Genomic DNA, 144179 nt, shown 5'->3' on the forward strand with positions numbered 1-144179 from the left:
CAATGCAATGATATAGCTTTTCCCCTGTGTGTGTTCGCTGATGACTTTGAAGGCTTGATAAGTGACTAAAGCTCTTTACACATTCACTGCACTTGAATGGTTTTTCTCCTGTGTACATGTGCTGATGAAGCTTGAGTAGTGATGACAAACTAAAGCTCTTGCTGCATGTGTATGATTCTTCTTTCTTGGTTAGTGTCTGTGGGTCGGGTATATATTTGCCTACATCCCATGACTGCATTTCCTGATGGGCCAACATGGCTGATAAAGCGCTTGTGTTTTTTCTCACACACTTTATATGTGTGCAGTATTTTGCACGTTTGATTTCTGTTTTAACAACAAAATGCGATAGCCATCAAATATTTGCCACACTCCTAATATGTAGATGGTGTCTATGTAGGCGATTGTGCCTTTAGATTGGATTATGGCAATGCACACTTGTGGGTAAAGATGTATCTTCCTTCTGGCGGGTGCAAATAGGGACAGTCTGTTGTATTTTAGATAGAAGAACTCCTCTTTCATTTACCTGTCAATTGTCTGGCTCCGCTCTGTTGTGCTTTTCTCTGGTTGCTGTGGTTTGGCCAGAAAGAGTTTAAAATACACCTAGAGCACCTAATGATGGCTTGTCGTCATTTTAGAAAACAGAGCATTGCGGTAATCACACTATACCGATCCCGTGATCAAATCTGGTGTTGGACACTTGTTTATACAGGATGCGGTTTGTTATTGTTGTTGCCTTAATTTTCCGAAGGTCATTTCTTCATCTTGTGGCGTGGAGGTGCACAGCTCAGCCTCTTGCAATCACTGAACTGCCCTTGATGCTTCATCCGAGATCTGTCCCTTTGTGTGCAGGTTCCTCTGTCGCCCACTGCGCTGATGTTTTCCTTAATACTGTAGCTCAATATTTCTGCTATTATTGAAGATTTACAGCATTAGCTTTGTTATTGATGGTCATTTCATACATTCAAGGCTTGTTTTCTGTTGGATGTAAAGATATTGAAAATTACTAAATTGAAACATAATGGAACGAGAATTCACAATGTTTAACTGGGTAAAAAAAACATATCAGGGGAGATTTACCAAATCTTCACAGAATGGAGCGCAGCCCTCCCCCCGCGAGGCTGCACTGCGCAACAAAGAGGGAACAGGAGAGCACCATATTTTCAAAGATATGGCTTTCTCCTTTCCTTTCCCTTGAGCCGGCACTGATTACAGTGCGCCTGGGCCATGCACACACCTTAGCACCAGAGCGCTAGGGTGTGTGTGTGAGTCAAGCATAGGTTTTGTACAGGAAGGTCACCCTTCCTGTACAAATTACTATGCCTAGACACGAGGGAAAGCTTTTACCATATTGTATATGTGTTGCACAGTACAGCACGCATGCAAAGCCAGAAAGGGAAGGAGAAATTAAAGCATTTCTCCTTCCTTGCACCTTGTTTTGTGGTTGCACGGGAGCGCCCTTGCACCGCCCTTGGCAGGCACCCATGGCAGGCACCCATGGCACAAAGTAATGCGAAACAATGCTATGCGCAGTGTCACATTACTTTAACGTTATTTCCAGCACTGAACAAGTTTAGCGCTGGAAAGTAAATTAGGAAAAAAAGATTTTGCGCCATTTTGTGCCACTTTTGTGCCGCAAATACAGCGCAAATTCTTAGTAAATCTCCCCCTTCTTCTTTATCGCTTTCGAAACTTAGCAAGGAATATTTCATCATACAAAGATATTTAACTAAAAGTTCGGTTGATCAGGTGACATCTTATTACATTTACAGAGTAAGGGCGATCACAGAGCACCCAAGTGCTTGAGGTATAGAGGAATAGCTTAAGATAGAGGCATATGGTGAAGATTTCATTTAAACAACAATAAAGTTTAGAAAAAGAGATGGATCAGGCTGGGCTGCAAAATATTCTGTAACTCTTCACGAAGTATACAACAAAAGTAACTCCATTCACACACTTCTTCTTGTTCTTCCCTATTCACTTAAGATCATCTCAAATACCAACTCCTGTCTTTACCTCACTGTTCATAAGTCACCTTTGACACTTTCAACAGCTTCCTTAGTTCAAGCATTTCTGGTTTATTCTAGCCTGGAAGATTGGAACATTATTGTGGGTTGAGGGGGATTTCCTATCGCCATAACATCTGTCCATCGTCCTGAAACTAGTGCAGCTTACAGCACCCGGTTCTGGCCCTGAAAGATAACTCTAAAAAGCAAGTCTTTAGTTCTTCCTAAGGTGGATAAAGTTCTGTAAGATGCACCTCCTTCCAGAGCTTTTGTGTAAAACAAGAGCGAGGGGTTCACTGTAAGGCCCGTCCTTTACATTATAAGCACAGATAAGGTAAACAAATATTGATTCATATAATTTAATATTCAACGATAGCAGTCATTGAGTAATTATAGAGAATCCATCACAACCAATAATTTACCGAACATATCCCTGCAGCAGATGTGCGCCTATTACTCTTTTCCCCCTATTTCCAACATTACATGGCATCTGGCATGATGTTGTCCTTTTGGGGCCCAGGATGCCATTTGTGACCGGATGGGCATTTGGATAAGCGGGAGGAGGTGTCAGTTATCCAAAGGTGACGCGGCATTTCTACCTTTCCATATTTCTCATATTCAAGTTTACCTAATTTCATGGCCTTCAGCCCCCCTACTGCCCTCTGGTTGCACACTCTGTGGGGTTCATCAGAAGTCAGATAACTGCCTCAGGCTCACAAGGCCAAGGATCTCACTTCTTCTACAACACTTATTGCAGACAAAGGGCCTAGGTAGGAGTTTGTCCAACAGATTTTTGCCTCAAAACTAGGGGTGGGTGAAGAATTCCGCTCTGCCGGCGGAGTTTGTGAACTTTTGCCCACTCTGGTCCAAAAAACTTCTTGCAGAACAGAGTTTTTTTCTCCAGCGGTTCACCAACGGTAAAGTGGCGAGCACTTGTGAGAAAATATAACACGCTAGACCTCCTACTGGCGAGATTTCTCATTGCAGGAAGTCACAGCAAGTCGCGACCACTCGAGTGTTAAAATCTGCCATTCTCGTTGATGAAGCTACCATTCGATTAGAATATCAATTAGAGCGGCAGAAAGCAGCATCGCCCACTGACACAGCGTGTAGTGCTGTTCGTGCTGATTTTACAGTGGGGGTTAAACTCCTGGCACTAAAAATCAGTGAGTGCAGTGCAACTTAAACTTTGCCACTTGTGGAAGTCTGCAGAGTGCGGCGGAGTTTCCCTGGCGCTTTGTGGAGTTCAGCGGAGTAAAACTCTGCAAACAGCACCAAGGCATTATCAAAACGTGACAGATATCCTGTCTGCTTTATTATAATTGCAATAGGATGCAATGCATTTTTAATGGGGCGGGCAGGATACCTGTCACATTTGTGATGGAATAAACCATCTGCTGAAATCTAAATCAGAAGTTTGGTGTACATTGCGTCCAGTGTGGCTAGCTGGGCTTGACGGATGTTGTGGTTTGTGGGTCCCTCACTGCTTTGAGGTCACCGCCAGGCAGACCTTCTGTCAGCTGTGCCCTGTGCAGATCTTCCTTCCAGGCTGGACTTCTGTCAGCTGTGCCCTGTGCAGATCTTCCTTCCAGGCAGCGTGAACCCATTTAAGATGGCGGCTGTGTAACGTGAATCAACAAATATGTATCAATAAAGATCTAAAAAAGTGATGCAGAAAACAAAAAATTAAACTTGACAAAATGAACAAATCTGGATATAACAAAGTGTCAACAAAGTGAAACCTAGAACAGATGTTAATGTAGGTGACAGTACGGTATTGAAAAGACGAGGTCAATAAAGGCAAAATACAAAATATCAAGATACAAAATAACTTAACAATCAGTGTCAACAAACTTGTGCATATGCAAAAACATGAAAGTCAATAAATAAAATGTCTATTCAAAGTGTTATAGGTAACAAAGAAACTCCATGCGGTCATTGAGCCCATTAGGCTGCATCGTGTTTAGGTAACCAATCCAAAAGTTTTCTTTTCGCAGTAGGACATTGTTCAAATTCATTCCCTCAGAAATATCGACATTTTCAAGAATCAAATATTTCAGTTGCGAAACATTGTGTTTGAGGTTGGTGAAGTGAGAGGCTAATGCTGATTTGGTATTTTTTAATTGGATGTTGCTCTGGTGCTCTAGTATTCGGATGCGAATCTTGCGCGATGTCTTTCCCACGTAGCATAAGCCGCATGGGCATTTGATCAGATAAATCACTCTGGCAGAATTGCAGGTTGCATTGACTTGAAGATTGAATGGTTTCCCCTTCATGGGGTGGTTGATAATAGCACCACGTATCACATTGTTGCAATTGCTGCAGGTCAGACAAGGCTGTAGGCCTTTGAAGATCCCGATTGTAGAAAACCGGTTTGGTTTGGTGAGCATTTCTTTGAGGTTCGGTCCCCTGGTGTATGCAAACATGGGCCGCTCAAAATAAATATGTTTAAAGTCAGGCTCTGCTGTTAGGATAGGCCAGTTTCTGAGGAGTATCCTTTTGTATTGGTCGCTGAATATAGATTACCTAGACGTAATCACCATCCTGGTAATTTGTGTTTTGGGTGTAAGTAGCTCCATCCTTCCCTGAAGTTGGCATCTATCTTCAGCTTTTTTCAGTATTTGAATGGGGTAACCTCTTTTGACAAATCTATTTTCCATTTCCTTGATTTGAAAATTTGAGGGATCTGAAACAATTTTTTTGACTCTGAGAAACTGTGAATATGGTAAATTGCATTTTAAATCCGATCTGTGGAAGCTGTTAAAGTGTAAAATGCTGTTTCTGTACGTTGTTTTTCGGAAGATGTTGGTGGCTAGATGATTATCTTGCCGGGTGATCTGTACGTCCAGAAATTGAATACTTTGTTGGTTAATTTCATAAGTGAGTTGTATGCGATCATCATGACAGTTGAGTTGTGTCAAGGCGTTGAGTAAATCCCCTTCTTTGCCAGACAAGACAAAGAATAAATCATCAATGTATCGCAGAAAAATGTTGCAATGTGTGACCCAGGGCTGAGTGTGTAGAATATGATTTTCCTCAAAACACTGCATGAAAATGTTAGCATAGGTCAGTGCCGCACAATTTCCCATGGATGTTCCAGAGAGTTGTAGGAACCAGTCATTGTTCCAGGTGAAATAACTCTGATATAGAGTGAAGTGAAGTAATTCCATAAGTAGTACTTTCAAATCTGTTGAGATGGTGGATTTGAGTAGAACATGCTCGGGGTATTGATGTATATAATGATCTAACGTCTGCTGTGCATAACCAGATTTCTTCTTGTGGATGACATTTCATTTCGTTTTTCTACAATCGGGATCTTCAAAGGCCTACAGCCTTGTCTGAACTGCAGCAATTGCAACAATGTGATACGTGGTGCTATTATCAACCACCCCATGAAGGGGACACCAATCAAACTTAAAGTCAATGCAACCTGCAATTCTGCCAAAGTGATTTATCTGATCAAATGCCCATGCGGCTTATGCTACGTGGGAAAGACATTGCGCAAGATTTGCACCAGAATACTAGAGCACAAGAGCAAAATCCGATTAACAAATTAACAAATACCAAATCAGCATTAGCCTCTCACTTCACCAACACAATGTTTTGCAACTGAAATATTTGATTCTTGAAAATGTCGATATTTCTGAGGGAATGGATTTGAACAATGTCCTACTGCGAAGAGAAAACTTTTGGATTGGTTACCTAAACATGATGCAGCATAATGGGCACAATGACCACATGGAGTTTCTTTGTTACCTATAACACTTTGACTGGACATTTTAATTATTGACTTTCATGTTCTTGCATATGCACAAGTTTGTTGACACTGATTGTTAAGTTATTTTGTATCTTGATATTTTGTATTTTGCCTTTCTTGACCTAGTCTTTTCAATACCGTACTGTCACCTACATTAACATCTGTTCTAGGTTTCACTTCGTTGACACTTTGTTATATCCAGATTTGTTCATTTTCTCAAGTTTCATTTTTTATTTTCAATTTGTCCTCTTTTACGTTTTTTCTGCATCAAATTTTTAGATCATTATTGATACATATTTGTTGATTCACGTTACACAGCCGCCATATTAGATGGGTTCACGCTGGGCGAACAGTCCTTCATCTCTTTCTTTCACTTTCCTTCCACGTGATCAAACTTTCCCCGTATGTTTATATCTAGTAGCTTTCACCATTTTGACTCGCTTACTGCACTGGTTCGCTCACTTTTCGTACCGGTAGAGCTACACGCGCTGACACCGGAACCTACTGGTGACTCGACTTCTGCACTCTTGTAAGTTTTGCGCTTAGATTTTTTGACGCTACACAGCTTCATTATTTTTTAGCGTTCACATAAGTATTCATCGTGTCTATCTCTCCTCCAGCGTTGAGATAGCTAAACAGCCACCCCAGGTGGAAGTCCCACCAGCTCTTGAAGTTTGTTTGAATACGCTATGCAAGAGTTTTTTCGCATTTTTTTGCATGCATATTGGTCGCACCGGTAACTCTTACACCGTTTTTTTGCACTGATCACTCTTATTTTTGGATATCTTTATGCACATTTTTAAACACCAGCACCGTTTCGATGATCGGACTTATCCGTTTTCTATCTGCTCTCGTCTCACGCTGTTTTATTTTTCTGTCACACGAGGTCGGCATGACATTGATTGTGATTGTTCAATTTTCATACTTGGATACAGTGCATTTTCTTTTGTTTTTGGCTTACAGATGTTCCCCTGAAGAAGGGCATATCAAATGCATCGAGATTTTTTGGAGTCTCCCCCATCATGACTTATGATGAATGATTACATTAATTCACCAATGATTGGATGATTGATCATATTCAAACGCTTCTTTGAAAACTCTAATTTGAGAAAAATAAACAGGTTAGATAACCTTATTGATCACTTCGTTTATTTGGATTTAAAAGACTAAGCCACCTGTTGGCATTATTGCTGTGACCTAAGGGACAGGTTCTAAGCAGGGTCTGCTTCATACTTGACAAACTAGGTTTTGACATCACTGGTCCTATACATGCAGAGGGACCTCAGCATTGGTACCTATTAGTGCTCATTGATTAATTTTCAAACTGGATTACTTACAAATTTGTGAACAACATCAACACAAAGTCCCTTAAGGTTTTCTTGAGTGACGTATTCTCTAAGGAGGTGTTACATTCTATGTTTTCTCTATCAATTATTTATTTATTTCTGCTTGTATGACATCAGCTTGTTCTTCTGATTTCTGCTCTGCACATCATGTTATGATTCCAACAAGACCTGGAATTCTAGAAGGTGTAGAGATAGTCAGTCAGTTTTACCTTGGATCTGAGCTGTGTACCTGCTGATGCTGTGCTGGACATTAAATCTTCTTTACTTCAACAATTGATTCCTGTTTGATTTCAACCTAATTTTGGCGACGAGGGAAAGAACCACCTTACACTCCTGTCATCTTTCCAGCACAGGTACGGAGTGCCTAAAGATTTATTACAATTTTCTTAACTTTGTGCTCTGATTGCACCAGCGGCAGTTTGTTTCATAATTCTCATTTTATGTGCTTTGATAGCACCTGCGGCTGTACCTTTTCCTTTTGACCTTGGATTTACTTCCATTTATACTATTCTTGTGTTATACCCCTCCGTTTTTGACTTTGTGAAGAACATCAACTTTTTATTCTATTTCTTTACATGTCCTGAATGTTACCATTGGAACGTTTCAAATTACGCTCGTTTGTGACTTCTTTTCATCAAATGGTGGATTTTTGTACATTTTTGCCATTTCTAAAACAGTCATCGTAATCTGCACCTTTCAATTCACACACGAGCAGCCGCTGTCATTCCACGCGAGCAGATGGTATTCCGCCTTCGTGAACGTGAACTGTTGCTAAGGAAGCATCGTTTCTACAGCGCGAGCTGTTGCCAAGGGAGCGTCTCGCACTGCTGACAATGCGAGCTGTTGCCAAGGGAGCATCATAGCGTCTTTCAGTGTCTTTCTTGTGCACATCATCACACGGCGTCTTCACGCTACCTCTCACTTGGCTTCCTCTCTTCCCTTCAGGGAGAAAGATGTGTTATATCGTGTCCCCTTGGTACTTTCCCCCCACCCCTCCTCCCGCTCACCTTTGGTTCTTACGTAGAATGTTCCGATTGAAGGCAGCCTTAAAATTTTGATGAGGCTGCGCTTGACTAGGAGTGACAGGCACCAGCAAGCTGAGGGTGCAGGTTCTATTGATCTTAAATAAAGAAGTTCCATGTATCTTCTTCGTGGAGTTTTACTTCACAGGCCTCACCTCCTATGCACACCCCTGGACAGGACAGGTTTCATCTCCTTTGCGCCCATGCTGAACAGGCCTCACCTCCTCTGCATACTGAACAACTAGCCTCACCTCCTCTGCACCCCCAGAACAGGCGTCCCCTCCTCTGCACCCCCTGGACAGACCTCACCTACTCTATATCCCCCTGGATAGACTTTACCTCTTCTGCACCTCACAGACAGGCCTCACCTCTTTTACACCCCACTGGACAGGCATCAACTCCTCTGAAACCCCAGCAGGCCTCCCCTCCCCCGCACCCCCAGCCCAGGACAGGCCCAAACTCCTCTGCAATCTCCTGGACAGGCCTCACCTCCTCTGCAGCTCTCTAGACAGAACAGGCCTCACCTCCTCTGCACACCTCTGGACAGGCCTTATCTTCTCTGCATCCACCTTGACAGGCCTCACCTCCACTGCACCCCTGGACAGGCCTCTCCTCCTCTGCACCCCTGGGCAGGCCTCACCTCCTCTACACCCCTGGCCAGGCTTCACCTCTTCTACACATGCCTGGAACAGCCTCACCACCTCTACACCCCCTGGACAGGCCTTAAGTCCTCTGCACCCCCTGGACTGGCCTCCTCTGTAACTCACTGGACATGAGACGCCTCACCTCCTCTGCACCCCTCCCACCAGAAAAGCATCACCTCCTCGGTACAGGCACCCCCAGCAAAAGACAGGCCTCACCTCCTCTGCATCCCCGGGACAGGCCTCACCTCCTCTACACCCCCTCAGGACAGACCTCACCTTCTCTGCACCCCAACACCTGACAGGCCTCATCTCCTCTGCAATTTAAAGTTTAAGGACACTTAGAAGTTGACACGGAACAAACCCTTTTGGACTTAGATAGTTCTAGAGCCAACACCCACGGGAGCACTAAAGTACTCGTGTTACCTAACTCAGGAAAGCCGGGAGCATAGGTGCCAAATGATGTTGGGTCGTGTTGTCGTTTTCAATGGCGAGTTGCTGCAAAGTGCTGCTGCCGTGAAGACGAGAAGTGTCCGAAGAGATCCAATCCAGGCACCGACGCTGCAGCACTCGACATCCTTTGTGGGACAGCTCAAATCGAGCTCCTGTTTGTCGTCAACGCTTCCTGGTCCTCGTGACTTAAGAGTCAAGCTTCCCCTCATCTCACCTGAAGCACCCGACATCAGTGGGCATTCGACTATCGTGCCTCTGGTCACTGGCAAGTGACCCATACTCTGTCCCTTCTGCTTTCAGGTTCTTCTCATCTTCGATCCAGTTTTTGATCTCTTCAGACACTTCTACTCTTCCCGGCAGCAGCACTTTGCAGCAACTCGCCATTGAAAACAAGGACGCAACCCAACACCATTTGGCACCTGTGCTCCAGGCTTTCCTGGGTTAGGTAATTCGAGTACTCCAGTGCTCCCGTGGGTGTCAGCCCTAGAACCATCTAAGTCCAAAAGGGTTTGTTCCTAGTCAACTTCTAAGTGTCTTTAACCTTTAAATTTCCAACTGTGACTTTCCCCAAAGAAGCTAACAGCACTTGCGGCTGTGTTCCCACACTGCACGCGTTCCCCGTGGGTTCCCTGTGTCACTACCTTGGGTGGTTCCAAAGGGGTCCAGCGATTCTACAGGCTCTAGGCCTTGTGTCCAGTCAAGTCGTGGTTCTTATACCACTATTTTAGTATAAGGTTTGGTCCCCCCTGGGGCCTACCGTAAACTGTGCTATTTACTGTATTTGACTTGTATCTTGTGTACTTCGACTTCTAGCCTCATAAAGAGACTAAGGGGTGTGTTTTAGAATAACTATATATATTTTATATATATACCTGGTCAGGTTCTCATTTGGTCATTCAAGAGATTATAGACTGGTAAAACAAGCTGCTTCATATTCCTTCAATACTTCATCCATAGCTACCACTAGGACAGCTTTCAATAAAGGTTGTCTTTAATCTATCATCAATAAGGGTTGTATGGACTGGTGCAAGGTGCCCACTATAACTAGTGAACAGCATATGCCAGGCCAACTTCTCACACTCACCTCCTCTGCCCCCTGGACAACCACACACCAGACAGGGACAATAATAAACCAGACAGGGACAACCACAAATCAGACAGGGACAACAATACACCAGACAGGGACAACCACACACTAGACAGGGACAATAATACACCAGACAGGGACAACCACATATCAGGCAGGAACAACCAGACAGGGACTACCACACACCAGACAGGGATGATAATACACCAGACAGGGACAACCACATACCAGGAAGGAACAACTAGACATGGACAAGCACACACCAGACAGGGAGAACAACACTCCAGGCAGGGTCAACCCCAGGGTCTGTTCCCCAGAATAATCTTATTTATCATAAGTGGACATAGACACTTGTAACTGCGTTACGCACAGTAGTGTAGATAACCCTCATAAACGTTATGTATTAAGGTAATGCGGTTTATGTTGATTCTCCGCCCCACATAAACGTTATGGCATTTATCATTGGGTCATCGTTTGTGCTGTATGCCTACCTCAAGCCTGAGGTCAACTCTGGAGTAACGCAGCAGTGTCCAGAGAAGGGTGAAGCCACAATGGAGGGTTATTATAGTAAGAAACACACCTACGCCGAAAGAGTCAATTTATTATAAAGCTGACGTGGTGTGGTATTAAAATTCATATGGGTATACTCTTGGACCTAGTTACTGGGTCCTAGTATATCACTTCAAAAACAAAAATAAACTGCCAACATGTTTCTGCTCCTTTTGGCCCAGCCCGGTCTATGGAGCATTCGTCAGGACAAACATAAAAGTTAAAATAGTACTCACACCCTTTTTGTGTGGTATTTAAGTGGATCAATTATTCTCACTGTGGTCTAGAAGGTTCAATTAAACCTAGAAGGAAAACACAAATAAATTCTATTTGTATAATTCTGTGGCTCCTATTTGTGTCAATTAATCACACTATATGTAAAACAAACAATTGAATGCACTGATGCTTACATATACAATTCACTGAAATTTAGCGACAAAAATAGGGAGACTGGTTGGCGAATTACTATGGAGAAATCCAAGTGAAACAATTACTGTTATGCATGTAGACTTGTGCATATATACAAAGAGTTAGCGTATTGTAGGTCAGATCTCAGATTCTAATAGACCACCGCACGTAGGACACATTGAAGTTCTTTAGTTTAATATGTGGTAGCATATAGTATGTTTTTGTTAATGCTAGGATGGATGTTCGTTATGTATACAAAATTAATACAAAGCATTCTCTGTTGTATTGAGTTGGCGCTCACACATTACCTCACTGAATGTCAAGTCGCGCTTCCTCGGGGAAAAGGACATCTGTGTCCCAGGCTGTACAAAAAAGGAGGAAGAAAGAGTTTGGCCATTTTGATACATTACCCTCCGCGTGCTCTGACCCTCTCAGTTAGTAAACCGAAGAGTTTCAAACGTTACGGGCATTCTCTCCGTCTTACCCGCTTGCAATGGCGAATTCCGTATCTGGTGCTGGCGCTGCCCCCGGATGCGGAAACTCGTCAGAATCGGGTTTTTGTGCTTTGCCGGTCATGGACATAGTTAACAGACACAGTGATGGGTCCGATACTGCGGGTAACATGGAAAAGGGACTTTAGTGGCATTCCTCTTCGCATTGGTTATCTGGGATCTAAAATACGAAATTATGTATTTAGGGTAACGCGAGCGTGATATATAACAGCTAATGTTTAAACTGTTAAATCCTAGGTGTTGAGTTAATGGATTATAGGTTTTCACTATTTAATCGGTTTTCTTAATAAAACTGATGACTGTGCAGATGTTAGAATTGTGTGGCAATATTTTAATATGTTGAGACAACATACCACCTGCAATTCGACACATGTGATCTACATGATCACATGCCCATGTGGTAAACAATATATTGGAATGACCTGGGCACATACAGACACTCATGGGCACATACAGACACTCATAGGCACAAACATGCACAAACAAACACTCATAGGGACAAACAAGCACTCATAGGCTTAAATAAACACTCATAGGCACAAACAAGCACTCATACGCACAAACAGACACTCATAGGCACAAACAAGCACTCATAGGCACAAACAAGCACTCATAGGCACAAACAAGCACTCATAGGCACAAACAAGCACTCATAGGCACAAACAAGCACTCATAGGCACAAACAAGCACTCATAGGCACAAACAAGTACTCATAGGCACAAACAAGCACTCATGGGCACATAAAGACACTCATAGGCACAAACATGCACTCACATGCACAAACAAGCACTCATAGGTTCAAACAAGCACTCATGGGCACATACAGACACTCACAGGCACAAACATGCACTCACATGCACAAACAAGCACTCACATGCACAAACAAGCACTCATACGCACAAACAAGCACTCATAGGCACAAACAAGCACTCATAGGCACAAACAAGCACTCATAGGCACAAACAAGCACTCATATGCACAAACAAGCACTCATAGGCACAAACATGCACTCACATGCACAAACATGCACTCACATGCACAAACAAACACTCACAGGGACAAACAAGCACTCATATGCACAAACAAGCACTCATAGGCACAAACAAGCACTCGTAGGCACAAACAAGCACTCATAGGCACAAACAAGCACTCATAGGCACAAACAAGCACTCATAGGTTCAAACAAGCACTCATGGGCACAAACAGGCACTCATAGGCACAAACACTCATAGGGACAAAGAAACACTCATAGGCACAAACAAGCACTCATAGGCACAAACAAGCACTCATAGGCTCAAACAAGCACTCATAGGTTCAAACAAGCACTCATAGGCACAAACAAGCACTCATAGGCACAAACAAGCACTCATAGGCACAAACAAGCACTCATGGGCACAAACAGGCACTCATGTCAAGTCAAGTCAAGTCATAAAATTTGTATAGCGCACTACATACCCAGAGGGTTTCAAGGCGCTTAGGAAGGGGAGGAGGATTACTTGTCAAATATCCACGTTTTAAGTTGTTTTCTGAACGCTAGGTGGTTCTGGGTGAGGCGAAGGTAAGCGGGGAGTGAGTTCCATGTTTTAGCAGCCAGGTATGAAAAGGATCTGCCTCCCATGGTGGTCTTGTTGATGCGAGGTACAGTGGCGAGGGCTTGGCTGGAAGAACGTAGTTGGTGGGGGGGGGTGTAGAAGGACAGTCGTGAGTTGAGGCAATCTGGTCCGATGTCGTAGAGTGATTTGTGTGCGTGGGTAAGCAGTCGGAAAGTGATCCTCTTATTGACGGGTAGCCAGTGGAGGTCTTTAAGGTGACCAGAGATGTGTTTGTTGCGTGGGATGTCTAATATGAGCCTGGCTGAGGCGTTTTGGATTCGTTGGAGTTTCTTCTGGAGTTTTGCGGTAGTCCCCGCGTAGAGGGTGTTTCCGTAGTCCAGTCGGCTCGTGACCAGAGCGTGGGTGACTGTTTTCCTTGTTTCGGAGGGGATCCAGCGAAATGTTTTTCTGAGCATGCGAAGAATGTTGAAGCAGGAAGAGGATACGGCGCTGACTTGTCTGTTCATTGAGAGTGAAGAATCCAGGATGACGCCAAGGTTCCGTGCGTGGTCTGTCGGGATGGGTGCTTTTCCGAGGGCTTCCGGCCACCAGGAGTCGTCCCATGCAGAGGGGGATGTACCCAAGATGAGGACTTCTGTTTTGTCTGAGTTCAGTTTCAGACGGCTTTGTTTCATCCATTCGGCAACTTCTTTCATTCCTTCGTGTAGGTTAGTTTTGGCGGTGCTGGGGTCATTGGTGAGAGAAAGGATCAGTTGAGTGTCGTCCGCGTAAGAGATGATGTTGAGGTTGTGTTGGCGTGCGATGGCCGCGAGGGGGCTCATGTATACGTTGAAGAGAGTGGGACTGAGTGAGGATCCTTGTGGTACGCCGCAGATGACTTCAGAGGCCTCGGACTTGAATGGAGGAAGGCGGACTCTCTGCGTTCTTCCAGTGAGGAACGAGGTGATCCATTCAAGTGCTTTTCCTTGGATTCCGATGTTATTGAGGCGTTGTAGAAGGGTGCTGTGGCAGACTGTATCGAATGCTGCAGAGAGGTCGAGGAGGATGAGGGCGACTGTGTCTCCATTGTCCAGTAGAGTTCGAATGTCGTCTGTTGCTGCGATGAGGGCGGTCTCAGTGCTGTGTTTTGCTCGGAAGCCAGATTGTGAGGGGTCGAGGGATTTGTTGGCTTCGAGGAAGGCGGCGAGCTGGTTGTTGACGGCTTTCTCGATGACTTTGGCCGGGAATGGAAGAAGCGAGATGGGGCGGTAATTTTTGAGTTCGGTGGGGTCCGCTGTTGGTTTTTTCAGAAGGGCGGTGAGTTCAGCGTGTTTCCAGTCTTCCGGGAAGGTGGCGGAGTTGAAGGAGCAGTTGATGACGTCTCGGAGGTGTGGTGCTATGACAGAGTCTGCTTTGTTGAAGATGTGGTGAGGGCATGGGTCTGTGGGGGATCCTGAGTGGATGGAATTCATCAGGCGGATGGTGTCCTCAGTGGAGATTGGGTTCCAGGCGTTAAGGGTGTTCACGGGGGGAGGATGGTCAGCAGATGGTAGGGTGGGTTGGTTTCCGGGTTGGTTGTCAAAGCTGTTGTGGATGTCTGCAATCTTGTTGTGGAAAAAAGAGGCTAGGGAGTCGCAGAGGGTTTGAGAGGGGGTGATGTCGTTGGAGTTGGCTGAGGGATTGGAAAATTCCTTGACGATGTTGAAAAGTTCCTTGCTGTTGTGGGCGTTGTTGTCAAGTCGATCCTTGAATGCTGTTTTCTTGGCTTTTCGGATCAGTTGGTGGTGAGTGCGGGTGGCGCTTTTGAAGGCTTCCTTGGTGCTGGTGGTTGGGTCTTTTTTCCAGGCCTTTTCAAGGGAGCGGCAGAGTTTCTTGGACTTCTTGAGATCATCGTTGAACCATGAGGCTTTCTTGCTGCCAGGTTTGCTTTGACGTTTTTTCAGTGGAGCTAAGGTGTCGGCGGTGTTGGATAACCATAGGGTGAGGTTGGCGGCGGCTTCGTTAGCGTTAGAAGAGAGGGCTGGGGAATTTCGAAGGAGCAATGCGGAGATTTGGTCCGTGGTGATTTTGTTCCAGTTTCTTTGCAGGGTAGGTTGGGGGTGGTTGATGGGTTTCGGTTTGTTGTAGGTGAAGTGAACGCAGCTGTGGTCAGTCCAGAGGAGATCCGTAGTGTGGCTGAAGGAGACATGATTGCTGGATGTGAAGATGGGGTCGAGTGTGTGACCTGCGATGTGGGTGGGGGAAGTGACTAGTTGTTTAAGTCCGAGGTTGGCGAGGTTGTCCACGAGGGTGGCGGTGTTGTGGTCGTTGATCTTTTCAAGGTGAAAGTTGAGGTCTCCCAGAAGAATATAGTCTTTGGAGGGGAGCGCGTGTGGAGAGATGAAGTCCGTGATGTCTTCACTGAATTTTGCGCGGGGTCCTGATGGTCTGTAGAGGAGAGTGCCTCTGAGTGTGGTTTTGGTGTCGATGTGGATCTGGAAGTGAAGGTGTTCGGAGTTGGCGAGGTTGGCGTCAGAGCTGGTTGAGATGCGGATAGATTTCTTATGGACGATAGCGATTCCTCCTCCTGTGTGGCTGGTACGGTCTTTGCGAGTGATCTTATAGTCTTCAGGGATGGCAATGGTGATGTCTGGTGCGGAGGAAGCATTCATCCATGTTTCAGTTAGGAAGGCGACGTCAGGAGAGATGGTGTCTAGTAGATTCCATAGGTCAATGGCGTGTCTGTGGACTGATCGGGTGTTGAGAAGGATGCATTGTAGGTGATTGGGGTCGGGAAACTGAGGTGTGTTCGTAGCGGAGATGTGGACGGTGCCGATGAATTTGCAGGAGTAGCAAGAGAAAGGTCCATGGGTTTGTCCAGGGGCGGCTTGGACGCAGTTGGGTGCGCGACCGGGGTCAAGGGCTAGGAGGGTGGCGGCATCGTAGGTAATGCGGGAGGGCTGGGCAGCGCAGGGGGTCTGGCGCTGGGCGCGGTCCAGGCACGGACGGGCGTAGACGGGCTTACCTTTGGCGCACCTTCGGCGCGGCCGTAGCGCGTGGACGCTGCGCGTGGGGGCATTGGCCATAAATGGATGGTGGGGGGAGGGGCGAGGGCGTCTCAGCTGGGAGGCGGGGCGGGCACACGAGGACAACAACAACAATCAAGATGGAGGCGGAGGGGGGAGCACAGCGGAGCGCTACAGTAAAACGCGCTAAACAAACAGCAAACAGTGTAAAACAAATTTAGCAAGCAAAGAGGCAGCCAGCAGGCAAATGTTGCCGGTAAAGTCACAGTTAAAGCAGCGCTACGATGCGCTACAGTAAAAACGCGCTAAACACACAGCAAACAGTGTAAAACAAATTTAGCAAGCAAAGAGGCAGCCAGCAGGCAAATGTTGCCGGTAAAGTCACAGTTAAAGCAGCGCTACGATACCGGGAACCAGCAGGGGACGCTGGGAGCGACCACTCGGCTCGAGGAGAGGAGTGAGTCACAGCGCGCTGAGGAGGAGAAGCGCTCTATAAGGCTCGTGGGAGGGCGTCTCAGCTGGGAGGCGGGGCGGGCACACGAGGACAACAACAACAATCAAGATGGAGGCGGAGGGGGGAGCACAGCGGAGCGCTACAGTAAAACGCGCTAAACAAACAGCAAACAGTGTAAAACAAATTTAGCAAGCAAAGAGGCAGCCAGCAGGCAAATGTTGCCGGTAAAGTCACAGTTAAAGCAGCGCTACGATGCGCTACAATAAAAACGCGCTAAACACACAGCAAACAGTGTAAAACAAATTTAGCAAGCAAAGAGGCAGCCAGCAGGCAAATGTTGCCGGTAAAGTCACAGTTAAAGCAGCGCTACGATACCGGGAACCAGCAGGGGACGCTGGGAGCGACCACTCGGCTCGAGGAGAGGAGTGAGTCACAGCGCGCTGAGGAGGAGAAGCGCTCTATAAGGCTCGTGGGAGGGCGTCTCAGCTGGGAGGCGGGGCGGGCACACGAGGACAACAACAACAATCAAGATGGAGGCGGAGGGGGGAGCACAGCGGAGCGCTACAGTAAAACGCGCTAAACAAACAGCAAACAGTGTAAAACAAATTTAGCAAGCAAAGAGGCAGCCAGCAGGCAAATGTTGCCGGTAAAGTCACAGTTAAAGCAGCGCTACGATGCGCTACAGTAAAAACGCGCTACACACACAGCAAACAGTGTAAAACAAATTTAGCAAGCAAAGAGGCAGCCAGCAGGCAAATGTTGCCGGTAAAGTCACAGTTAAAGCAGCGCTACGATACCGGGAACCAGCAGGGGACGCTGGGAGCGACCACTCGGCCCGAGGAGAGGAGTGAGTCACAGCGCGCTGAGGAGGAGAAGCACTCTATAAGGCTCGTGGGAGGGCGTCTCAGCTGGGAGGCGGGGCGGGCACACGAGGACAACAACAACAATCAAGATGGAGGCGGAGGGGGGAGCACAGCGGAGCGCTACAGTAAAACGCGCTAAACAAACAGCAAACAGTGTAAAACAAATTTAGCAAGCAAAGAGGCAGCCAGCAGGCACTCATAGGCACATACAGACACTCATAGGCACAAACATGCACTCACATGCACAAACAAACACTCATAGGGACAAACAAGCACTCATACGCACAAACAGACACTCATAGGCACTGCTGTTTAACAACACAAGGATAGAACGGACACGTCAATAAAAAGCCGGGAAACACATTCTTTGTAAAAGGAAATATGAAGTGAAACCAGAACAGTGTTGTATAAAAGAATATAACGAGCAGAAGATTAACGGCTTCCACATTGCACCATTCCTGAGTTACCTATAGTTATGCGGTGAAAGTGTATTATGTGGATAAATAAACTGAAATGTTAGAGAGTGCCTTTGGGAGTCAGTGGGGGGGGGGGCAGAGTGAGGGAGAGTCGAGAAGAGGTGAGGGGGCCACAAAAGCAGATGTTTCCATCATGACGCACACACTGCAGCAAGAGGAAGATGAGCGAAGATGAAGAACCGTAACCGCCCAACAACGGAGCCAGATAATGAAATAAATATCACAGAAAACATTTCAGAAGTGAGATGTCACTCAGGCTCTCGGTGCACACGTCAGATGCAATGACAAGGGTATGAGATGCACACTTTACGATTGTAATAAAGGAAGGATGCAGAGAACCTGCTGTGACTGCCATGAACCAAGGAGGAGGAGAGGCAGAGGACAAGGGAACGAAGCGCCTGGATACCCTCACAGGTGACAGGAAGCGCCTGGATACCCTCACAGGTGACAAGAAGCGCCTGGATACCCTCACAGGGGACAAGAAGCGCTCTATAAATCTACAAAACTAACGATTGATTGAAAGAAGCTGCCAGGACCAGCATCAGCCACCAGAGGACAAGGGAACATGCAAACTCCAACCGACTCAGAGCAGCTTTCACCAGCCGAATGAAGGCCTGGCCCCTGTCTGGACAGTCCTGTACCATAGCGCTGCGGTGCCGCCCTCGAGGCACATATGTGCTTTACACACAACCAGAACAAGAGATGGAGCCGGCTGCAACAAGAGAATAATTCAGTGAGCAAGGAGAAAGAAAGGGCCCTGAGAGATAAAGAGAGAAGTGAGAGACAGGGCAGGATGCAGATAGAGAACCTGAGAGAGAGAGGGAGAGAGAGAGAGAGAAGTGGGAGAGGGATAGATAGTGGGGGCGAGAGAGGGAGAGAGATGGGAGAGAAAGATAGAGAGAGAGAGATAGAAGGGGGAGAGGGAGGGTGAGAGAGAGAGAGAGAAGGAGAGAGAGAGGGGGCAGGAGGGAGACAGAAACCCAGAGAGATAGAGAGAAGAAAGAGAGAGGGAGAGACAGAGAGAGAGGTGAGAAAGAGGGAGGGAGGGAGAGAGATGGGGAGAGAAAGAGACCCTGACCAGGACAAGCACTGTGCTCTATCAAATACCACAACCATACTTCAATCCTCCTCTACCTCTCACTTTCTTTTTCCTTTCCCGCCGCCGGGGGGACAGACAATCAGGGGCCGCATGAAAGACTAACCATCGGCCACACGATCTAATACGCAGCCCAACCGAACCAACAGGGTGGGACAGGGTGTGGGGAATGAGCGGGAAGCTGAGACATGAACAATCGAGAACAATCGAGATCATGCGATCTTTATATAACTTTGTAACCGGCCCGGAATGCCAGTACTACACTTGCTATGTCTCCCCCCCCCCTTGGGCGTTTCTTCTTGTATATCCCTTTGTACCCCTGTATACATACTGTACCTTGTATATATATATATATATATACACTCTTCTTTCAATAAAAAATTACAGAAATAAAAAAAAAAAAAAAAGTCACCCCTTTGTTAGACCTCAGTGGCCACGATCCTGCCCCTATGAATAGCTCCCTTCAAGAACCACAGCGGGGTCTCCGTCCCACTGAAGCTGCCCCCACCTGAGCAGGTGCACTTACCACTCACAATCACGGAAGGGGCGAGAGTTGTGAACTCATGAAGGTGGGGTCAGACTGCGCCCCCGAAGAGAACAGAAGCGCACAGAAGGTCCGGCAGCAGCGTCTGATGTCAGGTGGTCCCACAGTGGTGCATCCTCCGCTCGAAGACCCTCATCATATTAGGCCCAGGACGGCAAGCAGCCATTACCTACTCTGCTTGGACGAAGGACGCTGGTGGATTCGGAACCCCAGACCCCTGTTTACTGAAAGAAATATTGCCCCTTCGTACACTGCTGCCATTAAAAGACATCCCTCTTAATTGAAAAAACCCTCGGTTATTGAAGGAGCAGGGGCGTAGCTAGAGCTTGTGGCGCCCGGGGCTATCCTTCAGATTGCCGCCCCCCTGGGAGGGTGCTCGGGAAAAAGGACGGCGAGCACCTGAAAGAGGTCCGAGAGACACGTAGTATCGCTGCTAATAGTTACCTCGATCATGCAGGTTACATGCACATACATGACACGGTTCAGGTCTAGACAGACCCGTCCCCAAAATAGTACCGCCTGGGGCGGACCAACCCCACCTAGCTACGCTCACACTCACTCTTCTCTCCATCCATCCTTATCTCCATCCAGCTATTCATCTCACACGTTAACACGTCAAAACAATATGGAAAGAATCCTTTTTCTTCCTCAAGACCCTACTGAATAAAAACCTTACATAAATTTCCAGGATTAAGATCTCCACATATTACCCAGCATAGTGACAGAAATAGAAGAATCCAGTGGACTGTATGTAGGCCTTGCTCTGTTACTCAAGTGCAAAACCCAGCGTGTACAAAAGGCAGCAGTAAGGCTTCTTCTACATCTTGCAGCCACAGAGCTTAGTAACGTTGTATGTCACACCTCCAATAACCCCCAGTTTCTCAGAGGATTTTCTTAGAAGGGCTTGGCATAGTCCACAAAATCACCTACTGAGCTTACATGAGACATGAATGTCCCTGACCAAAACCTAGAGTCAGTATCTAGACACCTCCCCTTTCCACAAGAGGGGAAATGACACCCTTCTCACTCCAAGCAGCTAATATACCATGAGACATGTTTCCTAGATTAATTTACAACTTTTTAGGATACCTAAGATTTAGGAACGATCTAAAATAAGGCACTTTCCCACATCTGCTAAACAATACGCAAATACTAGTGAAATGCCATCTCACCCTTTATGGCTGCTTACTAAGTTCCCACTCCTGCCCACCTAGGGCCTTTAGATTCCATCAACGAGCCTACAATCACCTACTACCCCTATGCATCATATATCAAAGTCCAACAACAAATCATGATTGAATCACCATATCCATCTATCTTCTTCTACTTATTTTGCTATCTTTAATTTCTTTCCTATATTGTCTTATGAGGCTGAGCTCGTGCTTCTCCTTATATTATGCTCCTGTAGAACCCATATATCATTACCGGTTGCAAAGTATGCTGCTTACTTACTTATTTCCAAAATTCATTTTAATTTAGCTGCTTGTGTATACTTTTGTAATAAAATGTTCCAAAAACCACAGAAAAAATAATTACGCAAGAGGGCAATGTGCAGATATAAATACAAATATACACATGAGCAGCCGTGCAGCAATGTGGGGGCTCTACCCACCTCACAAAGGGAAACAATAGTAAAAGGAAAAAAAACATTAAACTAGAAGGACGCATTGGCTGTTGGCAGAAGCAAAATTTGAATGACACTACAGCAGACCAAAGGATGAAGAGAGCCAACTGAAAGCCTCTGGCTCAAAAGTATTATATATGAGGTCAATGAACTTCAGGGGAGCATGCAGCAGGCTGCACTGATGTATGCTTCCCTCAATGCCCTCAGGCCACTTTCCCAAAGTGGAAACTGTCTCTCAAGGACAGCTTCCACTTTGCAAATGTATACCACCAATTTTGCGGGTGGTATCCTTTCAATGCTTTGTGACTGCAAATGGGGGCAGCAACCATTGCTATATAACCTTCTGAGTCACAAGGAAAACGGGCATTGCGAAGTGCAAATCCATTTGTGACTCCTGTTTTCACTACATAATGACACTGGGTGGGTTATGCACTTGGATTGGCTCCAGTTTTGTACACCAAAGCCCTGTGAGTGCAAAACGCGTTAGTACATCGAGACCTAGGTCATGTTTCTTTAAAACCTTTGCAATAAAGGAGTAGGGGGTGTGAGTTAGTGATGGCGCATGCATGAAAGATTCAGTTTCTGATGACAAAATATCAGTCACAGGGGACTATTTTTACTCCTCGCCATTCAGTCACAAGAAAGACAAATAAAGATTTACTTTCTGTGTCTTCAGCTTGTGGCGGCATGGTTATAAACAGCCCTGTGACTGATGGATTGTCAGGGACAATTCCATACATTAGCTACCAAAATATATCGCTATAAGCGGAGGCCACAAGCCTAGTTTCCTGTCAGCCTGCAGCGTGTCATTTCAAGCCGCATATGCATCCGTAGCCCCTCCAGCAACATCCCGCCCGCGCGCAGCCCTCTCCAGCTCCTCGCTACCCTTTGCTTCATTCGCGCCTTATTTCGGCGCTCTTTTAAGTAACGCACTGACTTCCTGCTCGGCCTTCTAAGTTATTTTAACGTTTCCATACTAGTTGCTTGTGGCGTGGCCTCCTGCACATTTAGCGCCTACATATGTAATTGCATTCCAGTGGTATGCCAAGCACTTTACATCAGCTAGATGAGATTTAGTTCAGACAAGGTGAATATAATGCATTTAGAAAGTGCCAATATCACAACCTTCAGCCCTAATGCGCCGGTTACAAGATAAGCCTCGGCAATTACCGTTTTACAACATTGCAGTGGTTTTCATTGCACTACTAGGTGCATCGACTGTACAGTAAGTGTATAATTTGCTGCCTAACTCAATAAGGCTCCAGTTGAGTGCAAATGGTACCTCTTAACCACCCAGCAGGAGCCTATGTGGACCACAGAGCTGTGCGTGAGCTAACAAAATAAATGAGGTAGCAAACAGTGCATTACAGAGGGAAAAAGTGACAAGTGTGCAGGTTACAAGAGAAAACAAAGTACAATTTGAGGTATAATACTGCAATATATGCTACAGTGGCGTAACGAAACTTGAGGGGGCCCCCCTGCAACGCACATGGAGGGCCCCAACAGGATATGCATATGCGAGGCCCCAACTGCAACTACAAACAAATGGCTGACCGAAAAACAAAACACATATTGCCAGGCAAAGTGTGGCCTGCCTGACGGCAAAATCAATCTGGATAATAACCTCAGGACGACTCGGGCCTCTCTCCCTCTGTTACGTGAGGAAATGCCAGTCCCTGAATTTGAGTCTAAATGCCCACCAACTGCAGCTGCAACCACCAACATTAATAAAGCAACAAACCTTGCCTCAATTACTTCAAAAGTGAGCGTCCGTTCGTTCCCCAAGGAAACCTCAAAGTACACGCAGACAACAGTGTCTCCTCTCTGTGTGTGTGCTACAGAGCCGATGGGGCCCTGGAGCACGAGGGCTGCTGCGGGGTCTAAAAAAGACGTTTTAATGACCCCAGGAGGATGCATCCCACCCCACCCTCTGAGGCTCGCCTGCCCTGCAGCTCCAGTGGCAGGCGCGAATGGGCGGCAGGAAACAGGACAAGGCAAAATTAAATGATTGCCGGTGGCCACGCAATCTCTGAAGCCTCACGCGCGCACTTTTAATTCTGCTGAAATACGCGTCACAATGGTTACCAGCCCCCATGCCCCCACCCTAAAAGAGCGAAGACCCACGGAGCACTATTTAATTTGTAAAAGAGGCCACAGCGAGGTGTAATGATGGGGAACCGAACACAAGTTATGGAAACACTTCACATCCCAGACGGATGTGAAGTGTTCGGCAAGTGGGTTGCTGGATAAAAATTCAAATGGAATTAATTTTCGCTTTACCTTAATGTGGCCGTCGGTGTCGGTGTCTCTCTCGACTCTCGAGTCGACTCGAGGCGGCACAGATGGCAGGCCAGTCCCAGTGCATGCAAGCACCAACAGTCAAGTCAAGAGAGCGCACTGCGCACGCGCTAGTCTGCGCCACTGCTACAGCGTGGGCGGGCGGGGGCTGGCCAAACAGAGACCCAGGGCCGTCATTGGTAGCGCTTTAGGCTCTCCAGCCCACACTCCGGGGCAAAAGGCAGTGTCTGTACTCTGCGCATGCGCAGCTGTTAACCCAGCAGGCTCTCCTCAGCCCACACTCCGGGGCAGAAGGAGCTAACTGTTCTCTGCGCATGCGCAGCTGTTTGACCCAGCAGGCTCTCCTCAGCCCACGCTCGGGGCAGGAGGCAGTGTCTGTACTCTGCGCATGCGCAGCTGTTGACCCAGCAGGCTCTCCTCAGCCCACGCTGCGGGGCAGGAGGCAGTGTCTGTACTCAGCGCGTGCGCAGCTGTTGACCCAGCAGGCTCTCTTCAGCCCGCACTCCGGGGCAGCAGGCAGTGTCTGTACTCTGCGCATGCGCAGCTGTTGACCCAGTAGGCTCTCTTCATCCCACACTCCGGGGCCTTGGTCCCTCCGGGCATGAGCAGGGGCTGCCTCGAGTGCTCCCCATCCTCCATGCAGTCCTGGTTTCCATCTTGACTTGGGTAAGAATCACCTTGGTTTCTTCTTGAGTTTGCATCTTGGAATGACGGCACTTTCAGTTTGCTGCTTGTTTTGAACACAAATGATGTAATGAACTATGTGGCTTGACACGTCGTCTGTAGGCGTTTTTCAATGAGCACAAATACTAGAATGCGGCCTTATACAAGACTCATGAGACTGTTTTTTACTAGTGGTTTCAGGCTTATGATTCTCTCTTGCAGGGTTTGGAATCTGCTTATAACTTGTACCTTTTTACAGGGTTTTTTAAGACTGTTATTCTTGGCTAAACGGCACAGTCTTTCATGCACAAAGATTGTGTTTGTAGTGGAATGAAGTGATGATGCAATGCCTTGTGTTTGATTCTAAAGGAATGAAGTGATGATGCAATGCCTTGTGTTTGATTCTAAAGGAATGAAGCGATGATGCAATGCCTTGTGTTTGATTATAAAGGAATGAAGTGATGATGCAATGCCTTGTGTTTGATTCGAAGTGATGATGCAATGCCTTGTGTTTGATTCTAAAGGAATGAAGTGATGATGCAATGCCTTGTGTTTGATTCTAAAGGAATGAAGTGGTGATGCAACGCCTTGTGTTTGATTCTAAAGGAATGAATTGGTGATGCAACGCCTTGTGTTTGATTCTAAAGGAATGAAGTGGTGATGCAACGCCTTGTGTTTGATTCTAAAGGAAGGAAGTGATGAGGCAATGCCTTGTGTTTGATTCTAAAGGAATGAAGTGATGATGCAATGCCTTGTGTTTGATTCTAAAGGAATGAAGTGGTGATGCAACGCCTTGTGTTTGATTCTAAAGGAATGAAGTGGTGATGCAACGCCTTGTGTTTGATTCTAAAGGAATGAAGTGGTGATGCAACGCCTTGTGTTTGATTCTAAAGGAATGAAGTGGTGATGCAATGCCTTGTGTTTGATTCTAAAGGAATGAAGTGATGATGCAATGCCTTGTGTTTGATTCGAAGTGATGATGCAATGCCTTGTGTTTGATTCGAAGTGATGATGCAATGCCTTGTGTTTGATTCTAAAGGAATGAAGTGATGATGCAGTGCCTTGTGTTTGATTCTAAAGGAATGAAGTGATGATGCAATGCCTTGTGTTTGATTCGAAGTGATGATGCAATGCCTTGTGTTTGATTCTAAAGGAATGAAGTGATGATGCAGTGCCTTGTGTTTGATTCTAAAGGAAGGAAGTGATGATGCAATGCCTTGTGTTTGATTCGAAGTGATGATGCAATGCCTTGTGTTTGATTCTAAAGGAAGGAAGTGATGATGCAATGCCTTGTGTTTGATTCTAAAGGAAGGAAGTGATGATGCAATGCCTTGTGTTTGATTCGAAGTGATGATGCAATGCCTTGTGTTTGATTCTAAAGGAATGAAGTGATGATGCAATGCCTTGTGTTTGATTCTAAAGGAATGAAGTGATGAGGCAATGCCTTGTGTTTGAGAGAATGCAGTATAAGATGCTCCACTTTACCTTCCCTCTGCAGTGCGCTGCAACTTCGCCCACTACATGTACTTGTGATGTACCTGAAGCATATACATCTTGGTTGATATATTGATCACGTTATTGTATGTCAAACTACATGTAGGTTACTCCCAGTTATGTGTTTGTAAAAAAAATGTCAAAACTCCAGTGATAGTTCATTGTCAATCTTTAAGCCATGGCTCGCTCCTCATGAGTTGGGTGAATCAATCAATCAATCAATCAATAATATCACTTCTATAGCGCGCTACTCACCCGGAAGGGTCTCAAGGCGCTTGGGGGAAGGGGGCCGCTACTTCTCGAACTGCTAGGTCTTGAGTTGTCTCCTGAAGGCGAGGTGGTCCTGGGTCAGCCGAAGGTGAATGGGGAGGGAGTTCCATGTCTTGGCCGCCAGGTAGGAGAAGGATCTGCCTCCGGCGGTGGCTCTTCGAATGCGTGGTGCGGCGGCGAGGGCGAGGCTAGCGGATCGTAGCTGGTGGGTGGGCGTGTTGAAGGTCAGGCGGTCGTTGAGGTACTTGGGGCCCAGGTTGTGGAGAGACTTGTGTGCGTGGGTGAGGAGCCTGAACGTGATCCTCTTGTTGACGAGGAGCCAGTGCAGGTTCCTCAGGTGGCCGGAGATGTGGCTGCATCGAGGGATGTCTAGGATGAGTCGGGCGGAGGCGTTCTGGATGCGCTATAGTCTTTTTTTGTAGCTTGGCTGTGGTTCCGACGTAGAGGGTGTTTCCGTAGTCGAGCCGGCTGGTGACGAGGGCCTGGGTAACCGTCTTCCTGGTTTCGATCGGGATCCATCGGAAGATCTTGCGGAGCATGCAGAGGGTGTGCAAGCATGAAGAGGAGACGGCGTTGACTTGTCTGGTCATAGAGAGGGAGGACTCCAGGATGAAGCCCAGGTTGCGTGCGTGGTCTGTCGGCTTGGGGGCGGTGCCCAGGGCAGGGTGGCCACCAGGAGTTGTCCCAGGAGGAGGGTGATGGTCCAAGGATGAGGACTTCCGTCTTGTCTGAGTTCAGTTTCAAGCGGCTGTTCTTCATCCACTCGGCGACGTCTTTCATCCCTTCGTGGAGGCCGGTTCTGGCGGTGTCGGGGTCTCTGGGGAGGGAGAGGATCAGCTGGGTGTCGTCGGTGTAGGAGATGATGTTGAGGTTGTGTCGGTGTGCGATGGCTGTGAGGGCTCTCATTTAGACGTTGAAGAGGGTGGGGATGAGTGATGATCCTTGCGGGACACCGCAGATGACTTCAGTGGCCTCGGAACGAAACGGGGGGAGGCGGACTCTCTGTGTTCTTCCAGCTAGGAACGAGATGATCCACTTCAGTGCCTTCTCTTGGATGCCGGTGTTGCTGAGGCGCTGGACTAGGGTGCGGTGGCAGACAGTGTCGAACGCGGCAGAGAGGTCCAGGAGGATGAGTACCGCTGTTTCCCCGTTGTCGAGAAGGGCTCGGATGTCGTCGGTGGCTGCGATGAGGACGGTCTCGATGCTGTGGTTGGCTCTGAAACCGGACTACGAGGGGTCGAGGGATCCGTTCGTCTCGAGGAAGGCGGCAAGCTGTGTGTTGGCGATCTTCTCGATGACTTTGGCAGGAAAAGGGAGGAGCGAGATGGGGCGGAAGTTCTTGAGGTCGGTGGGTTCATCTCTTCATTTGTTTGCAGTTTAAGCATTAAGTATTTGGTCAGTGTAGTACACTAATGTAATGCATGCTGTTTTGTGCTGTTCAGCACTGAGTTTATTGTAAGTTCTTGTCCATATAATTGATCTACATTGTTAAGTCTCGCCTAAAACAGCGCTTTTGTTAGTTTCACACATTTCCAAGCCTCACCACATAATTCGACATCAGACTACATAATTCTACTCAACACAACACACCACATACATCCAATCCACACCACAGAATTCCACATCATATCACACACAAACTTCACAGCACACCACATGATTAAACTCCACTACATGCCACTCCACAACACCAAATACCATTCCACATTATTACACTCCATAACCCAAATCCCACTCCACATAATTCCAGCACATTCAATATCACATAATTACTATTCACATAATTCCACAGGCACACTATGCCACATAATTCCAGTACACAAACCCACTGCATACCACACAATTCGACCCCTGTTTCCCGCCGTGGAGGTACCTACTAAAACACAGTGTGAGGTCTGCATAACTGGGAAGAGAACCCATGGAAAGAGGCGTTGACCATCCCAGCAGGTTTGTATTTTTCAAAGTGCATGCAACTTCAGTACTTGCACAGAGAAACAACGCATGCTACCTCAACCAAAGTGTAGTTGTGCACAGAGTCACAAGACCTACAAGAACCCATTCAGGCAAGAGAATGAAAACCTTCGCTTGTGCAGAGTCTGGAAATTGGCAGATTAAATGAACTAGCAGTATTTCGCAATGCAATAGGCCTTGCAAGTACACGATTTTGAGCTATTGCCATTGTAAATGGCAATGCCTTTTATTCATGTTTTGATTTTTAAAAATATAAATAAAAAGCACTGTCATTTTCAATACCAATAGCTCAAATTTGCATAAATGCTAGACCTATTGCACTGCAAATGCTTGTTTTTTGTTGCACATACTTTAGAGCAGACTTGTTTGCTTTTTTAAATATGTTTTACCAGCAAACACAAGGAGATGATGGACAGAGTGCTGAAACTTTTCAGACACTCACCCCAAGTTACAGATTTAGCTCACTTTGCCACCCTAGTTTAGACCCCGCCATCTGCAAATCAGTCTTCGCCATGTGCATCATGGCAACAGTCCAGACCAAACTGCCAAGCCAGGTCTTCCTTGGACCAGGAAAGCTGCTTTTAATATATTCTAGTGGTATTTAAAGTAAAATGAATTTCCTTTCCTTGATCTGGAAGATCTCTGTCATATTTAACAGCAGTGACTTTTTGACATCTCTTTACACTGTGGGTCATTCGGTTTTACTGACATAGTATACCGGGGATAACATCTATGATTATAATACCTTCATCCCAATAATTTTCAGAGAGAAAAATGAAAGTACTCCAGAGGCCGGATATGTATCACCGCAAGCGCCAAAAAAATGTAACATAGTGGGGAGCCGCAGCCAAAGGCCCATATGTCAAGGGAGCCGCTGGCTGAAAACGTTTGGGAACCACTGCCCTACAGGGTTTGAGGCACGGGCGGGGTGGGCTCTGGCCCAGTGCCCTAGCCTTTCAAGGGAGGTGGGAGTGAGGGGGAAGAGGGGGTGGGGATGGGAGTCCTTCAGTTATTTTGGGAAGGGAGGGAGAGGTTGCAATCCGGGGTTGGGCCATGAATCGGGAAGGTGGGCTCTGGTCTGCGGTCATCAACTCATGAGGATCTTTCTGTGGGGCACCGAAGTGTCTGTGTTTAGGGATGTTGGTCTGCAGATTCGAATTTGAATCATCAAATGTGTTGAGGGATGTCGGGTGGAGCCGGCGACCAGACGTCCGTTATGTTGCCATGTGGGTGAATAGATGTATGGGTGGAGTGGTGGATGTATGGGTGGAGTGATGGGTGGAATGGTGGATGTGTGGATGACATGGTGGATGTATGGGTGGGGGGGTGGATGGATGAGTGAGAGGATGGATGGATGGGTGAAGGGGTGGATGGATGGTGGGAGAGAGGATGGATGCATGAGTGGAGGGATGGATGGATGGGAGTGGATGGATGTGTGTATGGTTGGAAGGGTAGATGGATGGGTGGAGGGATGGATGGATCAGTGAAATGGTGGATGGATCGATGGGGGTGGATGCTGGACGAGTCGGTGGATGGATGGATGAGAGAGGTGATGGATGGATGGATTGATGTATTGATGGGTGAAGGGGTGAATGAATGAATGGATGAGTGAAGGGGTGGATGTGGGGATGGATGGGTGATTGAGGAGGGTGGATAGACGGGGGATGGATGGAGGAGTGAAGGGGTGGGTGAGAGGTCAATGGATGGATTCATGAGTGGATGAGTGGATGGATGAGTGGGTGGATGAGTGGGTGGATGGGTGAAGGGTGGATGGAGGGATGGGTGGCTGGGTGAGGGGGGAATGGAGAGAGAGGGGGAGGATGGATGGATGGATGAGCGAGGACATGGATGAATGATTGGCAGAGTGGATGGGCAGGTGTGTGAATAGATGGGTGAGGAGAGGAGCATGAAGATGGATGGGTGAGAGAGTGCATGCATGAGTGGGGGGAGGGTGGGGAGCGGGAGGGATGGATGGGTGGGTGGATGGATGAGTGAGGGGTTGAGTGGGTGGACGGATGAGTGACTGGGTGGATGGATGAGTGGGTGGGGGATGGCTGGATGGGCGAGAGGGTGGGTGGTTGGATGGATGAGTGAGTGGATGGATGGATGGGTGGAGGAGTGGATGGATGGGTGGAAGAGTGGATGGATGAATGGAGGAGTGGATGGATGAATGGAGGAGTGGATGGATGAGTAGGAGCATAGCTTGGGTGAAGGGGTGAGTGGTTGGATGGATGAGTGGGTGGATGGATGGGTGGAAGAGTGGATGGATTGGTGAGGGGATGGATTGGGTGAAGGGATGGATGGATGGGTGAGGGGATGGATGGGTGAGATGATGGATGGTGGATGGGGTTGCAAGTGGTTGAAGGGGTTTGGATGTGGATGGAGCACAGATGGAGGGAAGGAATGAATGGTGGGGGAGTTGGTGGATGACAAGGTGTACATGATGGATGGGGAGGGTTGTGATGACTTCCTTTGCCTTGGAGGATTGTGTTTTGAGCTGTGTGGTACGCCTCTGTCGTTTCGCAGCACCAACTCACAGGCCTGCAGTTTGCTAGGCACTCTTGTTGTGTTGAGCATTGTTTGCCGGATATAGCCCGTGGTGTGCGCGTTGCAGTCGATCATGTGGTGTGCCGGATTCCCGAGGTTTCGGTCGGGTGGTGGGGGGGCCCAACATCTGGGGGAATTCAGCTGGGGGGGCTCAACCTGGAAAAGTTTGAATACCTCTGCAATAGAGGCTCCTTTCACCGCTCGTTTTACATAGCAGGGTCCAAAACAATATCCTCAGACTCAAATGCTTCCTCTTGCAAAGGTAACATCCAATCCTTTTCCTCTAGAGGTTTCTACAGAGGAGGGTATAGAGGAAACAATACCAAAGGCAGACCCCTGCTCAAGAAGCACTCAGCACCCCCACCGACCTCAAGAACTACCGACCCATCTCCCTCCAAAGTCACAGAGAAGATCGTCCATACCCAGCTAACAAAATTAATTGAAGAAAACTCCCATCTCAACCCCTCCTAATCTGGATTCCGCAGCAACCACAGCACCAAGACCGCTCTCCTCGCTGCCATAGACAACATCCACACCCTCCTCGACCAAGGGCACACTGCAGCTCTGATCATACTTGATTTCGCTGCGGCATTCCACCGTCCCCCACCGCACACTCACCGGCAGACTCCATGACGCCGGCATACAGGGAACCGCCCTTGACTGTATCCACTCCTTCCTCACTGGCAGAACCCAAAGAATCAGACTGCCACCCTTCCTCTCCAAACCCACAGAAATCAACTTCGGAGTACCACAAGGATCGTCGCTCTGCCACACGCTCTTCAACATCTACATGGCCCTCCTCGCCACCATCGTCAAACAGCACAGACTCAGTATAGTATCCTACCCTCACGACACCCAGGTCATCCTCTCTCTCACCAAGGACACTACACAATCAGACAACAGTACATCTACTTCACCAGTTGGGGTTTACAATAATTGCACAAAAATCTCACCTGTTTCCGGCACAAGTGCAATCTTATCTGGGAGCTTCCATCAACACTCTCAAAGCTCTAGCCGCTCCCAATATAGCCAGGATTCACAATATCCAGGCCACACTATTACAATTTCAACTCAACCAATCATTACCCGCCAAAGTCTTCATGCATCTGCTGGGAATGATTGCATCCTACGTTGCAATCGTACCTCATGCAAGGCTTCACATGCGTCCTCTGCAACAATGTCTAGCGAGTCAGTGGAATCAATCACAGTGGGCCAGATGTACGACGTAATTTTGCATGCGCAAACAGGTTTGCGAACCCGTTTGCACATGCAAAATCACTGTTGGCCGTGTACAATTTCAAAATAGCAAGTCGCAGTTTATTTATGACTCTCTATTTAAGAATTGCAAGTCGCAATTAGGAAGGGGCATTCCCTTCCTAATTGCGTCCGCAATGCTATGTGTGAATGTTTTGTGACCATAATTGCGGTCGCAAAACACTTGCAAATTACCACCCTCTTCAAGAGGGTGGTAATGCAGTCGCAATTTCGAACGGGTCCCCAGGGTACCCCTTCCACTTTGTGACGGTGTCTAAAAATACTGGAAGACTGGAAGACGGAAGACACCTCCTTGGTGCCTGTTCAAACAGGCACCAAGAAGCATCTTGCCGGTCTGCATTGTAGAGGCTCCCGACGGATCCTGAAGACTCTGTGACACAGGACACAGACTTCCAGACATCTCTGACGCTGCTCGACGTTCCCAGCAAAGCTGAGACCCGTGGCGGACACGAGATATGTGGGACCGGAACTCCTGGACATCCTGCATTTTGCAAGCTGGATCTACTTTCCAAGGTATTTGGAAGTTGTGCTTTGGGGTTCTTGAAGCCCCAGATCCGAGCCACATTTGCACCGACGCACAGGCCTCCACACTCTATGAGTGTCCCGTGGGGCCCGCTCCTGCATTTCAGTTCGACGCGTCTTCGCGGTTCCTTGCCCTTTGGCTAGTGTGCCCCTGGAAGACTTTCTTTTAAAACTAACTCGCTTTCCTGGTTGCTCCAGGCTTGCTCCAGCTTCCCTACAAAGGATAAGCTCCTCAGACCTTGCTGGTCTGCTCCGAAGCCAATCTTCATCTCCTGCGTAGATTGCGTTTGCCAAGGCTTGTTGGGTCCAATCCAGATACCGACACCGCAGTCCACTAGATCCTTCGTGGGACAGCTCGAATCCAGCTCCTGGTCATCGTCGACGCCTCCTGGTCCTCGTGGCTGCAGAGACAAGCCTCACTTCTTCACCTGAAATCACCCGAAATCGCCTGGTTCCTTCCTGGTTCCTTCCTGGTCACTGGCTAGTGACCCAGACTCTGTCCCTTCTGCTTTCAGGTTCTTCAGATCTTCAATCCACTCTTGGATCCACCTGGACACTTTTCCTCCGGTCGCCTTCTGCCGTTCTTCGCAGCTCTCCATTGGAATCGACGACGAAACCCGACACGAAAAGACACCTACGCACCCGGCTTCCCTGGGTGAGGTAACTCGAGTACTCTGGTGCTCCTGCGGGTATTGACTCTCCTAGTGTCCTAGTCTAAAAGGGCTCCATCGTAGTTCACTCCCGTGTGCCCATAATCTGTAACTTTGTAACTTCTTTGTTTCCCATAGAAAGTCAATGGTAAGCTGCGGCTGTGTTTAGTCACTGCACGCGTCTCCCGTGGTCCTCCTGCATCCTAACCGTTGGTTGTTTAGAGTAGCCCCAGCGATTCCACAGGCTATAAGCCTGCTTTCTATTCCAAAACTGGTTTTTATACCAATATTTTAGTGTATGGTTTGTGAGGCCCCTAGGGCATAACTGTCTTTGTGCAACTTATCGTATGCTAATTAAGTAACTTGTATTGTGCTTTTAACTCTGACCTCATAAAGAGTGCAGAGGGGTTGTGTTTAGAATAAATAAATATATATTTGATATATACCTTGTGTGGTGTCCTTTCATTTGGTATTCAAGGGATTAAAAAAGGTAAAACAACGTGCTTAACTCGCCTCTAAGTCTTAGCTTGACGACTACTGGTCCATGCTACCACTAGGATAGCTTTCTATAAGGTTGACTTTACAACCACCATCAATAAGGGTCGATTAGACTGGTGCATGGTGCCCACTAGAACTAGTGGACATCATATGCCAGGCTGTAGTGTAGTTCCTATTTTCCCTATAGGCCCTGCGCATTGGAATAACATAAACAGCAGTGTAGACGTAGGACTGCGGTCTTCTAGGTCTCTACTGACTATGTTAGACTTAATTTAGGTTTGCGCCAGCTAGCTCAGAGGTCACTGGTAACTTTGTGGACTGAATAGCAAGTGATCAGCTTCCCTGGCTCAGACAAGAAGGGATTCAGCTTCCGACAACCGCATAAACATGACAACTTTGCTCCTTAGAATAAGAGTCAATCTCTAGAGTCGTGTGAAACAATAGACAGCTATTTCACTCAGTCAGTTGTTCAGATTTTACTTTCACCAGGGTGCAGAGAATAGAGAGACGGGCGTTTTTCAATAAAAGATATTATTTATTGAGCAGTCTTCCTTCTCATGCAAGAAAAATGAATTGCCACAATAGCAAGACTTGTTATTATGAAAAGTGCGTACAGTAAAAGAAGTATTACGAAATAATACTATAAAAGCATTGATATGGTTTCTTACCCATAAGATGGTTAAAATGAATAAAATATATACATTCATATATACATTAGCTAACGACCTCAACTGGTGCTTCTAACTATGCCTACCCCAGTGTACCTGACCTAAGCCTAATACATGGGAGGGAGTAAGTAAGTAGCAGTTTAAGTTAAGTTGGTTTTGCCAAGAGTTTGTTTCAAGAATTCTCTCTAAGGGTTTAGTCAGCACCGTACCTCTGGAATAGAATGCAGGAGGTCTGGTATCTCCGCTCAGGACCCGATATCCCAGTTACCCGCAAGGGTAGGCTGGAAACGCCGGAGCTGGATTTTCTCGGCAGGAGAAAAGACAGCATCTTTCTCAGCACGTCAAGGAGGAGGAGGGGCAGCATCCGTGGGCTTCTCGCATCTGCTGGGCTCTGCAAGGGACAGCTGTTCTGCTCCAGTATTCACCACCACAGTGTGTTTGCTTAAGGCAGCATTGGTATATTTATACCTGAAAGGTGCTGAGTTTGACGTACGTTTTTGGACATAAGACGTCAATAAAGATGTCACTAAGAACTGGTCATTCTTACAGTGCTCGCAGGAGTTCTATTACTAATCAAAATAAAGCAAGCGGGGCTTTCCCAGGTTGCTGGGGATTTGGTATGTCGAAAGAACTCGGTGTGCTATCTAGGAATCTAAGGAAGTGGCTTCTGCTGTGTCATGGACTGCAGAGGCGAGTTACTGAAATATGGCTCTGATTGTTATGCCATTATAGGGATATGTATTGATTATAGCCGTATAGGGGCATGAGGTCACAATATTGATCGGGGTCCTAGATAGAACACAACAAGGCTAACTTCTCACAAACTTCATCCCCAAGTTCTTCTTCCCTACTTTCAAAACTGAGGTTTTCCAGTGAACAACGCAAAAGGCCCAAACTCTGCATCCAGGTTCCCACACCCAGCATCCAAAGGCAATGCCCTATGGATGATTTGGTCAGGGATATTTGCTTACCCTTTTCCGCCTCTCCTGCTAATTCCATTACTGGTTCGGACACTCAGACAAACGTCCCCCACATTGATCTTAATAGCCCCCACATGTTCTCGTCAACCTTGGTACTCTCATCCTTAGAACTCTCAGTCGTTCCACATCAAAAGCTACATCTTACACCTTGTCTCCTCACTCAGACCAATTGAGAAATCAGACATCCAATTCCCAGAGATCTCAACCTAGCGATTTGGCTCCTGAAGTGATAGAGTTTAGTTATTTACAACTACAACCAGACTGTATGAATATTCCCAAGGAAGCTAGGAAGCCAGTACTATTGGAAACATTTTGTTGCCTTTTGTAACAACAACAATATCAATCATCTTGATGCGTTTGTGCAGAATCATTTGTTAACTGTTGCATTTACAGCAATGTGGATTCACTTACACATCCATTTGTTTACACCTGGGAGTCGTAGCTGCACACTTGCAAAATAGACAACACCTATCTCTCTTCAGAGTACCAGTGATTAAAGCCTTCATGGAAGGATTAAAAAGGGTTATACCGCCAAGTATTCCCCCTGCCCCATAGTGGAACTTAAACATAGACCTTACAAGACTAATGGGCCCGCCTTTTGAACCAATGCACAAATGTCCGTTACAATTCCTATCATGGAAAGTTGCTTTCCCCATAACGATAACCTCACTAAGGAGAGTTGATGAACTTCAGGCATTACCTATACAAGAGCCTTTCTTTCAACTTCACAAAGACAGAGGGGTTCTACGTACCAATCCTAAATTTCTCCTTAACGTAGTTTCTGCTTAGGGGTAACTTGTGTACGGTATCAAATTAAAATAACATATCATTAGCAGTTTCACTATTAATTGAACCATCAGAATCCTGGTATAGAATTTATGTGCTGCAATGATAATAGAGCAAAAGACACGCAATTGATGGACGGAATGCAGAACAAATCAAAACATTCACCCCCAGCCAAGAGATCTGGGTTGAATCCATCATTATGCTAGTTGCTAGTTTTGCCGCCATCTTAGGGAAGGTGCTGGGTGACGGTGCATTTGGCCGGATGATCCCACCCCCGGACAGCATAAAATGACATCACACTCTCGACCGCGCAGCGGACGATCGCAGCGGGCGCGCCTAAGGCAAGCCCGTCTGCGCCCGTCCGGGCACAGGGCCACACTCCCTGCCCAAAATCTTCCTGACAGAGGGCAGCTGAGTTACTCCAGCCAGGAGCACCTATCCCTAAGACCCAGAGCTACATGTCCCATTATCGAGTTACAGAAGGAAGGTAAAAACTGTCCATCCTGCTTGCGCGCTTTTGCATTCGCATCTACCGGGGACCCAAACCTGCCCCAAAACCAGTCCAAGATACCAAATCATAGAAACAACACTATCAAGGCTAGCTTAATCAATGTCAGGTTCTTGGTTAAACACAACATCCACACAGCGGAACTGATTGAAAGCCAAAAAATTGACCTACTATTTGTTATGGAAACCTGGGCAGATGAAGCCTCGGATGCCGATCTGACCTTGGCTATCCCAGAGGGCTTCTCCATTTATAGAGCCGACAGGAAAATGAAACGCGGGGGAGGTTTAGCAATCATAGCAAAAGAGGGGCTTAGGATCAAGAGTTCAGAAAAAGGGAGTAACCCGGACTGTGAAACCCTGATCTTTCAGATTAAGATCACAAACAATTACACGTTCAATGGCCTATTAATTTAGAGACCACCCAGTGCCAAAACGCCTCTAATTGAGCTACTAAGTCCGTTCTTAGAATCTAGTGTGATAGGCCCTGACTACACAATTCTAGGAGACTTTAACCTACACTTGGAGAAAACTTCTGATCCCAAGGTAGCTTCATTCAAGGATGCATTGGCAAACTTTGCCTTGAACCAAAAGGTATACCCCGACACTCATTGTGCTGGCCATACCTTAGATGGTATTTTCACCTCATGTCAGAGCCTAAACAAAATTGGCACTCTCCCGGTTCCATGGTCAGACCACAAGCTGGTCTTCTTCTTATTAGAAATTAAAGAAGACACTGGGAGGCCCGCTGAAATTCTTAGGAACACTACATATCCCGACTGGTCAAAAGTCAACCCTCAGGCTCTTCTTGACACACTCCGCTCATCCTACCCAGTTCTTGATGCGGACAGCAATACAGCCTGTAAGCAATTTAATGGGTGGTTGGATGCCCCAGTTCAGGTCACTTCCCACAAAGGAGAGTGACTATCAAAGGGAAAACCCCCTCACATCCATGGTTCTCAGAAGCACTGAAGGCACAGAAACAGACGTGCAGAAGGGCAGAGAAAAAGTGGAGAACCAATTACGACACCAAGCTCAAACAAGAATATAAAGCAGTCCTAGCCAGCTATAAAAAATTAACAATGACGGAAAAAAGCTAATACAATAATAAAATCAATGAGTCAAAAAATTCTAGTAAAGCTCTCTTTGCCACTGTAAAAAAAACTATCAAAAATTGGAAACAATAGTTCGGAAGCAATGTCGTAACACATTGGGTGAACTCTTTGTCAACAAGGTATCCTAAGTTTATGATTCCTTTAAAAGTCACCACCCAGATAACGCAGCCCAGGCTCTCTCACACCTAACAAATCTAGCGGAACAATCAGCCCAATTCACACTGTTCCATTTCATCCCTCCTACAGCAGGTAAATTCGGCAAGAGGTGCTTACCACTAATTCAGGCAGTCCAATGGACCCATGCCCGCCTAAAGTAATGCAAGTCCAATCCATACTACACAATGCCACACGATTCCACTCAACGTCATATCATTTGGAATAAGAGCTGGGTAACAACGCAGTCACGCATAGCAAATGTCATTTCTTTTTACAGGAGACTTTAGAGGTGGGGCTTCTTTATCTATTCCAATACCACGGGAGGGGATTGGTGTGGGAGGAGTGGGAAAGGGACTGTGTGTGTTTCGGGAGGGGGCGGGTTGAAGAACAGAACACGCTGATGTCGCGAGGGGGGATATTTCATCCAAGCGTCCTGGACATGAATAATGTCCCAACTGTGGGTAGCATGAAAGCGGAGGGGGAGGCGGGGCTTTTAGAGATAGTTAGAGACGGAGACAGGACGGTTGGAGCGGGTAAACAATCCCGCGACCACGAAGAGGCAGAGTTAAGAGGGGTTTGAGGGGCAGACTGCCAAGCACAGAGACAGCTCACTGGGTAGCGGCGCACACGCCCTGTGGCCACAAAATACCAGAGAAACTGGCAGCAGTAGAGAGAGTCGGGCACAGAGACAGCCCCGCCTACGGAGGGCGGTGGAATGCTGGTAGCCCACAGACTAGTGGCCAGAGGAGGGAGCGCTAAATAACACTAAGTGGGTAGCTTTGTAGTGTAGTTCCTATATTCCCAATAGGCATCTGCGCATTGGAATAATATAGACACCAGTGTAGACCTGGAACTGAGGTCACCTAGGTCTCTGCTGACTATATTAGACGTAAGTGTTTACCAGCTAGCTCAGAGGTCACTAGAAACTTTCTCGAATGTGCAAGAGGGTTTTACGCCTCCTACTTAGACAAGAAGGGATTAATTTCTGACAACCATACAACATGACAACTTTGCATCTCCATGAGTTATGAGGGAATCTCCAGAGTCGTGAAAAACAATAGAGGGGATGTTTCACTCAGTAAGTTTGTGCATGCTTAGTTTCACCAGAATATTAGAGAAAGAGAGACGGGCGTTTTCAATAAAAGATGGTATTTATTAAACAGTCTGTTTTCTTTTACATGAGAAGTGAATTGCTACGAAGGCAATACTTGTCATAAAGTAAAGTGCGTACAGTACAAAGAGTAGCATAAAATAATATTGTAAAAGCATAATATAGTTTCTAAGCCATAAGATGCATCTAAGACGGTTTAAAATATATACTGTAATAAAATACGAAACTTCCTCAACTGGTGCTTCTACGTTACGCCTACCCCGGTGTACCTAACCTAAGTCTAGTACTGGGTTGAAGTAAGTGAGAAGTACTTTAAGTTAAATCGTTTTGCTAAAAATTTATAAAACCAAGAATTCTCTCAGCGTCTAATCAGCTCCGTACCTTATCTAGAATGCGAGAGGACTTGTATCTCACTCGGAACTCGATCTCCCGGCTTCCCGCGAGAGCAGTCGGGAAACACCGGAGCTGGATTTCTCGGCTGGAGAAAAGACAGCGTCTATCCCAGTGCGTCGGACAGGAGGGTCGCCTTCCTTCAGCTTCAGTAGGACATCGGGCGTGAAGACGGTCGATCTGCTCCATGAATACCACCGTGTGTTTTACTGGAAAAACCTGGGCATATTTATACTGTACAGGTGCCTGGCTTGATGTCAAGAGGTGGACAAGTTATCGTCAATGTAGACATGTTAACGTCAATGTAGACAGGTTAACATCAAGGTAGACATATTAATGTCAAGGGTGGACATATTAACGTCACTATATGCACGAAGTGCGTCTATCCCTCCATGGGTCGGGTACAAATCAATACTGAAGACGTGGGTAAAATCCCCCGGGACTTACAGTGGGCTGATTTTGTCTCAGAGCCAGTTTTGTACTTTCTAGGGGGTTGGTGGAAGAGGAAACGCCATGTAAGGAGTGCGTCGACTCTTACTCTAATATGGGCTTGATTCTAATGTCCACATAGGGGTTTGAATGATTGAATCCGTTATCGGGCATGAATCGGGCAATTTAGATTAGGGGCCTAGATAAGAACATGACAGCTTGGGGTGCAGAAAGAGAGTGCCGTAGAAGATGGGTCTTAAGAGATGCGAACTCGGCTGTTGAAAAAAGCCCAGCGCTGATCGAAATCCTAAGAGGCGTACCAGGGCATCATAAGAAAGCGGGGCAGAGTAACAATGGATGAGGGAAGGACGGGTAACAGAATACGAGGAAGGAGGGCAGAGGGGCGGCAGGCCACAAGAGGAAATATGCTGGTGAGGAAGGAGGGAGAAGCACAGAAACGAGCGAGAAAAGGGGCTGGCGAGGGTGAAACAAACGGTCAGTTCACTCGGAAGGGAGGGATCGTCGAAAAAGGGTTGTGAAGGAACAGCATACGAGGACAGAGACAAGAACAGCACAAGCAGGAAGTGGTATAAGGGAGGGGGTGGCAAATGGTGAGCACTGTCGCGGCCACTTTGATGTTCTCAGTGCCACGCGGCTCCCTGAGAACAACAAAGCGGCCGCGAAAGTGCTCCCAATGGCTGCAGGCTGACAAATGGTGCACGCGCCCAGCGCACATGCACTGTATCTCATCCGCCTGCAGCCTTTGGGAACACTTTTGAAAACCCCTTACTAAATTCTCACAGAGCAACGCATGTGCGTTAGCTCAGCGAGACCTAAAAAGGAACAGGACCTGCACTACACTCCCAACATGTTCCAGGAGGAATGTTGCTCCATCAGGTGATTATCAGAAGTTTGATAACAACAAGAATAGTGCACAGAGGGAGTCAAATGTTGAAGTTGAAGAGACAAAAAAAACTGGGATCAAGAAAGGGAATATAGAAAGAAGAAACAGGGGAAAAGGAAACTTAGAGTTATAGGAATCCTTACCTGACAGTTATATTATATTTTGTTCCTCCGAGGGTGGCAGCCACGCTGCACTGCCTGCTCATCACCAGAATATCTTGAAAGGAAGTAAAGAAATAGTTTTGCTTCAGACGATCACATTTCATCCCATCTTCCAAATAACCGTCCTGAACTTCCAAAACAAAAGAATCTCTTGTTCTCTGGACGCCATTGCCAAGCAACTCTGGTTATGAATAAATACTTTTTTTGGTTCAAGAACCACGATCTTTTGCTGGGAAATGTCTCTGTGAATATGGAGTGCACCCACAGTCTCAGAGAACAAACCCTAATAACCCAGTCCACGTCTTCATAACCCCCTTCTTTCCATTTAGATCCCATGAAACTTGCAAATCAAAACAATCTGGTTCATAAAAGGCATGTTAATGTCCTTGTACATAATTCTGTCCACCATTCATAAATAATTCAACCAGACTCTTAGATTTTTCCAAACCATGTTCTCTGAGCAACTGCAATTCAAGCTCAAGCTGATGCAGAGTTCGAATGAATGAATGAATTAATGAATGAATGAATGAATGAATGAATGAATGAATGAATACGCACTTATATAGCGCATGACTACCCAAAGGCATCCCAGCGCATTAGACAACCTAGTCATTACTCAACGGTTCAGGAAAACAAAAAGGTCTTTAAAAGTTTCCTGAACCTCAGATGGTTAACTTCCAATCGGATGGCATCGGGAAGCTGGTTCCAAAATTTCGCAGCCTGTAGGGAAAAACGTCTGCCACCCATACGGGTCCTTTTGATCCTAGGGACATTCAGAAATTTCTTATTGCTGGACCTTAAAGTCTGTGGAGTTTGATGGAGTTTGAACATAGGTTGTATCAAGGCAGGTCCGGAATCTATCATCGACTTATGCACAATAGTCATAGCCTTGAACCAAATCCTTTGTTGCACTGGCAACCAGTGCAGTTGACGTAATGCTGGCTTAGTCAAGCTCCTCCTAGGGATGTCCAACAGCAGACGAGCCGCACAGTTTTGGACTGTCTGCAGGATTTTAATCGTTCCCTGAGGGGCACCCAGATAAACTGCATTCGCGTAATCCAGCCGCAATAGGATCAGGGCCTGCACCAGGAGGCGCCTGGCTTCAAACGGGAGGAGCTTAAGAATCTTTCTTATTAATCTTATTAGGGCGTAACAGGTGGTTGCCACCTTACGAGATTGAACCAGGAAACTAAGAGTTGGGTCTAGCCAGACACCTAAACTCTTAATTTGTTTCTTGTGGGAAGGGGGCTGGCCAAAGCTGCTAGGCCACCAAGCATCCACAGTAGTGGATGCATTGTGCCCCAACATCATGACCTCGGTTTTTGTACCATAAGCTTCAGGAAGGACTCGTCCATCCAATCGAGTACTTCACTTAGGCATGCAGAGAGATTATTACAAGCAGAGCCCTGACCAGAGTAAAATTACTAACTGGGTGTCATCGGCATAAGTGACCAGTTGCACCCCCCTGGGCAAAACCACCTCAGCCAACGGCCTCATGTAGATGTTAAACTGGTGGGACTGAGGGAGGCTCCCTGGGGGACGCCGCAGTGCAGGGGCATCTGGGTTGAAATTACCTCCTCCTCAAAGGCAGCAAAAGTTCTGTCCGTGAGAAAGGAATGAAGCCATTTCAGGGCCACACCAGATACCCCTATGTCACTTAACGTTTGAATCATGACTGTATGATTGACAGTGTCGAAGGCTGCGCTTAGGTCTAATAGGATGATGGCTGCACAGCTTCCAGCATCCACAATTTTCCTGGCTTCTTCGACCACTGCAATGAGGGCGGTCTCTGTGCCCTGTTTGCGCCTAAAGCCCGTCTGGGTGGGGTGTAAGGATTTGTGGTTTTCCAGGAAGGTGGAAAGTATAGCGTTCACATGTTTTTCCACCAGCTTACTAATGCCCTGCAGCAAGGAAATGGGGCGATAATTTGTCCAGTCCTCCGGGTCTAGATTAGGTTTTTTTAAAATAGCCTTCCACTCGCCTGCTTCCAAGGAGGTGGAACAAGACCCGATGCCATGGAAGAATTAATTACCTCCTGAATGACTGGCGCCACCGTCTCTGATACCCTCTTAAGAATGGTACGGGGAGCAGCATCGGCGGGGGACCCGGACTTAAGATTTCCCTGCAGTAACTGCAGTGTCGAGCAGTCGAGCGGATTAAACTCCTCAAGCCTAGTCATCCCAAGAGGGGGAGGGAGGAGTAGTACCGGGTCAACCTGCTGAAACAAGGAGTAGATTTTGGCCACTTTAGTAGCAAAATAATTTGCTAATTCATCACAACGTTTATGTGCGAGTAGTGGCTCACTGAATGCTGACCAATGGGAGCAACAAGGCATCAATGTGTTGGTGCTTTGAATTTATAAATTATTTAAAGGTGTGATGCGGAGGGTCAGTGTCTTGTGAGCCCTACAGGACGGCGACCCAAGGACTATAATTTGGAATAAATCCTTCGCAAGACAAAGCTTAGAATATTGAAATGTTGAGACCTCCATTGAAGTCAACGGAGCAGCAGCAGCCTCTAAAAACGGATATAGGCCCGCTGCTCTCAACATCACAATGTCCTAAAACACAGCCTCTGCCTCTCTCTTTCCCCTGCCTCTCCAAAATATATGGATTGGGCAGGAGAAGGCAGAGGATAGAGCCTGCAGCAGGGCACACAAGAGCTGTCATACGTCCAACGAATATTACTGACAGCGATGTTAATTCACTTTAGGAACTTATACGACCTATACCCTTACTTGGATGTTATATAACTTGAAACAGAGGATTACGGGGAAATTCAAATACTTAAACACGCATGAAAATTACTTCAAAAATTACTTCACAAATTGGTAAGTTAAAATCATTGGTCTATTTATATTATACTTAATGAAACTAGACTGATGTTTGTTACTATAGGAGCTATCAAGCAATGAATATTTAGCATTGATAGCACTATTGATTTACTTATAGGAATTGGCACATACGACGCAAACCACAGGACTAGGACAAAGTCCTGTATCTACTAGATAAAACTACTTGTTGTCACCAATAATTTGACACATCTATCTTAAAATAGGTGAGTTATTGCTTAGATTTATATCATCACAAGATTGTGAACCTGGCACCTATGGGTGTTATCGGGGACCACAGCCCTATACCCTATACCCTATACATTTGACTCATATAAAATTAGAGTCGGTTATTCTTTGAAATGTAAATGGTTTATGCCATGTTATGCGAAGAGCACGATTTTGGTACACATGTTCCTTCTTTTGTAAAATTAAGTGTGTAAATACTTGCAACCGTATATAAGATTATGGCTAAGGCTGAAAAACAATTTTCAATTGAACTTCCGTTTTACGTTGAAAAGTGTAGAATATGGTTTGTTTTGCAATTATGAATTTGTAAATTATGACTTATTATAAATATTTGGGTTGCAGCCCTGAAGAAGTCAATCTGTCCTACACGGACTTGACGAAACACGTGTTGGCTGCGAATTATCATTTGATGTGAACTGGATTTGAATTTGAAGGAAGACTGGACATTAAATGGAATAGTGAAAACTATATAAAGACTCTTTTTGATATTTAATGAGTGCTCGGAGGAACGCAGTAACTGTTTGGACCATTGGTTTGTCTTGGAGGCTGTGGTAACCAGCCCCCCATCTCTTCCTGAGCACCACGTTTATATAATTGTTGGATTACTTATACCTGGACTCTTTGCTGTGCGCTCTTATTAGCCGTTACCATTTTTTGCCACACAAGAGCCTCCCCCCCTTCCTCCTCGCAGTGTCACTGGCGTCTAGGAAGGAGGTGGGGTTCTGCTCATCTCTTGCATCTCTCCGGCTCACCTGAATGATGAAAAGCAGTTTAGCCGAGCCCAGGGAGAACCAGGGGCTGACTTCAGCCTCTTTTCACAGCTATTGCTGTGAATTTTCAACAATTAACCGCCATGGTCCTGCATGCAGCTGTTAACTGTTAAACATTCACAGCAACAGCTGTGAAACAAAGGTTTCAGAGTACCGGAGGTGTTTCAACCCTCTCGGTCTCTGGGACACCGTTGTTTTATTAATGAACACATTCTGCCCTCATGGGGCAAACAGTGTAATGACCTTATAGTTAGCCGTAGCAGGCAATACTGCCCATTAAAGGATCGCTCCCTTGATAAAGGCCATTGCCTTTGGAGCTACAACAAGCTTCAAAGCTATATTAAAGGTTTCAAATAATTACTGAAAGCATAAACATGGTTACTCAGTCAGAGAAATAATTGTCATAATATTTGCAGGAGAATCACATAAAGGTAACTGCTAAAGTATATCAAAAGCAAGAATCAGAAATAACTCTATCTGTAAAGTCAATAGACAGACCACAACAACAAATGTGTGCTAAGAAATAAGAAAAACTGTTTCTATAATATCAAATAGCAAACTGCCAAAGAATTTGCTTAAGTAAAAATCAAGGAAAAGTTCTTAAGTACAAAATCAGTAAGAGGACTGACATGTAGTTTGACTATAGGAAAACTGTAAAATAAAACAATTCCAGGAAATATCCCAAAACAGTACATTTTATAAGTTTTAAGACAGAGAGAACACATTATTGACATGGTTCATGATGAGGTAAAAATGACAGCAACCAATGAATGTTCATGAAAACATGGCACAACAAAATGTAGTTAAGTAAACCACACCTACAAAATGAATAATTAATTGTGACTTTTCCCCTAAAAGCCACAAGTCATTTTACAAGGTTATTCCCTAACATAATAACTGGATCTTAATCACAGTTTAAGTTTCTGGCCATTCATAATTGACCCAATTTGTACGGGAACATTTGCTGACAGCTCATTAGTTGTTTATTAGAAATAACCGAGGCTAGAGTTAACAGCTCGGCACGGGCTCTGCTAGCCTCGTATCTGTGCAACAGAATTTTTTCAGTCGAGCTGGGGGAAGCTAGTTCAAAAACTTTTAGTTCCCCTTGCGGAGTGCCCCAGGGGTCCTCTTTAAGTCCAACCCTTTTTAATTTGTATGTAGCCCCATTAGCTGAAATCATTAGGGCAGCTGGCTTCACACCGGTGTCTTACGCCGACGACACCCAGATTGTGGTGTCTATTAGCAAGGATGTGAAAGAGACAGCGGAGAAATTCAGATCCTGCATGGTACAAGTCAGACAATGGATGCTCACCAATTGTCTGAAATTGAATGGGGATAAAAGTGAGGTTCTGGTGCTAGGGGGTGATCCAAACATCTGGTCCCCGGAGTGGTGGCCTGATAGCCTGGGCAGCTGTTTGGTTCCAGCAGAGAAGGTCAAAAATCTGGGTATGACCTTAGATATCAATCTTTCCTTCGACGCCCAGGCCAGTAAATTGGCTTCGGCAGTCTGGTTCATTTTAAAAATGATTAAAAAACTATTGCCCTTCATCCCAAAGGATGCCAGGAAAAAGATGGTAACTGCCATTGCCCTGTCTAGGATAGACTATGGGAATGCCCTGTATGCCGGAGCTAAGCTGCAAATTCTATCAAAACTTCAGCGCCTGCAGAATGCAGCTGCAAGGCTGGTGCTAGATATTCCTAAACACGAGCCAATTACCCATAAATTAAAATCCCTGCACTGGCTCCCTATCGTCAAAAGGATTCAATTTAAATCACTGTGTCTGGCCTACGAGGCGCTCCAGGGGTCTGGCGCTCAGTTCTTAAAGACCTGTCTGAAACAGTATGAACCCTCCAGGCTTCTTTTTTTCCAGTCAAGCCAAATTGATCCTGGTGCCCAGATTCAAAAGAGCCAGATAGGGAGGCAGAAGTTTCCTTCTACATACAGCAAAAGTTTGGAACCTGCTTCCAATTTCTATAAAAAACAGTCCATCCCTGCTTTCTTTTAGAAAAGCAGTGAAAACCTGGCTTTTCACGGTAGCCTGCTAGAGGGCTTGATCAGGCCAGAAAACCTTCTTCTGTCTTAGCGCCAAGATGCCCTCGGGCATTCGCGCGCTCTATAAAATAATAAATCAAATTAAACCTGCACTACTTTCCCTTGGGAGCTCCCGTCAGTCTGACTGTGGAACGTGTAGGACATTTATTGATTAAAAGAGATGCTGGATTCCCATTTACTTCTTCAACAAAAGGGCCACTCTGGGTGACCTCCAGGACTGCACCAAGCATGCAACCCTTCTCCCGTCTCAGGCACCGTCATTGTGTCTGATTCAGTCCAGTAGAAACTCCTAGTGTAGATGCAAGTTGTGAAAAATCCTTATTAATCACTGAAGAATTTTGTTGAAATCCTGAATTTGTTGAGAATTTGGCATTCTATTCTGTATTGGGCTGTGGGGCCATCAGGACTGAAGGCATGTTCCAATTGATCTGCCTTTGATTCTGCAGGCTCGGCACAGAGGCCAGTTGGGCTGGGACCATTGACTGTGACATCCCATTCTGGCCGTCTGATTCATGTTTCAGTTTCCCAGGTTCCTGCAAACATCGCAAGGATCATCTCTTATTCTGCACATTATTAGTGTTTGAGGTATTTAAATTGCCAAAACATCTGTGTTGGGTTTATATCTGTATATATACATCTGTTTTGCGTTTATATCTATAACTAGAATCAGAAACAACATTATTACACTTAGCAATTCTTCTTACATTCCACAATTTTCCATCTTGAGTAATTACAGAATTACTAAACACTTTTTTGATTTGTATAGGTTTACCAAACTTACATGACCCTTTCATCATCAGACCTGGTCTCATAATCTTTATCCAATCACCCACAACAAAATTATGAGTTTTGACCTTCCATTTTTTACTGTACCAACTCATGGTCTTGTGTTGCTTTGCTTCTACTCTCTCAGCTGTATCATGTACACATTCTTTAATGTCCAGTTTACCTTGACACTTTTTCTTAAACCACCATGGACACATTTTTGAAGCGGGATCTCTTCCTTTGAGTAGTTTAAATGGACTAAGCTCTGTTGTTGTATGGGGTGTAATTTGATACACCCACAATCTCTCTCTTAACTCATTCATCCATTCACCACGCGTTCTCACCACATCTGTTATATAAGACTTCAACACCCTATTAAACCGTTCCACCTGGCCATTCTCATGTGGTTCATATAATGATGTACACTTGTGTGTAATACCATGTTCCTTTAAGAAATTCTCCATTTCTAATGATTTCAATTGCACCCCATTGACCGTAACTGAACTCTCTTTAAAAAAACAATCACCGCATTGGTAGTGGCATTGGGTAAAAATTTTACTTCTGGCCATTTTAAGTGGAAATCAATCAACACTAGCGCATATTGTGAATTTTCTGGTAAATTCTTAAATGGGCCTGAAATATTAAAGGCTAACTTTTGCCACGGCATGTCTGGCCACTTAACAACCTTTAAAGGTGGAACATTAGTTTTTAGCATTTTCTCACTCGACACACACTCTTACATTCTCTTACTGTCCTATCTATAAATGCATCCATTCCAGGCCACCAAAAGAAACTCCTAATCAACCTCTTCATAGAAGATATACGGGGATGTGTCTTATGAGACAACTTGAGTATGACATCCTGTATACCTTGTGGTGGAACACATTTGCCCTGACTTAAACAAAAAACCATTTTCCCATTCCAATTCATCCGCCACCCTTGCAAATGGTAAGAGCTCTTCTTTAATTAAATTTTTTTTAGGCCATCCTTCCATTATATATTTTTTAAGAGTACTCCACCTATCCTCTATCCTGACACAACTGTCCCACTTCTCCTCTGTAATCTCTTGAAAATGGTCACCCATCACATCAGCTATAGTCACAATAAATTCTCCTTCCTTAACCACATCCACCTTGTCCTGTTCACACAGCAGACGAGATAGAAAATCGGCAGTGACATTTTTCTTTCCTGGAACATACTCTGTGCTAAAATTGTACTCCTGCAATCTTGATGATAACCTCGCAATCCTGGCAGAAGAATGCCAACCGCCACCTGTGGACAATATATTAACTAGCGGTTTATGGTCTGTCCTAAGGATAAATCTACAACCCCACACATATAACCTGAAATGTTCCACCGCCCACACACACGCGAGCAATTCTCTCTCAATTGCTGCATATTTCCGTTCACACTCGTTCAATGTGGGTGAGGCAAAAGCCACGCACAACTCCTCTTTTCCTTCTCTTTGGAACAGAATGCCCCCTAAACCATATAAACTGGCATCCACCGTGATTATGCACTCTTTCTTCATTCTAATGGGTTTCAATGTAGGAGCATTAATTATATCCATCTTTATACATTCAAAAGCCTCCTGTTGTTCATTTGACCACACATTTTGTCTTAATAAAACCCGCAATGGTTCCATTTTAGTCGCAAAATTTTCCACAAACTTACTGTAATATTCACACATACCCGTGAACGATAACAACTGATCCTTATTAATAGATTATGGGGCTTTAACAATTGCATCTACATTAGTCTTCTTTGGAACAATTCCATTTCCAGACAATGCGTGACCCAAATACTCGACTGTACGTTTGAAAAGATAACATTTGTGTGCCCTCAATGTGAGACCATGGCTCTCTAACCTTTTGCAACACTTCATCTAAATGAAATACATGCTGAGTTTCGTTCCTTGAGAAAATTAAAATATCATCCTGGAAGCATTTGACAAATTCATCCAAATCTCTAAATATCTGGAACATCACTCTTTGGAACACTGACGCCGCCGACGCCAGGCCAAATGGCATTCTCGTATATTGGTATAGGCCAAAAGGCGTAATTAACGCTGTGAGTTTCTTTGACTCCTCCTCAAGTTCTATTTGGTGGTATGCTGATCGCAAATCTAACATTGCAAATATCTGGGCTCCCTCAAACATTGATACAACTTCGTTAATATTTGGCATTGGGTGACAATATTAGAGTTGAGAGCTCTAAGGTCAACACATACTCTCCATTTTTGATCCGGTTTGCGGACCAAAACTATGGGGGAAACCCACTCAGCCGATTCAATAGTTTCAATAATCCCCTCATCTGATAATTCTTTAACATATCCTTCAATTCTTGTCCTACACTAATTGGAACTCCCCTAATTTTTTGTTTGATAGGTGTGGCATTTTCCTTTAAAACTATTCTATGAGAGAAATCCTTTAATTTCCCTAACTTGTCACAAAACACATTCTTGTAACTGTTTACCAATTTCTTCTCTTTATCATTACAGTTATCGTTGTTACCAATGGTGGCAATCTGATTATATAGTGTATCATCACATAAAGAACTTAAAGAACTACCGCCCCATCTCACTCCTCCATTCCCTGTCAAAGTCATTGAGAAAGCCGTCAATAATCAGCTCGCCGCCTTCCTTGAATCCAACAATTCCCTCGACCCCTCACAGTCTGGCTTCCGAGCCAACCACAGTACCGAAACCGCCCTCATCGCAGCTACAGACAACATCCGAACGCTACTGGACAACGGAGAAACAGTTGCCCTCATCCTACTCGACCTCTCCGCCGCCTTCGACACAGTCTGTCATAGCACCCTCATACAACGCCTCAGCAATGTCGGAATACAAGGAAAAGCTCTGGACTGGATCATCTCGTTCCTCGCCGGAAGGACTCAGAGAGTACGCCTCCCCCCATTCAAATCAGAGGCCACCAAAGTCATCTGCGGCGTTCCACAAGGATCATCTCTCAGTCCCACCCTCTTCAACGTTTACATGAGTCCAACATCCATCGCGCGACAACACAACCTCAACATCATCTCCTACGCAGACGACACCCAGCTGATCCTCTCCCTCACCAAAGACCCAAACACCGCCAAATCCAATCTACACGAAGTAGCCGAATGGATGAAGAACAGCCGTTTAAAACTAAACTCGGACAAAACAGAAGTACTCATTTTAGGATCATCCCCCTCTTCCTGGGACGACTTATGGTGGCCACCGGCCCTGGGCACAGCACCCACACCTACAGATCACGCACGTAACCTGGGCTTCATACTAGACTCCTCCCTCTCGATGACCAGACAAGTCAACGCCGTCTCATCTTCATGCTTCAACATCCTACGCATGCTCAAAAAAATCTTCCGTTGGATCCCCACCGAAACAAGAAAGACAGTCACCCACGCACTGGTCACTAGCCGACTGGATTATGGAAATACCCTTTACGCCGGAACCACAGCCAAACTACAGAAAAAACTCCAACGCATCCAAAACGCCTCAGCCAGACTCATACTGGACATCCCCCGTCAAGCTCACATTTCTGGTCACCTGAAAGACCTCCACTGGCTCCCCGTCAACAAGAGAATAATGTTGCGTCTCCTCACCCACGCACACAAGGCCCTCTAGGACCTAGGACCCGAATGCCTCAACACAAGACTGTCCTTCTACACACCCACCCGCCAACTACGATCATCCAATCAAGCCCTCGCCGTAATTCCGCGCGTCCATAGATCCACCGCTGGAGGAAGATCCTTCTCCTACTTAGCGGCCAAAACCTGGAATTCCCTCCCCACTCACCTCCGCCTTACACAGAACAACCTCTCCTTCAGAAAGCAGCTTAAAACCTGTCTATTCGATAAGTAATGCACCCACCCTCCCTCAAGCGCCTTGAGACCCTCTGGGTGAGTAGTGCGCTATACAAATTCCTGAACTTGAACTTGAACTATAAAGTGACTGGTTCTTTTGCTCTTGGATTCAATATAATTCCTAGTTTATATTGATCACGCCATCCCAGGACATTAACCCCTTTCCTTGCAATGTACAGTTTAATATCAGTACTCCTATGCTTAAAACAGATTCTCACTCCAAAGTAACCCTCAACTTCAATCTGATTGCCTTCAAAACTTTCAGCCAAAAAGTCAGATGGTACTAAATTCTCTAAACACAATTGTTCAACTGCTCTACAAAATATTGATGTGTGATAATTGTCCACTGGGACCCTGAATCTACCATTAACACTATGTTCACTCCACAAACTCTAAAATCACCATTAGGTTATTTCCTAATATAATCAGGAACTCCATCAATAATAGAAACAACAAAACATCTATCTACTTTGTCTGTTTCATGTACAAGATTAGGCCTGTTTACTTCATTATTCGCAACACATGACACTGCACCTCTGGAGGGTGTGACATTATGTCTAATGTCCCGACATACACTTGTGAAGTGCCCTACTCTACCACAGTTCCTACATTCCTTGTTGATTGCAGGACAACCCGGAAATGATGCTAAATGAGACTTATTGCCACATCTAAAACAAACCGCATTGTTCCGTGTTGACCCTTGAACATTCCTGTACATATTAGTGTTCGAACTTCCTCGATAGTTGTGTTGGAAACGTGTGGGTTGTCGTTGCATTTGGTTCTCATTTTTTGGTTTAATATAACAAACCTCCTCCTCTGCCATTTTTTATTTGCATTGTCTTTGACAACCTCCATCCATTTTTCCGACTGTTTTAATGCCTTTGCTTCTGAAATTGCCTCAGCCAAACTAGGATTTCCTAAAACCCATAATCTTTCCTGTATTGTTTTATTTTTAACATGTACTATGATTTGATCTCTTATCATTTCATCCGTTAACAACCCAAAATTACAATGCAAAGATAAAGATCTCAATCCTGTGAGGAAGTCATCGAAACTTTCATCATATTTTTGCTCTCTAGTATAGAACTTGAATCTGTTTAAAGCAATACTTGTAACAGGCTTAAATCTTTTTTCTGTTCTTAATAAAGCCTCATTATACACATTCAAATTATCACCGCTTCCATAGCTCTGGGAAGTAATTTGAGGCAGTGATCTAAAAATAACTTGCCCTCCGAACCTAAACAATGCAAAAAAATACTTTTCTTTCTTTCTGCCCCCATGTGTTCGCCATCTATAGCCTTCATGTTTGTGATAAATTCTTCCTTCCATCTCACCCAAGGCATGGGAGGATCACCCTTGGACTGCAAAAACTTTGCTGGGGGTCAAATTGCATAGTTACACGTTGTATTAAGAAAATGTAACTAGCAGAATTAAATACAGTATATATGCATCAACTAAGTTTTAAATGTGTAACTATATATTGTGTGATAATAGAATGATAATTGTTATACTATGACTCTTAACATATTAATATCATTTGAAAATACCCTATCATTTAAAAAAAAAATTAAATACCACATTGTAAAGAAACACCACATTAGTTGTCCTTTGCGTTGAAATGAAGAGTAATCACCGTGTAGTATTTCTTCGTAGAACACCAGGAAGAGAAGCTGGCTAACTTTGAGGAATAAATGGTTGCGTAGTGTTTATTTGTAGTTTACCAGAAAATGAAGAATAAATTGCTGCGTAGTGTTAAACTGTAGAAAACAAGAAAAACGAAGCATTTAATGTCGTGTAGTCTTTAGATGTAAATCACCGTATTTGTTCGTGTTTTGTTTAAGAACAGTTGCCCCGGTGATAAAAATGCCCGCTGATGACATCAGACGTAAGCGTGCTATGTCCTGACGAAGATCAACGCGCTGACTTGTGTAACGTCTCGACGAAGATCAACGCGCTGAAATCATTGCCAAGACTCGGTTGCCATGGACGTTCGTCGGTGTTGGAATTCTGCAGTGCCGCTTAACAAGCGTGAGTGAAACTCAAAAGATGCAACAAACTCCCAATGTACACGATGCGGTGCCAAAGTAATGACCGTCTTGTAAGCTTCCCATAAAACTGACGGGGAACTAACAGATGCAGTGTTTTCCGCAAAGAAGTATTTTGAGGCTTTGCGGATTTCTTTTCAAATTTACGGGACTTGTAAGTATCTGGGGTAAATAGGGTAAAGCCTCTTACGGGACATTTGGTGGTAGGAGTAGGTTAACACTACTGGTGAGTGGTCTGATATACCTCTGGGTTTGATCGTAATGTCATCAACGTTCTGCAGACTGGTTTCCGATGTCAAAAAATAGTCTATTCTAGATAGACTGTTGTGTGCATTTGAATGAAACGTGTATTGTTGTGTTGTGTGATGGGTATGCCTCCAAATTCAACCAGCCCCAGTGCCTCCGCGAAACTCTGCAAGCGAGAGAATCCAGGTGCCTGCGTCCTCACCGGATATCTGTCTAACTTAGCATCCATTGTGGTATTAAATCCCCCCGATAATAAGGTCTCCTTCCGGCAGGTCTCCTCTCGCCAGTGGTATAGCGTCCGATATGTGCCCATTGTCCGTTACATACGCCAGTGGTCCGGTGTACAGGAGGCGGATCCACACACAAAACTTAGGGACAAATCCCAAATGAGGAAGGACAGCGAAAAGGTAACTCCACTCCACCATATCAAAAGCCATCCTCGCATTTAGGGATATGACAACCGCCGGCTCTGACAGGGCTGGTGCTTGAGCCATCGCTCCATGCAAGCGTCTGAGGTTTAGCGCAGTGTTTCTATTTGGCATGAAGCCTGATTGGTCCGGGTGAACTAAATGCGGGAGGTGTGCCATCAGTCTGTTTGCCAGTACTTTAGCAAACATTTTTGCCTCCGCATTGAGCAGGTATATTGGGCGATAAGAGGTACACTCTGACAGAGGTTTACCAGGTTTCTGGATAGCCACTATTGTGGCCAGTCGCTGGTCAAGCGGCAGTTCGCCTCTATCTAAGCTGTCGGTGTACATTCGCAGTAAGTGTGAACTGATAGTGTCCGCCATCTGTTTATATAATTCTATCGGGATCCCTTTGGGTCCCAGCGCTTTGCCTGACTGCAGCGAGAAGATTGCGGCTTGCAACTCGTCCTCTGTGAGATCCGCCTCCAGCTTCAAGGAAGCCTCCTGCGTTAGTTTTATGCATTTCTATACCTTTTATGGAGGCTGCTGCCTCGGCCTCGGACATGCCCGATGCCGATGTATAAACATCTCGGAAATGCCCTGCCAATGTGCGTATAATGGCCCACGGGTCTGTTGTGAACTGTCCCTCTGCTGCCTGTAGTTGCGCTATTCCCTTAGTGCTCTGCTCTCACCGATCAAGCCAAGCCAGGAGCTTCCCGTCCTTGTCCCCTACATCATATACCTTATGTCTGGTTGCTGTGAGGTTGGACATCGTCTCTCTTCGCAGATGATCCCTATACTGTTGTTGTTTGAGGTGCAGAGTGTGCGTCGAGTCAGGTGTGGGGTCCGTCAAGTGGTCTGTTTCGGCTGAGTGTAATTCTAGCTCTAGATCCATTAGTTCTTTCTTTTTTTCTCGTTTGTGTCCCGTATTGGAGACTATTGCCTGCCCCCTAATTACAGTCTTGTAAGCTTCCCATAAAACTGACGGGGAACCAACAGATGCAGTGTTTTCCCCAAAGAAGTATTTCGTGGCTTTGCGGATTTCTTTTAAAATTTTCGGGACTTGTAAGTATCCGGGGTAGATAAAGTAAAGCCTCTTACGGGACATGTGGTGGTAGGAGAAGGTTAACACTACTGGTGAGTGGTCTGATACACCTCTGGGTTTGATCGTAATGTCATCAACTTTCTGCGGACTGGTTCCGATGTCCAAAAATAGTCTATTCTAGATAGACTGATGTGTACATTTGAATGAAACGTGTATTGTCGCGTTGTGTGATGGGTATGCCTCCAAACGTCAACCAGCCCCAGTGCCTCTGCGAAACTCTACAAGCGAGAGACTCCAGGTGCCTGCGTCACCATTGGATATCTGTCTAAGTTAGCATTCATTGTGTCATTAAACTCCCCCCCCCGATAATAAGGTCTCCTTCCGGCAGGGTAAGCAGAAATTCACTAAGAGCTGGGAATGCCACTGTGTGGAGCGCCGGGGGGATGTATACTGATATCACATTAATAAGCTTACCTTCCCATTGACCCTGTATTGCTGCAAATCTCCCCTGATCATCTTTTCTGGTTTGGATTACTATGAAGGAAGAGTTTTTCCGCACCAGGATACCCGTTCCCCTGGAGCCCGACGAGAACTCCGAGTGTACCACCATCTTATACCCCATCTATCTAATGCCTTACACTCAGTGACTGTGAGGTGTGTTTCCTGCAGGAGTGCCAATGTGGGAGCTTGACGTTTCAGGGCCTGTAGCACCAGTCCTCTCTTAATCTTGTCTCCTAGCCTGTGTACATTCCAAGTGAGTAGTGTGACGGGGGTCACCTCAGCTTCAGGGGCTGTGTCCTGGGTACAATCAACTGGGGTGTGTGATGCGGTAGTTGATGAGCGTGAGCCGTAATCCAACCATGTTATGTGGAAACCTGTCAGCCAGGGGATATTCCACCATGTTATCATTGCCGTTACAAACTAGAACAAAAAAACTCGGAACCCATACTTCCCAACCCCTTGTCAAACCCTCCCACCCTGCCTCCCTGCCCGACGGACTCTGAACTTCCCGCTACCCCAACTCAGCAGAGGGCTTCATCCCAACCCAGAACAGTGTACTTGCGTGAAGGGGGTAGAAAGTCCATGGAGAAGCGCAGACCTTCCCTTCCCTCCATAGCCCGCATCAGCCCAGTGTCCAAAGCCGGCGCGTCTGCCGCGTTATCTATGTTTGGGTGTCTATTGATCGGCCCGCTTTCCAGTTTTATCCGTGGGCGAGGTCGTCCACTTCTGTCCGCTGTGAACATTCCCGGTCTGATTGCCTTTGATCTTGGCTGCTTGAATCTCCGTTCTCGTTCCGATAGCGTTGGCCTCTATTCCCGCGACATGGTCCGTCTACTCGTCGCCAGCCTTTTTTGCACCGTTTTTTCTTAGCTTGTTCCATTGACACTGGCAGGACACTACTCGTGCATTATTTACACTTATTGTGGTTTTCTGCACCGTTTTTTCTTAGCTTGTTCCATTGACACTGGCAGTACACTACTGGCTTTCTTAATGGCGGGTACGCACACCAATCCTACCCCACCTGACCTCAGCTGACGTGTGGGGACATAGGGGGGTCAGGAGATCCGACCGCGACGGAGGAGCCCTTCCCTGCAGGATCCGATGGCAGACACAAAGTGCCTTGAAAGTGACTCTTTCTTTAATTGGGAGTCAGTGTAACGCGGCCTGGGCTGCCCTAGCCGATGCCCTTCTCGGACGCCTCAAAATAAGGCGGGCTGCCACATTCTGCACTCCCTACAGACGGAGCATACACTTGGTTGTTGCGCCTAGATAAAGGACATTACCATAGTCCAGGCGCGACGTCACCAGGGCATGAACCAGAGTCTTCCTAGACGCTATAGGGAGTAGGTCCAAGGTTTAACGCAGGACCTTCAGGATCCCAAAACAGGCGCCTGCTACCCGTCTTGTTTGATAGTCTTAGGAAAGACTGGGATCTAACCAAACTCCCAAGTTCTTTGCCTGCACACAGGGCGTAGGTGACCCCCCAAGTCCTGGGGGCCACCATGCCGATGACAACACAGTCGGGGCCTTACCCACCACAAGCACCTCTGTCTTGTTGCTATTCAACTTCAGGCAGTTCTTAGCTATCCATGCAGCCAATTCTTGCATGCATGCCATGAAGTTGGAGGCAGCCAACTCCTGTGCCTGGGTCAGGGAGACCACCAGGTGCGTTTAATCGGCATAGGATACGACCCTGATCCCGACCCCTCAGCAGTCTCCGCTACGGGATCTACATAGAGATTAAACGGGGTCGGGCTCAGGGTCGAGCCCTGCAGCACTCCCTGGTTCAGCATGATGACCCTGGAGTAGTGTTTGCCCGGTTTCACCTGGAAGCAGTGACCAGACAGAAAAGATTGTAGGCAATTCAGGGCATTGCCAGATACCCCACCCTTCCTCAGACACTACCAACGTGTGATGGGCTACAGTGTCAAAGGCGGCACTTAGATCCAACAGGATCAAGGCCACCGTTTGACCTGCATCCACAAATTGCCTGATGGATTCAGTGGCAAGAAGCAGCGCGGATTCTGTCGAGTACCCAGCTCGAAAGCCGGACATGGTCCCAGCCCTACTGGCCTGTCTGCATCCCTGGATGATCCTGAACCAAAAGTCAACTCGTCTTGCAGCCCAGCTACCTCCAGAACCTTGGGAGGACTGCCTGCCTTCGATCAAAACCAAGGTCTCCTGGGAAAAGCAGACCTATTCACAAAGTGGCTTGGTATACTGTAGGGGCGTTGTCTGGTATGTAAATACAACAGCTAGGCCCAATCAATTTGCATACTCCGCCTCTATCTGCAAGAATAACATCCAACACCATTCTGTTCTGTAAAGTTACGAGACAGTCCGCCTGAAGCTCAGCGGTGAGGTCTCAATGCCCCCACCGTATTGTTTACTGTAGCCTCGACAACGCGAATAAGGTGTCTGATGTCTCTGCTATTAGCCATAGGCCCCCAAAATTGGAGGAGTCCTTTGATAAAGTCCCCTCCCTCTTGTCCTGCCGTGTGGGGCTGTATATGTTGGAGGAAGGAGGAAAGCCACATAACACGATCCCGAAAAATTTATCGGCAACTATGTGACAGACAAAATATGTACCTTGAGCTGGTATTAACAGAGGAGAAGTCTGAGATGAAAAAGTATAAGTATGGTTACAAGTGCTCTTTCCTAATTGGGCTTTGACATTCTGACCATTCCCTTGCAAACAGTAATGGCCTCGACAGGGTAGAGTCCAAACGGGTGGAGATCTTTTTCGTCCAGCCCTATCTGTAAGGCTGTTTTTGTATCGGGTCAAGTTCCAACCATCATATGCTTGCTTCTCGTCAGGTGGGATCTTCCCACCTTCACCAGTATTCTTTGTCATGGCTACTATTCCCTTCATCAAGGGTTCGTGACCAAACATCAGTATTAACAGGGTATCGAGGTTGGTGCTCATATGCGTTGGAAAACATGGCCAGAAATGCCCAGGAGGATCCTTCATAAGAAAACGGCAAGACTAAAAATAGCATCCCCTTATCCGTGCTGTGAGGCATGAGCCCACAGACCCAACAATCGGTGGTGTTAGTGACCAGTTGATGCTGATGCAACAACTGTATGAATGAATTGTTAAAGTATTCCGTTCTCCTGGTCTGTTCATGTTCAGAGAGGGTATGTAGCTGGTGCGGGGAGACAGTAGTGTGAAAAGATATAGGGTGAGAGGTGGGTGTAGGTACAGGTATTGGCTGCAAAGTGTGAGTAACCCAACCCACACAAGCTAATAAAACACATAGAAAAATCAAAACACATAATACTACGCCACATCTACTAAACAATAATTTACAATATTTCTTTTTCATTTCTGCTCTTTTATCATTTTCCGATTCACCAGAATTCATCCTCTAAAGTGTTGCTCGTGGCAATCTTCCTATCTCACTTAGTTGTGGTTATTAGCCGTCCTATGACACTACAGGTCATGCAGGCCTATTGCCACTACTCAGGTCACAAACCAAGTCTCCTACCACGACCCTGCAACTTAAATTGGATGATTCCAGTATCACACAGGAAAGGAGAGAAAAAAATATATATGCAATTCAAAATTTGAAATGTAAGTTCAGAAAAAGGAAAAGTTTTCAAATGTCTCTTGTCTTTCTAGGCCAAAGATTGTATTTGTTTTTGTTCGGCGCAGTCTGGTCCTGAAAAAGTGTCTCTGGATCAGTTGTATCTATTTTGAGATGCGATGGTACAGCTTCTTGCAAAACATCATCGTCTTCCTTCTCAGTCCGAGTTCATTCAAGGTACAAACCGGGGGACCCTTTCTCCTTCAAAATCACCTATACCTTTGCGGACCCACTGGTCAAAAGGCAAAGGCAAGGGTACCTTTTTGCAGTGCACACCATGAATGCAGTTCAGTTCTTTTTCCCAACAACCTTCACGGCTGTACGTGTCGTCAGCAGGACCTGTCTTGGCGGTCCCCAGCGAGCTCCAGATTCTTTTTTCTTTGGAAATTCTTCAGACACACCCAGTCCCCAGGTTGGATGGTGTGCCCGGGATCGGAAGAGGCCTGAGGCAAAAGCGTCTTGTACCTGCTGATGGAGAACACGCAATTGCCCCAGTATTGGAACTTTCATAGATTCCCATGCTTTGTATCATTCCCCGTCGTCGGAATGGGAGCCTCGGTAAATAGTAAAAAACCATAGTAGTAAGCACAAAGTGAAAAAATAGGCCTAGGCCTCATCTCATTTTGTAGCTTATCCACCTCTTTTTGTAAAAGAGACCAAATTTCTGCAGCAGCCAATCAGAGCAGCCTCACCCCATAGAACCTTCCTGAGAGAAGCTCAGAGCCTCAGATTTTCTACCGCACGTTGTGCAAGGGAGTCTCCATTGAGCTCTGCTCAGTTTTCTTCAACTACTTGGATTTTTTCTCAACATGTCGGAGAGGAAAGCCCTTTTTAGAGCCTGTGCCACCTGCTCTAAGAAGAGGTTGTTTATCGAGGATAAACATGAGGATTGTATCTACTGTTTATATCCGGACCACAAACCAACAGACTGTCCGATTTGCAGATCCTTCTCAGCCAAGACCCAGAGGGACAGAGAAGGACGTCTCCTCACATGGCTCCAGAAGGTGAAAGACCGGAAAGACATTATCTCTTCGGACAGTGAGGGCTCCTCGTCTATGGTGTCATCCAGAAGGTCTCAAAAAAGGGGTAGGTCCCCCCTTTCTGCTTCAGACGAGTCCCGTCACAAGGCCTCACCAGGGACCTCTGACAGGTCTGACGGGCCGGCTGCCCAAAAATCTCCTCACCGAGGTGAAAAGGAGAGGCAGGGTAAGCCTGAGGAACTTCTGGCCTCAAAAAAGGTGAGAAAGGCTTTTACAGTCTCTTCGCCTTCCTCAGAGAAAGATCGTGGGGTCAAAAAGCCTTCAACCCCGACTCAAGAGGTCGCTTCAGACAAGAAGCAGAAACCGTCGACGACTAAACTCCCAGGTACGTCGTCTACGAGTGTTAAAAAGGACAGCTCTACCAAGGTTGCCTCGTCGACGGGCTCGTCGACGACGGCTACGTCGACGCCTACACCGTCGACTGTTTTCAAGGCTCCGGAATCCTGCTCGTCGTCGACGAGAGTGACCACCTCCACGTCGACGACAATGTCTGCAAAGCTGCCGTCGACGGCTGTGTCGTCGACGAGAACGACTTCGACGACGACGATGTCGACGACGCCGGTTGCCATGTTGATGACGACGAGCTCGTCGACGGTCCCGTCGACGATTCCACCATCGTCGACGATGAGCTTCACCTCGTCGACGACGCTATCCTCGTCGACGAAGACAGTTTCTATGTCTACTCTTCCACTGTCGACACAGACACAAAAGACCTTCCCGTCGACGACGGCCTCGTCGACGAGGGCCTCGTCGACGACGACCTCGTCGACGATGGAAATGGCGGGAAAACATGTTTTTTCGCGGAAAAGGAAGCAGATCACGCCAGAGATGACTTCTCCTCGCCAGGTTCAGAAGCTACCACCATCACTACTATTGGAGGATGACTCTGAGGAAGAGACTTTCAGTGAATTTGGGCAGGCCTATAGCCCTTCTGACCTCCAAGTTAAGGTGCAGGAGTTTAGCTCTGAGGAGGAGCAGATGGAACGACAGCACTATGCTCCAGAGCATTATTATGAGGAGGAACGTTCTGCTACCAGGCACGTGCCTCCACAACAACCGATGCGTCAGTTACCTGAGGGTATGGTGGCAATACCATCCACTTTAGTGGCGGATTTACAACTTATGTTGCGGGATTACAAGCAACGTTTCCCGACGCCTCCGGAAGCCCAACAGGTGCGCCCCACGACACCTCCGCCTCAGACATTACGTCCTGTGGCAGACCATTCTCTACCCCCAAGAGAGCGTGCCACTGCGCTGGAAGTGCGCCCTCAAGAGGTAGTACAGGTGCAAGACACTGATGATGATGATGACGCTGCGTCTTCAGATGCAGACCAGCAAGCGGATCCTGATCAAGATCAACAGGCTCCATGGAATACTGCGGACCCTATCGATCCGGACAATACCGACCCGGATAATATAACTTCGCCCCCAGCGGACGTTGGAGGGTTTCACAACTTAATGGACAGGGCATCCAAAAGATTTGGTCTCCCAGTGACCACAGTGCAATCGGATTGCTTTTTGTATGACTTTAAAGAACCATTCAGGAAGTCAGTGAGGTCAATTCCAATCATTGAACATGTCTGGTCTGAGGGCTTGAAGGCTATACATAATCCGGCCACAGTCCTCCCGGTACTTCCGAGACTGGAGAAGAAGTATAAGGCACCGGATGGCAGTCCAGCATGTTTACTTGGCCAACCGAAACCGGATTCGGTCATTTCACAGGCTGCCCAGAGCAAGTCCAAGAATCCTTCTGCGCCGATGACTACGCCGCCGGATAAGGAGGGCAGGCGCCTGGACAATGTGGGCAAGAGGTTCTCAGCTATGGCCAGTCTCCTGGTTAGGGCAGCCAATGCATTAGCGATTCTGGGACGCTATGATCGACAAATGTGGTGCGATCTTGCCCCATTTGTAGACGAACTACAGGATTCGTCTAAGGAAGATGTAAAGAAGATTTTGCTCGAAGGGGAGCGAGCCTCTTCGGAGGTCATTGATGTGGCAATGGATATTGCAACCACCGCATTCCGAGCACTAGCCGGCTCGGCGGTTCTGCGACGCCAGGGGTGGTTAAAGGCCACATGGTTCAGACAGGAGGTTCAGAATAAGATCTTAGATCTACCATATGACGGTGAGATGCTATTTGGCAAGCACGTCGATGAGGCCCTGCAAGGAATCAAAAAGGACACGGATACAGCTAAGTCCTTGGGTACATTGCAGTATCGTAAGGTGCCCTTCAGAGGAGCTAGAGGAAGAGGTTTTTCTTCTTATCGTGGAGGTAATCAAAATCGCTACTCTTCTGGTTCTCAATCCAGCCAGTCGTATAAGCCACAATACTCCCAAAGAGGCTCTTTCTCTCGCCAGCAGCCTAAAGGACGGCAGGGGCAGCAGAGGAGAGACAACACCAGGAAACAATAGCGGCCAGGTGGCTCTTTCCACTGTTCCTGTCCCCTCATTCACATCTGTGGGGGGCAGGATCTCCCATTGCCTACACAACTGGATGATTATTACATCGGATCAGTGGGTCCTCCAGATTGTCAGAGAAGGACACACATTGGAGTTTCAAGACCTTCCTCCAACAAGAGCGCCGGATGCCTTCCCTCCGAAACATCTCAGGCTCCTTCATCTCGAAGCCCACCAACTTTTCACCAAGGGGGCAGTGGAACCTGTACCCCTTTCGCAGAAGGGGAAAGGGTTCTATTCCAGGTTCTTCCTGGTTCGAAAGACAAGGAACAAGTGGCGTCCAATTTTAGATCTACGGCAGCTCAACACTTATCTCGTCAAGTTGTCCTTCAGGATGGTCACTCTTCAGGACATCCTTCGTCTGCTCAATCCGGGGGATTGTATGGCGACCCTCGATTTGGAGGACGCCTACTTCCACGTTCCTATCCATCCAGCTCACAGGCAATATCTGCGCTTTACGGTGGACAAGAGTCACTTTCAATTCAAGGTACTGCCATTTGGTCTCCGATCCGCCCCACGGATCTTCACAAAGGTTCTAGCTCCGGTGGCAGCTTTTCTCAGAAAACAAGCTATTCAGGTGTTTCCATACCTGGACGATTGGCTGCTGAAAGCTCCATCTGTTCAAGAAGCGTCCAGTGCAGTCCGGACGTGCAAGGATCTGTTCGAGCGGCTAGGTCTTCGACTCAACAGGGAGAAATCAGTTTTACACCCATCCAGGTCAGCGAGGTTCCTAGGAGCCATCCTGAACACGGACACTTGCTTAGCCCTTCCATCGGAGGAGCGCCAGACCAAACTAATGTGTTCAGCTCGTCTTCTCCAATCTCGAAAGACACTGACAGTTCGCAGGTACAAATCACTGCTCGGATCGATTTCATCTTGCATTCCTTTAGTTCCGCACTGCAGGCTCAGGATGCGTCCACTACAAGAGCAGCTGGACAGACAGTGGCGGCAGGTCACAGGATCCTTCGACGACAAGGTTGTCGTTACCAAAGAGATGAGAAAAGCAGGCGGCTGGTGGCTGGAAAAAGACAATCTTTCCAGGGGCTTATCGTTCCTCATTCCTCCATCTCCCCTGATTGTAACAACGGATGCTTCCATGGAAGGATGGGGAGCGGTCCTCCAGGAGCTGAAGGTCAGCGGTCACTGGAGTCCAGTGCAACGCAAGTTCCATATCAACCTCCTGGAACTTCTCGCGATCCGCTTGGCTCTTCAAGCTTTTCTTCCGAGAATTCAAAACAGGACAGTGCTGGTTCGTACGGACAACACTACAGCCATGCACTACATAAACAAGCAGGGTGGCACAAGATCCTCCACCCTCTCCAAGGAAGCCCAGACGATATGGAACTGGTTAATACAGAACAACGTCTCCCTCTCAGCGGAACATCTAGCGGGGACACTCAATGTCAAGGCGGACGCTTTGAGTCGTCAGAGGACAGTCTCTCACGAGTGGGAACTGGATCAGACCGTTCTGGAGGAACTCTTTGCTCGTTGGGGGACACCATCAATCGACCTGTTTGCGACTCCCCAGAACGCCAAATGCCTGTCCTTCGCAAGCAGGGTTCACCATCGGGAGTCCTTGGGGAATGCGCTTTTGATTGCCTGGTCAGGCGCCTTTGTTTACGCCTTTCCTCCCATTCCACTGATTCCGAAGTTGGTCAGCAAACTCAAGGTGGAACCGTGCAGGATGATTTTGATCGCTCCAGCATGGCCCAGACAAGTTTGGTACTCGGAGCTTCTTCTCCTCTCCCAGGACCAGCCAGTTCTCCTACAGCCTGTTCCAACGTTGCTAACAATGTCTCACGGTCAGGTTCTACATCCGGACTTGAAGTCCCTGCGATTGACAGCGTGGCTCCTGAGTTCAGAGAGTTCCAGGGGTTAGATCTCTCAAGTGAATGTAGAGACATTCTAGCTCAGGCTCGAGCCCCTAGTACCAACAAGACCTATCGAGCCAAATGGAAGAGATTCTGTGTTTGGTGCCAGAAGGAAGGTTTACACCCGTATACATCTTCTCCACACAAGCTCTTGCCTTACATTCTTTCACTGGCGAAATCGGGATTGGCTCCATCGTCGATAAAGGTCCATCTGGCGGCCATCTCTAGATTCAGACGTTCATCTTCAGGGCCTTCCCTATGGTCGGCCAGGATTATCAAACAATTCCTGAAAGGTTTATTCAGGGTTTTTCCTCCAGTCCGGCCACCTCCTCCAACCTGGCACTTGAATCTGGTTTTGTCATCCCTCATGAAAGCCCCTTTTGAACCTGTGCATAAGTCTGACCTTAAGTTTCTTTCCTGGAAGGTGGCTCTTCTCTTAGCCCTGACATCGGCTCGCAGAGTAAGTGAGATCCAGGCTTTCACGATTGAGGAACCATTTCTCCAGTTTAAAAATAATGTGCTGATTCTTCGAACGAATCCTAAATTTATCCCGAAAGTTCCTTCGGAATTCCACCTAAATGAACCCGTGGTCTTGAAACCATTTTTTCCTAAACCTTCTTCGCCTGCGGAAAGAACTCTGCACTCTCTGGACATTCACAGATGCCTGAAATTCTATCTGGAGCGCACGAAGCAGTTCAGGAAATCTTCACAGCTCTTTGTTTCCTTCAGTGCTCCACGCAAGGGTTGTGCAGTTTCTAAGGCTTGTATTTCCCGTTGGATTTCCAGTGCTATACAATTTTGTCACCAAGCGGCTGGGAAACCTCTACAGCGAGCAGTTCGTGCTCACTCTACCAGATCCATGGCTTCATCTGCGGCGTTATTCGCAGGAGTCCCTATCAAGGACATTTGCAGGGCGGCAACGTGGAGCAGTGTCCACACCTTTACCCGCCACTATTGCCTGGATTCTTCTGTGAAGGAGGATGCAGCAGTGGGCCAAGCAGTCCTGAGGAATCTTTTCCAATAAGTCGGTGAGCTTTCCTTTCTATCCCGCCTTCCTTTGCATATTTTGTATACTGCATTATTGTCATGTTTCATGATCCTATGTGTTCTGCTGTTTTTTACAGTGATGTGTCACATTTTTAGGTTCAGGTATGACAAAATATGTTTTCTTTACTGCTAGTTACTCTGATACAAAGCATGGGAATCTATGAAAGTTCCAATACTGGGGCAAGAAAACAAGTTACTTACCTGTAACTTTGGTTCCCCAGTATTGGTAACTTTCATAGATTCCCATGCGCCCACCCACCTCCCCTGGGAAAGCTCACTCTTCTGATCTTGGTGGATAGCTGTTACAACGGCTACGAAAATCTGAGGCTCTGAGCTTCTCTCAGGAAGGTTCTATGGGGTGAGGCTGCTCTGATTGGCTGCTGCAGAAATTTGGTCTCTTTTACAAAAAGAGGTGGATAAGCTACAAAATGAGATGAGGCCTAGGCCTATTTTTTCACTTTGTGCTTACTACTATGGTTTTTTACTATTTACCGAGGCTCCCATTCCGACGACGGGGAATGATACAAAGCATGGGAATCTATGAAAGTTACCAATACTGGGGAACCAAAGTTACAGGTAAGTAACTTGTTTTCTTTAGTGGTGATGTCATGCAAATAATCAACCAACATTGGATACTCTATATCCGAGTACTTTTTGGGCCTAGGGACACCCCAGACATTAGCCTGGCATCTGAACACAATTTCATATTGGCTAAGTCCCACACGAGAATGAACAGCTGTTCGGGTGGACAAGAGAGCCAAAGGTAAAGCATCGGCCCAGGCAAGACCCGTGCTGGCCTGTATCTTTGCAAGTTTAAGCTTGAGAGTGCCATTATAGCACTCTACCAAACCCGCTGACTGAGGGTCATTTGCCGCATGGAATTTCTGCTTAATACCAAGACCTGTACATACTTTCTGTATGATTTGGCCCACAAATTCACTTCTATTGTCACTCCAGACAATTCGAGGTAAACCAAACCTCTGGAAGTATTCCTTCAGAAGGACCTTTGCTGTAGACAAAGCAGTATTATCTTTTAGGGGGTAGGCCTCTATCCATCTAGAAAAAGGCGCACACCACCACAAGGACATCCTTTAGGTTATTGCATCTCTCCATATGAATGTAGTCTATCTGCAACACCTCAAAAGGATATGTTGGGGGAGCAAAATGGCCTGCTGGAGTTGGTGTCCCTCTTCCTGGGTTATGCATTAAACAATGCAATGCTTAACTAGATTGTCTGCACATTTAGGGATTCCCGCATTCTGCCATACCGTAGCCAAAAGCTTGCATATTCCTTTCACACTGATGTGGGTTGGACCATGCGCCATAGTCACTACTGGAAGTACATAGGCGTCTGTTAGCAGCCAACGCTGATGTTCCGACAATTCTATCCAACACCCCGTCACATCTAACATTCCCGTACCATCTTTCCACTTACTTAATTCTTTCTCTGTAGCCTCTTCCTGAATCATTTTCACACTTTCTATTGTGTCCTCACACATTCCTCCTTGACTGACCCATCTGGCAGGTCCAGCAAAATACATACGACTTGTCACATCTCTAGCTGTCTCTTTTGCTATCTGATCCGCGAAAGCATTTCCTTCACCTACGTCATCAGTGATCCTCTTATGTGCACTACACTTCACAATCGCTATCTGAGTGGGCAAGGCAAGTGATTCTAAGAGGTCATTTACTAGCTGGCCATGCTGTATTTTAGTACCGTGTGAGGTAAAGAATCCTCTTTCCTTCCAGAGGCGGCCAAAACTATTGACTACCCCGAATGCGTATTGGCTATCGGTGAACACATTCACTCTTTTTCCTTTAGCCAATACACAAGCTCTAGTCAGAGCTATCAATTCAGCTGCTTGGGCTGAATTCTTCCTAATGCGTGCTGTTTCTACAATTGTATGCAAGGTGGTAACAGCATAGTCCCAAGGGATCCAGAGAATTGTAGATCAACTTCCTATAGATGGTTGAGATTGCTTTTTCGGTCAGGGGATTAGTTAGCAGCTGGTCCTCCAGTGGGGATGACTCAGGAAACTTCCCCCCCCTTCCCAGATGTTACCCTGCAGAGCGTGACCCACCTGCAAATGTCAGAACCGTTTTTAGTCGCCTAATTCATACCAACCGGACCATCGAGTTGCACCTCCACCAGCAAATGGTCTGAGATTCCCCCTGCTATGTGTGTAGCGGCCCTAAAGTCATCTTTATGGACAGTCCGGGTGAAAAGATAGTGCAGGCATGCCAGACTACCATGTGCTGCAGACAGGTGCGTCCAGTTCTGATACCCTCTTGCGCTCTAGGGGCATTTATGAGTATCATGAATATAGTATAGGGTCAGTTCTGTCACTCCAGTTACCCCCAATGCGTGTATGCTCTGTCGTAAGTGTCTTACCCTTTCACAGGATGAGTCAGTCTTGTCTGGGTCTCTTTCCTGTTTCCCGACATTTGAATGGCACCTCCGAAGACTCGCGAGAGCAGTGACCCACCAGCAGGTTTTGTGGAGCGCTTTTGTCCTGGATATAGTGCTGCATTCAGTAGGGCACCCACTCTCTTTTCTTTGCAGTTGCCTGTAGATCAGCAGTCCCAAGGTAGCAAGTCACACCTGGCCTGTCTGTAAGTGCAGCCCCCTCTGGAGGCCTGACCATTAGCAATTGAGCCCATCATTCAAGTCAGTAGATTCAGACTTTGTTGTGTTAGGAATTTGGCAAATGCAACCTTGAATGGGCCTGTTGGCAGCACACAATCGTCCTACTGGACCTCAACAATCATGTTGTCGTAGAGTTTTATTTTCTACCTTGAACTGTTGGGAGAGTCTTGGCATCCCTCAGACTAGCTGGTCTTGCTGGATGGCTTTCCGGCTCGCCCTACAGATAACGAGGATGTGTCGGACCTTGCTTTTTCCAGGACAGCCTTGTCCTCCTGCTGGATAGTGAAACTCCCTTCCTTTTCTTACCAGACAGGCAGGCTTCTAGGCAGACTTCTAGGCTCTTGTGGACAGTTACACAGCTTTTCCATTAAGTAATTCAGCCTACAGGTGATGTCCATTCAATTTAGATAAACTGTCAGGCTGACACCATCCCTGGTGCCACAGCAGGCACCTGCTTACTTTGTAGAGCACATTATTCCTTGGTAACAGAGGACTTTGAACTCTGGTATAAATGAGGGAAAGATGCTACGCACACCAACACCGTAAACATGCACTTGATGTTATTGCAAAGTCTGGGCACAGGTATAGAAATGGAGCATTACATGGGTGTGTCAGTAGAAAGCCACTCCACTGACCATGATGCAAAGATCTAATCAGGCTATTGATCCTTACAACAGGGTGCATTGCCACCACCGCTCTAGCTGTTAAACACATGACAGTCCTCTGCCTTAAATGAGGGCACACTTGGTGTGACCCTCCAGGTCACAGGACCGGTCCAAGATCTCTTATAGCCCCTTGTTAGAAGTTGCACAGTACTGGGGTGGCAGAAAAATCTCATGTAATTGTTTTGTGGTAGATTTATCCCAGTAACGTGCAGTTACAGTTTTGACGCAATGTACTGGGGAGTTGCCACGAGGAACAGATTCTTCTGCCTTTCAAACCACATGCCCAACACTTTTTAACATTTATGTAGCGGACTTAGCGAGGATCATCAAAGACCATCGTCTAGCAGTGACATCGTACGCAGACGACACACAGCTTGTTCTGGCCATTAATAATAATGGAATAGAGGTTGCTAACAACTTCCAAAAGGGAATGTCTGCCATATGTGATTGGATGAATTCAAACTGTCTAAAGCTTAACTCGGATAAAACCGAGGTGATGGTGTTTGGGAAACTCACCCCTGCATGGTCCTCTATATGGTGGCCGCAAGATCTTGGCCCCCCACCCAATCCTGTTACTAAGGTTAGAAATCTCGGTGTTATCTTTGATAACAAGCTTTCATTCATTCAACAAGCTAATTCTATAGTTTCTGCTTCATTTTATATACTTAAAATGATCAGAAAAATTCAGCCTTATTTACCTCAGAACACTATAAATACCTTGATTTCTACCTTATTGATGTCTCGAGTCGACTACTGCAATGCACTCATGCTTAACGCTCAAGAACAAGTAATCAACAAATTGCAGCTGGTCCAAAACGCGGCCGCACGACTCGTCACAGGCACTCCAAAATTTAAGCCTATCTCTAATATCATTCGGAAGCTTCATTGGCTGCCAATTAAACAGCGCATCAAATTCAAAGCCCTTTGCATCACCTTCAAGAGTATTCATGGAAAGGCACCTGCTTTTCTTAAAGATGCTCTTCATCCCTATCGCCCATCACGTAATCTTAGATCTGCTGATGCAAATCTTCTAAATGTAATCAAAACCAAAAAAGCAACCTGGGGAGACAGATCTTTTGCAGTAGCTGCTGCTAAACTTTGGAACACCTTGCCAGCACATCTAAAAAATGCTTCAACATTACTATCATTTAGAAAGCAGCTGAAAACCTGGTTGTTCAATTATTAATTCCTCCTATTTCCAGGCCCAACCTTCAATTTATCTGTCAAAGCGCCAAGACACCCTTGGGTAAACGTGCGCTCAATAAATTGCATAAAATAAAATAAATAAAAATGCCATTCACTATTTCATACTGTTTTTCTGCTTTCATTTACCACTTGTTTTAAGCAGGAGGTAGATATATGCATGTGGTTGGTTGGGGGGGGGGGGAGATGGGCGAAGCAGGGGAGGGAAGGGGAAAGATATTTCTAACAGAGGGAAGAATTGTGTGTTTCCCCCAGTTTGTAAAAAAACAGCATGAGTCTTGGCTGCTTCTGCTGCACCGAGTCTTGTGGGTCTTTTCAGTCTAATTTTTCTGTCTGGAAAAAAATGGTGTCCTGTTTCTCTAAATCCAGGTGCAGAAAAGCCTAACGACTGATAATCAGGTGGAATAAAATGAACACATGAAAGTACTCCTTAATTTCATTGCCCTTGATTCATACTCTGGACCATAGTTGAGAGATAGGTCTAGGCATAGTCCTCGCAACACACAATAGATTTGCGTGCGGCAGAGGCCAGAGCTCAAAAGTCAGGATACCAGATACAAGTAGGTGGTAACTCAGGGCAGCGGGAAACGCCTGTTGTCCGTGGAGGGGAAATTCCCATCCTAGAAATCTACATTAAAAATTAATTAATAGTATTCTATTTTCAATATCTTTTTGGTGCCAGTCCATATGACTTTAATGTCTGCTTTTGGGATTCTATGTTACAAGTCCATAGGGTACATGTATCCTTTCTGAGCTTAATAAAATGTTTGAGATTCTACAAATCCTCACTCCTAGATCCAAGTACTCTCAGGCTACCATTCTACACTCTGCTCGGTCTGAAGAACAGCTCAACACTTTCAAAATTTTGCAACTCTGCTTTGATATGGCTTGTAAATTATTTTTGGGGATATTTACATGTATTAACTATTTAATTTTAATACTATAGGTGATTGAAATTACGGACGAAGAAAGCAAGATTTAGCACCAGCCAACTGAATGTTAGTGCCATAAGAAGGATTATTTTGAAAAACTGAAGGACATCCAGCATTCTAAGTTTAAACAATTTCCAAAATCTAGGTGTGGCGAGGAAGTGGGAGCTGAGGAAAGTACTATACCTGTAAGTGAAGTCTCTAATTTTGCATTTCATTAACCCAGAGCAAAGGCATATCTGTCCACACAGCATCGGAAATAGTGCCAGAAAGACCAATCACAACGTCCTCATCTGAAATATTACCAGAAAGACAAATTGCCTCAGCATGACAGAATAACGTTCATCTAAAGCACGCATGATCTAAAGCATCATGTAATTCAAGAGAGGAAGCACACACTGCATAAAAGAAAGATATAACAAAAGGTTTCTTCTGCAAACCATCAAAAAAAAGACACTGAAAGAAGACTCCGAAGCTGACACGCTAACAACCAAAAGATTGGAAAATCACCTTTGTTCAACAACTGTTTTTAACCAGTTACGCAAGTTTGAGACTATCTGCCTCGGGATATAACACCTCGACCCACTCTGCTCACTCTGGCAAAAACGTTAAAAATTCACCACTTTATTGTGTTGTTCATGACCATCTCAGATTGTTTCCTTTTTATTGTGTACTGTTCTGTAATTCTATGTAAATCACCTCAACCTTATCTGTTGTGCAGGAGTGATATTTAAAACTGTTAAATATCAAAATGGATTAAATGAGCACCGTTGCGCTAGCTAATGTAAATAAATCCTTGTCTTCAGAACTACAATCCTTAACCTTACACCAAACACAGAACGGGTAAAAGGAACTGATGTTCTGCGACTGATGAGCCACAATATTACTGTGCATGTTCTAATGTTCTCAGTTACTGCCATTATGCCAGTGCAAAAAGGTACTTCTCAGTTTAATCATTAAATATCAGACTAACACCTTATCACTGCATTGCTAAGAACCTATACAAATAGATTTTAGAAAAACTTCAGTCACAAAATAAGTTGCTGCCGGATAGGCTATAACCAAAAGACTGTTATCTGCTACAAACATTTCGACCGGTGTTACAGGGCTGCATCCAGACATATTTTGCTCAATTCAAGTGTTAAGAAGATTACACACAATATCTTTTAGAGATAAATGCTGAACATTATCTAAACAAGCCCGACTCTAAAATCAGGTTCACTCTTACCGTGGCATATAAGCAAGAGAAAACTAAATGTAGAGATATTAACTCTAGTAATACACATTTTAAAAACACGGGCTGTGAGAACAATTTCAGTGTTCAAACCCGCCTCAATCAAAGCAAAATAACCCAAGTTGGGGAAAAAGTTACCTGTGCCAAAAAAGATTCAGCCATAAATCTCATCTCACTGAATTTGAGAGAATGCACACTGGGAAAATCCTCTCTCAGTGCTCAGAGTGCCAAAAAAGTTTCAGCAGTAAATCTAATCTCACTACGCATATGAGAATCCACACTGGGGAAAAACCTTATCAGTGCTCTGAATGCCAGAAAAGGTTTAGTTTCAAATCGCAACTTTATCGACATGCATTAACCCACTCTGAGGAAAACCCTTATCAGTGCTCTGAATGCCAAAAAAGTTTCAGCAGTAAATATTATCTCACTGAACATATAAGAATCCACACTGGGGAAAAACCTTATCAGTGCTCTGAATGCCAGGAAAGGTTTTATAACAAACAACGTCTTTCTCGACATGTAATAACCCACTCTGGCGAAAAACCTTACCAGTGCTCTGAATGCCAGAAATGTTTCAGTCAAAAATCCAGTCTCACTCAGCATAGAAGAACCCACACTGGGGATAAACCTTTTCAGTGCTCTGAATGCCAGGAAAGGTTTGGTAACAAAGAAAGTCTTTCTCGACATGCAATAACCCACACTGGGGACAAACCTTATCAGTGCTCTGAATGCCAAGAAAGGTTTTATAACAAACAAAGTCTTTCTCGACATGTAATAACCCACTCTGTGGAAAAACCTTACCAGTGCTCTGAATGCCAGAAATATTTCAGTGAAAAAAGAGACCTTACTGTACATACAAGGACCCACACTGGGGAAAAACCTTATCAGTGCTCTGAATGCCAGAAAAGGTTTTGTAAAAAACAAAGTCTTTCTCTACATGTATTAAGCCACACTGGGGAAAAACCTTACCAGTGCTCTGAATGCCAGAAATATTTCAGTAAAAAAAGAGACCTTACTGTACATACAAGGACCCACACTGGGGAAAAACCTTATCAGTGCTCTGAATGCCAGAAAAGGTTTTGTAAAAAACAAAGTCTTTCTCTACATGTATTAACCCACACTGGGGAAAAACCTTACCAGTGCCCTGAATGTCAGAAATATTTCATTAGAAAAATAGGACTTATTATACATATAAGGACCCACACTGGAGAAAAACCTTATCAGTGCACGGATTGCCAGAAATGTTTCAATACCCAACCTGATCTCGCTCGGCATAGAAGAACCCACACTGGAGAGAAACCTTATCAGTGCCCGGAATGCCAGAAATGTTTCATTGACAAAAACAGTCTCACTCATCATATAAGAACACACACTGGGGAGAAACCTTTTCAGTGCTCTGAATGCCAGAAATGTTTCAGTGTAAAAATCAGACTCACTAAACATACAAGAATCCACACGGGGGAAAAACCATATCAGTGCTCTAAATGCCAGAAAAGGTTTTGTAACAAACAAAGTCTTTCTAATCATGCAGTGACCCATTTTGTGGAACAACCTTATCAGTGCTCTGAATGCCAGAAATGTTTCAATGAAAAACGCAATCTCACGGTGCATGTAAGAACCCACACTGGGGAAAAACCTTATCAGTGCTCTGAATGCCAGAAATGTTTCAGTTTAAAATATAGTCTCACACAGCACATAAGAATCCACACTGGGGAAAACCCTTATCAGTGCTCTGAGTGCCCAAAACATTTCAACAGTAAATCACTTCTAACTGCACATGTGAGATTCCACACTGGGGAAAAACCTTATCAGTGCTCTGAATGCCAGAAAAGGTTTTGTAATAAACAAAGTCTTTCTAATCATGCAGTGACCCATTCTGTGGGACAACCTTATCAGTGCTCTGAATGCCAGAAATGTTTCAGTTTAAAAAGTAGTCTCACACGGCACATTAGAATCCACACTGGGGAAAAACCTTATCAGTGCATTGAATGCCACAAATGTTTCAGTGAAAAAAGACATCTCACACTGCATATAAAAACCCACACTGGGGAAAAACCTTAGAGGTGCTCTGAATGCCTAAAACATTTCAACCGTAAATCACTTCTAACTGCACATGTGAGATTCCACACTGGGGAAAAACCTTATCAGTGCTCTGAATGCCAGAAATGTTTCAGTGACAAAAGAAGTCTTTCTCGACATACACTAACCCACACTGGGGAAAAACCTTATCCATCCTTGCTCTGAATGTCAGAAATGTTTCAAAAACATTCGAAAAACATGTGGATGTCATCTGCCTGCAATTCCTGACATCTCGGGCATTTTGGTGGCGGTGAGGGGGCGAATTTCCTGATTTTATAAGGAGTGTAGTAAAGCCTATTGACCACGAAAAAATGGTTCTTTTTCAGACAGGCAGGCTTTATATGTTTGTATAGTGTCTTCAAGGATGGTTCAAGCATGCCCTCTGCCAGTGGTGCCATGGAGAAATTGTTCCAAACCCCCTCTTCCGAAGCTATCCCATTAGTAGATGTTGATACCATACCGAGATTTCTTTTATAACAGGTGTGAAGGATTGACTTAGCCTTTCTATTTCCTCATTACTTTTTATCTCCTCACGTTCCGCTGTATGCCAAGACAGCAATTGAAGATATTTAAATCTTGATAAATCTGTCCCTACCTTTGCCCTCAAGTACACCCATGGGTATATCCCTTCCTCATCCATTAACTCTTTCCATTTCGTAATCCCAGCCCTTTTTATAGGTATGCCAAGGCATCGTTCAAGCAGTCAGGGGTACCAGGTGAATCCCAAACTGGAGCTGAGTCTGAATAGTACCCAATCCCACTGCTTACCCTTACCCTGTACCATGTTTCTAGGGCAGTTTTTAGTATCTTCAAACAAACCCACTTGAAGAATCTAGGAGATCCAAATTTATACATAAAGGCATCGCTTCCCCCTTCTGCTCTCACCATCTCTTCCAGCAATCTGCCCCAGGATGAGTCGCCTGGCTTAGTAAGTAGCATGCGTAGGCTCTTAAACTGGAATGCCACTACATATAGACTAATATCGGGGAGAGCTTACCCACCTTTTAATAACCTTCTTCTGAGTTTCTTCCAGGTCAGGCGCATCCCTTTGTCCCCCCACAGAAAACAACCTATTTTGCTCTGTATCTTATTTATGTCTTTCTTAGGGAATGTTAGCGGTATTGTGGAAAACAGGTAGGAGAGCTTGGGGAGAATGACCATTTTCACTAGATTCACTTTCCCATAGATTGACAATGGGAGGTTCTTCCATCTGCTAAACAAATGGTCCATTTCCCTAGTTGTTCTGTCCAGATTTAACTTAGGAATTCGATCCAATTCCCTCACAATATATATTCCCAGATATCTAAACTCCCGACTCTCAGTGCCATACCATTGATCTACGTTCCAACACATGACCTCAGCCTTGGATCTGTTCACCTTGTATCCTGATAATGCCCGAAACTCTGCTGTCAGTTCCTCGATCCGAGGAATAGCTGTACCTGGATCACCCGTATATAAAATCAAGTCGTCCACGTACAGCGCCAGCTTAGAGCTATACTGACCTGACTGAAATGTGAGATTCCACTCTGGGGAAGAAACCTTATCAGTGCTCTGAATGCCAGAAATGTTTCAGTGAAAAAAGAATACTCACTACACATACAAGGACCCACACTGGGGAAAAAACCTTATCAGTGCTCTGAATGCCAGAAATGTTTCAGTGAAAAAAGAATACTCACTATACATACAAGGACCCACACTGGGGAAAAACCTTATCCATGCTCTGAATATCAGAAATGTTTCAATAAAAAAAGAATACTCACTCGGCATACAAGAACCCACATTGGGGAAAAACCTTATTGCATTGAATGCCACAAATGTTTCAGTGAAAAAATCAATCTCACTCACCATATAAGAACGCACACTGGGGAAAAACCTTATCAGTGCTCTGAATGCCAAAAATGTTTCAGCCGTAAATCTGATCTCACTGTACATTTGAGAATCCACACTGGGGGAAAAACACCAGTGCTCTAAATCTCAGAAAAGATTCAGAGGTAGTGATGGCTAAATGCATCATAAGAAAACACACCATCAAAAATACTTCAGTGCTCCAAGTGCCAGAAAAGCATCCATTTTAAATGCAATCTCACCTACATGAGCAGACGCACACAGGGAAAAAACATTACCTATGCTGTGAATGACAGAAATTCCTATTTTTTGATAGGCACAGCCTCACTAACCATAATCCACTCCATACTGATGAAAACCTTATGAGTGCTCTGAATGCCAGAAAAGCTGCAGAGAAAAACGCTATATTACCATGAGAAACTCCACACTGAAGAAAATCCTTATGCCATAAAAGCTTGAATCTGAAAGACAGTTATGCTTCATGAGAGATCCCACTCTGGGGAAAAACCTTATGAGTGCTCGAAATGCAAGCAAAGTTTTGGTCACAAATTACGTCTCACTTGTCATGAGCAAACTCACACGGGTGTGTTCTGAATGTCAGATAAGGTTAAGTCTTGAATACAATGTCACTTCACATGAGAGAATTCACACTGGATTAAAGCCTTATACAGGAGGGGAAAGCCAGAAACGTTATACTCAGAAAGGAGATCTCACTAAACATGAGAAATGCACCCGCACCAGGTAAAAAGTAAGGCGTATCTTAAGTTGCAGAAAATCTTCTAACAACCTGACTTTACATGAGAAAACACTTATTGCAGTTGCAATAGGATTAATCAAGAAATTCTTGCAGGATAACTTAGGCTGCCCGCATGCAACCTCCAAAGAAATTTCAGGCCTTGAAAATGTTTTAATTGCAACAAAATCCACAATTTGAGTATCTGAAAGTTACAAAACTCTCAAGGTCTTTACTTGACACAGAGAAGTGTTAGTACTTGCAAACATCAACTAATTAACAAAAAATTCACAATATTAATGTCTTAAATTTTCTCCACCCAAAAGGTTTCTACTCACACTTGTTTCTTAACATATGACTGAAATCTAGATTTTCATGCTAAGAATAGGTCTAGGCGGTGTTTCTCAATGAAGAACTCGGCAAAGTGTCAAAAAAACTCAACCGCTCAATGCAGAGTTCTGCGAGCAGCAGAGTGCGTTAGGGTCAATTTGAACCGCTTTTTCGGCGAGTGGCACGCTACTCCAGGATCCCAAAATGATTAGTGGTGAATTAGTGTAGGGAAAAATAAAATGTATTTGAGAGATGGACATGTTGGTCTGTTAGTTAGGTTGAAAAAGAGACTGGACGGATAGATGAGGGAAGGTTTTGCGTTTATATAGCGCTTGCTACCCCTGATGAAGTGTTGAAGCGCTTTTCAGCGAGTAGCATGCTACTCCAGAACCCAAAAAGATGAATAGATAGATGAATTATTGTGGGTAGGTTGTTTTATTATATAAATACAACTGTATGAAAATGTATGAAATTCTCTTGTAAAGTTGTATCCAAGTGGCAAGTATAGTCTCTGATAATAATGTATACAAAGTTGGCTTGCCATCAAGACTGATGCCCCGTAATATTGATGCAAAGTCAGTTGTGCTTAAGTATTTTAGACTCTTGTTGAATTGTAACATCCACCTAGTAGTGTTGTAGACGAATCTAGGACCCTAGTGTAATTTTCCCGATTCATGCCCTTATATAGATATAACTTATTATATCCTTATATAGGCATAAGAATCATAACCATATTTAGACATAGCCAATGCAGTCCAAATACGACATGGCTACTTCCACAAGTTCCTAGAATCCACAACGAATTCTTGGAGAAACTAAACTTCAGCAGTCCGGGACTTCCCCCTGCTTAAGTATTGATTTGTCCAAGAACTCATGGAGTTTTCAAAGAACTGCGAGTTCTTAGTGAGGTTATTATGTCCAATCTTACGTCGAACTCTGCACCTTCTAGGTATAAATATACCCACATCTGCCCTAGCAAACACACGGTGGTTTGGAGCTGATCGACTAACTGCTTTCCCGATACCCTGCTGTAGCGAGTGACGAAGGAAGCCGACCTTCCAGCTGATGCACTGAGAAAGACGCTGTCTTTTCTCCTGCCGAGAAATCCAGCTCCAGTGTTTCCCTGCTACCCTTGCGGGTTACTGGGAGATTGAGTCCTGAGACCTCCTTCATTCTAAAACCAAGGTATGGAGCTCATTAGACCCTTTGAGAAATTTTGGATAGATTCTTGGCAAAAAATACTGAATTTAAGCTATACCTCACTTACTTCTTCCCTCGTACTAGACTTAGGTTAGGTACACCTGGGTAGGCGTATTTTAGAAGCACCAGTTGAGTACTTTTAGTTGTTATTTATCATTGTATGTATTTTATCCTTTTTATGTATCTTATGGCTTAGAAACCTGCAAATCCTGGTGAAACGAAGCATGCACAATTGACTGAGTGAAATCGCAATGTATTGTTTCTGCGACTCTAGAGATATATTTCTTATTCTTGGGGATCAAAGTTGTCATGTTTATGCGGTTGTCAGAAACTAATCCCTTCTTGTGAATTCGAGAAAGTTTCTAGTGACCTCTGAGCTAGCTGGCATTCACAATCAAGTCTAACATATTCAATAGTGACCTAGTTGACTTCAGTCCTACGTCTAAACTATTGTTTATGTTATTCCAGTGCGCAGAGCCTATTGGGAATATAAGAACTACACTACAGTAGGTACTGTTGTTTGTATCATGTCCACATTGTAGGCAGACACAAACGCCGAAATTGTGCACTATTTATATTAAGCATAATGTAGGTGAACAGATTACAGTAACCAATGTACAAGCTGTAGTAGGTGCTTGGAAGTAGAGTGACATAGAGGGCAATAAACACTCATTTTACTCTATCACTAGCTTAGTACAGACGAACGCCAAAGGCTTCGTACATGATGAAGCATCAGAGTGCACCCTCTTTCTGCGTCCCATGGGCATTTTGGCTTTTGTTCTACAGAAGAGGCTGCAGACACTTACATAGTCCTTTATGTAGTGTGGATCACAAGGAGAGATTCTCAGCGGGCATGCTTTCCGTTGTATTGGGCATGGCCACATTCAAATGTGGGAAAACCTTTTGTCTTGCGACTGCACTGTATTATTGACACGGGCGAAAGGGCAAACAAGCAGTTAGGAGGCACACTGATTGTATACCACCACCTGACAGGATGGTGACAGACCCCAACCAACTGCAGGGGAAACATGCCACCTCGTTTAATAGCTGCCAGACGCTTTACTTTGTAAGCAGACTGGTGGTTTACAACTGTACCTACGTTGGGGCACCACATGCTTTTTCCAGCATAATCTGGTGTACTTCCCCTGTGTGACATGACAGCACCCACTGAAGACTGCACCGTTGTGTAGTCTGGGACAGTGCACCTTCCCTGTAATTCTGAACTGGGCCTTGAAATACGGTACTATTTTGTGTGCCTTTTAATTCAGGTATACAAAGAATGTGGTACTACTTGTATACTAAGGTACATAATGAGATTACGTAGATTACACCCCTGTGTGCCTAATGCTGCCACTTGCATTTCAAGACCAGTGATTAATGTGGCTTTATGAAGTTCAATGCCATTGGGTGTTCCCGACCTGTCTGATACTTGCATATGGAAAAGATGGACCATTTGGAACCTAAAGATAGATAAACATATTCATAGGTCACAATTTAAGTCTGCATCTAAAATAAAACTGAAAATTAGGAGAGGTGATAAGTGAGATGTTAAAAGGCAGCCGCTTATCGAGTTGCATTTGTAAGTAGGCCTCCCGATATTATGAGATCTATTCCTGCTTCAGCCCTTAATTGCAATGAATACTTTAATACCCAGGCATGAAGTCATTGTCGAGCTGTTTAAATATCCACCTGTCTCCCCACCTCTTCCCCAATGCATCCTTAACCAGTGGCCTAGCCAGTGTGCCCTGGGCCCTAAGGCAAGAAAGGAAATGTGACACCTGCTCTCTGTTTGGACTGTGGAAAACAGCAATAATTGTTCTGTGGGCCCCTCATGCCTTTGTTTGAACTGTGACAAACTGCAGTTATCAGGGTTTAGTGGGCCTTTAAGGCGTCTGGGACCTGGTGCCACTGCACCTGCTGCACCAATGGGTAGCTAATCCCTGCCCTTAACAGCTTCTATTCTAGCCCCACTGGTGAACTGAACCAGCCAAGTACTTCTCTGGCCATATCTGCAAGCTGCAGCCGCCTCTTCGACTGAAGGGATTTAAGTCACATGAAAGAAGCATGCGGGAAACAACTATTTCTGAGGCAGTCAACCAACCTGAATCCATTTAAAACCAGGGACGAAAAAACTGTTCATCCTCATCTCTTGCTTATCAAAAGTGTAAAACAGATTCATCTAACACTAGAGTGTACCACATAAAAAAATTGTGATTCTGTGTACAAATTAAAACTAGCATGCATAAAGAAAGGGAAGCCTTTGGCCAAAATAGCCATTTTCCCTACCCATACTTCTAACGCATCTTATACAAAAAAATGCTAACTACATTTTCATCCGGAAATAGTCATTAGCGCCTACTCATAAGCAAATGACATTTAGAATTCACTTTCACTTCAAGCTTTCAAAAGTAAAATGATATAAAAGCAGTTTTGAATTTTTATGACATTGTGTAGTCTTACCAAAATTTAGAGCATCAATTTTATATGACACGCCATAGAAAACAGGACTTCTATACATATACTAAACCTCCAGAAGCATTAGATTAACCAGTTATAAAGTCACGTCTAGCTTCGTTAGTTTATAGTCTTCTTTTTTAAGAGAAATTCTTTCACATTGCTACTGGATCTGCATGGCTAAACACTTATAAGGTCCCAAAGGTGAGCCTATTGGCTATGCTAATGCTTGTTATTGACAATGAGCAGCAGCACTTTTGATTAGGTCCTGAAGAAAACCGCAAACACCTCCTTGGAGGGTTAATAGGCTGAAACATGTTGACCTCTTATTAACTTTCACTCGGCTGCCCCCACTACCCTGAGCTAATTTTTGTGGTATTTAGTATACCTTTCTCTATAACAAAACATGCCTGAACTCCTCCGTCTCAGTGAGGGGGCTGTACCCTGTACTGTGACTAGTTATAACGGTGGGAGGAGATTCCGAATGAGGAAGCATGCCTACTATGGTGGGTGAAGGAAATCTTCACTTTAAAGGGATATTTCATCTTAGCTAGGTCTTCATTTGCAACAGTAATCCTCATAGACTCAAGGGTTTCTTGATTGTGGTAGAAATTAATTTTTGATTTTTGATACCACAAGGTATAAGAAATTAGGGGATCTTTATCTGATATCTTTATCAGTAAATTATCTGAAATTATTGGACATAAACTTTTGCAAGTATTATTTCTAAAGATAAAGGAAGTTCTATATTTGTCTTTTCTAAACTAACCCCAGTGCGTATGACTACAATAACCACCTCTCTCAAATCAATATTGTGCTTGGTTTAGTGAGAAAGCTAAATGATCTAGGAGAAAGCAGGACTGCGCGTCAGTATTTTTCTGAGGAAGCTTTAAGTTAGAGAGTGAAAACACTTTTTAGAATGCCCCAAAAATTGTGATAAAGATATTTCAATATGTTTGACAAAAAGAATAGGTACATTTCCTGACAATATTGCAATGGGAAATAAAATATTAGAAACAAATATTTACACCACATGACAAAAATATTAGAGACTACATTTCAGCAATATATAGGAAATACTGAGGTTCATGTATTAATAATCCATTTGGTAAAAGTGGTTGCTTGTAGAGTCAGCACACTACTCTGTCTTTGATTGCTTTTAAATAAAGGCATTTTTAATGCACTCCATTTTACTTTCAGATTCACAAATGTCCCCCTGGGTTACTACCTCCTGTTACTGTTTATCAGCCCACGTATGGTTTCAAAGCTTAATACATACCTTAAGGATGTATTAAGTATTGAGAAGGAACACTATTAACATTCCCCTTCCAAATTCTTAATTGTTAAATGGGCTTAGTACATTTCAAAAAGGGGGTTAGCATTTGCAAACTTCGTGAATTACCGAACCAGTGGATTTTTGAACAATAAAACCCTTGGTACAAGGGTAAATTTTTCTCAATTCCCTCCAAATTAAGTTTGCTAATAATGTTAGTTGAATGATAACCGGTGCACGTACCTATTTAGTGTTAGTGTTACTTCAGATCAAATAAAAACCATCACACATGACTCTTACACAACGCTTAAAGACAGAATTTCTGACATCCAGCTTTAATGTTTTGTTCAATATATTTGCAAATGTTGTCACTTAAACAGGAAAGCATCTAAACCGGTCTCTGGACATAAAATAGGATGTAATCAATTTCTGAGTTTCAGGAACAATGTGTGTCATCTATGTTTACTCTAAACCACTATAATAAACATATTCAATGCTTTTATATGTGATCTGTTTGCACTGGTTTCTGTTGCAGACAATAATCTAGATTTAGACCAAGGATCAATTCCACCCATGGCTTTTAAAATCTATTTATCATTGATCTCTATTAGTGTTATCGCAAATAAAACAGTAATAGAAAGGATTTGAGAGATTTACCTTCAAGTATTATGCCTAGTCAATTTATTGAACAAACTATGGAGTTAAAATCTGAATAGATTAGATCCACAAGCATTGCCTGACCACTGTATTAAACATCAATAGATTGCTTATCAGCACATGTTGTCTAAGTACAATTCACTCATCTTCAATTTTTCATGGAGCTCATCGTGGGTCTGTTTGAATTCTTTTAAAATGTGACATTTAAATGTCCAAAAGTTCAGGAATTCTAGTTTCAAGCCTGGTCAAACCTCAATGAATGCTATACCTACAGATGCCCTTCTGTTCCTACATTTTATTGTGCACCATGATTCAGAAATGGCATGTTTTTGCTTTCGGAAGTAAAATACTAAACATATCTATTGTTTTTGCCATCTGAAACATTATCACTAATTGGGAAGATAACAACAAGTGGTCCTGTGATGCTTGCTGGAATGGGAAGCGTTTAATCAAAAGGTGGATTGAATTCAAGTTTAGGTGACCATTTTACAAAAGTGTATAGATTTTGTATATATTTAAAATTGTTGATTCCAAAAAGGCCTAAATCAATAAATTGAATTGAAATTCAAGTTTATCACTTTAATCCTATTGTTGGAAAAGATGTGATTTTGAACCCCATGAGGCGGTTCCTTTCCCGAAAGCATTCAAGTTGTAATCATGAGTCAAATAATGCCGAGGAGGTTAAAATATTCAAATTGAATTCTAATTACACATGAAATGTTCATTGTTCAATATATTTCTCTTAGTATTTTAATGTGAGGACTTTATTGCTTAAGGAAAATAATTAGTATTAGTTTTTCTATATGTAGGAAGCATTACATTAATGAAACTACTGTATCCCACCTTCGTTCTCTCCTTTCCTGTTCTTTATTAATGTTTCTATTGTTAAACTTTAAAGATTGCCCGAAATTAAGAATTTTGCTCTACATAACTTTGCTGTGCAACAGTATGTTGATTTTTATGTACAACTCTGTCTCTTATGTGTAGGGCAACTGATGTTCTGTTTTACTTTAATAATCAGCTTATGTTTATTAGATTTTATTATTAAAATGTTCCAAACACAACAAATGGTAGTTGATATGTATTTACAACTACAGCATTTTTAATGTATGGGCACTTTCAAAGGGGCCAAAAAATGGCTGCGGGTTGACGGAGTACCACATTGGCATCAGGAGGGAGAGGTTTGGGCAGGTGATTGGGGAGACATGTAAAGTTGGAAGTAGGGGAAACAACGCATGTACATTTTGTGGAATGTGACTCCTGGAGTTATTGTGAGGGATACTATGCTATCCTGTACTGTAAATGATTTCCCTAGTGATTATTAGCAACAAACTTTATTTGGTTTTATAAAAGAAAACCATAAAAGTCATACATAAAATGATAAAACATTTTCCAAGTTACAGATTGACAAATATAATATGTCCAAGTTAATCAAAACACAAGATAAAAATTCATGAATTACAGAGCAGAAGTTAATTGCAGCTTGACCTGAGTCTAACAGCGAACCGTAAAAAGTAAAGCATATGCAAAATAGTGTCTTTAGAGAGGAGTTGTAAAAAGATAAGAAGTGGTCTCACCCTCCTAAAACCTGTTTTTTTGAGAATGGGAATAATAAATAACTTTTTAGGGACAACATAAAAACTACAAAACATTATAAAGTGCATCATGTCCTGAGGAGACTCACTGTTGCAGCCACAGGGCATGAGGCACAGGCCTCTGTGGGAGCCTAGAGGGTGTGCCATGAGGTAATGGAAGAGGTTGAGCCGAAACCGGGTCATTCAAAATGATTACGGATGCTTTTAAGCCCTAGAAGATAAGGTTCGCTGGTTGGTACGGTTTTTAACACGATGTACATACGCACACTAGGCTTATAGAGCTCATTTCCCTCTCTATCACAGTGACTCATTCCTAAAAAACACTCTTTGACCAGAGAAAAGTCACTCTTACATCTGCGCTCAGGTTAGCGAATAGAGTTCCTACCTACCCTGGAGAGGCCAACTCTTATAAACTGGAGCCATCGGATGCTTGAGACATGGTCAAGTGAAAGGCATTCCCGTAGGATGCCTGCTGAGTGTATTTTCTTGCTTTGCCTAAATATTAGGACACAAAGCCAGGGGACGGAAAGCCAGTACATCTGAGAGGAAAGGCATTCCCAACTCTTTGTGCACAACATAAAACGAAGTGCTTTGTGGGATAGAAAATGCCCTTCACAGGTAAGAGTTTTCAGCACTTTGCACTGCTCCTACCCCAATGTGGCCCAAAATCTCACTCCCATAATTAACATTTGAGCTATATTTGTCTTCATATGTCTTCAACAGTGCCCCTATTGGCTTCCCTTCCCCTCTGCTGGCAAAGTAAAAAACAGCTGCAAAAGCTTTAACTAGATCGCCTTTCTTCCAAGTAAGCAAAGGGCACCAACACAAGGAATCGTCAAACACAACTCCCAAATAGGGGAAAACATTGCTCTTCGGTATTGATGAAAGTCAGAGTTTAAAAGTGAACTGCTTAGCTTTACAAGGTCCCACCTGCATGAACGACTTGGCATGATGAAACAACAGGTCCAAGTTCTCCATAAAAAGGGCAAAAGAATTCAGAAGTTTTAGGCCCCTAGCTGTCCTTGCAAAGAGGACTGCGTTGTCCGCGTATAGGAGGACAGGCAGGCTATGGTTGCCTACCTTAGCACAATCCGCATTTGTGGCCAAAATGGCCTTCTCTAAGGAATGAATATATAGATGCTAAAATGCACCCCTGATGCACCCCTCTCTTGATGTCAAGCTGACTGGACGCTTTCAGGTCCTTTGAATAGTGGACAACCGCAGTTTAATCACGGTGAATAAAACGATGTTACTGTCAATGCCAATGGAAGACATAAACTGCCACAGCTTGGACCTATTAACCCAGTTGAATGCTGAGGACCGGTCCATGAAGGCTAGGTATATGGGGCTGGAACGAGTCACAGTGTATTTGTTCAGAACCATGTACAGGTTTAAACACTGTTCCACAGTGAAACGACCTGGGCGAATGCCGTTTTGGATATCGGATAAAAAGTTGTTTTCATCAACCCATGATACAAGTGTGTCAAGTACCATGCGGCCCACCACCTTCACCACAGAGTCCAGCAGAGAAATGGGCCTATAGCAATAGTTACTGTCCCGCTATCCCTTTTTAAATGCCAGGACTAAAATCGATTGAGCCCAAGAATCTGTGCGGAAACTCCTGGACTGCAGTATTGATGACAGCTGTGAGGACAGGCACCCAGGTTTTTAAGTGGGCGATGAAGAGATCTGGTGGGATCCCATCTGGAGCAAAATTATGTACCCAATCGTCCTCTGTGATTTGAGCATCCACTAAATTAGCATTATTTTCAGATTGAAATGGGCTGTTAATAATGCCTCAGAACTTTGAGCTATTACGCAGTGTACTAGCCTCCACTAAATTGATCCAGGCCTCCTCCTTCAGGATAGACTCGCGAGTTGCTAGAGCAGCCTTATATGCTCTTCTTAGTCTTTTGACCACCACCTGGTCTCGGGGCTTATCACCCAAGGTCTGACTCAGGTTCATGGAAGCCTGGGAGCACGCCAAGTCAAACCATCATGGACCTGGTTGCTAACGGGCCCCGTAGAAACTTCCTTATGACAGTAGACATGGATCCAAATGCACCTATGATGTCCGGAGCACTTGCCTCATCGTCGAGACAGGTGGCAAACTCGCTGCGACACCGAATTAAAAGGGACTCGTGGGGTAGCTCTGGGACAATACACCCCCACTTTACACTCCTTCCCGCTTCCACCTCTTTAAGGGGGACACGAGCCCCCGCCCAACTTGGTGTGTCTGAGTGTTTGGGTCAGCCTGTTGAGACACAAATGGGGTTGTGGTCACTGCATTCACTCGCCTGCACAGAAAAATCGGTAACCAGAGAGTAAAAGGGGGTATATACAAAGGTGAAATCAATAACGGCCTCACACCCTCTCCCAATAAAGGTGGGAGTAATGTCTGTTTTCCCCGGAGGCAGCTTATTATTACAGATGTTAGATCAATTTCAAGTAAAATGGAGTTAAGCTCAACACCCTTGGGAGTATGTTCCATGTGTAAGCCTGCTTGTCGTGCACAGCCCATAGCTTCCACTCCTCCTTGCATGATGTCCCTACACATGGGTGTTAAAATCGCCTGTTAAAAAATGTAGTGATAACTTTGACCTTTCAAGATGCTATGCTGAAGTACAGGCCCCATCAGAGTTATATTTCCCTCATCCGGGTGTGTCTCTCCAGCGTTGAAGAAGTTAACAGAGCAGCTTGCTCCTTCCACTGGGCAACAACATCACATGTAAATTGAGAGAGACATACTGTGAGGTATTGTAAGAAACTGGCTCTGTATACTGCACCAAAGTGAGGTACAGTGTGTATAGAGTCCAAGGGTCTCCAGAGGTCGGCAGAGGTTAAAGTTAGATAGAACCTTACTCTCTGAAGTTGTAGCTTGGTCGAGCAGTAAGGCAGTATAAGAGGACAGTGTTAAGCAATTGATGTACACACTCAGTCAGCAAATGAATTCACACACTCAAGAACTGAACTCTAGGCCAATTGTTTTTGCATGAAAAATATACTGTTGTTTTATTTCTAGAACCAAGCAAGCCTGGCACAGGTAAGCATAAAAATACTTTGCGGTAATCATTTACTTGTATGAACAAAGTTCAAGTATGCAGTAGAAATTGTACTTTGTTTGATTTACAGGGGAGAAGTAGTATGCAACACTTAGCAAATACAGTACATTGAAATGAATAGGCCTTTTCACTAAATTGCAGGTAAGTTCCTTTTTGCTTTACTTTTCTAACTCCGTGCTGGATACCTAGATTCAGCACTGGTACATTTCCCAGAAACAGCTAAGTAATTACGTTTTGGTTAATCGCATGATTTTTAAAGAATATTTCCAGTTTTCAAAACTCCACACTTGGAAACTTTTTGGAGCAGTACATTGAAATGAATGGGCTTCTACAATAAATTGCAGGTAAGTTACTTTTCGTGTTACTTTTCTAACTCAGTGCTGGATACCTAGATTCCATCCATCATCCCCTTTTGTATCGCTTTGTTCGCCCTAAGTTGGCAGGGTATGCTCGGACATGAGTCCCTTGCTCACTTTGCCACTTGATTCAAGATAGCCTGGCTGATGAGGGTTATGAACCCGAAACCGGTCCCAGGATACCTGTTTCCGGTCCAGGGAAGACATGGCTTGGCAGTTCGGGCTGGACTGTTCCCATGAGGCACAGGGTCAGACTGATTTGCATATGGCCATGTCTGAACTGGGGTAGCGGAGTGAGCTAAAGAATGGTGATGGATTACACCCAGATCAGTTGACCGGGGGTTAGTGTTTGGTTTGCTCAAACGCTCCGTCCATCATCCCCTTTTGTTTTGCGTTGTTCACCCTAAGTTGGCAGGATATGCTCACTTTGCCACTGGATTCAAGATAGCCTGGCTGATGAGGGCTATGAACCCGAAACCCGTCCCAAGATTCTTGTTTCCGGTCCAGGGAAGACATGGCTTGGCAGTTCGGGCTGGACTGTTCCCATGAGGCACAGGGTCAGACTGATTTGCATATGGCCATGTCGGAACTGGGGTGGCGGAGTGAGCTAAAGAATGGTGATGGATTAAACCCAGATCAGTTGACTGGGGATGAGTGTTTGATTTGCTCAAACGCTCTGTCCATCATCTCCATCATCCTCTTTTGTATCGCTATGGATACCTAGATTCAGCACTGGGACATTCCCTTGAAACAGGTAAGTAAACACGTTTTGGTTATTTGTGCAATTAAAAAAAATATTTTTAGATTTCAAAACTCCACACTTCGAAACATTTTGGAGAAAAAGTGTCTATGCTATCCAACGGAGGGAAATCAGGTTAACGGTTCTCAGGTAAGTAATTGACTGTGGGAGTTAATGTTCTGGGGTTAGACTCAGGGGGTCTCCTAGGGTCAGTGATGCACTGTTGTTGCACCCTCAGCTGTACTAGGACAGCCGGGTGCAGAGTGTTGAGGCCCAATGTTATCCTAAGGAGGATAGGGGGGCTTTGTTTGGTGGCGGCTGGCAAGCAGACCACAGGATTGTGGGAGCAAAGCTCCTAGGGTTTAGCTCAGGGCAAGTTGGGGACCAAAGGTGCACCCTCAGCGGCACTAGGGTGGCCGGGCGCAGGGGCTGTTTTGAGGTAGGGTGCCCTGTTGATTTCAATGGAGATTCTCCGGGACAAAGAAACACTGCAGGCTTGTGGATGAGGATCTTCCAGGAGCGACCACCACTTTGAGTGGTAAGTTGGGATCTTGTAGGTTGGTTAGGCACTGCTGGGTTGGGCACACAAGGCCGCGGGGCGTCGGATGTAGGGGTGCCTTTGGACGTCGGATTTTCTTACCCGCTCCGGTCACGGTAGAGGGAGCCCTCTGGATTGAGGCTACAGACGTCTTCTGGAGGCTTGAGGCAAGTCATGGGTCACCGGATCTCGGGTCAGGATCGCCGGGGGGACCTCCTTGTGGTGTTTTTCCACTCGAGCTTGGGTCGGGTTCGGCGGGTGTGGAGTGGGCTGGATTCTCTCTTTCTGACTGGCACCCGACTCTGCAGTTTAAACACGTCCGGTGTTCACAGGAGAAACAGTCTTGAAAGTGAAGGCAGGCAGGCCGGCCATTTGGGGTTTTTGAGGGTGCTGGCTGCTAGAAAGGCCGGGGTTTCGCAGGAGCAGGTTCAAGGGAAGACAGGCCTGTAGGGCTGGGGCCAAGTCAGTGGGCGTCGTCCTCTTGTTAGCTCTGCACGGCTTCTCATCCTTCTTCTCTTCTTTTCTTGTTGTTGCTGGATCTGAGGAAGGAAGGTTCAGGCTGCCACTAAATACTAAATTTAGGGACGTTACAGGTAGGTAAAGGGCAGGGACCAATGGGTCCCTTCCCTGGGGTGGGTACATCCCCTATTATGTCACTCTCCAGTGGGAGGAGGGCAGGAGCCTGTCCCTGGTTGGCTGGGTCCCCCCATCCTCAAGATGGTAGGGACTCGAGGTTGTGCTTCACCTCGCCTCCCCCACCTTAGGGGTGGAGTTGGCAGAGGTGGGCACACCTCTCTTCCGCACTTGTTTTTTCCGCCGGTTCTCCCGCCCAAAGTGGGGGGTAGAACCACTGGGGACCCATTGCTGAAAGCGGCAAATGGTCTGGAGAGTCTCACAAAGGTGGCATGCCTTTGAAGCTTCCCCTTCGTGAACCCTGGATATCCTGGGGGAGGAGGCTTGGCACCTCTTCCCAGGATGTACATTGTTTCAGGCCCCCGAGATCAGCAAGCTCTCGACCCAGGCATCCAGAAACATGTCTGGAGGTGGCAGCCTAAGCAGCCACTCAGTCAGGTCACTAGGAGTTGGTCGAGTTTCAGGGGGCATCTCTAAGATGCCCTCTGTGTGCATTTTACATTAAATACCACACTGGCATCAGTGTGGGTGTAATGTGCTGAGAAGTTTGATACCAAACTTCCCAGTCTTCAGTGTAGCCAGAATGGTGCTTTGGAGTTCGTAATGACAAGCTCCCAGCACCATATATTCTTAATGGCAGCACTACACTTAAAATGCCCAGGAATAAACTTGGGCACTGTAGGGATATAGGGCTCATGCACCTGTACACTCACCACTGGCATAGGGCACCCAGCTAGAGGGGTGACTGATGTATGCCAGGGCAGTGGATTTTGGGCATGACACACAAGGATGTGTGCCATGTCGACTCTTCACTTTGTTCTGCACCAAGTTACTGTAACAGAAACCCACTGTTCGAGGCATATGAGCTGCAGAATTCACACTCTGTGCATAGATCGCCATCTGGTGTTGGGTTTGGATGCTTGCACCTTGTTGTTGTCTTTGAAGAAGTCTTTTGTAGTCATGAGATAGGTGACTCCTCCCTTAGACGATAGTGTGCATGGGCATCGACTCCATCCTCAGATTGTTTTTTTCTGCCATCGGGTTCGATGTAACTTCTGCGCTCCGGTTCGGCACCATATCTCCAAACCTTTTCGAAGCACAAACCATCATAAAATTTGACGGTATTGTTTCTCGATCGCGTGACCTTCGACACGCTCCTCAAATATCCCATTCCGGTCGTCGACACCGGCCGCTGGGCCTATCAACGCCATTCGGGCCTACGGCTCATGGAAAGGACTCCTCACAGTGACCACCACAAGGTCTGTAATCCGGGACTCTCGACAGAGCACGACGAGAATAATTGCCATGCCTGCGCCTCCTTTAGATCCAAAAAGACCATCCGTGATTGCCGGGCCCGACGACACATCATGGCGCAGCAAGCAGTTCTGGTACCAGTGGACATCTTTGATGAAGGCCCGATGTCCCAGAGGAAGATTCTGAGGAACTGGAAATCGTGTCCGAAGCAGACGAGTCTGACTCAGACCACCCCATCCCTCCCGATCAACAAGTGAGTATCACTGCCGCAACCCCAACCCCACCTGCAAAAAAGAAGGCCCTGGTCAAGACTTCGCCTGTTGGTCCCAGCCATGACCAAAAACAATGTTCAGAAGCCCCGCCCCCGGGCTCGGCTCCAAAGACAAAGGACAACCCTTCAGGCAGCTCGTGACCGAGCAAGCCGCATGTTAGTGTCCCACAGGCTCCATTGGCACTGAAGTCGGGTGCACAGCCTACTCCCAGAAAGAAATCAGCATCGACCACCCCGGTGCCGAAAGAAATGGCATCTGATCGAAACCAACACATTCGGAACCGAAAAAGATTTCCGCCTCCACATCGAAGCCGAAGGATCCAAAAACACCTTCCAAGGCTCCGGAGCAGAAATCCAAAACTCGCTTGGACCCGAAAAGATCGGCACCGAAAGCGTCTACCGAAGAGGAATAACTTTTTTGACCGGATCCTATCGATCCGAATAAAAAAACACCCCACATAGACCCTAACACCGGACATGTGTCTACTGTTCCACACAAGAAAAGGAAACTGGATACACCAGGCATTCCTGCAGTGCCTCTTAAGAAAAGAACTGTGCTACTTCTCCTGTTCTTCCTACCAATCCTATCTCTCCTCCATACTCTCCTATAATTACACCAATCTCATGATTACTACAGGTTGATGATGGTTTAGGGGATGGGGGAGGCAACAATGACCCTTTTACAGATCCTGATACCAACAGACGTACCACAGGACGACTGGGACGATTATGATGACTCGGTCGACCCTCCAGACCTCCCTGATCCCCAGGCATACCCAACAAAGCCATCTCCCCCAGATGACAATATTGGCTTTAGTCAGTTGGTAAATAGGGCAGCTACATACCATGTTGTGTCAATGCATTCAGACACTTTTGAGCAGTCACTAAAGACTGTACAAACCCTGCCAATGTTAAAAGGTGTCATTAAACATGCCCCTGACATATTTAAAGACCCTGTTAGGGCTAGAATTCTCAATGTGAGAATTGACAAAAAATATAAACCTCCTCTCAATGATCCCGCCTACATCAAAAGTCAACTCCCTTAAGATTCCCTGGTGGTAGCTAACGCTAAGAAACGGGCTAATTCGCAGACCTCTGGTGAGGCACCACCTCCAGACAAGAAGTATAAATTATTATATGCTTCCCGCAATCGAGTTGCTGCTCAAGCAGCTAATACCTGGCGGATAGCCAGCACACAAGCATTACTTGCTAGGTATGATAGGGCTCACTATGACCAAGTAGAAACCCTATTGCAACATTTACCAGATCAATACAAGACCAAGGCCAATGATCTCATCCAAGAGGGGAAATTAATAACAAATGCATCAATCAAGTGTGCCCTTGATGCAGCAGACACCGCCTCTAGGGCCTTTAACACTAGCATATTACTCAGACAACATGCTTGGTTGCACATTTCTGGCTTCAAACAGGAGGTACAAACAACTATCCTCAACCAGGTGTTCAATCAGCAACAACTTTTTGGACCGGCTGTAAACACCAAAAAATTAAAAAGGACACAGAGACTGCTAAATCCATGGGAGCATTACAGTCTCCATCGACACGTGGTTCCTTTCGCCGCTCCTTCTACAGAGGATAATCCAAGAACATTGGTACAGGCACAATTTCCTCTTCATACAAAAATACCACACAAACATCTCCCAGTAGGTGATATTTTAGAGGTGGATACAGGGAAAGTAACAACAAAGGGAGAGGTCGCGGTAACAACAACACTCGCACCTCCCCCGCTAGTAAGCAATGACTTCCCTCCAGCCCATTCCACTCTGGTCGGAGGGAGACTATCACAGTTCCTACCTGTCTGGAATTCCATCACTATGGACAAGTGGGTAAGACATATTATCCAGTATGGTGACTGCCTGTAACTTTCTGCTACTCCCCTCAACTTACCACCCAAACAGCGTCCAATGTCCGGGGAACATCTAACACTCCTCAAACAAGAAGTTCTTTCACTGCTTCAAAAGCATGCAGTAGAACCAGTTCCCATACAACATCAATGAACAGGGGTTTACTCCCTGTATTTCCTAATTCCCCAAAAAGACGGGACTCTAAGACCAATACTGGACCATAGACCTCTCAATTTCTACGTTCAATCAGATCATTTTCACATGATCACTCTTCAGCAGATCCTTCCACTGCTTCAAAGAGGCGACTTCCTTGCCACACTAGATCTCAAGGACTCCTACTTCCAAATTCCCATTCACCCTGCTCACAGGAAATACCTAAGATTCACAGTTGACGGCCAGCATTATCAGTTCAAGGTCCTTCCATTTGGGGTGACCAGAGCACTCAGGGTGTTCACAAAGTGCCTTGCAGTAGTAGCAGCACACTTAAGAAGGCAACAAATCCAAGCATTTCCATACCTCGACGACTGGCTCTTAAAAGCCAAGTCATACGTCAGTGTGTTCATCACACTTATCAAATGATCCAGCTATTACACGACTTAGAGATCACACTAAACTACACCAAGTCACACCTTCAACCCTCCTACGTACATCAGTATCTAGGAGCTATAATAGACACTTGCAATGCTCTGGCATACCCAAATCCAGCCAGGATAGCCAGCATGCAAACCCTCATCACCAAGTTTCAGCCTCAACACTCTCTCTAAGCACAAGTGTTTATGCAGCTAATAGGCGTGATGGCCTCTTGCATTTTCATCGTACCTCATGCAAGACTTCAGATGCGCCCTTTACAAGCATGTTTGGCATGTCAGTGGAATCAGGCTCAGGGACAACTTACAGATCTGATGTTGGCAGACAGCCAAACACATCGCTCTCTGCAGTGGTGGAACACACAAAACCTTTCCAAAGGATGGCCGTTCCTAGAGCCAGTTTCACAAATAGATCTAACAACAGACGCATCACTCACCGGCTGGGGAGCCCATCTCCTAAATCACACAATTCAGGGCAAGTGGACCACTCAACTAAAAGCGCTCCACATCAATCACCTAGAACCACTGGCAATATTTCTAGTTCCAAGTACATCTTCTCCACAAGGCTGCCTTAGTCCGGATGGACAATATGACAGCAATGTACTACATACAAAAGCAAGGAGGAGCACATTCTTTGCAGATGTCTCACCTAGCGCAAAGTATATGGAGGTGGGCCATTACACAAAACATATATCTCCTGGCAGAACATCTTCCAGGAGTAAACAATCAGATAGCGGATCTGTTAGGTCGTCAGACTCAACAAATACAAGAATGGGAACTTCATCCACAAGTCCTTCAACCTTTCTTCCAAATTTGGGGCCAATCAGACATAGATCTGTTCTCCACACACTCAAACGCGAAATGCCACACCTTCGCTGCCAGGTTCCCAAACCCGTTGTCCAAGGGCAATGCAATATGGATGAACTGGTCAGGGAGATTTGCGTACGCTTTTCCGCCACTCCCACTCATCCCACTAGTAGTACGCAAGCTCCAACAGCCGTCTCTCAAGATGATCCTGGTTGCTCCCACATGGGCTCGGCAACCGTGGTTCACAACACTCCTCCAACTTTCAATAATTCCACACCAAAAACGACATCTGTCCCCTAAACTGCTGACGCAGAACCATGGAGAGATAAGGAACTCAGATCCAGCACAACTGAATCTAGCAATCTGGCTCCTGAAATCTTCGAGTTTGGTTACCTGAACCTCCCACGGACTGTATAAATATTATTAAAGAAGCCAAACGCCTGACTACTTGAGCTTGCTATGCAGCTAAATGGAAAAGATTTGTCATTTACTACAATAACAACAAAATTGACCCATTAGATGCTTCAATTCAGAACATTATTTGCTATTTACTACATCTACAAAGATGAAATCTTGCATACTCATCAATCAGATCACATCTAGCTGCTCTTGCAGCCTACTTACAAAACAGGCAACATTTGTCATTGTTTAGGGTACCTGCTATCAAAGCCTTCATGGAAGGCCTTAAAAGAATTATTTCAACCGGACTGCCACCATCTCCAGTGTGGAACCTAAACATTGTTCTTACTAGGCTCATGGGTCCCCCGTTTGAGCCTTTACACAAATGCAAATTACAATTCCTTACATGGAAAGTAGCTTTCCTTGTCGCAATCACCTCTCTCAGGAGAGTAAGTGAGATTCCGGCTTTAACGGTACAAGAACCATTTTTACAAATACATCGCAACAAAGTGGTTCTTAGAACATTTCTTCCAAAGGTGATTTCTCCATTCCATCTTAATCAATCAGTAGAGTTACCAGTATTTTTCCAAAACCCTGATTCTGTAGCGGAAAGAGGTCTTCACACGCTTGATGTCAAAAGAGCTTTACTTTATTACATCGACAGGACTAAACCCGTTAGGAAAACAAAAGAACTGTTTGTGGTTTTCTCACCACCTCATAAAGGCAACCCAATTTTCAATGCTGGAATTGCCATGTGGATAGTAAAATGCATTCAAATATGCTATCAGAGGGGGGAGGAGCCAAGATGGCGACTTGAGCAGACGTGTAAGCTCCCGGCTCCACCAGCTCTCTTCCTCCGCGCTACTATCCTGATCCCTATCCTGGTGGTTTGTGGCGGCGGAACGTCCGCTATGCTGTGCTGATCTGCAGCGTCGTTCCCAGGCTTCTCGACTCGCCCGGCAGCCGGAGATAGATGCGCAAAGATTTTTAGCCCTGGCCCCGTGCTGAACCGCCGTCCGTCTCCGAGTCTGGGAGGCTTGGTGAAGGCCGGGGTTCCCGTGCGACACCGAGGACGTAAAGGTGGCGCCATCCCCCCGGGACGGAACCCTGACTGCACTGCCTGCCACGGAATAATGCGAGCTGTGCCCTGTGCGTGATCGCTGTGTAGAGCTGCTCTCCAGGTACGGCGTCTTTGTCCGAGGCGGAGTGCGAGCGGAATAGATTGCACGGCCATGTTTGGCAAGCATCGGCTGAATGCTTCCCTATCCTGGTGCTACGGCATGAAGCTGTAGGGTTCTCAGTCTCGAGAGCCCGACCTGAATCATTTGTGTTGGCAGTGAGACTTGTATTGCTGCCTGTTCATGCCGCACCCGCCTCGGCGGCTACTCCGTGGCCCTACCAACATGGCTCTATCTGGTGCCTGGGGGAACGTGAGAGAGTGCCCGTCCCAGTCTGCTGCCTGGGACACCCTGCTCGTGCTGGGAGACTGCTCGCCAACGTTTCCCCCGGAGTTTGATGACGAGGGGCTACAATTACGACTCTCTAACGGATCTATCCTGGCCGCCCTGTCTGACTTTCGCTCGAAAATGTACATGGATTTCCGGGTAATAACCGACTGCATAGACAAAATGGTGCCTGATCTACGACAGGAGCGTGATGTTGGGAACCAGCTACCCTTGGAACTGTCTCCATTAAACTCTGCTGAGGATACAATGTTTCTTTTTGCCCGCAGAGGTGATTTGACTGCTTCTGCCTTTACCTACGCTCAACACCGGCCGCCCGGTGGACTCGCCTGTGATATTTTGTTTCCCCTGCCTCCGGGGTCTGCCACATTGCTGCCTGAAACATTGTTATTGCCTAAAGACCTGGACATGCAGCCTCCGGCCCTGCCGATGGAGTTTCCCTCGTGTCCTTCACCCGCTACGCTGAGGAGCCTGTACTTTCCGGATGGACTAGGGAAACAACTCATGAAGGACAAAGGACTGTATGGTGATATTCGACGGCCATTTTATGCTTCCACTTTACTCTCCTTCTTTATGCGGCCATGTTGTCTCTTGGTGGGGGATGCTTACGGGGCTGGTGGGGACCGGGAGTATGTTGAATTTTCCTCCTCCCACCTCTTCTGAGAGTTGGGGAGTGGGATGTCTCTTCTCACTCTCTGTATTCTCTTTCCCACTTGGGGGTTCTCTTGGGGCGACAGGCATGCCTATTGGGGGGGGGGGTGGGCCGTGGCCTTCCGCTGGTATGCAGGGTGGGGGGATGGGATGTGTTTTATGTTTTCTCTTTGTTTCTATGGCCCTCTTTCTCTTTTTCTCTTCTTCTGTTTCTTTTTTCTCTACGTTTCCTTGCTTCCTTTGGGGTCGGGGTTCAGTGTTCCTTGAATGATGATAGCTATCCTGGTCATTTATTAGCCTCTACTCTCTTTGTACTGCTATAATTTGTACTCGACAAAATCATAAAATTAAACCTTTTTCTATCCTCTTACTATGGTTCGCGGCTCCACACGATACTCTTTACTTAGAGACGGCTTCAACGGCGTTCTGTCCTATTAGCTCCTTTTTCTCCTTTTTCCATGTGTCATAGCGGCCGGCCCTGCGGGGTTGTAGGCAGACGCTGTGTATTGTGCATTTTACAAATAAAGGTTTAAAAAAAAAAAAAAAAAAAAAAATATGCTATCAGAAAGCAAAATACATGTTAACAATTCCCCCTAGAGCGCACTCAACACGCCAACTAGGGGCTAGTGAATTCTGCGACTCATATGCCTCGAACGGAAAATGCTACTTACCAGTATGCATCTGTTCTTGGCATGTATAGCTGCAGAGATTCACACGCCCCCCACCTCCTCGGAACCTGTATCTGTTCCAGTGTTATCTTAGATACATTCTTATGGACATCTCTGTTTCTTACAAACTCCATCATTTCCCTTCATGGCGAAAAACAATCTGAGGATGGAGTTGATGCCCATGCGCACTATCGTCCAAAGGAGAAGCCACCTATCTTGTGGCTACAAAAGACTTCTTCCGAGACAACAACAAGGTGCAAGCATCCGAGCCCCACACCAGATGGCCATCTATGCACAGAGTGTGAATCTCTGCAGGTCTACATGCCAAGAACAGACGCACACTGGTAAGTAACATTTTCCTTCCTACAGGGAGCGGGGATGCCCAGGACAGCTAGAGAAACAAAGGTGATAAGCCCCCTCTTGGCTCTCCCTGACCTGGATGGGGTAGCTGGAACAAAGAGGGTTTTATAGCCATCCAGGTGCTAATTATTGTCTTCAGCCCATGTTTCCTGGAGGCATATCACATCAAAACTCTTAACAAGGGCCAACCATTCGGTGTTCCCAATCTTACTCTTCAGCCCCATGATATTCCAAGAAAGAAATTTACACCCTCCATTCACACTCGATACCTGTTCCGGAGGCGATACATTTCCCTGGGATGCGGGTGCCACAGGGTCCGAGGTACCCACATATCGTCAATCGCAATCTTCGTATAAGCTCAGAGGAGTAAACCTATTTGCTGTGCTTACCACTGTAATCCCCTCTGCACGACCCCTATGGCCCACCTCTTGGAGCCGCTCGCGCTGGGACCATAGTTGGTAATAATTGGGTCTGTAGAAGTATCCCAGCAGGAGTGTCAAGATTGCTGAGTTCCAACACCTGTAGTTAGACTGTGCAACCGTGCTTAAGATTCGGCTTAGCATGACTGGATTGTTAAAATTGATGATAATGCAGTCCCCCAGCCAGTATTTCTTGGCGCTACCAACCAACTGTGTCTGGCGCATCATGAGAATTTGGTTTTCCACCCTAAGCCCAGGGGCAGTGTTTTAATTGAGCCAGTGCACCACCTTATTGTTCAGCTGGTAAAAGAATTCCATGGTCCCGGGGTTGAGGCATGGTACTCTAGCTAACACCACAACAAGCGGAGTGGACTCAGGTAGGAGATGAATAGAGCCCAAGCTAGGAGAATAGTTATTCCAGTCCCCGGGGGCATGGCTTCCAGCCCTTCGCACCTATCATCGGAACTGCACAATCCGCCCACTTTGAAACCCTGAGATTGCAGAGACTGAAAAGGTACTGGGTTCTGGGTGCCCCCACCCCCCTCTGGTTGGCTGGACGGTGCTGAGGGTCAGTCCTGGGCAATAGGTGTCATTGTATCTCCTACCATATGACTAGGCTGCTTCGTGATTGACACTGCTCTGTCTCCTGCTTCTGTGCCACTACCACTGGGACTGGAAATGGTGGTCGAGATCGTAGGCCTTGTAGGAGGGATACTTGTGGAGAGAAGGACACGGTCCCTTTGCAAGTAGCTATCAATGCAGACAGGTTGCTTTCCAGTGCAGAAAGTCGGAGTAGGATGGGGTCCAATTTAGTTCCAAATGCTGACAGCAAGGCTGCTTTGAGGGTGTCAAATGAAATAGCATCCAGGTTAGGCACTACTGGGTGGACTGCTGAAGATGACTGTGATCCAATGTTCTTTTTGCGTTTACAAGGGCCCCCAACTGAGGGGTGCTTCCTCTTAGCGCCTCCTGGGCCCCACCCATTGCCAGGGGTCATGTCAGGGGCTGACCTAAAAATTGGAGACTGGGCACCGGCCCGTGTGACAACAACTGGTGTAAGGGGGACGATACCCCCAGCCTGGTCTTGAGGCATATCTTGAGGTATGTCCACCAAGCCTACTTGAGGGGACTCAGTATGGGAACCAGCATATGGAGCAACAGAAGAAACCCCTAGGGAAGGGTGGAAAGGTGAGCGAGATATTTGTCTAATAGCCAGTTCAATCTCCTTGTCCACAACCCCAGCAGCATGCTGCATAAAAGCATCCTATCTATAACTTTTATGGTTTTTTCCATTTATAAAACCGAATAAAGTTTGTTGAATCCCTTAGTGTTTAGAAGAAACATAGATTAGACGGTACTGGACCTTAAAGTAAGCCTTTTCTGCCTGCAATTTCTACATTTGGTGAGCCAAGTCTACACAGGAAGTAACTTGATTGGTATGAAATAAGATCTTAGGCATCGCTATCTCCTTATTATACCTTTAGGGCCTGATGTAGGTAATCTCAATTTACTGATTCTTAAATACCGAATTTAACCGATTCGGTATTTAAGAATCGGTAAATATGATGTAGGTAAAAAATAGGTAAAATTTACTGATTCGGTAATATTCCTTATTACCGAATCAGTAATACCGATTTGGTAATGAGGAATACCTTCCCATTTATTCCTATGGCCCTGGAATGAATAGGAAGCCATTCACTATTACCGATTCGGTAAATACCGAATTGGTAATAGTGGGAGCATATTCAAGGGTGGCAGGGTGTCACATTGACACCCTGTTACACCCCTGAATCGTGCATGTGTGCACATGTGGTTAGTGTAGATGTCTACAAGGGATTTGTTTTATAAGCAATTTCTTAAATCAATATCTGTTATTAACAAGTTCATTCACAAAATTGAACTCAATGTATCCTTAGGATTACTTGAAGCATTAGTCAGCAGTTATATCAGAACAATGATAACAATCAATGTAAAAGAGAATAGACACACAGCAGGAAAGGTTATGTTTGAAGATAAATTGTATTGACACAAATCAGAATACAATTACATGGGGATGGCAAATGAAACAAATCAATAGATAAAAAGTCATGAAAAGCGATACATATAAATTCAATTGTCCGTTCATCACATTACATCAGCTCCATAACTTCATGAGGGAACCCAAACAAATAAATGAAGTGTGGTATCCTTTTGATGTAACAAAAACTAGGCTGAGGAGGTGATGTTTTATGTCGACGTTTCGGTCTTGTGGGTATTCATCTGTAAGACCATCATCAGGACTAATTTTCATCAAATAAAAACCCCCTATACAAAGACAATTAGATGCAATTAGTTGATGTATCAATCAAAACAAAATAAAAGCATCAACTAGTTCTCTACAAGTAAACCTACAAATCTAACCTAAAAATGCTGCTGTGTGGGTCGCATCCTATTGATGAGACGCTAATTAGATCTTGAATGTATCAAAATTACAAAAAGTTGATCAAGACCTCTATGCTGAAGGCATAGAGGTCTTGATCAACTTTTTGTGTGTCTATTCTCTTTTACATTGATTGTTATCATTGTTCTGATATAACTGCTGACTAATACTTCAAGTAATCCTAAGGATACATTGAGTTCAATTTTGTGAATGAACTTGTTAATAACAGATATTGATTTAAGAAATTGCATATAAAACAAATCCCTTGTAGACATCTAAACTAACCACTCATTGCCCAAGCCTACAAGGGTCTATTGGGTTCTCCCACGTTTTGATACTGTGTGCACATGTGGCGCACATACATGCCCTAAGGGCATGTATGTCTGCCACATGGCACTTTGAAAAAAGCAAATAATTCCTTTTTAAAGGTATTTGGTATTTACCACCAACTTGTAGTTGGTGGTAATTAGAGAATCCTCAAAGCAAAAATGCACTCACTTAAGTGCTACCTACATAGGTTTTAAGGATTCGGTAATTTACTGATTCCTTAAAATAAGGAATCAGTATTTTACTGATTCCTTAAAATAACAAATCGGTAAATTACCGAATCCTTATTTACAGCCTCCTGCATTGGAAAGGGCTAAATACCGGTCTGTAACGGAAAATTCACCAATTTTTGGTCATTACCGACCGGTATTTAGCTTCCTACATCTGGCCCTTAGTCTCTTATCGGTAAACACTTTGATGGCTTGGAAACTGTCTCTGTTAAAGTAGCGAGTGCTTTAAAAAAATCCTTGTGAATCCCCTCCCCCAACAAGGTGTTCACTGATTTGGGCAGCCACAAACCTCACTCATTTATTTGTGGCTTCACCTCTTTCCAAAATATTGTAGTTGAGAACTCTCTATTCAAGGTCTGGGCAGCTTGCACTCAGTGGCATTTCCATGATAAGAACAGTCCCGGTCTCACCATCACAGACAGTGACATCCACTAAAAAACAAGATGGCATCTATAAAACCAGGAGATTTGTTGTTTTTCTTAATTCTCAGCCTACCCATGTGACAAATTGTGTTCTCAAGATCAATCTCTTAGTTTTGAACAGTTACCGGAATAACTTAAATCAAACTAAACATTTGAAGTAAGTTTGTGATTGAAAAACAGGACTGTAACCTTGGGTAGTCTTAGATGCATACTTCGTATAATCCCACTTGTACCACACAGCAAGCGGCAGCTAAACCGCCACTCAACTGATCATCTTACACGAGGCCTTTGAACACTGCATGTACACGCTGCGGCTGCCGGCTGCATCCCGTTTATGTTGTAGGTCTTCTCTGCCGTGTTTCGTTAACCAGAAGCGCGGAGAGAAGCCACAATAATGTATTCTTTCTTCAGAAATCGAACGTGGAGCATTGAAATTTAAAATGAAAATAGGAATCTTTTACTTATACTTTAAGTTCCCTGACGGATTGTAACAAAATGTAAATTTGAGCTAGGACAAGTGGATACTGTCCTTATAGAATCCCTATGGGATCGTAAAGAAGTGCCAACCTCAGAGCGACTTCCTGCAAATTCGTTTTTCTACTGCCCTGCACTGAAAAACTAGGAAAGATTACATCAAAGATGGCATTATGAATTTTGGCACTATATCTTATATAGCAATCCTAATTTAACTAATTTTCCTAATTATGTTACTTTGCCCCGTGGACAAAACATTGATCCACAGTTTTAATCTCATCCCGGCTGGTAAGTGAGTCTTAACACGCTTTCTAGTGTTGCGAGTGTTGAGATGAATTCATCTAAGGTAGTCGGGATCTTTCCTGGTAGGAGGATTGGCGGGCCGGATGCTGGTGAAGCTGCAGTTCCGGCAGGAGTAGGGTCCTTGGGTGCGTTTCGGGGCAGCCAGGTAGCAGGTGCATGATCGTCCGGCGTCGAGTGCGTGGAGGGAGCTGAAGTAGTAGCGGAGACGGGCGTTGTGGCGTTCGCGGGGACCAGGTGTTCTGGCTCTGGGCGCTGTCCAGGCGCGGACGCCATAAGAAGGGGAGGTAGAAGGGAGGAGCAGCTGGGTGGTGGGGGCAGACGAATGGGCGAGCGGGTGAGCGCGGGCGCAGCGGCAGGAAAATTGGGGAGGAACGGCTAGGGTACAGAAGGCAGAAAGGGCACAGAAATGGCACAAGAGGAAAAGGAGGAATGGGAAGGAAAACAACTAACAATCCAACAAAATCCAATACAAAATACACTAAGGCGAAGTGTAGCAAGTGGGGGGGCGGGCCGGAGGGGACGCAGCGACGGAGAAATCATGGGAGGAACGGCGAGAAGGCAGAAGGGCACAGGGCACAGAAGTAGCGCAAGAGGCAACAGGGGGAATGAAACAAACAAAATTAACAATACAACAAGCAATACAATTACACAAAGCAACCTACCACTCGCCACCAGGGATGGGGCGCAGGTGGTAGCCTGCGGGTGGAGGAGGGCCCGAACTCGCGTCCAAGGCAGCTGCAGCGAGCTGGGAGACACGGGCAGACAGGTGGTGCTGTTGCTGCGTGGGGAGCCACCTGCCTGGGAAAGGGTCAAGGGTAGTTCTCCTCACCGTGCAGCAGCCGCCATTAGAAGGGAAGATAGGAGGGAGGAGCATCTGGGAGGTGGGGGCGCATGAATGGGCGAGGGGGGGTTGGGGCCGCAGGGGGTGCAGCGGCGGAAAATGGGGAACGGCGAGGGTACAGAAGGCAAAAAGGGCACAGAAATGGCACAAGAGGAATAGGAGGAATGGAAAGGAAAACAACTAACAATCCAACAAAATACATTAAGGTGAAGTGTAGCGAGCGGGGGGCAGGGCCGCAGGGGACGCAGCGGCGGGGAAACCACAGGAGGAACGGCGAGAAGGCAGAAGGGCACATGACACAGAAGTAGCGCAAGAGGTAACGGGAAATGAAGCAAACAAAATAAACAATACAACAAGCAATACAATTACAGAAAGCAACCGACCATTGGCCACCAGGGATGAGGCACAGGTGGTAGCCTGCGGGTGGAGGAGGGCCTTGAACTCGTGTCCCAGGCAACAGCAGGGACCTAGGAGACACGGGCAGACAGGTGGTGCTGTTGCAGTGTGGGGAGCGACCTCCCTGTGACAGGAAACCTATTGTACTACCTTCCCCTGCTCGGCCATGGCCCAGCAGCAGGAGGGCAGAATTGTGTCTGGCATCGGCATCAGACCTAGGTTGCTGTTAGGCTCTGTAACGTCGGTCCCGGGATCAGGGAGGGTTCCCCGGAAGAGCTCTCCTAAGACCAATTTCACGGACCAACTGATAGATCTAATTGCTACAAATGTGCTCTCCTCAAATACATTTCTTTTGTTGGGGTATTTTAATTTTCATGGTGAAAATCATACGAACCCTGAGGTTAATAAACTCCTCTCTACTCTTGACATGATTGAACTCACCCAAAGAGTTACAGGCCCAACTCATCCAGCTGGCCACTCGCTAGACCTAATCTTTTCTAATATTGATCATCTAACCTGTAACCTCCCAGACTCTCTCACTTGGACCGATCATTCAATGATTAAGTTCTCTATCCAACAGCCATGCCCTAAGAGCTCAGACTTAAGTGCAGGGAAAAAACAAGTGGCGCAAGACCTTGGCGAAATCTTTCTGTAGAAGCCTTTAATGAGGATGTTCACCTGGAATCACCAAAGAAGGATAAGGACGCTCCTACGACGTTGGAAGAATTTAATACCGACTTTGTGACAGTTTTTCATTCTCTCTATTGTCCACCATCAGCCCCCTGGTGCACTTCGGAGCTAAAGATTGAAAAATACAAATGCAAGAGATTGGAGAGACTTTGGCGAGTTAGTAAAGACCCACAAAACAAACTACGGTTTAAACAATTCTTGTCTAGCTGTAATTTGAATTTAAAATCAGCCAGACGTCTATTTATTATTAACCAAATTGAACGTGCCAGTAATGTCCCAAAGGCCCTTTTCAATATAGTAAAAGACTTCGTATCTCTTCATGTCTGTAGACAATTGCCTATGGAAACACAAGATTTTTGTAATTCGTTAGCAATCTATTTTCAAGAAATGATAATTGATATTTATGCTAACTTTTCATCGATCACCTCTCAAGACCTTGAGCCTCTACTCGAACCGAGGGCTTAGAAAAAATGGCAGCTAGCACCTTAGATTGTTTCGAGTTAACCACACTTGAGGAAGTTTCCAATGCTCTCTCCTTCTCAAAATCTGGCTCACCCCAAGATCTTTGTCCTCCAAAGACAATGGCCCTATAAGCCACTCGTTGCGTGCCAGCAGTTCTAAATATCAATATTTATTCAATACAATCAGGTACCATTCCAATAACATGGAAGGAAGCGTTCGTACGTCCAATATTGAAGAAACCGACTGCGGATCCCCGAGAACTCAGAAACTACCACCCTATTTCTTTGGTACCCTTATTGGGCAAGCTGCTGGAAAGTATAATTAACAAACAACTAAGTCTATACCTGGAGTCCAACGAAATTCTGGATCCATCACAATCTGGGTTTCAACCGGGCTTCAGTACCGAGACTGCCACGCTAGCTGTAACTGACTTGCTCAGACAGAAAATAGACATTGGAAGATCTGATCCTTCTAGATCACTCCGTGGCTTTTGATACCATCTCACATTTAGTGCTCGCGGAGAGACTAGCTTCCTGTGGCATTCAAGGGACTGCCTTGAAGTGGTTGCAGAACTTTGTGTCAGACAGAATGCAAACTATCATGCTAGGGCCATATCTGTCAGAAAAACAATCATCTAGGCAGGGGCATAACCCAGGGCTCCTGCCTAAGCCCAACATTATTTAACATATATATGGCACCTTCGGCAAAATTTGTAGAACAGCTAGGTTTTGAGATAATTTCATATGCTGATGATACTCAGCTTATATTTACTATTGGCCCAAAGATAGAAGCAGAGAAATTGTGATTCTCCAGCAGAATGCTTGTAATCTCTAGCTGGATGACACAGAACTGCCTCCATATGAATCCTGGAAAAACCAAGGTCATGCCAACGGGGAAAGCCTCAGCTCGCTGGTCTGATGAATGGTAGCCCTCACGATTGGGACCAGATCCTGTTTCTAAAAAATGTGTTAAAAATCTAGGCCTAAAATTAGATCAGTCATTAGCCATGAAAGACTACATTGCTGCCACTACTAGCTCCTGCTACTATAATATGCGTTTACTCCGCAAAAGTCTTCCCTACTTGCCCACTAATCACCGCAGAACCTCAGTTCAAGCCATGGTCATCAGCCGATTAGACTATGGTAATGCTCTGTTGGCAGAAGTGGGAGAGACCCTGCTTACTAAATTACAAGTGATTCAGAACATGGTGGCCAGAATGTTACTGAACCGCCCTGCTGGCTCCCCTTCTGCTCCCTTGCTGAGAGAGCTGCATTGGTTACCTGTAAGGAAGAGATCCTTTTTCAAAATCTGTCGTCTCACTTACAATGCACTGAATGGCAGAGGCCCTTACTATCTACAAAAGAAACTCACCTTTCATACACCGAACAGAGATCTCAGATCCAGTACTCTAGGCCTTCTACAGGTTCCTCGTATACGTTTGAGTCAGACTGGTGGAAAAGCTTTTTCGTATCTGGCCCCAAGATACTGGAATAAACTACTGCTGTCCCTAAACAAATTCCATATACAGCACCTTTAGGAAACCACTAAAAGCATTCCTGTTCTAACTCTGTTATGACTTTAAGTCCTCGGGCCAAATTTCTAGGCGAGCGCTGAGATGCCCCCGGGTGAGTCATGCGCTATAGAAATTAACTTAACATAACAACATACATAACATGCCTGAATGTAGCTAAACCAGAACCACTAAATTTGCGCTGCCAGCTTTGCTCAGTTCGACTTCTAATTATTATAGCAGCGCTCCAGCACTTGACAGCTCAGGAAGCCATAAAAATGTGTGTCTTTGCATTTCAATACGGTGATGCAGACCACCACTTCCTTGTAAATATGCCCCTTAATGACAACAGCCTGACCTATTTTATCAAGAGACAGAAAATCTTTTAATTTCAGAAGATGCACCGCCTTGATGTAGCATTGCTCCAGGAAACACACCTGCACCTATTGAACATGATAAACTCAGAAGGGATTGGATGAGTGCGGTGCTACATGCCAGCGGGATCCACACTACCCTTAAACACCCATCTACTCCTTTGGAACATAGGGAGAGGGGGTTGGACATCTTATTTCACAAATCTCTGGAGGTTTGCACACTGTGGACATGGTGGGACAAGCCTGGGCAGATATATATTTTAATGTATATGGCCTAGTGCATAAAATCACTAGGACTCTGACATGCACTACAAACAAAATGCTTTACCTTTTGACCATTCAAATTTATTTATATCAATATCTTAAATCAAACCATTCCATCACATTTATGTGATGTACATTGATACATTCCTTCAAGCAAGAATCATTATAAAAATCCACAATAAAGTAATGTCAGCTAGTGCCAAAATCAACAGTGCGTCATCAAACCATAAGCAAAAAAATTAACAAAACCCAATGTGTTCTGAGAGTCTGATTTTCAGTTTTCTGTCAGTCTTGCCAATGTATAAGAGGCCACACGGGCACTTAATTGAATACACAACATGCTCCGAATCACAGTTTGTAGTATGCCTCAATGCTATTTTTTCTCCAGTGCGCGGATGTAATAATGTGTTTCCAGAAATTACATTGTTGCAGTTCTTGCAGTTATAGCACTTCATGGTGCCCTTGAAAATTTGTTCTTGCTGTAATGGTGTTGATTTACAAAGTAACTCTTTGAGATTTTGAGCTCTCTTATACGCAAACAGATATATATTTTGCCAAGGTTCAGATTCTCAAAGAGTCTTTGTGTTTGGGCTTTTTCTATGCCCCGGCTGACCAAACTCCTGCTCTCCTTTGGACAGCCAGGGTATTCATGAGGGGGGTGCTGAAATATGGCACCTTGACAAGTCCAGAAACCAAACGACCAGCCACTGAGACCGTTTCATCCTCTCTGACATTATTGATGATCATGACTTGATGGATCCATGGTGATGGACGCACCTGAAGGACGCGGACTATACTTTCACCTCCTGCGTCCATTGTAAACCTTTACGCCTTGATCCTCCCAAACAGTACCTCTGATCATGATCTTCTGCTACTCGACCATAAACTTTGATTGTTGAAAACCTCTCAGGCCCGTTGGTGTATGTATACAGCACGGTATAAAGCCCCTGAAAACAAACACAGACGGTTCCAATACCTGAGCCAGTACTTGGAGGAGAACGCTGGGTCCATCTCCTCTGCACAGGTGCTCTGAGAGTGCAGGAAGGCCGATGAATGATTTGGCTGCCTACAAGTGCCACTGTGAGGCATAACAGTGTTGGTTGACTGTCCTTGAGTTTTACCTGGCTCAGACGTATAACGCATTGCTGACACCTGCTCTTCTCAAGGAGCTGCTTGGGGCCAAGTATGATCTGAACTCCCATAACACAGTGGAGGACCAGAGGGATACGCTCTGTTGACGATATAGTAAGGGACGGTGAGTTGGCCCCCTTTGCTACTCTCATGAGTGATTATGGGCTGCCACAATCGCATCACTGACAGTATCGACAGCCTATGCATAGCCTGCGACACATGCTGGGTGCTCCCCCTTATGATCTTAAGGCTGCCCCAATGTTGAGTTATACTCTGATGTGGAAAGGATTCAAGGACACTATGGGCCCGATTCTGATGCGGTGTGGAAAGCTTCCAGACCAAATGGGTTTGGGAATGGTTTCCAACCAAATCGGATCGAGAGAGTCCAACCAACTGAGTATGATGAGTCGGGATGCTTCCAGATATGATTTAGTTGGACTCCCATTGACGTCAATGGGAGCCTGTGTTCCTAACCTCATCTTAATCGGGCCCGAGGTCGGAATGCTTTCCTAATCGCATCGTAATAGGGCCCTCATTGGTAAGACACGTTCCCGATCCGATTTGGACATAGCAAACGCCATTAGGAGGCCTTCCTAACCACATCAGAATCAGGCCCTAAGGTGAGATTGTATGTTACAGCTGTGGACAGCCTTTTTTAAAGAACTGCTGCCTACAATCTATGCTGTTTGCTGGAGCAGAGGTTGGGCCTCTCACTCTCTGAGCAGGACTCCCATGACCTTTGGAAAGATCATGGCAGTATACCTCAGGAGGTCAGGTCGAAATCAGTTATTTCAAGTTCCTACCCCACTGGCACTGACGCCGGAATGGATCTATAAAGCACATATGGCAGACGATTCCAAGTGCTGGAGGTGCTGATGGTGTAGCGCACTCGCCTGTGACATTTTGCATTTCCGGTGGACTGTACAGTACTTTGTGCTACTGGGCTCCGTTTGGGCAACTTAATGACCAACCAAGGGGTGGCACCGCAATTCATGGCCCGTCACACTTTGCTTCACAAAATGTCAATATTCCAGGATTTAACACCCCATGGTAACAGTAAGCTGGCTACAACCTTCATAGTGGGAGTTGTTTTTTTGGGGGGCGACCACGGGGCCTGGCACCCTGACTTTTCTCTCCTGTTTCCATGTCCCTTCCCCTCCTGTTCCCCCTCGTCCTCCCTCCATGATCTTCTGCGGGATCTTCTAGGACTCATCACCTCTATCTGGAGATGGTATTTTATTGATCATTTTTCCAGTTATCAATGCCGTCTCACCAGTTCTAGATAACACAGTATCTTGGATTCTGCTGAATTGATAAACTTCAATCCCTGTTATATGCTCATTGTGTATGAAAAGTCCCAAAAAAAATTGATATTTAAAAATGTTACAGGGAGTGGTGTCACTTAACATTTTACTTTGACAATTCCAAAGGAAGAGACATTACTGAATTTATAGACATGATCAGCACACATGTAAAGTGATAAAATTAACAACCAAGTCTCACTAAAATTGACATTCAATTTAACAATCCACTGAACTGTGTTAGTACTCATGGTGAAATATAAGAAAAGTTTTGCCACTAAAATGTGGGACAGAGAGTCTGCTCTGTGCCGAATAGTCACTTGTGAAGTTCTAGTTAATCCCCATATTTTTGAAGAATGAGCCAGGTTTGAGGGACACTTCAGACCGACCTTCAAATGTGTGTGTCACTCGTGATGAGTGAGGTTTGAGGGCTATGATGTATGCACGATCAAACTAATGTTGCATTACGAGCCATTCAAGGCTGCTTGCATGACAATGCTACAAAGAGTTGACACACTCACTAATCAATGGTGTATTGATGACGAGCGTACTGTGATATAGGGGCCTATGTAAAGGAGTAGAATATTTTCGAGTAATGAAATGCCCCTCCCCTATTCTTCAGACCTGTAACACCCACTCATTTTTATGATACAATGCAAACTGTGTGAGACATTTCTGGTTCATACTTGATATCTCTATCTTAGGAATTAGTTGTTTCAAAGATAAATTGTTTTTTTTGTCAGTGCATCTTTGTTGAAAGACTGTAAACAAAACGACAAAGCCTGGAAGAGGCCGCTATCTTAATATTTTAGGAGACAGTTGTGAGAAGTTGGCCTGATATGCAGTGCTCACTATTCTAGTGATCACTATGTATCAGTCCAAACAACCCTTATTGATGATTGGTTGTAAGTCAACCGATAGACCAGCTATCCTAGTAGCGTGGACAAGAGCAGTCTTTAGGCTAGACTCTAGAGGGCGTGTTAAGCCAGCTGTTATACCATCACATATACCCCTTGAACACCAAGTGAAAGGACACCACACAAGTTGTTATGAAAATAAAAGTATATTTATTTAGAACACAACAACACTGGACTCTTTATGAGGACAGGGTGCTAAGCACAATACAAAGCTCTTAGGAAAATACGCAAAGTTGCACAAGTTACACAAATGCCCTAGGGGCACAAAAAACCATATACTCTAAAAGTGGAATGCAAAATTACTAGCAGGTAAGTACTACGCTAATAGGCTTTGGGATCGCTAGGACTTGACTACTGAACCTTCAGATTACTAGCAGGAGGCCTAGGGAGATCGGGTGCAGAGTGTGCACTCTCACGCGGGATGCGGAACAAAGTCTATGGTTGCTAGGAATTACAAAGTTAGTGTTATCGGACGAATCCGACTAGGTCGGGCTGAAACGAAAAAGGACCTGGACCCTTGGATAGCAAAGCTATGCTGGGGCACCGAAATGCTGAGTTTACCTAGCCCAGGGGCTGCGGCTACATAGGTCTGGAAAGACGTCGGGAATCCTCGTTGCAGTCTATGGAGCCTGAAAGAAGAAGTTGCTGGCAGGCGACCAGTGAAGAGATTCGGATGGATCCAAGCCTGTATCGAAGATGGAAGACACCTGTAAGCAGAGGGGACCAAGTTCTGAATCACTAGCCAGTGATTAGATGGGCGCCAGGATGGCACCGGATGGAGTCACCTCGACCAGGTGAGTGGGCGACGCTGGGCTCTGCAGTCTCACGGACCAGGAGGCATTGTCGGCGACCAGGATGGAGGTGTGAGCTGTCCCACGATGGTATCTGCTGTCGACGTCGCTGGACCCAGATTGGGGCAACAAGTCTTGGCAAATGCAAGCCCACGCGGTGGACTCAAAATGGCGTCTGGAGTGGACCAGGAGGGTCCGGGGCGCTCCTCTGTTGGAGGGGAGCAAGGGCCAGCCTGGAGCAACCAGACCAGCAGTGTTGATGTCGTCGGGAAGGCCGCAAGCCAGCGGGCTAGTAGCCAGACAACGCGGTGAGCAGCAAAGAGCAGAAGGGCCCCACGCAGATCTCGTGGAGGCTGGGAGGCTGAACTTCGGTGCTGGAGCTGCTCAGGGTTGGGGCTTCTCAGACCCCAAAGCACTCACTCGAGGATCCCTCTGCAGTCGTGCTAGGCAAGCGTCGTGCAGTCTTGAAGATGGGCGGTCCCTCGAGGTCTCGTCGCACCCATGGATCTCAGCTGAGCTGACGATGTGGGTAGAGGTCAGAGGTGCCAGGGAAGCCGGGTCTCGTCGTGCTGGTCAGTCTGATTCCGGAGGAAGGACGTGCAGCAAACCGCAGTGTTCTTGGATGGTGCCTGCGGGTGCAGGGTGACTACTCCTTAGTCACAAGGGAGAAATCTTGAGAAGAAGTCGAGAGTTCCTTTCGTAGAAAGTAGTTTCAGGATTCAAAGATGATCTAATTTGGAAGGGGGCCCGCTCCTATCTTTATACTAGGAAAAGGGGCTGGCACGCGACTAGGTCCTGCCCACGGGTGGGACCAGGAAGGGGGGTGGTTACACCCCTCTCCCATGCCGGACTTTCCCCAGCTCAGGGGCTGGTGTGCCCCTGGAACTGGTTCTAGCCGGCAGATGCATAGTGAGCACCGGGGTGCCACTTGCAGTCACCTTCCTCTAAAGCCCTGCCTACCCAGGATACACAAAACCCTGTCTGGGATAGTGCTAGTGATGGAGCAAGGATTCGCATGTAAAGCGCCTTGCTCGTATGCAAACCCTTGTCTAAACCGCATAATAATATTAACACCATTGTTCGTCATTTATAAAGTGTTTTCCCAACACGCGGGTGTCCCCAGGATGCTTGCTTGTTTGTTTTTTCCGTACTAAAACGAAGCTTGCACTGAAAATGGCTGCTTCGCTGAGATTCAGTCTGCGCATGCGTCGGTCATACCCATGTGATGTGACGCACTCGCATTCTGGAGGGATTCTGTGCTCATGCGCACTGATGCAAAATATGGCCGCTTGTCTCTCACCACGCTCTCTGCTTGCTACTGCTGCTTTAGCCTATCTGTCTTTTCGCACTAATCCATAATGCTATAGTCATTATAAAGTAAGGGTTGGTTAGATTTTATCATGGTATACAGTGCGATCATTTTTATGTGTGATTTTAATTTGTTTTCGCTTACTTTTCATGTACCGCGTCTTTGTGGGCTGGGGCATACATGAGCGACGCCATGCTGAGGCTCCTCTGAACCCTGTCAGCTGACCAGGGAAAGTCCTAACTGCGCAGAAGCTAAAACTAGCCAGCTGGCTCCTGAAGCCCGATGCGCCTGGGAACCCATCCCGAAGATGCAAGATTACACCTTGAATTGTCATACACTGTTGCTATATGCTGGACTCTTGCATTGTCTTCTGTATTCCTATGCCTGGGAACGTGAACCAGGGGGGCGGGTGTGCAAAATTGAATAATTATGATGGGAACGTTGAATTCTAGGAGGTGGTAATGACCGCACCACCTCTCCTGACCAATCACAATGTGGGAAACTGTCACTTGCAACATTAGTGGGTGGTCTGAGGGTCCCCAAAACAGTATAATTGCCCTAGTTTAGCTTAGGAAAATTGTCCGACTTGTCCGAGTAGCAGACCTGTCACTGACCCTACGATCTCAATAGGTGCTCATTCTGAAAGTGCTGCGGAGCACTTTGTCCATACTTTCCACAATCTCCTAAGGGGTGGAAAATCCTAAGTGCTGGCGAAGCACTTTGCTGGGGAATTCGAAAATCCAATCGGGGTTTCTGGCGGATTACTTGCAGGAGGGGGTAACGCAGGCGTTGCTGTCCGAAGCTGTGGGTGTTGGTCGTATCCTGGGAGGCCCAGTCCTTGACCTGAACCTGAGGGGTATCCTGTCCTTACTGTCCGTGAGCTGTACCTGCTCGCATTCTGGCATTCCTTTTCTGAGGGTCCCTGTCCCCGTCTTCCCAACTGACCCGTGGCCAGGGTTGGTCTTCAATCTGAACTAGGTAATTATTGATTGTGGTTTGCGTATCTCTATCTTTATCTCTCTCTTTCTCCTACCTTTTTGTCTGACCTATTAAAGCATTCTTACCTGTGATATTGCTCTATTGCCGTTGAAATATCAAATATATGTGTCTGATTTTAGTTGGTTCCTTCTCTCCCCCTCTCCTTTAGGAGTTCATTGATTTATAAAAATTATAGCATGTTCCCGTTTTTCCCTTTCCTTTAGTGGATTGCAGTGAACTTAGCAAGAATAGTTTAAATACTTAGGTTAAGTACATGTTCTAGGTCTCATCCCCATTCCTATGTTCTAGTATAAAATTGCAGTGACTAGTTTTGTTCTAAAAACTTCTACCTTTAGTCTTCCCATATATCCTAATGGTCATATTTTTGGTGCAAAGTTACCTATTGGTGTTGATTTTAATGTTTGATATATTATTCTGTGTATCGCTTATTATCTTGGCATCTTCTCTTTGAATTCTTATATAAAGTTTTAAACTTCATCAGGTGTCTGTGGTCATTTTACAGAATTGTGGAAAGTATTTTACTGATTATAAAGAGTATTTGATGTTAGGCCTGTCTACTATTTTCCCTGATAGCTCTAGGTCCGTCGTAAGAATTGTGCCTGTGGTAAGTCGGGTACATGGTAAGCAGAGGTAAATCCAAACTTTGATTACTCTTAGCAGCGTGCAGGAGGAGAAATCCTCACCCGGTTCACCCAAACAAATTAGTGTGGTAATAAAAGGTTTTTTCACGCCAAGGGCCCAGTGCGTGTAAAGGAATTGATAACTCGGGTGACCCGGGGGAACTGCGCGCTCTAGCAGTAATTTTCTGGCAGCCAGAGGATGGTTTGGACTAGTTAGATTAGGTAGACAGGATAGGTCATAAACAAACCGTGAAGATTAAGTGTGCTGCTGATTTTCTACTGTATTGATTCAAAATTTTGAAATGTTTTAAGGATTTATATGTAAATGTACATGATTTTTGCATTTCTGCTATAAATATTGTATGTTGAATTAACCCAAAATTGTTTGTAAGTGTTCAGTGTAGTCTGAATCCCCGGGGAAGTATTTTAGCTAACGGTGAGTAGAATCCGGTTAGCTGTTGAAGTCACTAAGTTCGAGGCATTAGTGCAGGGTTAAAGGAGTAACTGGAAGCACTAATTAGGACCTTTGTTTCTGGAGTGAATGATAGCTACGAGTCCTTTATAAAACTTTCATTGCGATATCACCTAGTAAGGGTCGCATACGAAAGGAGTAGTAGGGTCTCCGAGGCTTGTCTGGTAAGTAAAATAGTTCGCTGGTGAAATCCTGGCTCAGTACATATCCCCGATTACGGTGGATGAGTCAGAAGAATAACGGGTTCTATGTTACTAGTGTGAAGGGGCAGGCAAAGAAGTCTATCCAGAGTGAATGAAAAGTAGACAGAAGTGGTTTACTAGTAGCGAAAGAAAAGTCTTTTCTCTTTTTAGAACACTCAGACATAGTGGCAAACGTTGCGTGTTATTAACTAAAACTTGCACTCGCACTTTAGAGAAAGTAAAAAGTTTCCGTTACCTTGTAAAGGAGGGAGTCAGTCGGAGAGCTGCTCTGACGTCACTCCGTGCCGCGCTGGTATTGGTCAAAACAGCGGGTGGGTAGTGGAGCTGAATTTGTAAAGGAGGGGTGAGTGCCGAAGCGTGAGACTCTGTCTTGCGAAAAGGCCGCGCACCCATTGGTTAACAGTATTTGTATTCTCTGACCTGATTGGGTAGTGCGAAAAATAAGTCGCGCTAGCATTGGAAGCACAAAGGTAAACAAAATTAATCCAGCCGAGTTAGAAGCGAGTCTGGAGAATTGTATGTGGTATCCAGATTTCATACCAAATCCAAAATACCTAGGATTTCATAAGGAGCAGATTGTACGAGGTAGACCGCACATGATGTATGGAATAAAGAGAAAATTGTCATTCTCCGATAAAGTAAAGAATTTTTTCAAAACTGACAAGCCCATTAGAACGAGGGAAGGCGTACTCATTCCCCCGCCAAATACCCCTGCTTCTTTCATGTTGTTTGATAAAGGGTATCACACTTGTGTCTGGCTAGAAAATTGGGCAAAGTATACTGTAGATGACGGAGTCCTAGCATTCCCTGTTGAAGGTACATTTAATGGTCGGATCCTGTTTAACTTAAGGACCCGCATGAATGAATTACACCCTAGACCTAGGTTGACCCAGTACGAAGCTTTGGAGGAATGGGAGATTGAGGCTGCAGAGCGAGATAAACCCCGAATGGATAAGGGAGTGAGTAAGTGGTATCCCAGGCTTCCAACACCAACCAAAGAGCAGAAAATGAAACAGTGGAGGCAATCTATGTTAACTGAAGGGCTGTTCCCTATGATGGGGGTATCAGAAGAGAAGAGAGGAAAGTGTAAAGAAAAGACCCATCACCTAGCACCTATGGGGGACATAGAAGATGAACACCTGGAAGATTTGTTAATGAAGAATCCACCTCCCTATGTTGCAGAATTAGAACCGGTGCATTCTCAAAATCCCTTTACAAATTATCCCCGAAGTAGGAGGGAAAGTGATACAGACGGAACAGCTACAGGCAGTAAAACCAGTGAAAGGGATGGGTTTTGCAGACCTAAGTCCACAGTCCCAAATTATCAGCCATTCGGAGAAAGTCCACCTCGATTGGTTGCTCCGACTGCCCCGAGTATTTATCCGTCCTTAGTACCTCAGGTATTGCATGGCAATTCTGCTGAAAGGGGGTTGCAGGAAAAAGAGAAAGAAGCCCTGACTAAACAGCGAGAGGAATTAGTTCGAACCATTGCCCAGATGCATCCCCATCCTGATTCCTTGACTATTCCGGTAACTATTGGTCCTGCTATTCCAATGTATAGAAATGACCTGACTAGTCCCCATCCTCCTGTTATCACCCCAATACTGCCTACTCCTAGCATCCAGACCCCGAGGAAGGAAGTATTCATAGATGAGGATCAGGAAAGTGAGTGTGAATCTGTGGTTCTGATGGATCTGCCCATAAGGGAATCGAGGGCCAGTATAGCAGGGACAAGAAGTCAGCCCAGACAAAAGGAGGTGGTGATTGAAAGTGCAACTGGAGTTAGGAGTGCCACTTTAGTTTCCCCTGAAGAATTGGACAGATGGACAAAGGAGCTAGAGAAGGAGACCACTCCCCAACCTAAAGCATTGGAAATATATAAATTAAGAATAGAAATAGAAGAAATGATGGCTGGGAACGTGGGAGTTGAGCGCCTAAGCTCGTATAATGAAGAAGAGTTACTATTCATCAGTAAAAGTCTTACCCGGAGTGCTAGGGTGCTCCATGAAAAGATAATGGATACCGCCACAGAAATGGGAGTTGATGTTAGTCGCTCCAAAATTCTTCAGAAACCCTACAGAGTGGACTTTTCAGACAAGGATTTAGAAAGCCTGAATGTGATGGGAAAACAGATCCAAGTAAGAGAATTGTTGAAAATCTTGCAGAAATGGGGCGAAGTGGGGAAATGGAGAACCAGGTGGGCAAAGAAAAAGGAAGGCAGCAGGGCTGGGTCAGTAACTTCAGAATTCGTATTAAAGGAAGTAACCCCAACAGAAAAATTGTGCCCCATGAGAGAGGTCCCGGGAGGAAAATATGTCCATGTCCCTTGGTCCAGACAAGACATTGTGTCATTTACAAACGACTTCCCGAAATTACGTGAGAAACCAGTTGACTGGTACAGACAGGTAGAACGTTTCATAAAAGTTCAGAAGTGTCTGCTGAAAGACCTGGATGGGTTTTTCGACATTGTGGTCCCTGTAGATTTGTGGACCGACTGTAAAATTGAAATTGATTGGCCCAGTGAGGAATTTCCCAGAGATGAGAAAACAGGAGCTCCCGCACCTGAAGTAATGAGGAAATATGAGCAAGTCATACAATACCTCAAGAAAAAGGTACCAGCAAAGGAGACAGATTGGACCCGTATAGATAGAACCACCCAAGAACGTGATGAAACGGTGCATTCATTTTATGAAAGGTTACTGCAGGTATTCAAAACTTACAGTGGTATCGATAATGTAGACATGAAAGACATGACCCATTTCAGTTATAGGTTTGTGCTAGGAGTAAGGCCTGAAATCTCACAATGGATTCGAGATAACAAAATCAGTTGGCAGGGAAAACCCATAGATGATGTCCTGAAATATGCAAAATACTGCGAAGATGAAATCGAAAATAAAAAGAAGGCCCTCAAGGAAAAAGTCATGTGGGCACAGGTGAAATTAGCTGAACAGCAAGAAAAACAGTTAAGTAAAATGACTTCTGATAATAATGTTCAGAATACCAATACTGGGGGGGGAGGAAAGCCCAGACCTAAAATGAGTCGTGAAGAGGCCATGAAAAAGTTTCCGTGCCATGGGTGCGGCCAGATGGGGCATTGGAGAGACGAGTGTCCACACCTACAGGCCGGTAATGCCCCTGTAAATGGTTTAAATCCACAGGTACCGAAAGAGGGGACGAGAAAGAACCAGCAACAGGTAAAATTACCTCCAGTACCTCGCGCTCCTAGACAGAATTTTAAGAGTCAGGGTCAGCAGAATGAGAGGGCGGAAGTATGGGAGGTTGAGAGTGAAAGAAACGCAGTCATTCCACAGTACTTGCTAAATGATACCTTCCTTTGTGAGGATCAAGATTGACGGGGCCTGCGAGGGGAGGATGAGGAGTGCGTACTTGGCGCCTCCTTACCGGTAGACCAGACTGGACCATACATTGAAGGAAAGGTTGAGGGAAAAGACGTCACATTTCTGTTGGACACTGGTGCTACCAGATCTACTGTAAGAACAGTGGATGTTCCTAACCTACCCCTCTCGGGAGAAGCAATCCAAGTAGTGGGCGTCTCAAATCAGATAATAAGTACCCCTGTAACTGAACCAATGGAAATTTCTATAGGAAATTTCAAGGAAATGCACAGATTTGTGGTCTGTGATTCCAGTCCTGTAAACCTGCTAGGACGTGATTTATTGTGCAAGATGCGTTGTACCATTTTCTGCACACCAAATGGCGTCGAAATTCAGACCCCCGATGAAGATGGCCTGTACAAACTGATGTTAGTCAGACAAGATGCTGATATCAAGCCTTTGACAATTGAGGATTTACCTGAAGAGCTCCAGTTAAGGGTAGTACCAGAAGTGTGGGATTTCACAGGAAAAGATGTAGGCCTGATGGCAAATGTGGACCCAGTTAAAATAGCAATAAAAACAAATGCTATCTACCCGAAAACCAGACAGTACAAAATGAGTGCAGAAGTAAAGGCAGGAGTAGCGACTGAAATTACGAGGCTGCTCGAAGCAGAAATAATAGAAGAAGTGTTGAGCAGCCCCTGTAATTCGCCTATCATTGGGATCAAAAAGCCTAGTGGGAAGTACCGGGTGGTGCAAGATTTGCGCAAGGTAAACCAAATTGTTGTGCCTTGCTGTCCTATTGTACCCAACCCTGCAGTGATACTATACCAGATTCCCTGGAATGCAGAATGGTTCACTGTCATCGATCTGTGCCACGCATTCTTTTCCATCCCCTTACATCCGGAAAGCAAATTCCTTTTCAGTTTTGAATTTGACAGCCATATCTATGTCTGGAATCGTGTCCCCCAGGGGTACACCGAAAGTCCATCGATTTTCAACCAGATACTGAAAAAGTGCCTTGAATCCCTAGTGCTGCCAAGAGAGTCTGTTTTGGTACAGTACATAGATGACCTGTTAGTGGCATCTAAAACCCAGACTGACTGTGTCACTGACACAATTGCCTTGCTGAATCACTTAGGAAAGGGAGGACATAAAGTGTCGCCTGACAAGTTACAATTCTGTAAAAACTCAGTAAAGTATCTGGGGCACCGGATAGAAAAAGGAATCAGGAAGGTCACTACCGAAAGGATCAAAATAATCAAAGCAATGGAACTGCCCAGAACACAGAAAGAGGTGAGAATGTTCTTGGGAGTTGTGGGTTACTGCAGACAATGGATTGTAGGATTTGCGGCTCTAGCCCGACCCCTGATAAATATGACAAAGAAAGGAGTAGAAGACCCTGTCCATTGGGACAGTGAAAGCATGAATGCTTGGGTAACTCTGAGAAACTGTCTATGTACCGCGCCTGCATTGGGTATGCCTGAGTACACTAAGCCATTTGAGCTGTTCTGTGACACGAGAGAGAATTGTGCTCTTTCGGTCCTGACCCAGGAGCACGGATTAGTCAGAAGACCAGTAGCCTACTTTTCGGCCACCCTAGATCCAGTGGCTGCTGGATTGCCTGGATGCTTAAAAGCCGTTGCTGCTACTTGCGTCAGTCTGGAACAGTGTGAGAACATTGTCATGGGACATCCCGTCACTGTCTATGTTCCTCACTCTGTTGTCATCCTACTGACTCGAACTAAGACCCAGTACCTCACACCTAGTCGGCTGACTAAGTATGAGAGAATTTTGATTGGTGCTGAAAATGTAACTATTTCCAGGTGCAATGTCCTAAACCCTGCGACACTGTTACCTATCCCTCTGGATGTAGAATCTGATGAGGACGGGGAACATAATTGCATCGATCTAACTGAATATAGCACAAAACCCCGTCCCGACATCCGTGAAATAGCGCTACTTGACGGGGATAAAACAATGTTCGTGGATGGCTCGTGTTTGAGACATGAGAGTGGGAGTCTGAGTGCTGCCTATGCTGTGGTTACACTGACAGGAACCATCGAGGCATCTTACATGCGCGAGGTGAAATCTGCACAAGTGGCAGAGCTCATCGCGTTAACCAGAGCCTGTAAGAGGGGTAAGAACAAGAGAATAACTGTTTACACAGACAGCCAGTATTGTTTTGGGGTCGTTCATGACTTCGGCCAATTGTGGTTACAAAGAGAATTCATGACTTCCTCAGGCACACCTATCCGAAATGGGAAGGTGGTGCATGACTTACTGGAAGCTATCCAATTACCCAAAGAATTGGCTGTGGTCAAGTGTGCGGCTCACAGATCTGGAAATGATGATGTGACTGCCGGTAATAGGTACGCTGACCAAATTGCACAGTTTTGTGCCCGACACCATATGTCCCTACAAATTGCACTGTGGGATGGAACCAGCTGCCAACTTATGTTGTTTGAGAATGTGTCAACGTGGGAAGAATTAAAGGAGTTACAACAAGCCACAGACAGGCAAGAAAAGGGCAGGTGGGCCGCAAATGGATGCGAGTTGAGAGAAGATGGTGTGGTGGTAAATCCGACTGGGGTGCCTGTACTGCCTGATAGTTTGATCGACCCCATGATCAGAATGATACATGAGCCAAAACATATGGGAAGAGACGCGATGTGTCGGGTGTTTGAACAGGTGTTCTGTAATTCAAAGTTCAGGAACCAGGCGGAAAGGCTTTGCCAGAGGTGCCTAGTGTGTCAGCAATTCAATGCAGGAAAGAAGACTGTAGTGGAACAGAGCACTATTGGAAAGGCAGTAGGGCCCTTCGTTAGAATGCAGGCAGACTTCATAACCATGCCCAGATGCAAAGGATATAGATATATCTTAGTCATAGTTTGTCTATTCTCCAGGTGGGTGGAAGCATATCCAGCTAAGAAAAATGACGCTATCACCACAGCCAAGTTATTGCTCAGGGAGTTGATACCTAGGTACGGAATCCCAGAGACAATCGAAACGGACCAAGGTGGGCATTTTGCCAACGATGTCCTAGAAGAACTCTGTAAAGCATTCAAAATGAAGCAAAGATTGCACTGTGCCTACCATCCAGAGGCTTCTGGGGTAGTGGAACAAATAAATGGCACCCTGAAGTCCAGATTGGGAAAAATGTGTGATTCCACAAAAATGAACTGGATAGAGGCTTTACCCCTGGTGCTGATGAGTTTGAGAAGTATCCCGAACCGAAAGACTGGCCTAAGTCCCCATGAAGTGTTGATGGGAAGAGTGATGCGCCAGGCATGGGTACCCGGAAACAAACTGCTAAGCATTTCTGATGATATGGTGCTAGAATACTGCAAGCAGCTGGGTGACCAAGTGCGTTCTCTCTCTCAGCAGATTGGAGAGACAGAAGACGAGTGGCCAAAGACTCCAGCACACAATCTGCAACCAGGAGACTGGGTGGTGTTAAAGAAACACACCCGGAGCAGTTGCCTGAAGCCAAGGTGGGGAAAGCCACGACAAGTGATCCTCGTCACTACCACTGCTGTGAAGTGTGCTGGTGTACCGAAGTGGATCCACGCCAGCCACACAAAGCGGGTATCTGGAGAAAACGCGACTGGAGCTGAAGGCAGCGCAGCTGAAGAGGCTTCCGAGGAAGAGAGTCCGGAGCTAGCTGACATCGAACTGCCGAGCACAAGTCGAGACGTTGAATGGTATCCCGCCGACGAACCAGTTCATGATCCAATACGAACCAGGAAATATTCCTACTTAGACAGTGAGTGGGATAGTCCAGGTGAGTCAGAAATAGAAGAAGAAGGTCAGGTCAACGAAAGCCACAACACACCTGATCAGGATATAGGCCAAGTAGGGTCAGATCAAGACCTCGAGACTCCTCCTGAAACTCCGGAGCCGAGAAAGGGACAGTTAGAAATTAGAGCTGACGTTCATGCAGAAGAAAGCGAAGAGATCAAAGAGCATGAACAGGAACAGATAGAACTAGATCAAAGTGCTCAGACAACGGAAACAACAGTAACCAGAAATAAAAAGAAAGTGCGTTTTGAATCTGAGCAGGGTCAGAATAGGGACCAGGCAGAAGAAATAGACGAAAGACCTGGAACTAGTCAGACAGGCAGGAAAACAGAGGTGCCACCACAAAAGGTGAAAAGACTGCACGAAGAAGGCGAAGTCTCCTCAACCACTGGGAGGCACGGAGGAAGAAGTGCACCCCGATACGTCAAGAGACTAAGGCTCAGACTAAAGACAGTCGAAGAAAACGATAAAGACCGGAAAAGGGCTCAAAGTGAAAGAAATGCAGCCCAAGGCAAATCGCTGAGAAAGAGCGACAGAATAAAGAAACAGAACCGACTGTATCGGAGCCCTGAGTGGACGTACTTTGTGTTGGAGGAAATTGACGAGCCACACCCCAGTGGCAACAGTGACGACGAGTCCATTGCTGATCGGAGTTCGGACGAAGACCCTCCTTGAGAGAGCCCCGAAGTGAGGCTTTGGTGCAAAGAAACGAAGAGGGGTAGCAAAAGCCACCTGTAAGCTAAATATGTCTGATCCGAATGTCTCTGGGAGATCCTGGTGTGGGTGTCTCAAAACCTGTTGTAAGATATGCTTGTGTAGTATAGCCATGCTAATAGTAATGTGGATAGGACTAACTGTTTTCCTACCTTTTATGATAAGTAAAGATCCAAACTTGTCCCCTACTGAACCCGAAGCAGTAGATGTAGGGGTTGTACAGACTGCAGAAACACCACGAAGCCTAGTAAGACACGACAAAAGAGTAGGACTGACACACACACGACCTAATTTAGAAGCACCAGATGAGGATGGACTACATTTTCACAAAATGAAAAACAGGACGCATCTAAATGTTTTTGCTAACTTATTAGTGCATTATGTAGAAGCTATGGAAATAGAGGACTGTTATGTCTGCATGAAGCTACCAACCTCAGTAGCTGAAGGCGTGACATACCACCATCTACCTTTGACCTATGGAATCTCCTGTAGTATATTAGCTAGCCTGTTCTATAGAAGCACCTTGCAGTACTATTATTCAAATGATGACGTAGTATTTTCTGAACTTCCTGTTAGAGGACACTTGAACCGTGTACATACTACAAGTGACGTGACACGCTATATGGGAGAATATTTCCTGACTATAGGTAACATAGATTTAGATCAAGCAAGAGAAGATAACCTGACCTGTTCACTGCAAGAGCAGGAAAAGATGTTTATAAAGATGGCAGACAGAAGGAGAGAAAAGTTTCAGAAGAAGGCAAATGACGAGAAGGATAGAGTCCCTAGGTGGGCTGAGCACATGGATAACACCTCGGAAGGCGAAGCTAGTCCTGCCTTGTTGCTGGATTTTGAACGAAAGGGGAAACTTTGTATCCATAGGGAAAAGACAGAGTACTATAACAATGTATTCATCGGTTCCAGCGAGTGTGAACATAATTACAAGGTAATTGGAGGTTGGGGATTCAAAAATGGGTCAGAACCTGTGTTTCCCGGAATATATTATATATGTGGGAACAAGGCGTATTTCAAATTGCCGGATCACTGGTATGGAAGCTGCTACTTTGGCATTGTTTTCCCGAAAATATACCATGTGAATAATGCAGCTGGAAGCGATGAAGAAACTAATGGTTTAGTGCGTAGTAGACGTGAAAGTGTAGGTGAAATTGTAGGTGATATCTTTAGTGCACTGATACCTGGAATGGGGGTAGTTCTGAACACTCATAGAATCTGCAAATTGTCTACAGTAGTGGACCGGTTATCAACGGACACTGCTGCTGGTTTCCTGCTGGTCAATACGGAAATGGTTGCGATCAGATCAATGGTTTTACAAAACCGTCTTGCCCTTGACACCCTATTAGCAAAAGAGGGCGGAGTCTGTAGAATGCTGAAAGCGCAACATTGTTGCACTTACATTCCTGATAAAAGTATCGAATTAAAACAATATGTGAAGAACATAACTAATTTGGAAAGGGAACTCAAACCATTGGAGGTTGACAGTGCCTGGACGAGACTGACTGGAGGTCTCTCCTCTATAGGTAGTTGGTTTACTAACTTAGGTAAAAATCTTTTGTGGAAAATACTGATGCCAATAGTTATAATAGGTGTAATTGTGTTGATCATTTTTATCTGCTGCAAATGCCAAAAGTGCAAAAAGAAATATACAGTAAATCCGAGGGGGGTGAAAAGAAACATTGACGAACTAGAACTAGAAGAGCTAAAGAGTGCAATTTACAAAAAGGCGAAAAATCACCACTCTCATAGGGAAGCTGAAAGAAAACTAAACAATAAGTTTATTGAAATTGAAATGGACGATGTGGATGAATGAGAAAAGTTGGCATCTGTTTCCTTCATGTAGTGATGATAGTAAATATCATCAAAGAGGGGATTGATGGAGCAAGGATTCGCATGTAAAGCGCCTTGCTCGTATGCAAACCCTTGTCTAAACCGCATAATAATATTAACACCATTGTTCGTCATTTATAAAGTGTTTTCCCAACACGCGGGTGTCCCCAGGATGCTTGCTTGTTTGTTTTTTCCGTACTAAAACGAAGCTTGCACTGAAAATGGCTGCTTCGCTGAGATTCAGTCTGCGCATGCGTCGGTCATACCCATGTGATGTGACGCACTCGCATTCTGGAGGGATTCTGTGCTCATGCGCACTGATGCAAAATATGGCCGCTTGTCTCTCACCACGCTCTCTGCTTGCTACTGCTGCTTTAGCCTATCTGTCTTTTCGCACTAATCCATAATGCTATAGTCATTATAAAGTAAGGGTTGGTTAGATTTTATCATGGTATACAGTGCGATCATTTTTATGTGTGATTTTAATTTGTTTTCGCTTACTTTTCATGTACCGCGTCTTTGTGGGCTGGGGCATACATGAGCGACGCCATGCTGAGGCTCCTCTGAACCCTGTCAGCTGACCAGGGAAAGTCCTAACTGCGCAGAAGCTAAAACTAGCCAGCTGGCTCCTGAAGCCCGATGCGCCTGGGAACCCATCCCGAAGATGCAAGATTACACCTTGAATTGTCATACACTGTTGCTATATGCTGGACTCTTGCATTGTCTTCTGTATTCCTATGCCTGGGAACGTGAACCAGGGGGGCGGGTGTGCAAAATTGAATAATTATGATGGGAACGTTGAATTCTAGGAGGTGGTAATGACCGCACCACCTCTCCTGACCAATCACAATGTGGGAAACTGTCACTTGCAACATTAGTGGGTGGTCTGAGGGTCCCCAAAACAGTATAATTGCCCTAGTTTAGCTTAGGAAAATTGTCCGACTTGTCCGAGTAGCAGACCTGTCACTGACCCTACGATCTCAATAGGTGCTCATTCTGAAAGTGCTGCGGAGCACTTTGTCCATACTTTCCACAATCTCCTAAGGGGTGGAAAATCCTAAGTGCTGGCGAAGCACTTTGCTGGGGAATTCGAAAATCCAATCGGGGTTTCTGGCGGATTACTTGCAGGAGGGGGTAACGCAGGCGTTGCTGTCCGAAGCTGTGGGTGTTGGTCGTATCCTGGGAGGCCCAGTCCTTGACCTGAACCTGAGGGGTATCCTGTCCTTACTGTCCGTGAGCTGTACCTGCTCGCATTCTGGCATTCCTTTTCTGAGGGTCCCTGTCCCCGTCTTCCCAACTGACCCGTGGCCAGGGTTGGTCTTCAATCTGAACTAGGTAATTATTGATTGTGGTTTGCGTATCTCTATCTTTATCTCTCTCTTTCTCCTACCTTTTTGTCTGACCTATTAAAGCATTCTTACCTGTGATATTGCTCTATTGCCGTTGAAATATCAAATATATGTGTCTGATTTTAGTTGGTTCCTTCTCTCCCCCTCTCCTTTAGGAGTTCATTGATTTATAAAAATAATAGCATGTTCCCGTTTTTCCCTTTCCTTTAGTGGATTGCAGTGAACTTAGCAAGAATAGTTTAAATACTTAGGTTAAGTACATGTTCTAGGTCTCATCCCCATTCCTATGTTCTAGTATAAAATTGCAGTGACTAGTTTTGTTCTAAAAACTTCTACCTTTAGTCTTCCCATATATCCTAATGGTCATATTTTTGGTGCAAAGTTACCTATTGGTGTTGATTTTAATGTTTGATATATTATTCTGTGTATCGCTTATTATCTTGGCATCTTCTCTTTGAATTCTTATATAAAGTTTTAAACTTCATCAGGTGTCTGTGGTCATTTTACAGAATTGTGGAAAGTATTTTACTGATTATAAAGAGTATTTGATGTTAGGCCTGTCTACTATTTTCCCTGATAGCTCTAGGTCCGTCGTAAGAATTGTGCCTGTGGTAAGTCGGGTACATGGTAAGCAGAGGTAAATCCAAACTTTGATTACTCTTAGCAGCGTGCAGGAGGAGAAATCCTCACCCGGTTCACCCAAACAAATTAGTGTGGTAATAAAAGGTTTTTTCACGCCAAGGGCCCAGTGCGTGTAAAGGAATTGATAACTCGGGTGACCCGGGGGAACTGCGCGCTCTAGCACTAGCACCGCCCCTGACAGGAAACCCTTTGTCCAAGCCTCCCTCGCTGGAAGGACTCCCAGCAGCAGGAGGTCAGACTTGTGTCTGTGGTGGCAGCATCCATTTTGTGATGCTGAGGCTCGAGTTAACTTTAGCCGGGGTTCACAGTTACATACATGTCGTGTCCCTCTAGAAGGGTGGAATGCTAACCCCGTCACCAGAATTGGCGAGGGGTTAATATTCCAATTCGTATGACACCTTACTCGACATGTTTTGATAAAGCGATACCAGAGTTGGCATATAACCGCGAGGATTATAATGCACTTAAGAGTATATGGTATGCGTTATCATGGAACAGCTATTAGGACTTGGTTCCGCAAGCTGCAAACGGGCTCAGCTCATGCCAGAGCACCATCTCACATGATTCCAAGCACTCTGCCTTCAGGATTGTTAAGGCCTGCCATAGGAGTGACTGATAGGAATCTATGTGTCCATTTTTAGGGATAGATATAGGTATACTATACCTAAAGCAAAGGGTGATTACACCACTTTGTCCCAGCTGTCGTGCAGCCAGTTGTGTCAGATTTAGATGGCCAGCCAGGGGTGGCATAATACATGCTGCAGCCCCTGGTAGGCCCTGGGTACACCTATGCCCTGAGTTACAGGATCTGATAAGGTGGCCCAGTACCAATTGGTAAATGCACCTAAGGTACACGTGTCAATGTAGTGAGAGAACAGCAAGGCTGTGGGTCTGGTTAGCAGGCCCACAGCCAGAGAAGTCGTAAACCAGTGAAGCAAAAAGCAAAAATCTGGGGTGATCATAGGATTGCAGACCCTACTCTCCTACAACAGTTGTGCTCTTAAACCAGAAACTCAAAACCTAATTAGAACCTACAATTCAGTCTTGTTTGAGGATATAAAACAGTATCAAATATAAGGAATAAGCCACAGACATAGGAAAATTAGAAATAAGCTGTTCCTTCAATTGTCGCTTTGACACAGATCTATGCCTCATTGTCACTGATCTGGTGTTTAAAACTCCATGGTATTTACCTCTGTTTTCTTTGCCATCTAGGACTTTGTGGATGTGAAAAACTGCAAATAAATTATTTAAAAGAATAAATAAGCTGCCTAGTTTAATTGCAAAACTGACCGAAATACTCATATATTCTTTAAAATACCGATATATTCATTGAAATACAGATATATATTCATTAAAATACAGATATATATTCATTAAAATACCCATATATTCATTAAAATACAGACTGTCACTTCCATTTGTCACCTTTCTGTAAATACTCTTTAGTCCTTTACGTCAGTGTTTTGAAGATGCTCATCTGAAGTGAAGCTATAAATACTTTTTTACAGCAGCCAAGTGTGAGGCCCTGTACTTGAACTGTCTGACCCTTAAAAACATTCACGTCTGTGACATCTGAAATCCCAGGTCTTTACAGGTATAACTGCTTGTTTGCGTGAAATGTATTCACTGCTGGAGCCTAGAGGCGGCGGTTCCGTCAACGGCCACCAGAGAACGCTCCTCGCCTGCTGACAAAACTCACTGATTTGCCCCCTGTATGAAAGGGAGGAGGGTTTCCTCTTCCGGGTCAGCGGCGGCAGAGACAGCACCAGCAGCAGCGGTGACATCCTTTCCGGCCTCTCCTGGTGTGTCCAGCCTGCTGCAGAGAAGGAAGGAGCCCTGTCTGGTGGGCAGTTACCTCCATCTTCAGACCCTCACAGACCCCAGGAGGAGGAGAGAGCCTGGACAGTTTTCTGCTCAGGTAGGAGAGCTGCCAACTCACTTGCTGCTCAGCCTGAGTGGGGAGGAGGGGAGGAGAGGCCTGTCCAGGGGTGCAGAGGAGGAGAGGCCTGTCCAGGGGTGCAGAGAGGCCTGTCCAGGGGTGGAGAGGAGGCGAGTCCTGTCCAGGAGTGCAGAGGAGGAGAGGCCTGTCCAGGGGTGCAGAGGAGGTGAGGCCTGTCCAGAGGAGTGCAGAGGAGGCGAGGCCAGTCCAGGGGTGCAGAGGAAGAGAGGCTTGTCCAGGGGTGCAGAGGAGGAGAGGCCTGTCCAGGGGTGCAGAGGAGGTGAGGCCTGTCCAGGGGTGCAGAGGAGGAAAGGCCTGTCCAGGGGTGCAGAGGAAGAGAGGCCTGCCCAGGGGTGCAGAGGAGATGAGGCCTGCCCAGGGGTGCAGAGGAGTTGAGGCCTGTCCAAGGGTGCAGAGGAGGAGAGGCCTGTCCAGGGGTGCAGAGGAGGAGAGGCCTGTCCAAGGGAGAGGCAGAAGAGGTGAGGCCTGTCCTGGGGTGCAGAGGAGGAGAGGCCTGTCCAGGGATCCGAGGAGGTGAGGCCTGTCCAAGGGAGAGGCAGAAGAGGTGAGGCCTGTCCAGGGGTGCAGAAGAGGAGAGGCCTGTCCAGGGGTGCAGAGGAGGTGAGGCCTGTCCAAGGGAGAGGCAGAAGAAGTGAGGCCTGTCCAGGGGTGCAGAGGAGGAGAGGCCTCTCCAGGGGTGCAGAGGAGGAGAGGCCTGTCCAGGGGTGCAGAGGAGGTGAGGCCTTTCCAGGGGTGCAGAGGCCTGTCCAGGGGTGCAGAGGAGGAGAGGTCTGTCCAAGGGTGCAGAGGAGGAGAGGCCTGTCCAGGGGAGCAGAGATCGAGGAGATGAGGCCTGACCAGGGGTGAAGAGGAGGAGAGGTCTGTCCAGGGGTGCAGAGGAGGAGAGGCCTGTCCAGAGATGCAGAGGAGGTAAGGCCTGTCCAGGGGTGCAGAGGAGGAGAGGCCTGTCCAGGGGTGCAGAGGAGGTGAGGCCTGTGCAGAGGTGCAGAGGAGGAGAGACCTGTCCAGGGGTGCAGAGGAGGTGAGGCCCGTCCAGTGGTGCAGAGGAGGAGAGGCCTGTCCAGGGGTACAGAGGAGGAGAGGTCTGTCCAGGGGTGCAGGGGAAGTGAAGCCTGTCCAGGGGTGCAGAGGAGGTGAGGGCCGTCCTGAGCGGTGCAGGGGAGATGCCTGTCCAGGGGTGTGAGAAGTTGGCCCGATATGCAACGTTCGCTATTCTAGCGACCGCTATGTATCGTTCCAACGACCCTTATGGTGTTTGGTTGTAAGTCAACCTATAGACCAGCTATCCTAGTAGCGTGGATACGAGCAGTCTAAGGCTAAAGACTCGAGAGGGCGCGTTAAGCCAGCTGTTTACCACACATGTACCCCTTGAACACCCAGTGAAAGGACACCACACAAGTGTTATGAAAATAAACAGTATATTTATTAAGAATCACAACAGCCCTGTACTCTTTATGTGGACAGGGTACTAAGCACAAACCAAATCTCTTTAGCAAATACTTCAAGTGCACAATTAAAACAAGTGTCCGAGGACACGGAAAGATTAAGGTCTCGGGCGGACCCGATAAGGCAAGTCGGAAGCGAGGGACTCAGGACCCTAGAGTAAGGAGGCTATGCAGGCACCGAAATGCCGAGTTACCTAGCCACGAGGGCTGCGGCTGCACAAGTCTTACAGGCGTCGGGGTCTTCGCTGACGAGCCAGGAGCCGGAAGAAAAGGAGTTGCTGGCCGGCGACCAGTGCTGAATAGTTCGTAGAGATCCAAGCCTGGATCGGAGATTGATGAAACCTGAAAGCAGAGGGGACCAAGTTCGTACTACTAGCCAGTAGTCAGAGGGTACCAGGAAGGCACCGGTTGGCCGTCACCTCGACCAGGTGAGTGGGCGACGCTAGGCTCTGCAGTCTCACGGACCAGGAGGCGTTGTCGGCGACCACGGTGGAGGTGCGAGCTGTCCCACGAAGGATGATGCTGTCGGCGTCGCTGGGCCCAGGATGGGGCAACAAGCCTTGGCAGATCTCAGGGCCACGTGATGGGCCTAAGATGGCGTCTTGAGTGGACCAGGAGGGTCCGGGGTGCTTCTCGCAAAGATGGAAGCAAGGGCCAGTCTGGAGCAACCAGACCAGCAGTGATGATTCTCGGATGTCGTCACAGAAGGGCACAAGCCAGCGGCTAGTGACCAGACAACGTGCTGAGCAGCGAGCAGAAGGGCCCCACGCAGATCGTGGAGATGCTGGGAGACTGCACTTCGGTGCTGGAGCGGCTCAGGGTCGGGGCTTCTCGGACCCCAGAGCACTCACCAGAGAGTTACCTCGATGGTCGTGCTGGTTTTAAGAGCGTGCAGGTTCTGATGATGGCCGGTCCCTCGAGGTCTCGTCGCACCCACAGATCACAGCTGAGCTGATGACGTGGGTAGAGGTCAGAGGTGCCAGGGAAGCCGGTTCTCGTCGAGCTGGGCCGTCGGATTCCTTGAGGAAGGACTTACAGCAAACCGCAGAGTTCTTAGTTGGTGCCCGCTGATGCAGGGTGACTACTCCTTAGTCACAAGGGAGAAATCTTGAGAAGAGTCTTGAATGTCCTTTCGTAGAAAGTAGTTCTTGAATCAAAGATGATCTAATTTGGAAGGGTCCCCGCTCCGGTCTTTATTCTAAAGAAAGGGGTGGGTACATGACTAGGTCCTGCCCTAAGGGTGGGACCAGGAAGGGGGGTAGTTACACCCCTCTCCCCTGCCGGACTTTCCCCAGGCCAGGGCTGTCGACCCTGGAACTGGTTCTAACCGGCAGATGCGTAGTGAGCACCGGGGTGCCACTCCGCAGTCACCTTCTCGCCAAAGCCCTACCTACCCAGAATACACAAACCCTGTCTGGGACGGTGCGAACACCGCCCTCGACAGGAAACCCTTTGTCCAAGTGCTCCTCGCTGGAAGGACTCCCAGCAGCAGGAGGTCAGACTCGTGTCTGTGGTGGCAGCATCCATTTTGTGGAGCTGAGGCTTCAGTTAACTTTAACCGGGGTTCACAGTTACGTACATGTCGTGTCCCTCTAGAAGGGTGGAATGCTAACCTCGTCGCCAGCATTGGTGAGAGGGCAGCACCCCGATTCGTATGACACCTTACTCGACATGCCTTGATAACCCGACACCGGAGTTACCGATATGGTACGCGTTATCATGGAACAGCTATTGGGTCTTGATTCCGCAAGCTGCAACCGGGCTCGGCTCGGGCCTGAACCTAGCTCACACGAGCCCACGCACTCTGCCTTCAGGATCGTTAAGGCCTGCCATAGGAGTGACTGATAGGAACTCGGGTGTCCATTGTATGGTTAGATATAGAGCTACTATACCTAAAGCGAAGGGTGGTTAAACGTCTTCGCCCCAGCTGTCGTGCAGCCAGTTGTGTCAAATTTAGGAGGCCAGCCAGGGGTGGCATAATACATGCTTCAGCCCCTGGCGGCCCTGGGTACACCTATGCCCTGCATTACGGGGTCTGATAAGGTGGCCCAGTACCAATTGGTAAATGCACCTAGGGTACATATCGTAATTTAGAAAGAGAACAGCCAGGCTGTGGGTCTGATTAGCAGGCCCAGAGCCAGAGAAAGTCGTAAACCAGTGAAACAAAAGCAAAAAATCTGGGTGATCATAGGATTGCAGACCCTACTCTCCTACATGACCCCCCCCAAACGTCGGAACAATAAGCTAACCTTGACCAGGTGAGTCTTCTTGTTCTAAGTGGAAATATCTGGAGAGCCCATCGGCATTGCCATGATCAGTACCAGGTCTATGTTCCACTGTAAAGTCCATCCCCTGTAGGGAAATGGACCACCTAAGCAGTTTGGGGTTTTCACCCTTCATCTGATTTAGCCACAAGAGGGGCTTATGGTCGGTCTGAATCTTGAAGTGAGTGCCAAACAAGTATGGCCTCAGCTTCTTCAGGGCCCAAACCACAGCAAAGGCCTCCCTCTCAATAGCTGACCAATTCTTCTCTCTAGGGGTCAGCCTTCTGCTTATAAAAGCAATGGGCTGGTCTTGACCATCAAAATTCAGTTGAGAAAGAACAGCTCCCACACCCAACTCAGAAGCATCTGTTTGGACAATGAATGGTTTGGAGTAGTCCGGACTCTTGAGGATAGGCGCCGTGCACATGGCCTGCTTTAGGTCATCGAATGCTTTTTGACAGCTCGCTGTCCACTGAACCTTTTTTGGCATTTTCTTACTTGTCAGTTCGTTTAATGGTGTCACAATGGAACCATAGTTCCTGACAAACTTCCTATAGTAACCAGTCAGGCCCAAGAAAGCTCGAACCTGAGTCTGGGTGGTTGGAGGAGCCCAGTCCCTGATTGACTGTATCTTGCTCTCCAGTGGCTGAACCTGACCTCCACCTACAAGGTGGCCCAGGTATACAACCTGTGTCTGCCCTATCTGGCACTTGGTGGCCTTGATAGTGAGACCTGCTGCTTGCAGTGCCTCTAACGTCTTCCGCAGGTGGACCAGGTGATCCTCCCAGGTGGAGCTAAAGACAGCGATATCGTCAAGATACGCCGCACAGAAGTCATCCAGCCCAGTAAGGACTTGATTCACCAACCGTTGGAAGGTGGCAGGTGCATTTTTCAGACCAAAGGGCATTACCACGAACTGATAATGCCCACCAGGGGTTGAAAATGCGGTTTTAGGCTTGGCGTCCTCAGCTAACCTGATTTGCCAATACCCAGCTGTCAGGTCAAACGTACTTAAGTAGTTGGCCGAAGCCAATCTATCGATAAGCTCGTCTGCCCTTGGTATTGGGTGGGCGTCAGTCTTAGTGACTGCATTGAGACCCCTGTAGTCTACGCAAAACCTCATCTCTCTCTTACCACCCTGGGTGTGAGGTTTCGGCACTAGAACTACGGGACTAGCCCAAGGGCTATCCGAGGGTTCAATGACTCCCAGCTCCAACATTTTCTGCACTTCACTCTTGATGCAGTCTCTAACGTGATCAGGCTGCCTGTAGATTTTACTCTTGACGGGCAAGCTGTCACCAGTGTCAACCTCATGGGTGCACCAATCGGTCTGACTGGGTGTTAGAGAAAACATATGTCTGAACGACTGAAGAACCTGTTTACAGTCGCTCTGTTGATGTTCGGAGAGGCTGCCACAAAAGACAACACCATCTACCGAGCCATCGTCAGGATTCTGAGTGAGCAGGTCGGGGAGAGGGTCACTCTCCTCTTCCTGTCCCTCATCTAGGGCCATGAGCAAACTCATGTCCTTCCTGTCGACATATGCTTTTAGCCTGTTGACATGAAGCACCCTGTGGGGGCTCCGGGGAGTTCCCAGGTCGACCAGGTAGGTGACCTCTCCCTTTTTCTCCAGGATGGTGTAGGGCCCGGACCACTTGTCCTTGAGTGCTGCTGGGGCCACTGGCTCCAACACCCACACCTTCTGTCCGGGCTGGTAAACAGTCAAGACAGCCTTTTGGTCATGCCAAGCTTTTTGGAGTTCTTGGCTGGCCTTAAGGTTTTCAGATGCCTTTTCCATGTATTCAGCCATCCGCGAGCGGAGGCCAAGCACATAGTCCACTATGTTGGCTGCAGGCTTTTTGAGAGGTCTCTCCCATCCTTCCTTCACCAAACACAGGGGTCCCCTTACAGGATGCCCGTACAAAAGTTCAAAAGGGCTGTAGCCAACCCCCTTCTGCGGGACTTCTCTGTAGGCGAACAAGAGGCAGGGGATCAGGACGTCCCATCTACGCCGAAGCTTTTCCGGTAGTCCATGAATCATCCCTTTTAGGGTCCTGTTGAATCTCTCAACAAGCCCATTGCATTGTGGATGATAGGGTGTAGTGAACTTGTAGTTAACACCACATTCCTTCCACATAGCAGTTAAGTAGCTCGACATAAAGTTTGCACCTCTGTCGGAGACGACCTCCTTAGGGAAGCCCACTCTGGAGAACACTCCAACTAGGGCTCTTGCCACAACAGGTGCTGTAGTGGTCCTAAGGGGAATAGCTTCAGGATACCTGGTGGCATGATCCACTACCACCAGTATAAACTTGTGCCCTGATGCTGTAGGTGGTTCCATGGGACCGACGATGTCGATCCCCACCCGTTCAAAGGGCACCCCCACCACAGGCATTGGTATAAGGGGGGCCTTTGTCGTGCCACCTGACTTACCACTGGCTTGGCAAGTGACACAGGAGCGGCAAAACTCCTTGGTATCTTCGTTCATGTGAGGCCAGTGAAAGTGTGAGACAAGCCTGTCCCACGTTTTCGTCTGGCCTAAGTGACCTGCTAAGGGAATCTCGTGGGCCAAGGTAAGTAGGAAACCACGCTGAGACAAGGGTACAACCAGCCTCCTGGTCATGCCAGGCTTGGGGTCTCTTGACTCAGTGTACAGGAGTCCATCTTCCCAGTATACCTTGTGGGTACCTGTGGCGTTCCCAGCAGCCTCAGCAGCAGCCTGCTGTCTGAGGGGTTCAAGAGAAGGGCAGTCTAACTGGTCCTTCCCCAGGTCTTCCCTTGAGGGTCCCCCTGAACCCAAGAATTCAACTTGATCAAGTTCGAATTCCCTAGGCTCAGTTTCCCTCAATTCCTGTAGGTCAGCCTCCTCTGAGACTTGATCCTCGACCTGGGGCAAGGGGGAAGGCGCAGCCTTAACCCTACTGCTCTTTTTCTTGGGAGGTGTCTGGTCCGTTGTTCCAGGATCCAGCACCTGTTCAGTGGGGCATTTCCTGACCTGTGACCTAGTCACAGCGAACACATGTGCTGGCAAACCTAACATTTCCATGTGAGTCCGGTGCTCCACTTCTGACCATTGTGACGACTCCAAATCATTGCCCAACAAACAATCCACTGGGAGGTCTGGACTAACTACAACCTTCTTTTGGCCAGTTACCCCTCCCCAGGAGAAAGCTACAATTGCCATACTGTGATTGGTAGTGACATTGCTTGCATTGGTCACCAGGAATTCTGTACCTGGCATGATCTGTCCAGGGTCCACAAAGTTAGGCGTCACCATGGTGACGCTGGCACAAGTGTCCCTATAGGCCTGAGCCATCTTTCCATTTATGAAAGGCGTCTGTCGGTATTTGCCCAAAGTATTGGGGCTTACGTCAGGGGATACGTCCGCGTCCCCTGTACTGACGAGGACAGCCTGAGTGAGTGTGCCAACTAAGTTGTCACGCCCCTCAGAACCCAGGGTTAACCCTACTAAACCCTTGGGAGGCGCACTACCACTGCTGACTGTACTAGGGGGCACAGGTGCCTTAGGGGCTGCAGTGGCAGGAGTCTGCCCTCCTCCTTTCTTGGTGCACTCACTAAACCAGTGAGATTTACTTTTACAGTACTGGCACCATCTTTTGGATTGGCCTTCTTTCTTCTTCTGGGGAGCCTGACCCCCACCCTCTTTGGGTTGTTGGGGACCTGTCGAAGACTTCTGGTCATTTTGTTCCCCTTTAGAATCTTTACCCTTCTGGTCTGCTTTCTTCTGACCACCTTGATTCTGGCCCTGGTTCTGTTTAACTCTTGTACGAACCCATCTGTCTGCCTTCTTTCCCAATTCTTGGGGAGAGGTCAGATCCGAGTCGACAAGATGCTGATGCAACAACTGGTTCTGACAATTGTTTAAAATTTGTTCTCTCATCATCAAATTATACAATCCTTGATAATCAGTAACCTTACTGCCCAGCAACCAGCCCTCAAAAGCCTTAGTGGCACAATCGACAAAATCAGACCAATCTTGAGACTGCGTTTTCTGGGTATCCCTGAACAGCACCCTGTACTGCTCAGTGGTTAGGCCGAACCCTTCAACGAGTGTATTTTTCAAGATTTGGTAATTGTTAGCATCCTCCACCCTTGTGGTGAGGAGCTTGTCTCTTCCTTTTCCTTCAAAGGAGAGCCACAAGATAGCTGCCCACTGACTCTGGGGAACACCCTGCACAGTGCAGGCCCTCTCCAAAGCAGTAATCCATTTGTGGATGTCGTCCCCTTGTTTAAAGGGGGGCACTATCTTACCAAGGTGTTTCGTATCGAAACTCTTTTCCCTATTACTAGGTACATTGCTGCCACCAGTGGGGACTGCCCCACTTAACTGTTGCTCTCTAGCAAAGGCAAGCCTTTCTTTGGCCAGGGCAAGTTCTTCCCTTTCAATCCTTAGATTGGCTGCCCTTTCCTTAGCTTCGTACACTCTCCTCTGAGGGGACGTCATCCCTCTCCGAGAAGAGTTGTGAGAGCCATTGGTTTGAAGGGATCTGCCAGAGTCTCTTGACAGAGATCGGGCTCGTCCATTCCCAATGTTAAGCTGACCTGATAGTGGCCCCAGGGGTCCCCCAGTACCGCTATCATGTTTGCTTAAGTTGGACCTGCTTAGTCTGACGACTTCTACCTGTCCCTTATCTGCCTCATCCCCAGAGAGATCCTCATCCTCATCCTCCTCCACATCTTCGTTCTCAGTTGCGAGGTGGATGAGGTCAGGATCGTCTCGGGTTCCCTCGAGGGGAGGCATGTCTCCTTCTGGATTAGAAGAGCTACGAAGTTTCTCAGCTCTTCTGGCATCATAAGTCTCCAAGAGACCAATCAGAAAGGACGTTGTGGGGTTAGACCCCTGCTGAATCTTCCTGGAGTGACACAGTCGTCTTAACTCCTTGAAGCTCAGCACAGTATATCCTGAAGGGATGACCTGTGGAGGGTCAACTGACACAAGGGGAGACCCAGAGTTTCCTCCTTTGTCCGACATACTGTTTCTAGTGTGGTGTAAGTGAGGCACCTACCTACACTACGTGTTTACCTACTGTACCCTTGCTAAGAGTTGTAGCCAAGGTGTGCTAAGCCTTGAGGAGCTACAACAGCTGGTTCAGTAGAACTCAGAGTATTCTAAGCTTTTAGTTATATGTACTAACAGTACTTGTGCGATCTTTCAACAAGATATTCTTAGGATACGTGTGGTAAAACAACAGCAAGCTCAAATCCCAACCGCTGCTCACCAATGTGAGAAGTTGGCCCGATATGCAACGTTCGCTATTCTAGCGACCGCTATGTATCGTTCCAACGACCCTTATGGTGTTTGGTTGTAAGTCAACCTATAGACCAGCTATCCTAGTTGCGTGGATACGAGCAGTCTAAGGCTAAAGACTCGAGAGGGCGCGTTAAGCCAGCTGTTTACCACACATGTACCCCTTGAACACCCAGTGAAAGGACACCACACAAGTGTTATGAAAATAAACAGTATATTTATTAAGAATCACAACAGCCCTGTACTCTTTATGAGGACAGGGTACTAAGCACAAACCAAATCTCTTTAGCAAATACTTCAAGTGCACAATTAAAACAAGTGTCCGAGGACACGGAAAGATTAAGGTCTCGGGCGGACCCGATAAGGCAAGTCGGAAGCGAGGGACTCAGGACCCTAGAGTAAGGAGGCTATGCAGGCACCGAAATGCCGAGTTACCTAGCCACGAGGGCTGCGGCTGCACAAGTCTTACAGGCGTCGGGGTCTTCGCTGACGAGCCAGGAGCCGGAAGAAAAGGAGTTGCTGGCCGGCGACCAGTGCTGAATAGTTCGTAGAGATCCAAGCCTGGATCGGAGATTGATGAAACCTGAAAGCAGAGGGGACCAAGTTCGTACTACTAGCCAGTAGTCAGAGGGTACCAGGAAGGCACCGGTTGGCCGTCACCTCGACCAGGTGAGTGGGCGACGCTAGGCTCTGCAGTCTCACGGACCAGGAGGCGTTGTCGGCGACCACGGTGGAGGTGCGAGCTGTCCCACGAAGGATGATGCTGTCGGCGTCGCTGGGCCCAGGATGGGGCAACAAGCCTTGGCAGATCTCAGGGCCACGTGATGGGCCTAAGATGGCATCTTGAGTGGACCAGGAGGGTCCGGGGTGCTTCTCGCAAAGATGGAAGCAAGGGCCAGTCTGGAGCAACCAGACCAGCAGTGATGATTCTCGGATGTCGTCACAGAAGGGCACAAGCCAGCGGCTAGTGACCAGACAACGTGCTGAGCAGCGAGCAGAAGGGCCCCACGCAGATCGTGGAGATGCTGGGAGACTGCACTTCGGTGCTGGAGCGGCTCAGGGTCGGGGCTTCTCGGACCCCAGAGCACTCACCAGAGAGTTACCTCGATGGTCGTGCTGGTTTTAAGAGCGTGCAGGTTCTGATGATGGCCGGTCCCTCGAGGTCTCGTCGCACCCACAGATCACAGCTGAGCTGATGACGTGGGTAGAGGTCAGAGGTGCCAGGGAAGCCGGTTCTCGTCGAGCTGGGCCGTCGGATTCCTTGAGGAAGGACTTACAGCAAACCGCAGAGTTCTTAGTTGGTGCCCGCTGATGCAGGGTGACTACTCCTTAGTCACAAGGGAGAAATCTTGAGAAGAGTCTTGAATGTCCTTTCGTAGAAAGTAGTTCTTGAATCAAAGATGATCTAATTTGGAAGGGTCCCCGCTCCGGTCTTTATTCTAAAGAAAGGGGTGGGTACATGACTAGGTCCTGCCCTAAGGGTGGGACCAGGAAGGGGGGTAGTTACACCCCTCTCCCCTGCCGGACTTTCCCCAGGCCAGGGCTGTCGCCCCTGGAACTGGTTCTAACCGGCAGATGCGTAGTGAGCACCGGGGTGCCACTCCGCAGTCACCTTCTCGCCAAAGCCCCACCTACCCAGAATACACAAACCCTGTCTGGGACGGTGCGAACACCGCCCTCGACAGGAAACCCTTTGTCCAAGTGCTCCTCGCTGGAAGGACTCCCAGCAGCAGGAGGTCAGACTCGTGTCTGTGGTGGCAGCATCCATTTTGTGGAGCTGAGGCTTCAGTTAACTTTAACCGGGGTTCACAGTTACGTACATGTCGTGTCCCTCTAGAAGGGTGGAATGCTAACCTCGTCGCCAGCATTGGTGAGAGGGCAGCACCCCGATTCGTATGACACCTTACTCGACATGCCTTGATAACGCGACACCGGAGTTACCGATATGGTACGCGTTATCATGGAACAGCTATTGGGTCTTGATTCCGCAAGCTGCAACCGGGCTCGGCTCGGGCCTGAACCTAGCTCACACGAGCCCACGCACTCTGCCTTCAGGATCGTTAAGGCCTGCCATAGGAGTGACTGATAGGAACTCGGGTGTCCATTGTATGGTTAGATATAGAGCTACTATACCTAAAGCGAAGGGTGGTTACACGACTTCGCCCCAGCTGTCGTGCAGCCAGTTGTGTCAAATTTAGGAGGCCAGCCAGGGGTGGCATAATACATGCTTCAGCCCCTGGCGGCCCTGGGTACACCTATGCCCTGCGTTACGGGGTCTGATAAGGTGGCCCAGTACCAATTGGTAAATGCACCTAGGGTACATATCGTAATTTAGAAAGAGAACAGCCAGGCTGTGGGTCTGATTAGCAGGCCCACAGCCAGAGAAAGTCGTAAACCAGTGAAACAAAAGCAAAAAATCTGGGTGATCATAGGATTGCAGACCCTACTCTCCTACAAGGGGGAGCAGAGGAGGCGAGGCCTGTCTAGGGTGCAGAGGAAGTGAAGCATGTCCTGTCCATGGGGTTAAGTGCAGGCGAGAATAGAACAAAAGAGAGCAACCCTGCCTTATGATATAGTGGTCCCAAAAATGGGATCCAAACAATATAATCGGGGTGATTTATCTAAGAGCCAGCATTGCACATAACAAGAAACGGGTCAATCCAAATTTACTCAAAGAAGATTTTTTAGGAATATATATATATTTTTTCTATTTTTTTTATCTTCTTTGAATTAATGTAGCAAAAGGTACAAAAATTGATTGCATTGTTTAAATCCACATTATATTTGGAACATCAAAGACACACATGATAAGGGGAGAGATAAAAAAGAGGAAAATTCATCCTATGGCATAGCCTACCCAGTAACATACCACACTGCATTCATACTCTCAAGCTTACTTATCACTCAACCTAGTGTTCTTTCATTCAACTTTCATTCATTCATATAGTCCTGGTGTTTGCAACACAAAGATGGTAAATTTGTTGCATAAATCAGAATGTTATTCCAGGAGGCAGATGACATATAGAGGAGTCCTGATGAATATAGGTCAATATGCCGAATTCCTGGAAAACCCAGGCCGACACACGTTTCGGTGACTGGCCAGTGGGACCACACCTTCGTCAGGGCTAGGGGTTGTTTACTGGGAGGGGAACAGGTATAAAATCTGGAAATAAAAACAGTATCTTAGATTTTTGTTCAATGTACACAATACAAGTTTAGATTATACAAACATGCATTTTCTATTTGTTTAATACATTTTACATTTTTAGTCAAACATTGGTTATTAGTATGATAACTGTGTGGTTGACTTCTTGTGGCTGTGCAATGCCAAACTACCTAGTGACACTCCCAAAGACAGACTCCCCGTCGGGTGAGGTCTGTTAGAGGCAACTTGATAACCTTGTCTAAGTGAACCATTGATTACATTTCATGACACCTCTTATATTCAAACTATTTAAGCTTCCCTCATACATATACACATTCATTCTGGCGCGCATTGACTGAGTTTCCGCAATTGGAACTATGATCCATAGAATTGGATTTAACTGTTGTTATAGCGATCAGTTATAGCGGTCAGGAGTTTATTTTAGGAGACCCAACCTCTATTTAGAAAATATCATTCACAATCTAGTATTATACTTACATAATGTGTGTCAGAGCAAGGGGATTACTGGCATAATTCGTTTGGAGGGTAGAGATTTTCAAACTTAACAAGGAAAAAGAGAACACGATGTATTTAAGCATAACATACTATTCCTCAATCTTAAGAAATGTAACTGGTAAGACAAAAAATATTGAGTGATATATTACCTATATAGGAATCCTATTATTAGGGGAACAGATACTCGTGGCCAGAAGACCTAAGGACAAGGAGGATAACGCTCTCTGGTTCCATTCATACTGGGTACTGGGTACTGTAGTCCTGTAGTCAAGATAAAGTTTAATTCAATTAGAGCCTGATGGATTTGATATTGGTCAGGGCACTGTTTCAAGTAAGGAAATCACAAGACGACATGGGTTTTTTTAAATTTTCTTTTTTTTAAAAAAATAAGTTGTAATTCAACCCTCCATTTTTACTTTCAGACACAGTATTGAGATATGGACTCCAATGTTTAGTTTTGAATACGTTTGAAAACGGCCTGAGGTCCTGTGATCCTGTGTTGCAGGAAGAGATAACAGTGCAATTAACGATTTACCTGAGGGGTTCTTGAGTCTGCTCTCCGATGAGAGTGTATAACTGATAAGATTCCAAGGGACAGGTATGTGGCTTTCGGTAAGGATTCCTGACAAAAAAGAGGAGGGCTGGTTATGGCCATGATCATACTAGGAACGCTGTCTATCCTGAAACCTAAAAGGCTAAAAACCAAAGGTTCCGTTACCTAAATGGTAAAACCGTTTACCGGAGAGCAGTTAAGATCGTTCTCACGGAGCGCTGTGTAGTAGGCCCAATTCCGTAAATGGCGGGCGAGTGGTTGTGGGTGGGGCGTTGCACCGTAGTTACTGCTATGTGAGCGGCGAGCGAGTGGCTGTAGATGGGAATTCCTAACGGAAGATAGAAGACCAATTATATATATATAATTTGACTCGCAATCTACAGGAGTTTTGCGTAAGCAGCGGGATATCGGAGTATACACATACCTTAGAGTGGTAGTGGATCGTCCTTCAGTGGGATTCCGTCGACTCCACCGGTCGACCGACCGCAACGGAAGACAGGGCTCTCACCTGTTTGGTGCCTGTTCTCATTTAAATAAGCAGTTCTCCGCGCCTCTGGTGAGAAGGATCAGCTGTGCTAGGGCAGTGAACATAAATGACAGACCTAATTCTTTCAGTTGGCGGGCGGCGGCCCTCTTGAGAGAGTAAACTCTTATTTTTTTATTTTTTTAACAAAATTGGGTTGTTTCGGTTCACTATCTATATAAATCAAGTTTTAATTTAAATGGTCTTGATATTTGCATGACGTATATTAGGAAAAACACGGCACCAAGGTATGCCATAGTTTTGTTTTCACTTGTGCGGGCCTCATTTAAACATCGGGGAGCCAGTCCATTGTGTTAGTCCACTTCATAATCACCCATATAATATTGGAAATAAGTCCAATATAAGAATTCTGCCAGATAATAAGATTTTTTCTCCCTATTTGCTTTGGATTTCTTAAATCCTGTAACCTGAGGTTGTTTTACAAGAATGCCTGGTGCCAAGGACATTCTTCGTTCAGTCCCTTAGTTACAGCATTCAAGAAAAAAATCCAAAACACTTCTCGTTTTTTTCGTAGGCCCACAGGATCAGTTCCTGGGCAGGCCTTTATTTTTTCCAGGATGAACCAGCGAAGTTCCAGTTCTTTGTGTTCTTTTTCTAGCCAATGTGCTACAATAGGGGCTGCGATTTATTTGTTCCTGATGTTTGACTTATGTTCCCCTATTCGCACTCGACATTCTCTGCCTGTTTCCCCGACACAGGGGAGATCGCATGGACACAATATCAAATATATGATATTGGTGGTACGGCAGTTGGTCATAGTGGCATTACGTCGTACTGATACCGTACGAGTATTGGTACTGACAGTTTCTCCCACAATGGCCTGTGGGCAAATATGGCATGTCCCACATTTGTGGTTGCCATATATAGGTCTTTGATGTTCCAAATATAATGTGGATTTAAACAATGCAATCAATTTTTGTACCTTTTGCTACATTAATTCAAAGAAGATAAAAAAATAAAAAATATATATATATTCTAAAAAATCTTCTTTGAGTATATTTGGATTGACCCGTTTCTTGTTATGTGCAATGCTGGCTCTTAGATAAATCACCCCGATTATATTGTTTGGATCCCATTTTTGGGACCACTATATCATAAGGCACAGTTGCTCTCTTTTGTTCTATTATCAGATTCTTTCCCCCCAACAGCCTGCCCACATACTTAAAACCCATTGTGGAACCCCCTTCTTTCACTAATTAAGTGCAGGTGAGGCCTGTCCAGGAGTGCAGAGGAGGTGGTACTGTAGTGTAGTTCCTATTATCTCCATAGGCATCTGCGCATTGGAATAACATCAACAACAAAAGACCAGTAACTGAGGTTACCAAGGGTCCCCTGCTGACAACATTAGACTTAAGGGGTTTTGCCAGCTAGCTCAGAGGTCACTAGAAACTTTCTCGAATGTAGGATGAGGTATTATAGTGCCTATTTAGACAAGAAGAGATTTACCTTCTGCCAACCATAAAACATGACCACTTTGTATCTCCATGAGTTAGGAGTAAATCTCCAGTCGTGAAAAACAATAGAATCGGTTTTACTCACTTAAATATGCATTCTTAGTTTCACTCGAAAGTGTAGAGAAAGAGAGACGGTCGTTTTCAATAAAAGGTGTTATTTATTGAACAGTCTGTTTTCTCACACAGCAGAAGTGAATTGCCATGATAGCAATACTTATAATAAAATATAGTGCATACAGTAAAAAGAGTATTATAAAGTAATACTGTAAAAGCATGTTATCGTTTCTTAGCTGAATTTCCTTCTCCCTGCCTCGCCCAGCCGTCTTTTGTGCATTGCTGTTGCCGGCGGTGGGCGCCATCTTAGGTAGGGCTGGGGGTGCGCTCTAGTCGCGCCGCCCTCCCGCCCTCCCGGGCTATTTAGAGCTGATCTC

General features: G+C 46.0%; 2 protein-coding genes across 2 annotated transcripts in view; one reads left to right on the top strand and one right to left on the bottom strand.

Moving 5' to 3' along the window:
- Positions 1-848, bottom strand: part of LOC147737423 (uncharacterized) — a 3904-nt gene extending 3056 nt beyond the window's left edge. The window contains exon 1 of the mRNA XM_086929365.1: positions 1-848. This exon is cut by the window's left edge and continues 406 nt beyond it. Within this exon, the coding sequence (XP_086785491.1) occupies positions 1-256 (256 nt within the window). The 5' untranslated portion in view covers positions 257-848.
- Positions 849-24191: 23343 nt separating this feature from the next.
- Positions 24192-75937, top strand: LOC147737424 (uncharacterized). The gene is made up of 3 exons (XM_086929158.1): positions 24192-24336; positions 53137-53323; positions 71003-75937. Exon 3 carries the CDS (start codon positions 72409-72411, stop codon positions 74278-74280), a length of 1872 nt encoding a protein of 623 aa, XP_086785284.1. The 5' UTR covers positions 24192-24336; positions 53137-53323; positions 71003-72408; the 3' UTR covers positions 74281-75937.
- The last annotated feature ends 68242 nt before the right edge of the window (positions 75938-144179 follow it).

The sequence above is a fragment of the Lissotriton vulgaris genome, chromosome 1_1 (genome assembly GCF_964263255.1).
Source record: "Lissotriton vulgaris chromosome 1_1, aLisVul1.2, whole genome shotgun sequence".
In the NCBI taxonomy this organism is placed as follows: domain Eukaryota; kingdom Metazoa; phylum Chordata; class Amphibia; order Caudata; family Salamandridae; genus Lissotriton; species Lissotriton vulgaris.

Coding starts and splice junctions, on each gene's coding strand:
- LOC147737424 (XM_086929158.1), top strand. CDS start 72,409: ATGCACACTGGGAAAATCCTCTCTCAGTGCTCAGAGTGCCAAAAAAGT.